This window comes from Bactrocera tryoni, chromosome 2, assembly GCF_016617805.1.
Source record: "Bactrocera tryoni isolate S06 chromosome 2, CSIRO_BtryS06_freeze2, whole genome shotgun sequence".
NCBI classification, from domain to species: Eukaryota; Metazoa; Arthropoda; class Insecta; order Diptera; family Tephritidae; genus Bactrocera; species Bactrocera tryoni.
The window spans coordinates 28,668,863-28,810,987 of NC_052500.1; the positions used below are offsets into that span (position 1 = coordinate 28,668,863).

Below are 142,125 nucleotides of genomic sequence, written 5' to 3' on the forward strand. Positions count from 1 at the left end.
ACTGATAAAATTTGGTCAAATCCGTAAACAAAATGGTCACCAAGAACTGTCAAAATCAGCTCATCCCTATTCGTAGTCAGTGTAATATGTCTAAAGTATTAAGTTTGCCATGAAATATTATAGTGTAAGTATGCATCAATGATCGGCTTGAGCTTAGTTTGAAATATTGCACACGTCCTCTTCTCACCATGAAGCTCCCCATTGTTAGAACATTTCGCCAGTCGTTTCTTCTTTTCGCAAGATGGCGCCAACTGTAGACTCCAAGCGAAGCCAAATTCTTCTCCACCTGGCCTTTCCAACGGACTCTATGCTTTTCTCTTCCTCTGCTTCCGCCGGCGGATAATGCGCCGAATATTTTCAGAGTTGGAGTGTTTTCGTCCATTCGGACGATAGGACCAATGTCGTCATATCTCATACAGCCCATCGTTCGAACGAATGCGGTATTCCCCGTTGCTAATGCTTTGCCATAAATCTTCCGCAGAACCTTTCTCTCGAAAACTCGTAACGTCGACACATCAGATATTGTCATCGTCCATGCCTCTGCACCATATAGCAGGACGGGTTTGATGAATGACTTGTTGAGAAGACTTTTCTTCTCAATTGCGTACTTAGTCCGAAGTAGCACCTGTTGGCAAGCGTTACTTTGCGTTTAATTGCGAGACGAATTACTTTCTTCAGGACTAGATAGAAGAAGTCGCACGAAATCGCCTTATTTGAAACCTGTTGTACTGAACTGAACTTAGTACCTACATTAGTGTTAGTATTATGAATAATAATTTCATAGCAATACAAAAAAATATTTTTTTTTTCAAAATTAACCACAAATAAATTAAAAAACTACCGATTTATTGTAATAAAAGCACACATATTGTTTAATGAACTTTATTTCTCAGATCTCTCGGACAATTTAATTCTGCAATTCTGTTTTTTTTTTTAATTGGAGTGCATTGGGGAATTTTGACATTGTACGGTACTTGTTTACGGTATATGTAAGTGTGCAGTGAAGTTATGAACACTTTTTGAATACAATTTAGAGTTTTTCATGTTTGACTAATATATTATTTATGAATACGACTAACAACAACATACAACTGGGCTACTTATGTCTGTAAAAGATTCAAGATTCAATTACTTCTTGATCGTTTATTATATTTTTTTTTATGTGAGTGTGATTTCATTACGTTTCTCATTATTGTTTTGGTTTGTTTTAAATTCGAAATTCGATACCGCGTTCCAAAAAAACAAAAACAAAATTAAAAAATACAAATTTGTTTTTAAGCTTAGTTCAAATAAAAAAATAATAAGTCGTTACTGTGCTACGGCGACACTACCCTGCTTGGAACTATTAAAGTTCCATGTGGTGATAAAGCTTTCATTTCAACTTTTACGATAATTTTCACTAGTTTATGACTAAGTGCCTTAAAAAATTGCAGTAAATTACATAAAATAAACTATTTGTGCTAAGTTAAGTTAAGTCAATCTTAGTTCAGTAAAGTAATGTTTTAATGTGTGTTTAGTACCTACATATATATTTAAGGGGTTAGGCGTTGTTAAAACTAATACAAATTTTGCATTTTCTGAAAGAATATATCCTAGAAATATTCTCTGAAAATTCGGAGTGGTTCCGTTAAATATTTTCGATATATTTGATAATTAGCAAAGGGTTCTTGTGCGCTCTGGTGTACTGGAATAAATTAAATAACAGATACTGCGAAAAAAGCGTTTTTCCCAAAACTATGTTTTAAAAGTGATCGCTGTTTGGTCATACTGACCATAGAAACTCGAGAACCTCTCTGTATAATTCAATGAAACTTATACAACTTGTTGAAAACATGAAACCTAGTGTCTGGTGGAATGAAGTATTTAATTTTGATCTTTTTTAAAGGAGTAACAGCTGTTTTTCCCCGAAAACATAGACAAGTTTTTCCTGAAGCAGTTATTTTGGCAATTTAAAATACCATTGAGATCAGGCACTTGATTGTCTAATAAAACTAAACTTCTAATTCCAATTGATTTTAAATGAATATCCAAGAATTAGTTATAGTCATCGAAAGGACATTCGATTGTAACTGGATCAAGAAACAGAGCGATCACTTTTAAAATTATGAGTTTTCGCTCTTAACTCTCTGTTTCTGTTTTTGCTTTTATAAAACAAAATAATTTATTGACCTAACCCCTTAAATGTCTTTCACGATATCCTCAAATAATACTTGCTTTAGTTTTGCTAAATAAATACTTACGGCTATTCAATGGCACAAAGTTTAAAGATCATGAAAATAATCTATCTTATACTAGAACTTAAGCGGAGACATGAGTATCAGACGAAACTTACAAAGTAAGTGTATTTCTTAAAATAAAAATATTTTTATCTAAATTTAAGAAAAAACTAATGTTCACTACGCTAACAAAATTGTATAAAACCCAAACAATCGTTTCCTGCCACACAAGCGTTCTAGAACTTAAAAGCGCATGGAGTTGGCCAAGAACAGTGGCAGCAGCTGACTAAGCCATGTGATGAATTTTTTGCCAGCGCCGTTACAGCGATCTTTTTGACAATCCTGACAGAAGATCCGCACCACATTCTTCTCGGTTGGCTCTTCCATGCAGCGATCCAACGAGTCCGATTTGTTGGTGTAATAGCAGAAACGCTTTGTGACCACTTTGCCATTGACTGCAAAGAGAATATAAGGCGTGATAAATGTATAAGGTACTGTTATTTTAGATAAATAAATGTATTTTTAGCTTTACTTACTTTCTTCAACTGTCTTACGGCAAACGGCCTGCTCATGCTCCGAATTTGTGGTGCTGCTGCAGTTGCGTAAGACATTGATATTGTGTTCCCTCCTCATCTCCTCATCGGGTATACCATCCTCATCGAAACTCTCTTTACAGAAGTCCTCCGCGCCAATTGTTTCGGAGCTGCAGTGCCAACACTCCAATTGCTTTGGCTCCGCTGAAAAATTGAAGTAGAAGAACTTATTTAGATTTCAGTTTTATGGTTCAATACATAGAATGTCTCAAGAAGTAAGTTAAATTAACGTATAATGCTCAAGAATGGGTTTTCGGAGCAACGTTGACGATGTTATTGGTATTTCTCACGTTTTCAAAGCCGGCATTTCTTATAAATTTAAGACAACTGCAACATTCTTTTGAGATTTTTAAAGCTGTACATTTCTGTACATTTTTGGATACCGCTGGATAGTTATTTTCAAATTTGTTAACAATTATTATCCTGAAAAGGGCATATTAAGTTTGACACGAAGTTTCAACCCTATGACCCTATGTAATGTACCTTATTTTGCTTTAGCTTTGAGGTTGTTAGGACTATCTATATCATTTGCCAGACTCTGTCTAAAGGTTTAGTTATCTCCGTGTTAAACAGCCAAATTGAATTTTTGGTTTTTACAATGGTTGGTTTTATCTTTGTTTGAAAGCGTTGGAAATGGTACGGAAGGTGATCAAGCTATGTCAGGTTTATAAGTGGTACCAAGAGCTCAAATGACCTCAACCTCTACCGACATCAATTGAAAGGTCGAAGGTCATTTGATTTAGCACAAACCGTTTTGAAGAATGTTTCATGTCTCAAACACGTCAAGACTCGACGGTTCCCAAATCACTCAAATGCACCATGGCAATGGTCGCATTGGTTCTTCGCTACTTTTTTGTCAAAAACTCAACTCTTTTCGGCACGCAACTACTGTTTTCGTCTGATTTGGCTGTTTTAGTAATGCAGCAAACTCCAAAGGATGAAATAAAAGCCGAATCAATTAAGGTCCTGAAGACTATACCGTAAAATATACCGACTACTTCGAATACTGGAAAAAAGCGTTGGCAAAAGTGCGTTTTGTCGGACGGGGATTACTTTGTAGGACTTGAAATTTATTTGAATAAATATGTTATTGGGTATTTTTTGGTGCGAAGTAAAAAATAATGAAATTTAATTGTGGGTGCTCTTTTTCCATAACAAGGGGCATTCAAAGATATATAGTAAGTTCATATTTCTAGCCCATACCACGGATCAAATACCTATAGCGCTAAAAATGAATACGGTTCCCAATATTGAAGGGAGGAGTGAGATTGGGATGCTTTAGATAGGGATAAGCATCGATACGGATGTTTTTAATGTAGATAATCCAGTGAAAGTTGAAAGACTTTTCAGCAAATTCAGATAAAACTTAGATAGAATCGCCTTTCGTCTACCAGACCGCTGCAGTGTCTCTCATTCTTAGATAACAGCAATTAAAAAAGCCTGCTGTCCTGACAAAGACTGTGGTCGCAACAAAAATTATATTAATATACATGCATATGTGGTCAGATACTCAACCGGCTTTGAAATCAAAAACGTCTCTTAAGATTTCATCGAAGATCGTGAAAGAATTTCTTGACTGCAATGTGTTCCTAGATACAGTGGTACTCTTGGTAACTGTGAAGCAGATGGACTGGCCTGAGCAGGCACCATTATACAACTAGAAACCGATAAAGAGGGAATATACTATATATATACAATGACTCTTGCTACTTGTAGATACATATTTTATAGGAAAACATGTTATAAGTATGGTATAGCAGAGTCTCAGTAAAGTCAATCCATCAATTGCTCACCAAACGGGCAAACGTAGTATGAATGGAATATGGGCCGCACTTGGTATCTATTAAAATTCAAAAGGAATGATATAAAAATTTTAGTAGGAGTGCAAACAGGTCACTGTCTTATTGGCAGACATACCAGCAGACTGGGAATACTGTACAATGATTTTTGTAGAAGCTGCAAAAGGTTGAAGAAGATGCAACTAGAGAACATCTTCTACATGAACGCAAATATCGGAAAATAATCGCATTCATTGGAAGAGTGTTTCTTGACGATATTCCCAGATGCTACCTAGATGAAATATTTTGAATTGATGCACTTCAATAGAAGGCATAATTGAGTGAGGGAGTTTTAATTCCGGTGTTTTCACAATAGGTCTTCTTTTAAAAGCTGTATGCGTCATCAGACATCCACTCTATGTAATCTTACTAAACTGTCATATCATAAAGGAATTGGACGAGGCGTGTGTTATTTCACACTTCTTGCCATTTGTTGAATATTCTAAGCACTGTAAAAAATAGGAAACTTATACTTCCTTGAAAGCAGATGTTATTTGGAGAGTTCCACAATTGGTCTACTGTCGAAATTTTGCTGACGAAGTCCAAAACAGTAAACCTTCGCTGAATAATTTCAATTTGTATTCATTTGGTTCGGTGCTGTTGGAACCAAGCTAGAACCCAGTTAGAATTTTCATAAAACAATTTATTTTTAATTTATTTTCTTAATGTACATATATTTCAGAATACAAACAGAAAATTTCATATCGTTTCGATTAATATTTTCGAAGTTACACGCATATTTGGAAAGGCGTTTCTTGGAAATGCAAGACCAAACTTTAAACGCGTTTTTCTCTAAATGGTGGTTTCGAAGTCGTTGACCAACACCGATTAGTCCCAAAGTTTTACACGATCTACTTAAATACGTTTTTTAGTAACTAAACGAAGATTTTTTTCTCACCGATAAATATTTTTTTATAAACAATTCAAGACCGAAATTTTGGTCGAAAATCGATTTGATTCTAGGAAACTGTTTGTCCAAATTTTTCTTTGGTTATTCCTTCGATTTGCTTTAGTAGATTTAATATTATTTTAATGAAATCTGTTTAGTTTTTTTTTTTAATTTCGGAGAATTCAGTTCAGAGATATAGTGGTCAATGCAAAACGTATTTTTTGAGAGGAGCTCTCGGAGATCAGCTGTAGTTCCTTTCCCAATAAATATTTTTACTAATACTAAGTCTTAAAAGACAGTTAAAAAATACCATGATATGTGTACACATTTTTAGATCAGGAAATTTAAAAGTTTTCTCAGAAAAAATTCTGGAAAATTCGCCTTTTTTCGGCCTTCAAACTGTATATAATCCCTTAACCCCTTAACTAACCGAACTCCAACCCAATCTCCATTGTAACTTAAAATATCGATTTTATTATACATCCATATATATGTATGTATGTACATATATGAAAGGATTTTTAGTTTAGTGTTAGAATCTTAGGAAAACAAGTACCGAAGTCTTCAACACACACACATACTTATTTGTGCTTATGAAAATAAATTGTAATGGCTGAAAAGGAGTGAAAGGAAATATGTGGAAAGCTGTAAATGCATGTGTATGGGTATAATTATATATGTATGCTCATGCTTCATATATGTACGCAATGGTGACATCAGCACAGCCTAGACTACTACTATGTACATATGTATGTATGTATAGCTGCACGCACGTGCGTATGTTAGTGGGTAATGAGATCCACAAAAGAACGCTCATAAATACAGAGAAAGAAAGTGTGGGAATTTTTATAACTGTTGTGCGCTAGTTAGTGGCACATGCCGGCATGAAGTCGCAGTCGTTTGGACGCCAGCTCTGTGATTTGATTTCGCTTTCGAAAATACAAATGTATGTCTGTGTGTGTGTGCAAGAAATCAAAATTAATTGACGTCTCCGCTGGCAATTCTTTGTGCGATTGTAAATTGCATTAAATGTCAGTGAAGCGCAAACAGCAACTTGTTGTTTGGTTTGCGTAGGTGCAAAGGATAAATCATCAACATTATCCTCAAGTGATTTATTAAGCGACCAGTGCATATACATACATATACATATATGTATATCGATAATAAAGTCTTCATGGCAGTGACTTAAGTGTTTGCTTGAATTGCGCTTTAAAATACAATGCTGCTCGCAATTATTCTCAATTCATTTAATTTGTCTTCTTGCGTTGCTGTCCCACACGCACTCCTTCCGCAGGAAATGTCAACGCTTGGCGCCAATTTTGCATTGCTAACCGAGTAGCACAGTTTCAGCGGGCACCACACAAAGCAGCCAGACAAGTGGCGCCGCTGTGGCGCGTGTTCTAATTTTTAGCGCTTTCCATGTTGATTATTCTTGTTGTTATCATTGCCTGATGGTCGCAGTGGTTGCTGTTGTCCTGGCTCCATTGATATTGCTCGACGCCACACACATATTTCTAGCTGTGGGTTAGCTACGAGCAGCGCTGTTGGCCAACTACCCTCGAACTTTTTTTTGCTGACAAAACGAACGTGCTCGGCTTTCACTAGCTTTAAGTCAACGTCAGAGATGGGAGGGAATATTTTTCGTTTATGTTATAAATGCTCCAATACCGAGCCGTTGTTGGTATCTAATCGAATTAAAGGGTTATATCCACTTTGGAGTCTCAAACTCTTTTTGTTTTGTGCAATTTTTTTTAAGGAACATTTTAATAAATAAATAAATAAGAACGTTAAATTGCAGAGATTAATGTACTCGAATAATCGGCGACCCATTTAAAAAAAAATAGATTTTTTTATCCATTATACGGTGGGTATAATGCCTCCCCTTAGAAGGAGAGGGGCAGTTAGCTTCTTTACGGATGGGTCAAAACTGGTAGGAATAGCATGTGGAGGGGTATATTGTCAGGAACTCTTTATCTACTTCAGTTTCAGATTTCCACACAATTGCAGTAGTTTTCAAGCCGAGGTTACTGCCATTAAGGCAATAGTGGATTTGCTGTTCCAGAATGTAGCCTCCATCAGAGAAGTGACTGTTCACTTTGATAGCAGGACGGCGATATCAGCACTGATCTCACTATCCGTGCGTTCAACGTTGGTTAAGGAATGCCTAACCTAGTTGTCAATTACATCTAGTGGCTTTGTGATAAGACTAGTATCAGATCCAGGCTGCAGCGGAATCAGAGAGAGCTGTAAAGCTGCCGAGTCGACAAAGAAATATACCCGCTATTAGTAAAATGGCAACGGGTTGATTTTGCTCTCCCCTCGTGTGCTCTACTCAGTATGACTGCATACTTAGCGATAACTTGACCAGCTCTGAGCTACTTCCTTCTTGATTGTCCCGTGTTTGCGAGACAAATCCAACAACTAAAAACATTTGTTATTACCAAGGAGGAGTAGAAGTCATGATCGAAAGGAATAGACACAATTTTCATTTTAACAAAGTTTCAGCTTCTCAAAGAAAAAAGTTTTTTTTTGTGAAAAAAATTTAACTTCAGAGTGATTTAAAAAATCAAATTATTGTCAGAAATCGCATTCCTTCACTCCTTCCTTCGAAATTATATTTGCCGGATCAACTTCTTTCCCTGTCTTCGTGCAATCGGGCGCAGGATCTATGGAACTCACGCGAGCTTAACAAACGCTGGCCAGCAACTAGCACTTGTGGGGTTGCGAAAGCCTTCTGCCCTAGAGTGGAAGGTAAAACGTCCATTATAATACAAACTTTTAGCAAGACTCAACTACGTCGACCACATCAATCAAAACGCCGACCAGATTTTGGACGCAACTAACTTCCGACAAGCACTGACCGCCATTCACAGTGGAGCTATCAACACCTTCATCGACACTCTCTCAGTGAATGGCGTATTTGGAGTCAAACCACCACCCATTGCAGACTCGAGTTGGCGCAATAAACGAGAGTGACCCTTACGCAGCCTGGTTCTGGGTAGTGTAGTAGATTAAACTCCTACTTAACCAGAATAGACCCCGACATATCCAATATACTATATGTCCTGTGTGCAATGAGTCTCCGCATAGCACTGGCCACCTCTATGCATGCTCCACTAACCCTACTCATCTGACACCTTCCTCCCTTTGGTCCGACCCCTTCGAAACAGCAAGTTCCATAGGTCAACTTTAGATGATTTTTCTAATCCTTACCATCCTAACGGGGGTTAGTTACCCATTACAATAACAACAACAAAAGCAGGACTCACATCGGCGTGGTGATAGGTGTCCTAACTTGACATCCCATTAGTACCCAGGCGGTGAAATATTTAAGCGACACAGCTTGCCAAAGTTGTAAGGCGGAAAATGAAGTGGAAACATCTAGATAACTTCTCCTCCACTGTCCAGCTTTCGTCAGGCTAAGTTTGAAGCGTTTTTGTTAACATACGGCCAAATTGAGTGGAATTAATATTAGCCGTTTGAATAAATGTTAGGCCGACTTTAAGCGATTTGTTCATATGCGGCAGTATTTTTGATTCATACCTAGGAGTCCTAGAATGCACAACGGACAAGCTGTCTACTTGAGATTAGTCGTAGTCACACGAAAAAACAATATCAGCCATTTCCCTAACCAAACCTAACTGGATGCTATAAAACGAAAGGTAGGATTTTTGCCACGTTTAGATGAACACGGCCTTATTCCCATATTTTCCTTCACTCTACTTTGATGTATTCATAAATTGTATCTATCATCTTCTTCTATCTATCTATCATTATCTAAGTCAAGCAATCTGATGAGCTTCCATAGTTAGAAAGCCATCGCAAAGTTTCATCACGATTACTTTGAATATATTTCATCTGACAGTCTTTATTCATTCCTTCGAATGATTTATTCTTTATGCCAATGGTATGAAGAACTGCATCGAACTCGGATTTCCCAAATAACTCAACACATGATATGGCAACAAGTAGAATTTACTGATTAAATATACCTTTAAAACCTTTCTCCATTGAAATTGTTATTTATACTTTTCATTAAGGGAAAGAGGAGGAGAAAGCGCACGACTTAAACGTCCTCAACTCTCATTCAAATTATCAAAAGCCAATTTGGTTGGCACTCCGAAGAGCAAAGTGAAGTTCTCGCCCATTTCCGCACGAATTACTGAAATTGCGCAAATGGAAATGGGTTAATAGAAATTGGCAAATAAACAGTGATGCATACCTGGGTACATACATATGTACATTATATATAACCTAGTAGCACAAATATGACTTCAGTTTCTATTTATATATGTATTTATAAGAATATATGTAAGTTTGTATACTGACAATGTAGTTATATGTAAGCTTGATGTGTTAGCTTTGTACTGTGAACTTCTTTCACTGTTGCATGTTGAACTTTTGTCTATTGGCTATGTTATGAATACATAGATACACATCCATATAAGGACAATGAAGAGGATCCTCACACAACACGCATAATGACCACACGCTTGTTTGGCGTTGCCATGGCGAATAATAACCTAGTTAACGAGAGCAAAACAAAACAAAGCAACTCCCGTGTATGTCTGCTGTCAAGGCTGCACCTCAAAGTGCAAAGAAAACTGAAACAACAGCGAGTTGTAGCCCTCACCGATCCTCCCTCACATGCCGACGTGCTGCAGCCTTTCATTGTCATTAAGCAGCGCCTGATGGAGTCTGCTGCCACCTTAGTAAGTAATTAATACTAACACGCACCGGTTAGGGTGTTGTTGGGGGTGTGCCACGACGTTTGCATGTCAGGTTACTCATACGCCACGTACAACCATAATTTATTTTTTTGCTGTCCATTTGAGCATTGAAGTGTCAAGTAGTTGTTGCATAAAACTGAGTGCTCTCTTTATACATAAAAATTATCAATATTGGCAAATATCAAATTGGCAAACAACACAATTTGTGTGGCCGCATTGATTGCAATAATATCCTAACTCTGGGACTTATCTGCGTAAACGTTAAGCGACTTCACATAACCCTACAAAAACTTCAAGCGATGTTTAATCTTATAGGCCACCTCTACAACCTGATATTATGCTCCCATCAAAAGTTTCCTTCAATAAATTGATTGCTTTGCTGTCTGTATGGAATATAGCGTCGCCTTTTTGGAACCAGAGGTCGTCCACATCAAAATTCTGAACTTCAGGAACGAAAATGTCAATAATCACTGTTCTATAGCATTGAACCCCATCGACTTTAACATTATGGCCGTCTTCATTTTTGATCAATTATACGCTGCCTATGGATCCCACCAAACAGTGACTTTTTGACGATGTAACGGCGTCTCAACAATGGCTTTTGGATTATCATCACTCCGAATGTGAAAAATTTTTTTATTAACGTACCATTGCAACCAAAAGTAGCTTCATCGCTGTATAAAGTTTTCTTGTGGAAATCGGGATCCGTGGCCATTTCGTTTGGTACCCATCCATCGAATGCGCGACGCACTGGTTGCCCGTTCGTCTTCAATTCTTACACGAGTTGGATTTTCTAAACACGCAAACCGAAATCCTTTCTCAAAGTATTCCCTAAAAAGGATGGGCTCAGCTTTAATAGTTGCACGTGACGTCGGATGGACTGCTTCGGTTCTTCTTAGATATTCTGCCCCACATCAGCTTCTGTGCGTACTGTAAGGTATCTCTGAGGATGCGCGTATCCACATTTGATGTGAATCCGATTCATAGTTGCTCGAACTACATACTCTGCGGGGCGATTATATGGGATTATTGGATCCAGCCCGCCATGTATTGCGCGGACCGAACCGCTATTTTGGTGATAAATTTACCCAATTTACAAACGTTGTTCCAGAGTAGTTCTGCTCATTTTGTAATAGAAAACCAAACTGAGTATAAATCAAATAATCTCCGAAAAACGTCTTGCCTTATTGAATACCATACATCTAAAGGAACACCCGTTACTCCCATCTCTTAATGAATGTACGTTTGAAACTTATTTCCATTCCTTTCATTTTCACTTTCAGTATTATTAATTATTTACTAATTACCCGTAAATATCTAGCGGGAAAATATTTATTGCGTTATAAATTTAAAAGTTCTTTTGATAAAAACAAATCATGGAATTTTCCGCGCAACCCTTATAATAAAATTTTCAGCAGAAGATCGTTAATGTGTTTATAATAGTCCTGCTATGAATTTATGAATCTGAAGAATAGTATTTTCTTAAGATTATCTTACTAAGGAAATCTTCTTGCTACTTTAGAAAGTATCTCCTTTATAAATAGTTTAAAAAATATTTAAAACTATTGTACAAAATAACTCTACACAATACTGCCAGGTATAGGCATCCCTAGACACACAAGGTCGCTGAGCAATCCTCAGCTATTTATCGCTGGACCAAAATAGGTTGGTATTATAAAAACACCGTTGTGTTGATATAATTGTTTTGAAAAGTGAGCCAAAATTGAATTTACAATTTCAATTATGTCTTATAGAAATGGTTTGGGAGAAACTAGCACGCCCACTTCTAAATACAAAATGGGCTTATCTTGAAAATAAACAATCAAATTTTTTACAATGTATAATTTAAGAACACAAAAAGATATCGACCCAGCATAATTGCTTAATTAGTGTCCAGAAATAGCTATGTTAGGTTAGGTTAGGACGTAACGCTGATAATAATTAAAGAATCTCACCTGGTCTGGTGTTCGCCCTTTGTGCTACCCATAAAAACGGTAGTGAAACACCAGATCCTCATAAATCGACGAAGCGTTTTGAGTTTTCCACTAACATGTTGAGTCAGTTCGCCGAAGGTGTATCTACCAAGGTACTTCATCCAATCAAGATAGGAGAAAGTGGGAAGAATAATTCACCTCGCCTTCCTGCTTACAACTTTAGCAAAGAGCGTTCGTCAAAATATTTAGCCACACCGCGTATGAACCAATTAGACATTCTTCAGACAGAATATCTATAATTGTGGCGAAATTGACTTTGCTAAGGGCAATTAGTTCATGGGAGCTCTTACGGTCCACTCAGGATCAGACTGAGGTCGCAGTCGCACAAGTTCTGTATGTTAACTAGCGCTTGCACAGCTCACTGGAGGTCCATAGGTCCAAGGCTGGAACGCAAGAGGACATTGGAAAACGGATTCGTTTCCAAACGGATGAAATTGGGTTAAGGGCTCGGCTTTGAATTTCCGGCGATTACGATGTGACCGGCAAGTGACCCATAAAAGTCTAGTATAAACAGTCAACATCGAGCTTTCTCTACCAAAAATTATACCAAAAATTAATGAAACCTGTCTCTATGTTTTGCTAACCCCATATGTTAAATATTATGATTTTGGGTGCCACATGTTGTCATAACAAACACACTTTTGAGACCTTTTCGTAAACTGCGTCAATATACAAATGAATCTCTAATGGGTGTTAAGTAATTTCAAGGGAAAAGTTATTAGGTCATGTCAAATATTTGTCAATGTGAAAATACTGTATCAAAAAAAACAGCAAAATGCGATTTCCAAGAAATAACTCGTTGGAGTAATTGTGTAAAAAGCCGGTTTTCAAACATAAATCGTCCGACACTGCTGCAATTTGACGTTCGATATGCGTACGAAGTTCATCAATCGTCGATATCTTGTTCGCGTAGACCATGGACTTGACGTACGACCTAAGGAAATAGTCTAATGACGTCAAATCACACGACCGAGGCGGTCAATTGACTGGGCCACTTCGTGTGATAACACGTTCACCAAAGTTTGTCTTCAATAAATCGATTGTGACATACGCTGTATGGTGCCGTCCTGTTGGAACCACACATTGTACAAGTCCGTATCATCCAATTCGCGCAAAATATTCTGTTATCATTGAACGGTAGCGATTCACAGTAACATGCTGGTCTTGATCATTACCGAAGAAGTACGGCCCAATGACGCCGCCAGTCCATAAACCGCACCAAACCGTAATTTTTTTGGAATGCAATAGTGACTCTTGGAGTACGTGTGGATTGCTGTCTGACCAATAACGCATATTTTGTCTCACTAGCCCTGGAACATTTTGTACTGCGTCTGTGGATTCATATTTTTCCACTAGACGTTCAAATATTGATCTGACAGGGCGATTAGGACGTATAAGTTGAGGCCACTGACTCCGAATTCCGGTGATAAATTTTAATAATTTCGACTCATTGTTGCATCGTATGTATTTCCACGATGAAATGGCAAACCTTACTGTAGAGAAATGTCAGAAGAGCGAAAAATATTCCGTCGTTTGCTGTCTCTATCGGTCTGCTATTGTAGCGTCCCTATTGAAAACCCCGTTATTTATATATGAACATATGTTTCTTAAGAATTCTTAATTTAATATCTGAAAATAGGTTTCTTAAGTTCGCTGATTATGTCTTTAAAATTATGAATCTCTATCAGAATTTTTTCAAGTCAATTTGAAAGATCTCTATATTTTTTCAAAAACTTTGCTAATTTTTTCACTCAGTGAAACACGGCGGTTGCCGTAGGGGAGACTCATCTTCAGATAGTTTATGGGTGCTATAATTTATAATGCTAATATACTATATAATACATATTTACAATAACGGATTTTTTCAACAAGGCATGAACCGATATACACCAACACCGTGAGATCGAGCTTAACGTGTTGATTTGATAAACATTTTATCATTTATTTGCTTACCTTTCCCTTTCATGCTAAAACTAACAATATTTTGCTTGATCAACAATTCTATTAAGTAATTTGGCGCTAATAATAAATGCGTGTAAATTGTGGAAATATGCTCTGGTGTAAATATTTACATTATACTAATTACCCATTTGTTGCGAATGTGTTTATCTGAGGTAAATTAGCACTAAACACACCCATACTAATATACGCACTTATTACACATCGGAGCTGAGGTTTTTATAACTTCCCGCGATGTTTTGATTTCAAAGTAATACGAATCACATGGACATAAATAAATATGACATAGGTGTGTGTGTATTATTGATATGTAAATATTGAGTGTTGTTTTTTGAATTCTAAAGTCAAACCGTATTAGAAATATCAAATTGCAAACATTACAAAGGTGAACCAGAGCTTCTACGCTCCAGGAGTTTCTTCTTTTTGCTATTCTGCGCTAATTCGAGATATCAATAGCAGCCAAGTCCTTCTCAACCTGATCTCTCCAAAAGAGTGGAGATCTTCCTTTTCCTCTACTTCCGTCGGCGGGTACTGATTCGAAAACCTTCAAAGCTGGTGTGTTCTCTTCCATCCGGAGAACATAACGTAACCAGCGCAGCCGCTGTCTCTTGATTTGCTGAACTACAGGGTCCGGCACTCGAAGTGTAACCAATTAAAAATGCCATAAATTCGGTTTTTTTTATTTATTTTTAAGTACGAAATGTGTAAAAATAACTTAAAAGTTTAACACCAATTCACTTTTGCTCGATATGACCACCTTTTGGCTTAACTATGGCCTTGAGATGGTCAAAAAAACGAATCGCAAGCTGCCCGAATGTGACTTGCCGGTATTTTGGTTCACTTACAGACCATGACTTTTTTCATCACCTCGAGACTGGTGTATTTTTTACTTCGGACCTTGCTCGGCTCAGAGAGAATAATCCATTGAATTCGCATCTGGTGAGTTCAAGAGCCATTGTGTGATCGTAATGAAATTCGGAACGTTGTTTTTCAGTCTTCTTGGTTCACTCGCGCTTTGTGAGACGGTGCTGAGTCTTGTTGAAACGTCCATGGTTTGCGACCGAAATGTTTGTTTGCCCATGGTTTCAAAGCATCCTCCCCAGAATACTTTCCCTGTAATATGTCGCATTTACTTTGACGCCAGGCTCGATGGAAACAATTGGAAAGCGCCCATCTGCGGTCACAGCGGCCCAAACTATTATTTGTGGCGGGTGCTGCATCCTGGTGGCCAACCGATGACTTAGATGCTCGTATGAACGGTCGGTCAAGTATACCCTATCGTTTTGAGAGTTTACGAATTGCTCAATTGGAAAAATTTTTTCGTCAGAAAATACAATGTTCGGAATTTGACCGGCAACTGCTTCGCTCACTCAAGTCTTACTTGTTGCTGCTTCGGTGTGAGTTCATGGGCCTTTGGAACTTGTAAGACTTGACCTTGAGCTCATTTTTCAATATACATACGTCGGATGCTGCGGTCGGATATTTTCAGTTCTTTAGCCATTTGATTGGCACTACGTCGTGGATTTCGCTCAAGTCGCTTCTTCACTCTCCGAACCATTTCACGTGACGTTGTAGTCTTTTGATGACCACATCCATGGCGTTTTGCGAAGCTACCAGTATCATTGTAACGAGTGATGTTGCGATAAACAAGCACTTTATTCACATTAAGGTGTTTGAGCTCACGAACAATTGCTGGCTGTGATTTTACAGCTAAATATAAAGCAATCACACTATTACGTTTGAATTCCATCGCTGATCACTTTTTTTGCGTTCACTTTTGGCAAAACGCTTTTGTACACTTGTGATCAATACTCCGAACGGTCATTCAGCAAATTTACAAATAGTTGGTTCCAGTGCGACAGCTGCGCGAACGGTCTGAAGTCTGAAGTACACTTCGAGTGCCGGACCCTATATGTCAAAGTCGCCGTATATCTCATACAGCTCATCGTTCCATCAACTGCGGTACTACCCGCTGCCAATGCGCAAAGGACCTTACATCTTTCGCATAACCTTTCTCTCGAACACTTCTAGGGCCGACTAATGAGATGATTTCATTATTCATGCATTCATTCGCCAAAGAATACGCGTGATCTAAGTAGAGGTAATTTTCTCAATAGCCTTTTGTGACAGTTCTCGAGCGCTTCGCTCAACTTATAGTCACCATAATCTGCTTCTTGAGCGTACGATTCGCAACACCATTCAATATTGAATAGTAATAATATAATTGTGAGCCGGTGAGAACGTAATCATCAGTGACGATCGTTATCGCGCCATGATAACCGACTATTTGATGCCTGATATAGAAGCTCGTGATCTCAGCGACATTTGGTTTCAACAAGACGGCGCCACTTCCCACTTATCGCATCAGCTAATAGACTTATTGAGATAACACTTTGGTGAACAGATAATTTCACGTTTTGGGTCAGTCGACTGGCCACCAAGATCGTGTGATATCACTGTGGGGATGTGTAAAGTCTAAAGTCCATGCGGACAATCCTCTTCGATTCAGTCCTAGGGGCAAAACATCACGCGTGTCATTCGTCAGTTAGCAGTCGATATGCTCAAACGTCTCATCGGAAGTTGGACTCAACGGATGGACCATCTGAAACGTAACCGCTGGCAATATTTGAAAGAGATGATCTTCAAGAATTATATATGCCAAAGAATGTTGTTCTCAATGGTAATAAATTTTCACCATTAAATTTGAAGTTTCTATGTTTTTCTTAAAAAAAAAGGGAATTTAAAAATGTCAGTTTAATAGAATAGGAGATAAGCCGCTCCTAACTAAACTACCTCCCTGTAAAAATTTCTTCGTTTACTGTAAATATGCGATCAGCTGTGTCGCTTTAGCTATGCCTCTCATCCAGAGTGGTTGCGGGCGTCAATTATTGAAAACACTCCTCATTTAAAAGCAATTATTAGCGGGGCATATGTTTTCATTTCTATACAAAATGCATTATATGTGTGTTGAGAACACAAAAATATTTGCAATTTTTTGGCTTGCGGTAAGCTTATGAGCTAATATTTGCATTTACTTTCAGCTCATCTCTAAACAAGCAAATAACAGGGCGCACACTTAAAACGTAAGCAATCAATTATATATAAATATATTTATAAATATGTATGAGCGGGCAAGTCTTCCAACGTAAATTGCACTGGGTAACTGTATCTGTTTATTCAAGGTCATAAGTATACTCTAAACACCTTGCTGACACTTATGCATCGGCAAGTTCAGTGATTGTTTTTGAAATTGCTTAACAAAGCTATAAATTGTGGCGAAGCAAAACGGCGCGCCAGTCGACAGACAAGGAAAACACAAGATCAACCAGAAATACAATTAGAAAATCTTCATAAATAAAAACACCTGTAGAAATGAAAAATTACAAGCTGCCTTTAGCCTCAAATCCCCGCCGCTGCACAGCTACGCCAAAATTATAATATTCTCTTTCCTACATCACCTCTCTTCCACTTTTTCAGACATGTGCTGCCGCACCGCTGCTTTACTACGCGATTGTTTATCGCACTTCGCTTCACATGAAATCTTTCAGAAATGGAAATTTTTTTGCAATATATTTTAATATATTTTATGCCGTTCATTGGATCAGAGCACCGAATGTTTTACTTGGAATTGCTTTGAGAGGCTTATTCTCCGAAACATCACTTATCAGTGTATTGATATTACTAGTGGGACCCTTTCACGAACGCTTTCCTTCTTCCTTCGCTAAACACTTTAACAACGAAGCGAAGAAAGTAAATGGTACGTCATAACGAAAGGTTTGCTTCACATTCTTCTCTAAAATAAACGATCTTTTGTAGACCTGTGGTTTTCAACAAAAAGTAAAAAGCAAAGCTATATTATAAAGATAAGGGTTTGCTATTTTCTTTTAAAAACTATTACTGGTAAGTGATCACCGCGGCTGGCTCGAGTGAACTTTAGCCGAGAAGCGATCACTACTATGTACTACTACGACCACTTTTTGAACCGATCGGAGCCGTATGTCAGTAATAAGGCGCCGAATATTCTCTTTCCAGTCATCAATAGTCTCAGGCGTATCTACGTAAACAAGCGAGTTCACATAACCGCACAAAAAATAGTCCAGCGAGGCCACAGGTCCACGAAATAATGTGAATATCAAAAATTTCCTTTAATAAATTGATTGTTTCTTTAGCTGTATGACATGTAGCGTCGTCTTATTGGAACTGAGGGTTCAATCCGATTTCATTTTGGAAAAATAATCGGTTGTCGAAAAAGTCTTGCGGTATTTTTATCGATTTTTTTTTTTTATTGAAATTGAAATGATTTTTTGATGACTCATGCCCAGCTCTTGACCGATGCTACGGCTGCTACTATGCCGGTCTCTTTCGACCAATTCAGCGATTTTATCGCAATTTTCGAAGACAGGCCTTCCGGAGCGTGGCGCATCTTCGACCACCTCTACACCAGAACGAAAACGTTGACACCATCGTTGTGCGGTGGAAATGGAAACTGTATCGGGTCCATAAACTGCACAAATTTTATTGGCGGCTTGAGATGCATTTTTGCCGTTATCGTAGTAGTACTGTAAAATATGCCGTATTTTCTCTTTATTTTGCGCCATGTTTGCGACGCTATAACGCACGAACGACTTAAAAGAAACGACAATCAATCAAACACGTGTTAGCGCGCGAAATGAGCTTTCCAAAACGGTATAGCATGAATCGATGCGATGAATAAAACTAGAACTACGCGCTTTCAGCGCCAACTAGCGAAAATACCGCAAGACTTTTTTGACAACCTATTATGATTCAGCGATTCCCTCTGTCCATGTATCATACCAAAGAGTGCTCTTCTGAGGATGTTACGGCATCTGAAAAATGGTCTGTGAATTATCATCACTCTAAATGCGACAATTTGGCTTATTATCGTACTCATTCAGCCGAAAGTCGGCTTCATCGCTGAACAAATTTTTCTTGTGAAAATCAAGATCGGTGTCATCTCATTTAGAGCTCATTCACCTAATGTGCGACTTGCTTGATAATCGATCGGAGTCAATACTTACAGGTGTTGAATTTTGTAAGCCCGAAAACCAGGACTCTTCCACAAAATCTTCATTGCGCGATGGCGGATGGGCGCATATGAGTCTTCTTCGATACTGTGATCCACAGCAGCAATAGCGTTTTCGGTGCGTAGTGTAAGGCGTCTTTGAGGGTGCGCATTGTCCACTAGAATAAACGTGGTGCGAAACCGATCCATGACTGCTTGAAGTACCGACTCTGCACACTCGCCTAAATACTTATCCATTAGAATTAGTCGCCGCTTGGAAAAGCGTAGAAAGATAAAGGACTTTGCCTGCCTTTAATTTGTCTCGATGTGCCCAAACTACACCATATCGAACTTAACTGACAAAACAAATGTTTGAAGCCTTTATCTTTACTGACTTCATACCAACTTCCCGCATCGTTACACAACGTTTATTAAAAAAAAAAATAAAATAGTAAAACCTTTAGCATCGAGGTACAAAGTTGTTATGACTTGGTAAAATGGTTTTGATTTTAATGCCTATATCTTCGAAACTTAGACGAAGAGGACGCTTTCAATATTTATTTGATTAAAAGCCCTCACACAAATTAATCTCCATCAGTGTGAACCCACTTGATTTACTGATCAATTTCATCATAAGTAAAGTAAGTAGTTTAGTTAGCAGTGAGAACTTATCTTAATGCTCCTTAAGGTTTATAAAGAACTAATGTGAAGTTTAAGACTAAGATTCAGAACTAAAAAGGGCATTAAACTAAAAACATTTCAATTTGAAATGTTTAAAGGGTGTATATAAATACATATATACATATATAGACGTAGGTATATATAAATACATACTAACGAAGTACCAAAACAAAAACAGCGACTTTTGTTACACATTTATTTACATTCGCGTAGCTTGTGTATTGCTGGTCAGATAGCTTGTAAAAGGAGGGAAATTAAAATTATAAATCACCATTTATCCAGCAGTGAATCACTGATCCGCGGCGTTTCTATTTAAATATATTCCGTAAAAGTATTAAAAATGCATTAAAAGCCACAAGTGGCTGTAAAGTGATCGCACATTCACACATATATAAGTACGAATAGCTGGGCATGTTTATGCCCACAGAGTACACGAGGATTGCCTTGGCATCGACACCTTGAATAAATGGCTTTCCGTGCGTACATGCCATAAAGAAATCGGCCGAATTGATCGTTTCCATGCTCCCTTTGAATTTTATCGCCTGCTTGCAATATTTATTATGCATAAATTATTACTGGCTCAGTCCAAAAAAACAACAAATACTTAATGAAAATGTTCTAAAATTCATTTTCGCATGAAAAGGTATGAAAATATTGAAGAAGTTCAGGCGACGCATATTGAAAAACAAGAAAAAACGTTAACTTCGGCTGCACCGAAGCTAATATACCCTTCACAGATTACATTGGTGCCTTAGAAAATAATTTATACCAAATTTCGTAAATATATCTTGTCAAATGCAAAAGTTTTCCATTCAAGAACTTGATTCCGATCGTTCAGTTTGTATGGTAGCTATATGCTATAGTTAACCGATCTGAACAATTTCTTCGGAGATTACATTGTTGCCTTAGAAAATAATCTGTACCAAATTTGGTGAAAATACATTGTCAAATGTTAAAGTTTTCCATACAAGAACTTGATTCCGATCGTTCAGTTTATATGGCAGCTATATGTTATAGTGGTCAGATATCGGCCGTTCCGACAAATAAGCAGCACCTTGAAGAGAAAATGACGTTTGCAAAATTTCAAAAGGATATCTTAAAAACTGAGGGACTAGTTCGTATATATACAGACAGACGGACAGACAGACAGATGGACATGGCTAAATCGACTCAGCTCAACATACTGATCATTTATATATACACTTTTTAGGGTCTCCGACGTTTCCTTCTGGGTGTTACAAACTTCGTGACAAACTTAATATACCCTGTTCAGGGTATAATGAGCTCAAGGTCAAGCCTTACAAGTTCCAAAAGGCCCATGATCTCACACCGAAGCAGCAACAAGTAAGACTTGAGAGAGCGAAGCAGTTGATTCGCTTGGCCGAAAGCGGTCAAATTCCGAACATTGTGTTTTCTGATGAAAAAAATTTTCCAATTGAACAATTCGTAAACTCTCTAAACGATAGGATTTACTTGACCGACCATTCATACGAGAATCTAAGTCATCGGTTGACCACCAGGAGGCAGCACCCGCAACAAATAATGGTTTGGGCCGCTGTCACCGCAAATGGGCTCTCTCCAATTGTTTTCATTGAGCCTGGCGTCAAAGTAAATGCGACATATTATAGGGAAAGTATTCTGGGGAGGCTGCTTTGAAACCATGGGCAAACAAACATTTCGGTTGCAAACCATGGACGTTTCAACAAGACTCAGCACCGTCTCACAAAGCGCGAGTGAACGAAGAATGGCTGAAAAACAACGTTCCGAACTTCATTACGATCACACATTGGCTCTCGAATGCGAATCCAATGGATTATTCTCTCTAACCCATTTTGAAGAGCAAGGTCCGAAGTAAAAAAGCTCGAGATGCTGAAGAAAGCCATTGTCTGTGAGTGGGCCAAAATACCGGCAAGTCACATTCGGGCAGCTTGCGTTTAGTTTTGTGACCGTCTCAAGGCCATAGTTAAGGCAAAAGGTGGTCATATCGAGCAAAAGTGAATTGGTCTTAAATTTTTAAGTTATTTTTACACATTTCGTACTTTAAAAGAAATACAAATAATTTTCCAAACCGAATTTATGGCTTTTTTAATTGGTTACACTTCGAGTGGACCCTGTACAGTGTATAATAGTTTTGTTCACCTGGACGTATCACCTAAAACTTAGTGAGATACAAGTAGATATATGCATATAATATATAAATGATCAGGGCGACGAGAAAAGTTGAAATCTGGATGACTGTCTGTCCGTCCGTGCAAGCTGTAAATTGAGTAAAAATTGTGATATCTTGATGAATGATATGAGAGAAAAATTGACGATGGACATGGCACTGCCCACTTTTTGGTGAATTCACATATAACATATATTTTAAATTCCAATTGATTATTTCACCTTCCAGTGTATAAAGCAAGAAGTAATTAATATAACGGTATACAAATTTGCACTGATGATTCTTTTAGAGTATGCCACCTTACGACCAAAAATTCCCCAAATCCAACCGAAACTGTTCAAGCCCGCAAATACCGAAAATGTGGACCTTAGTATCTATTGTTCACTTTCGACCGAAAATATCATTCAATGTGTGCGATATACAGTTGAAATTCAGAGAGAATCGTGTCTTGACAATAGTAATTTTGTGTAATAAAAATGGGATGAATCGGGTCAATACAGAATCCAGAACCCTCATACACCTAATATAAAGAGTTTCGAAATTCCGGGTGACTTTCGACTGGATATATCGGTCAATATTTGAGTTATCTCAATGAAAATTGCGTATCTTTCGCTTTTCTGTGTGTTGCGTATTTTAGTCATAACAGTTATCTTTGTTATTAAAATAGATACGATTGGGCGAAAACTTGAGCTAGTCTCCATATAATTATTACCATGATTTTCGAATATCCGGCTGACTTTACTACATATGATTGCTGATTGTATGTGAACCACTTAATGAAATCCAGGGAACAATCACTTAGTATGTGGTATGAAAATAGTTAATAGATAAAATTGGGTCGATACTACCACAACTTCCATATAATACATATGCATTTCGTTTTTCTAACAAACTTTATGTCTTAATTTGTCGGTTAATATATGAGTTATATAGAGCATATCGTGTGTATATTGTATGTAAATAAAGTTGCTTGGATTTCCATCATCTGGTTGACATTTTACATCTCATGGTATGTCCCTGATTCTTGTAAGTTGCAAAAGTATAAAATGTTCGATTGCACCCGAACTTAGTCTTTCCTTACTTGTTCAACGTTTCTTTATAAAAATATCGCATAGCTATCTTCTAAAGTTATACTTTAATGTTCTGTTAGTTTTATAAGAAATATATATATGTATATATGTGTCGTCACAAAAAATTGTCTGTGTTTGCACGAATAAACCTTGCTGCACCCTTAAAGGGAATATCCTAGGCACATCTATCTGCCATTGTGATATGGTAACCCCATTCATTAGAACAATAATTTGCTTATTTATTTCATTATCCTTAGGGTCTAATTAGTCTTTTTAAGTAGACATGTGCATATGTGTGTGTGTGGATGATGGATACGTGTAACTTAATCGCTACAAATACAAACGCCATTAATGAACATGGTGTTGCATAAACATAAACATTAGCATGTACATATGTGTATGGAAGTGTAAAATTATAAAGAAAATACTTTTAGTTAAAGTACAATAGCAATCCTATATGGCAAGGCATTAGTAAATGTTAAGGACAATGGCATGACTTGACACGAATGCCATATTTCCATATTTTGTGAAAGCACATATCTGCTAATGTAATAGAGTCTCGCATGCCGTCATTAGTACTGCGCCGATCCCAACAGAATATGGTCGAAAGTACTTCGTAATAATATTTTATTTCTCTCTTTCCGCACACATAGACCGACATTTTTGGTAAAAAGTCAGCCATAGGCACTTTTGTTGTTGTTGTAGCGGCAAAATTCTGTCCAGGAGTTTGAGTCCTTGGCCAGATAAAAAATCCGGGTCCGTTCCGGTTACGTAGTCCCGACTTTTGTATGAACGCCAATGGAGACACCACATTCGATATCTGCAGCTTGAACATTTATGGTTAGATTTCGACAATTGATATGGCATATCTTTACGGCACTATTTGTGTAAAGTTTTATCTCGATTTGTTAATTGTACCTACTTTTTGATTTGTATACGAAAAGCGAAAGATACTAGAAATGTCTGGATAATGTATCTATCGAATTTGGTTGAAATTGGTCAAGTAGGTACGGGAATACAAGGTCTGTCGCAAAAGAAACAGAACTTTTTAAATATAACTGTTTCTGGTGGCGCCACCTATTGGTGGGTATATGAAATAAAAAGTTTGATCTCTTGTTGACATTTCGTAAAAATTTTAAGACAATTGGATAACTACAATCTATGTTAGCGATCAAAAAGTGACAGCAGCTTTTGGTCATCGGTCGTAAAATGCAAAGAGCAAATATTAAATTTTGTTTTAAACTTGGGAAAACGTTTACTGAAACATTTCAAATGATGAAAAAAGTTTATGGTGATCAGTGCCTATCCCGTAGTAATGTGCATGAGTGGTTTAAGCGATTCCAAGAAGGTCGTGAGGACCTCTGTGACGATCAGAAATCGGTCGTCTTCAGAAGTCAAAAATAAAGACAATGCTGATTTGTTTTTGCGATTCCGAGGGTATTGTACACCGAGAGTTCGTCCCACCTGGCCAAACGATTGATGCTGTGTTTTACTTTGGTGTTATGAAGCGTCTTTTGTCACGCATTCGTCGTGCTCGACCACAATACCGTGAGGCAGGGTCCTGGCGCCTGTTGCACGATAATGCGCCGTATCATCGGTCGACGCTTGTCACTGATTTTTTGACAAAAAACTCCATATTAACAATTAATCACTCACCCTACTCACCTGATCTGGCACCCTGTGATTTTTACCTATTTGGAAAACTTCATTTGCCCATGAAAGGACACTGGTTTCAGGACATTTCAGCTATCCAAAAGGCGACGACCGATATTCTCAAGAGCATTCCGAAAAATGACCTTAAACACTCATTTGAAATGCTAATTGACCGGACTAAACGCTGTATCGGAGCACAAGGAAACTACTTTGAATAAAAATTATAACTTTAGAAAAATATTAATTTTTTGTTGTTTTTTTAACAGTCCTGTTTCTTTTGCGGCAGACCTTGTATATGATTTCACCTAAAATATGTGATTTCTAACAAAACCGTTATATGTGAAGTGGGCGGGGTTATCATTCGATTTCACCTATTTTCATACCGTCGGGGATATATAATATTAGTTGATTTTCTATACAAGAACTTGATTCTTATCGTTCAGTTTGTATGGCAGCTATACGCAATATCGTTCCAATATCGGCGGTTCTCACAAATGAGCAGCTTCTTGCAAAGAAAAGGATGTGTCCAAAATTTCAGAACGATATCTCAAAACCGGATAAACTGGTTCGCGCATTCAGCCCACAATATAATATATATTTAAAAAGGTTTTGCACTAAAATGATCACTTTATACCATTTAAATACGAACCTTTACTGCAATGCACCGCCAAAATCAGGCAAATTCCTCCTAATATGATTTTCAGGTCCTTTTGCATTTTTGCTTTGTAGCACACGCTTACTTTCAGCCAGGTATCAGCAACGACTGACAGGTATTTACGTTTAGTTTCTAAGCACCGCTTTGACCTTGAGCAATTCCAGATTTTTTAATTTTTTAGGTGTGTTTTTTTGAAATCTCTCCTTTTGCTTTCTAGCAATAAATCTAGATTATTTTCTATTTCACTTCACAGATGACGAATCGGTTTAACGCCATTTATTATCTACTTAAATACTTGAACAAATACCCGCGACAATGCGACGCCAATAACCGTTAAATTAGAAAAACAATGTGGAATGCTTCTCAAGTAATTGCTCGCACGTGAGCAGCAAGCAGAACGCGATGTTAACACTTTCTCTAGTGGACTCCGACTGAAGCGAGCAGCTGCTTGTGCCGACGAAAGAAGCTACCAAACTCACTAATGGCTAGAAAGGCGAGCGCCGCCAAACCGCTCTAATATTTACAAAAACAATACATGGGGATTTGCAAATTTCCACAAGTGATATCGTACGTCGCTGCTGCAGCTGCGGCTGCTGTTGTTTCCCATTTACATACATATACATATGTATTGCTCTAGCGCTAAGAACTGTAAACAGTTGTCGTCACTTGGTGTTAATTCGGCTGTTGGCTGTTGGCCATAGTTCCCTGTTGTATTCGTTACTAGCACTAGCAGTGGGGCACTTGCTTCTGTAAGACTTCCACGGCGCCGTGTTGACGGTGCTGATGACATCGATGGTGTTAAAGAAGGTGGCAGTCCTAACGGCGCCATACGAACGCTAACATGGAATACGAAGTACTTCATTAGTCCTTTCGGTAGGGGGTTGGTTTAAAATTTAGTATTTGTTAGCAACTGTTAATAACAGATATATTTGAGAGACGCTGTGTTAATAAGTTTCCGTTTATGCCACAAAATGTTAACGGTTTGAGAGCCATTGCATGTGAACGACTGTTAGCAACGGATTTCCGCTAAATTTTTACATAACATTTTATTAACATTCTCTGTTCTGTTAATATATTTGAGACTGTTAACGAATTAAAGCAGAGACTGTTCAGTAAATGATTTCACCATGAAAATTTTTTCACCTCTGTTAGTGAACCAAATTTAATTCACCTCCGTATAGGTTAATATCTGAATACAGTGGTCGTCCAATACAGTGTGTTGTACACACAACAACAACATAATTGGTGAAAATTGAATATTCCTTTTTTAAACCAATAACAAATGCATTTATTTAAGTATATACATATATACATATGTACATACATACATATATGTAAATATAATTTATTTCAAGGGTAACAAAATTGTTTTCAATTTAAGTTTTTAAGATTTTTTAAGCTCTTTCTTGCAAATTCCTTAATTCAACATTGTTCGATACAGTCCAGGTGATACATTTATTATTGCTTTTTAGTGTTTACCCCCACTTGAAGTATCGTCTGATTTGGTATTGCAATACAGATCATGTGCATTGTCGCTTGCATTGGAAACTACAAAACTATCATCACAAATCCATTCATGAATATCACCGATTCCAACTGAACACTGCGAAGTTAATTTGCAAACAAAACCGAACGCTGTTAACCAAAGCCTTATATCAGAGAAAACTGAAGTTTTCAGGTTCAACGTTGATACAAGTAGTCCGTCATCGTTAGCCTTAACCAGTTTGTTTTCAGGTGGATGACTTGGAGTATTATCCAATATAAGCAGCGCTTCCTTTAAAAGGTTCTGTTCATCTAAACTTCAATAATGCTTAAGGGGTCAGTAGAGTACTCTTTTTAATTTTTTTTTTTTGCATTTGCTGTTCCCTTAAACCCTTAGAATTAAAGTAGAAACCCACTTTACCATTGGAACGTTTCGAAAAAGACCCGAAAATAATAATAAGCGACGTTCAGAGCGCTCGGAGTGCACAACTCAAACTTTAAACACATTCTTCTCAAAACACACTTTTTTAAACTGGCGGACTACTCCGGTCGAACTGCTCAACCGATTTGCTAAATTTTTTTTTAATGTTCACAGAACGCCTGGCTATCCGTCCCTATTTCATAATTCATAATTTTTTATAACTTATTGATAATGTTATGACAATATGTATGTAAAAAAACATGGGGAAAAAGTAAAAAAAAAAACGTAAATTACTTTTTTATTTATCAACATTTTTTCATGTTTCTAGTAGGGACGATAACCATTCACGTACGTTTTAAGAATAAATTGAGTTTTTGTGTTTTAGATGATCCCAATATGAAAAATCGTGTCCGCCAGTGAAAAAACGCATCTCATTCACCCAGCCATTTCTCCGACAAATGTCATCAAAAAATTCTGAAAAAATTTATTTATATACTTCACGATATACCTCATGATATGCGAAAAAAGTTCTATTGTAGAATAACAATTTCTATGAAAAAAAAAATGTCAAAAAGACATGCCAGATTACCGTACTGACCCCTTAAAACACGAGTTTTTGAATATTGCTGAAAAAAAATTTCGTTATTTTCTAACTTGTGAAACAAAGTGATCGGAAAATATACATATATTATAATATATTTTTTTAAGATGAAAATAAATATTCAACCAGACATCCTTTTCATATAGCAATTTCTGAGGGTTCTGAGATGTTCCAAACCCTAGAAGTTGTATTTTCTTGTTTCACGAAACATTGGTAGATGCTTCTTCAGGAAGCAATTTCCAATAAATACCGCTTTCACTAGCATTGAAAACGGTTTATAAGTGGTTCCATGCTATCTACATTAATTGGCAGCTTTTCACCAAATTCTTCAAGAAGACGTATTTCAACCATCAAACCAAAAATTCCTCGAAGAACTTATAGTGGAATGATACTCCTTCGTCGTTGTCTTAAAAACGGCACTACTAATCTGGATATTGTTTCAATTTTAAGTTATAAATATTAGAGGTTCTGTGCTATTACTGTTTTCGTTCGATGCACGAAATGAAGCAGCTCGACATTCCCAAGCGACATCGCTTCGCTCTTTCCGCTCTTGAAAAGTTCCGCGAAGATCCGACATTTTCGAGCTGAATTTTGTTCAGCGATGAGACCCATTTTTAGTTTAATGGGTTTGTAAAAAAGCAAAAGTGCCGCATTGGTGACGAAGAGCAACCTTAAGAGATTGAAGAGCTGCCATTTCGTCCAGAAAAAACAAGGGTTTATTGTGGTTTGTAGGCCATTTGTAGACATCATCGGATCATATTTCTTAAAAAGTGACTTTTCTTGTAGGGATATGTAAAATCTAAAGTCCGTGCGGGCAATCTTGCTTCGATTCAGGCCCTGGAGCAAAACATCACGCGTGTTCTTCGCCAGTTACCAGTCAACTTGAGCAATCAAAATTCCGTCCTTGTATGGAAAATTTTTTTCGTTGACGAGGTATCTTCACAAAATTTTGCATAGAATATTATCCGAAGAATCGCAAAACACATTGTTCAAATCGGACTCCTATATCATATACTTGCAACACGATCTAACCAATCAAAGTCAAAATAAATGTCTTTTTGTACTTTGTACTTTGTGCTATTCGAAATGCACCTGTAAAGGGTATTACGGCTTCGGTGCAGCTGAAGTTAACAAATTTTTCTGATTTTAAATCTTCTTAATAAAATTAACACTATCCGATCAACGCGATAACCAAATTTAGTGCTATTACTTTTACACCAGTAATCGCTACGTATTTATTAACCAATTCATATTAAAAACAACAAAAACTATTGCAATCTAAAATATATTAAATAAGTCAAAAAAGGCAGCAAACTCGATTTGGCAAAATCTATGTGTCTGTATGCAAATCTTGACATTAATCTTATGCATTAAACGGCAGTGAAATGGGACGCTAGCGACGGAGCGCATTGGCGGGACCAAAATAGAGGAACGCGAACAAGAATGATATATGTATATAGTACTTAAATTATGTGTAAACAAAAATCGTTAAATATAATATGTGTGTGTGCGTGAGTCAATGTGCGTGACAGTTAAATAGTTGGAAGTCGACGGCGCGCATGCGCAATGCGTTTCGAGTTGCATTATTTCTTTTTGCCTGCAATTAGTTGCCATGCGAATGGCAGAAAAAAAAACAATAACAGTTAACTTGAATTATAAACATGGCAGCACATATTTGCCTCATATTGTTTACTCAGAATGCAAAATAAATCTCTGTTTTGGAAAAAAAGGAGCAGACTGAAGCAAAAACTTCGTGCCACATGCCAATTGCCACTCAGACTGCCTTAGGCGACAAGTTTGTGCGTGGATTGTTGGTTTTTACTCGGCTAGAATTTGATTTTAAACTACTTAAATGTATAGAAAATATTATAAAGACCTAAATCTTTCATATCTGAATGCGTTATTTCAAGAATAAAAACATACATATTTTATCTTAACTTGAAATATGTATTGAAAATTCTCCGAACTTTTTAAAAAAAATATTGGTTTTCATCATCTCCTTTTTATCGAATTTGTTAACTTCCTACAAGATAATAGAAGGAAATAAAAAGTTAGACGAGAAGAATATAATGGTTGAGCTGAGAATGCATTTCCCTTAAGCGGCCTTAAGCTATTCAGCTCCTGCAAGGGTTGCGTGAAAAACGGACTTTAGAGGAGGTGACTAGAAACAATTACATCACCTTCAGAAGATCATAAAGTCAATCTGCAGAATGTGTGGAGAATGTGCCAAGACTTCATCCAGTTGAAACAAGATATCTTCTGCTGCTCCCAATGTTGCAATATTTTGAGAAGTTTTGTTGGAAAAAGTCAAATATTTCAAATTTATAATATTGCTGAATAGGTCTTAAATGATTGTCTTTTGGGAGGCACAATGCACCAATGATGGCTTAAGTGCAACGCTCTTGCACATTTAACCAACAAACAGACAATATAATTAATAAACACACTAACGGCAAAACCACATTTGCCCACACCAAGCGATATTTTCAATTCCCACAGCGACTTCAAAAAGTGTCAGCGGTTAATTAACTAACAGAAATATAAAAATGTTTGCCATTAATGAACTTTTTGCAAAAACAAAAAAAGCTACTTTCGGTTGCTCAGAAGCTATAATACCCATCACAAAGACAAAAGATTCCTTAAAAGAACTTTTGATCGGTCTGTTTAAGTATATGGCAACTTTAGTGATTCGTTCAGAGCAATGTTTTCGGAGATTGCCCTTTGCCTTGCCAAATTTCGATAAGATATCGTCTCAAATAAAAACAATAATTCCGATCGTTCAGTTTGTATGGCAGCCATATGCTATGGTGGTTCGATATCAGCGGTTCCAAAGAAAGAGCAGCTTATTGGGAAGAAAAGTATGTGGGCAAAATGTCAGGTTGATTTCACAAAAATTGGTAGATTCGCGTGTTGACAGACGAACATAGCTACAAATATCGACTCAGCTCGTTAGGCTGATCATTTATATCGGGTCTTCTACGACTTGTTCAAGGTGCAAAAAAGTTTATCCCAAGTTCAGATAAATAGTTGTAGTGTGAATGACTTAAGTCTGGCTGTAATAGGTAGATATGATAAAAACAAGTATTTAGAATTCAACTAACTGCAGGGGAGGGAAACAACTCATACAGAAAATGAGAAGAAATGAATATCTGGAACGATTTATTTTTCCATTTTTGCTATTGAACAACACTGAGGTTAGTTCAGGTTAAGCTGGTAGGCCAATAAGCTATGCATAGATCATTTTGATGGTTTGAAATATCAGATGGAGTTTAGCTGCTAGGTCCAAGAGGAGTAGTCATCCTTTAGGACAGCGGCGCTTGAAGCAAATTTTAACACACTTTTCAAGCATATTATTAATACCTTGACGTTGAAAGCCATTTTTGGATTTATGAAGCTTGATGAGGACTTATAAATTTCAAACTTAATTTGATAGGGAGTTAACACATGCCGTTCTCACTGTTTGCTCTCAGGTTCGTTTCGTCCTGTTTGACTTAGGTAGTGCAAAATCCAGAAACCTGCATGATGTTCTAAGTAAAATTTCCGGTTAGTAAACCAGAAATAAATCTGACCCCCAATATTGCTTTCCTTACCTGACAGGAGTGAGATAGGGCTGCTGTAGGCGGAGATAAGTACTTATAAGGATGGGCCAAAACCACATAATCGAGTAGGAGGTGGTGTTATTTCAGCGAAATTATGTGCCAGAGCTGCCTTCCGACTACCAGACCACTGCAGTGTCTTCCAAGCGGATATAACAGCAATTAAAGAAAACCTCTCTGTTTTGACAAAGACTATGATCAGTACAAGGAATATATTTATATGTATATACGGATAGCCGGAGGATGGAGTCATGTGTAGAAGTTCACGCAAGTGAGGAAAGTCCTCTGATCGCCATTCACTTGGGAGTGGCCAGAAACGATTCTTTTACACATGGCTCAAGCAGCTCACTACTTCCGGTCTTTGACCAAGTATCCTCTGGGTAGCCTAAGAACATCCGTTCGAAGGCGAGCTAAAGTGAGAAGGCGAAACATTCCCTACAAGGGTTGTGCGCTGGGTTTGGGACCCGCCACGTAAAAAAACACCCCCAGTGAAGAGCTATAACCAGCCTCGGATGAGAGACCCCCCCCTCATAATTCCCGTCCTGCTGTTTGGTGCAGAGTCTTGGACGATGTCAACAACGGATGAGTCGACGTTGCGAGTTTTCGAGAGAAAAGTTCTGCGAAAGATTTATGGTCCTTTGCGCGTTATCCACGGCGAATACCGCATTCGATGGAACGATGAGCTGTACGAGATATACGACGACATCGACATTGTTCAGCGAATTAAAAGACAGCGGCTACGCTAGCTAGGTCATGTTGTCCGGATGAACGAAAACACTCCAGCTCTGAAAATATTCGACGCAGTACCCGCCGGGGGAAGCAGAGGAAGAGGAAGACCTCCACTCCGTTGGAAGGACCAAGTGGAGAAGGACCTGGCTTCGCTTGGAATATCCAATTGGCGCCACGTAGCGAAAAGAAGAAACGACTGGCGTGCTGTTGTTAACTCGGCTATAATCGCTTAAGCGGTTTCTACGCCAATTAAGAAGAAGATATACGGATAGCCAAGCGGCGGTGAAATCACTGAAGCTGCCAAGCGTTAGGCCGAAGTTAGTAAAACAATGATCTCTTATAGAATCTGAGAGCACAATAGACCATAGGTCGCAGTGCAAAGCCTCTATTTTTTATTTATCTGATTTCACGATAAACCTACTCCTGGTACCTGTGAAGCAGATGAACAGGCTAAAGCAGAAATGTATCTAGAATTAGACTCCGATAAAGAAGGAATAAGTGTACATATGAATGGAACATGGGCCGCACATGCCGACTATTCAAATTCAAAAGGAATAAGAACTGTAGTAGGTGTACTAATAGGCCACTGTCTAAATGGCAGATATTCCAGCAGACTGGGAATACAAAACAACGACTATGGTAGAAGTTACCAAGCGGTAGAAGAAGAAGATTCTATAGAAGCTTTGCGAAAGAATGAACATGAATGCAAGCCCGAGATTCTTGACGTTGTCTCAGAATTTGCACATATAAAACTTTCTGCATTGATGAACTTCATCAAGAGTTAAGGGGGTTTCAAAAAGGACATAATAGAGTAAGGCGATTTTAGTCCGGGTAGCTTCACAATGGGCCTAGTCAAGGCTTATATGCGTCGTCAGACATCCACTTTATCTACCTAAGCCAGTCATACATTTTAGCTCTTAGTAGCGTTCAATGTGAGTGAGTAACCCTTGAGGTGGTCAGCTCAGTCACCAGTATCGTGACATCCATTGGCATATGTGTGCGTGTATGAAATTCAAAACTGTAAATGCAATTTTTGCATGCCAGTTAATTCTTTTTTACCCCGACCCGCAGACACGGTCATTGTCAATTACGAGCATGTACGAACAAACTAAGGCGGCGGTCAAAGGCCAGACGTGCCGGCGCAGAGTCGCAGAGCTAAGTGTAGGCGGTGAACGCAGCATTCTAAAAACACACAGCCGCAATCAACGAGGAAGATTAGAGCGCAGTGACTACACAAAAAATTAAATCATGACAAAGGAACGTTGGAAAGAATAAAAAAGGAGCAATTAAACATAATTGCATTTCCGCTGATTTCTGAGTGTGGTTTGACTGCACTTGCACTGCTGAATAGCAGAAACATGAAACCAAAATGAGAGTAGTTATTGACGCATATAAAAGCTGTGTGTAGTCGAAGAAGCAGACACTTTACCTACGGCAGTAATGATGAGGCATTAGGATCAGACTATGGAAATGGAGGAAGATATGCCTAGGCAATCATTACACAAAACACTTTCTTGTATAAACTTCACTTTTGAGAAATTTTTAAGTCCTTGCGTCTTTTTCGACGTTATAACATTCTATCGAAGATCGACTAATTTTGCCTCGCTTATTATTTATATCTATACTTTATAGGGTATTCTTAGTTTTCTGCTTAACTTCACAATCACATACATTTCTCTCTGTATTTTCGGGTTTCTTTCTATCTTCTTTGTAAACAGTCAACTGCAAGTCGTAATTTAAATTAAATGTAAGTAAAATCTTACCTTGGCGCTGGCGAAGAATATTGACAGTTTGAAATGTTTTCACAGTTCTCTAATATTCAAAGAGTCAATTTCAAATCTTCATTTTGCAAGTAGTACAAATATGAATGAAGTATGAACCGTGAAAAGAAAATCAGCACACACAACTTTTTGGTTTAAAGCCGAAAAGGAGTTGCCCCTATGCCGTTATGTCTGAATTTGGTATCCCCGCATATTTAATATGGCTTTGTAAATTTTTCGAGTCGTTCGATACCAAGCGAGGTTTCAGGCTAGTAGGCTTCGTCACGTATGACTTCTTAAATCTATTCCTGGAGAAACAAATACGAGTTCCAGAGCTAAATAGAGGAGGTACAATCTTCTTTAAGAGTGTTCAGTTGCTGGCGATATAGAAATCATTGGCCTCAGCAACAGCCGTTAGTTTCGTTTTCTCCACGATAGATAAGGAAGCGAAGTAAATGGGTCTGATAGTGAACGAGGTTAAGACGAAATATCTCCTGTCATCTAACAAACCGTAAACGCATTCGCGGCTTGGTTCGCACGTCACTGCTGACAAGCATATCTTTGAAGTCCTACGAAATTTTGTTAATCTAGTAGTCAGCATTAACACCAACCACAATACCGACCTTGAAATTCAATGCAATTACTCTTGCTATTTTGGACATGACATCATTCAATGAGTCGGAGTAGGAGTGTTCGAGAGAAAAGTTTTGTGGAATATTTATAGTTCTTTACGTTACGCATTGGCAACGACAAATACCGAAGTCGATCGAACGATGAGCTATATGAGATATACGACGACATTGACATAGTTCAGCTAATCAAGAGTCAGAGGGTGCGCTCCAGCTTTGAAGGTTTTCGATTCAGTACCCGCCGGTGGAAGCGGAAAAAGACCTCGGCTACGTTGGAGAGATCAAGTGGAGAGGCACCTGGCTGCACGAGAAGAAGTTCTGGCCTGCTGTTCTTGATTCGGCTTTAACAGCGTGCTGTTTCATTGGGTATTAACTGGGAATTAGGGTTAGCTTATTGTGCACTAAAGGTGAATTTTGTCCATTTCATTTCCTTCAAAGTAATCCCCTCTCGCTGCAGTACACTTATGCCAACGAATTTTCCAGTTATCACAGCACTTGGAAAAATCCTCCGCCATGATGGCCATCAGAGCCTTCTTCGATTCAGCTTTTATATCCTCAATTGAGTCAAAACGGTGTGCTCGGAGTGGTCATGTGAATTTGCTGAATAGCCAGAAGTTACACGAAGGTAAATTAGGCGAATGCGGTGGTGATATTAGTTGAAAATGTGGCGAAATAATCACGAATAACCAATGAGGTATGAGGTGGTGCATTGTCGCACTTCTTTGTACAGTAAATTCAGACATGTTTGTAGGAAAAATCGAAGAATTAACTTTTAGAGCCTCACAAAACGACGCGTATCTCAAATACTAAGGTATATTTTGACGTGAAATTTAGCATAGATGTCACTAACAGTACTACCAAAAAAAAATTTACCGATTCGAGTAGTGAATGGTGTAGCGTGCAATGTGCGTATGGGATCCAATTCTTGGTTACCAGTCCAGAGCTGTACGGAAGCTCAATTGGTAGTAGTTTCGGCTATGAGTTCCGACTGGAAACTGAATTCTGGTACCACGGGGAACAGGAGCCTTTGGAGTACGCTTATGCGAACTGGCCACTCGAGGAGTTTTGTGGTGGTTTTGATTAAAAGCCGAATGCGGGAAGAACTGACACTTTGTCAATTGAATGTGGAGTTTCATTGCAACCGGTTGCCGAACCCAAAGTGCGGCAGATGTATTAGATGGGCCTCGAAACCTACCAAAGTGGTTAGTGTGTACATTCCACGCTATTTATTGGTACTGAAAATAACTGCCGTTTCCAGTGCTTTTTCAACGCATTGATTTGATCCGCTGTGCTCTTGAGCGCCTTGGGCCCACGTTAAACACACCGGACGTTGTTCCATCGTGTAGCATTAATTAAAAAACAAATATTTCTTAAATTATTAAAAACAATTATTGACCGAGTTGTTGCTACTTTATTTACTTTACTTTATTTTATGATAATTTAAATACTAAATTACACAGTATTTAGATGTTCAAAATCATTGTTGGCTATTTTGTACACAATTATGTGAGTAACGGTAATACATTTTTGTATGTTTGTATAAACGATATTATTTATTTTTAGGGTTATAAAGGCTTCATAATGAAACTTCACTTGCTGATGGCTAGAGTTCAACAGTTACTGCATATTTAGTGTACTAGAAACCGTTATATGTTACCATAATTTCCTGATTATTAAGAGCTCTTTATTGTAAAACTCTGTGTGTTTTGCTTGGCGGTGCTGAAATCGAATTCTCTTACTTTTTAAAATATTTGTGTTTTGTGCGAATTTCATTAGATATAGTTTTGAGTTGTTTTTGTAATAATTTTTTTGAAGGTTTTCAAAAAATTTACTCTAAATGTTTTCAAAAAAATGTTCTCTAAATATTTTCGATTTGAAGTGTAAATTTAGCTATGTAGATATTTGTCAAACAATTTACAGTTATAGAACCGACAACTCCAACGAATTATAAATAAGTTGTGGTTTTTTTTACATTCATTGAAAAATTAATTCGCTAACTTATAGTATGTTTAAAAGTGACTTATGTGTTTAAACATAAAACTATTTAAAGAGCTGGTTTTGTCTTAAGATTACAAAGCATTGCAAAGGTGGACTCCAAACGTTTTCCGCCATAACCTCAACTGCGCGCCCACTTCGACGAACTTCATTTGATCAGTTTGATTAGCAGCGTGCCGATGGGTAACAGGACTAACGCGACGTAAGGCGAGGAGGCGGCAGCGCCATTGCAGCCGTCAGTGCTGCAGGTTTGACAGAAAGTCGTTTTGATGTATGATGAGCTAGTTTCATGACCGCAACGATCGGAGGAGTCTTCATAGTCTTCGTAAAAGCAAGAGCGCGAAATTACACGTTTGCCATAGACTGTAATGAGAAAAATAATATAGGTGAAATATATTGTAATTCTGTAAGTTACTTTCTAGTATATATTATTATACCCTGAACAGGGTATACAGTTACGGACAATAAAATAGAATCATCCATGATACTAACTTTCCGATCTAAATAAAATATGAATTTGATTGAAATTCCACTAAGTATTATCATTATTATTTACTTCATATCAAGTGCTATTGATAGCAGTAAAAACATTGGAAAAAAAGTTACAAAGGTAAAAAATATATTTCAAAAATTCGAAGGACAAAAAAATAGAATCAAAATATATTTAAAAAAAATATTTTTTTAAGGGAAATAACAGAAAAAATTGTTAATACATTGCGTCTAATACAGATGCACACCTTCTAGGCATAGACCTAATTAGGCTACCGAAACTGTTCTGTGGAACAGAATACCAGACCTTTGTACCTTCTCTCAGAATTCTGTCTTAATTTTCGGTTTAACGGGTGCAATATTTTCCTTAACAATTTTCGTGTAAGTGTTTGATTGGATTCAGATCTGCTAATTGCTCTGGCCAAGCCATAACCCTAACACCAAGATCTGAAAACCATTTTTTGAAAGACCCGAAGTATGTGTTGGCGAGAGTATTAGGTTTCGTGCAGCGAGGAACCGAGAAAAGTCGGAGATTTTTACTTTTAAGCACATGTCATCGATTCCATTGCCCGACGTTATTACCGTGCAATTATCAGCGTATAAGGTGATAGAAATTCTCTCTGGCGGAGGAGGAGAGGACACCTCCTACGGAACTCCTTCAAAGCGTCAATTGTCTTTACCACCGGAGAGAGGGGAGTTATCGGACGTAAAATATATTGGTTTGTGAACGTACAAAATCTAACTCGTGCAAGAAATATAACTGAATGACCTTCAAGCACGTCGCACCTTCAGTTCACAAGATAATTTTGTTTAGAGATGAAGTTGACTTTTGACTAAAGGGACACGACAATAAAAATATTAACGAACTGTGAGTGATGTGATCCCGTTCAATCCTAAAACGGTCACTGTTTATAGCCGGAGAGAAGCATTGCTTTCTATTTCTTCAAATTTTAGCAGGACATAATATTACAGTCAATGGGGAGGGCTATATAGTGCCATGATTAATGCCTGATTTTGCGGATGTTAATAGAGACGACCTTTGCTTCCAACAAGAGGGAATAACAAGCCAAGCAAGCAATTAATTTATTTTGGCGTGGCTTCCAAGATCTGGGGGCTTAAGGCCCCTAAACTATTTTTGTGGCATATGTATATAAAGGTTGACGCCTCGGAAGAGAATATTTGATGTGTTATTGCCGACATATGACCATAATTAAGTGATCTCTCGGCTTGAATTTATTCCAAACCGCCGCGGTAGACATTTGCCCGAAATAATTTTTAAAACATAATGGCAAACTCTTACAATTAAATATAAGCTAATGTTTTGGTAATTAATTTATATGTATATTAAATATTCTTCAAAACCACATGTCTCAAAAGACATCTTATGCATTCAAATATACTTCTAGCCCCACAATTACATAGATACGGCTTTTTACGGCCATGTAACGCAAAGTGAGCATCACTATGTACAAAAGCCATCAACTACACCATCAAACGCGCTGCCACTTCCTAACTATTATAGCAATCCAACCACCAATTTTCAGCAAGGCCCAATTAAGTAAAACTTTGCCTCGCCAGTACTCGTGACGAACTTCAAATCGACGTCTTACATAACTGCTGCTACGCTCTAACATTACTGACTATTTTTCAGAGAAAACGCAATTGTTGAAAAATATTGGCAACTGCCTTAATAAGCAACTTGCCGCCACCAAAATGGGCGAAACTCTTAAAACCACTCCATAACGACGATCAACAGCAACAAGCAGCCAAACGATCACGATGCGTTTGTTTATTTTGAGCCACTGGTTGGTACTGTAAACGCAAGAGATGTGAGAAAAAGTATAAAACAAAAAACTAAGATAAAAAGAAAAAAAATAATAAAAATTAAATTACAAAGCTTGGCACTTTAAGAAGCGACGAAAACAATACTAAAACTAATATCTTTGCACGATCGGTCTAACTGTAAGTTTTTGCGTCAAATTACGTATCTTAAGGAAGGACTTTAAATCAATCGGTCAATTGGCATCGAGTTTTAATTAGAATTGACATTGCTGACCAAAAACCATAATTACAAGCTAGCGATTGTCAGTTATATGGCGAATTAGCAAACAAAAACAAAACAGTTAATTTATGCGCTCAAGTAAAAAATATATCAATAATAACTCAGCGCTATTTTGCTCCAACGGTAATTTGGTGGCGTGGCGTACATATGTCACAATAATTCATTTTTTGTGATTATTGCACTCATTATTTAACAACTTAATTACTTTTCTGCTGAGCACTTTTGGCAGTCGTTTTCTACATTTATATTGATTTTGCTATTTCTCTCATTTAGATGATTCATTCATGCGATATATTTATGATTTTTCGTATAAATGTGGGTCGCCTTTATACAAGGTCTGTCGCAACAGAAACAGGACTGTTAAAAAAAAACAACAAAAAATTAATATTTTTCAAAAGTTATATTTTTTTATTCAAAGTAGTTTCCTTGTGAGTGTTTAAGGAAATTTTTCGGAATGATCTTGAGAATATCGGTCGTCGCCTTTTGGATAGCTGAGATGAAATGAAACCAGTGTACTTTCGTGGGCAAATGAAGTTTTCCAAATAGGTAAAAATTACAGGGTGCCAGATCAGGTGAGTAGGGTGAGTGAGTTCAAACTTTTTATTTCATATACCCACCTATAGGTGGCGCCCCCAGAAACAGTTATATTTAAAAAATTCTGTTTCTTTTGCGACAGACCTTGTATTTCGAGATTAGAGAACTAAAATAAATTTTGATTATCGAAAATATTTCTGTTGCTTTTCAGCATTCCATTAAGCCTTTTACACTTTTGTACACGTTTAAATCAATTTTCGTAGCACTTTTGTCACTTTGATTGAGGTATTTCCAAGAAATGCTTTTTGAGCTCCTCTCCAAGTTTCGAAAACTGTTGATCTCTTACTTTAGTCTTAGTTTAGTTTAGTTTTTTTGTACGGGAATTAGAAGAAGATTCATAATCTGTCAAGATGTGATAGACTTGTTTCGAAGCATCGCTTTCGTATCTTTTTAACATTTCTCTCGAACAATCGACAACGACCTCTTATTTCAGCGATTAGGAATTGTGTGGGATTCAAAGTGTTCAAATTTTTTTACTGCCAAATATTAATGCAATATTGAATGTAGTATGTTGGTCCCACAAATGCCCATAGATATCTCAATCTTACGATAGATCACATGACGATCTTGCAGTATCAGTTTGCGTACAGCGTCTATAGTTTCCGGAACAACAACTGATTGTGGACGACATTTCTGAAATTCGTCTTTAAGAGCTCACCTCGATTAGATTCACCACACCATCGATAAGCACTAATCCTTGATGGAGCTTTATTTTCAAAGTTTAAATTAGGTTCATCGATGCACTGTTGCTAAGTTAATTCACATCTAAAGTTGTAAAAAAATAATAGTGCGAAAATGTTCGCGATTTAGTTCCATTTTTTGGTCGAGATAAATATTTTAAGTTACTGTATATAACACAAATAGCGCTCGTATGTCAAAACATTCTGAGTATACTATAACATCAAAAATATAAAACTTCACGATAAAATTGTGAGTTATCAGATTGTTACAAAAGGTTTGCCAAATCCCGAAAAAAGGAAAATTTCCCGGAGTTCGTATGGTTGTCTTCGACAATAATTTGTGGAAAATTTTATGAAGATATCTTACCAAATTAAAAAGTTTCCAAACCATAGAACCATGCTTTTGATAAAGCAGTTATATGACAGTTACATATATCCTATTTTATTTATATAAGTAAATACAGTTGGCTTTTAAACCAGAAAACCACTTTTATATATTGTGCTAGTCTGCAAATATATTCTTCTTTTCCATGGCTTCACAAAAGACGCAATTCCCGTGCGATCTCTCTAGATCAGCCATCTAACCTAACTTAACCGAACCTGCAAAAATTGTTACATTTGTGGCCAAGTATTGTTACATACTACTAACTTTTTAATAAAAGTTAATGGAGATAACTAGACTTACAGTTAGAAAAGTGTATTATTTTACACATTGAAAATTGCTTTGGATTTCGAAAGTATTTGGCATGCTCTCAGACACAATGATGTTGCCAAATTTATAGCAATCGGTAAACTACGCCGGCGTAAGTAAATGGGATGGAGAAAAAGCTATGCCGAAGTTATTTTCTCAAAATGTACTCGGAGATTTCAAACGTGATCAATTTAGAAATTATAAAGCAACTTTACATATACAAATATTTATAAAAGTTATTATTGTTCTGAAAAGTGGATCGGAGAAAAGTTTTGTGCTGATAGTTGAAAGCTTTTCAGGCAACCATTAAGTGCCAAATTACGAAGAAATAGCGCAAAATGTGCTGGAAAACTAGTCTGAAGTCTGGAAGTAACTTTTAATATCAAGTTAGGCCAGTTTTCCAGTCATCTGGATAAATTTTCGAATAATATTGGAAATTATATCGAAGAATAGAGAGAGTGGTTTCATCAGAATCGAAAAATAATTCAAAAAAGATTTAAAGTTTATAGGGTCGCCATATGATAATAGATTACTGCTGGCCCTTAAAAGTAGATTTTCAAAAGATTGTGATGCTATAAATATGGGTGGTCCATTTCGAGGTTCCCTACTTTTAAGAAAAAAAACACAAACTTTAAATTTAGTTTTTATTATCATTCGGCATTAGGCATTTAGGCACGGTCTCCGTTGACGGTTACGTTCTCACTGGTATAATTTTTGAAGAAATATGGGTCAGAAACCACACCAAATCTTTTCATTGAGCCAGAAATAGGCCTAATCGCTGAATAAAATTTGGCTTAAAAATGTCGATTTTTTTTGGAACTTTTCAAGAGCCCATAGAGTGAAACAATGTTGCTTGGGAAGGTCGTTTAATATCTCGAAGTAAAATGCGCCAAGACGTTCCATGAAAAAATGTTCTCTGATTGGATCACCCGTTAGAGTGATGTTTGTTCAGTTTGTATAGCTAATTCAAAAGCAGTAGTGGTTTTCCAATAGTCTAATTTATATCTTTTTCGTAAGTTACTACAACCGAAGTTTGTACTTAAAACATTTATGCTTTTTTTTTACATGTTTTTCCAATGATAAAATACGGCAATACCTAATCAAATACCACTTCAAGTTTAAATCAGCTTGTCAGTTAGCATGGTGCCCAGCCTAATGACCATAAAGTCTTTATCACTGCACCCATCGGTCAGCGACACATACGACAAGTCCCCACAGCATTATTATCGGATATGCCTTTTCTGTATAACATATTCATATAAAAGTGTCAAGATATCCTGGGCGTAACTAGTAACTTTTGATTGGCAGTGCAAACATGTCCGATAAAATAAACAAATGGACGCATAAAACCCGAAACAAATCGAAAATGGCTGCAGCTGAATGAACTTACGCTCAAGTTGTTTTGCTGTTGATTTGATTGTTTGCTACGTTGAAGTTGGGTTGTTGGCGTATAATCCGCAAATAAGCATACACGTATGTATATGTATAGTATTTATTACATATATGTATATGTGTACGTGCGTGCGTTTTTATTTGACGTACGCAAGTTTTTACATTTTCGCTGCTTAAGGGAGCTTTTTGATTTTATTTTTTCCAATGAGTTTACAATTCGAGACAATCACTGAGAATTCCACAACACAAAAGTAACACGAGACATAAAAAATTCCAGCAAAAAGTGCGCAAAATGCAATGAAAACATGCAATTCTATTTGTTATACCTTGAACATGCAGCGAGAAACGTGGGAGACCCTATAAAATATATGAATATATAACTGATTGGTTTTTGGCATAGCGATCTGAAATTTTGCAAGCGGCTTTTTCTTCCTGAAAATATGGAAATATGTTAAAACCACCGATATCGGGGTACTATAGCGCATAGCTGCCATACGAACCGATTGTTCAAAATCAAATCTTTATAACTTATACAAGTATGTTATAAGAAGAGCAACTGAGGAGGGTATTATAGCTTTGGTACAGCCGAAGCTTAAGGTTTTTCTTGTTTTTCTTTTTGTTTTTGTTCATGAAAAAAATGCGAATTGTGCGAACGACAAACTGTGAAAATGCGTTTTCGCTTTTTTATTAGTTTCGTTTTTGAAGTCTGACGTTTGGCGCGTTTTTTGTGTATTTTCAGTACAACAGTGTTTGTTGTTGTTGACTTTATTGCTTTTAAATAAGTTTTGGAAACATATAATGTAGACAAGTAGGCAAATAGTTGGATGCAGTGAACCGCGAGTGGTGAGCATATTTAGAAAATTAGTTTGCAACACGTGGGGGAAGGGGGGAAGGCATTGGCGCAATATGTGAGACAGTGGTCGCTTGCTGGTTACTGAGTCTCTGTAAGGTATGTAGTTGGTCAAACTTGTCTGCTGGAAGTCCTTGGACCTATTTATTGCGAATGTGCAACTGTCATGGAACTAGACAGGTTACACAAATACAGCCGAATCCATACGCACATGTGTTTGCAAATACAGACGTTGTATTGGAGTATATATACCCCTTACCATATACTTGTATATGTATGGACGAACTTCGATGCAGATTTAGGGTCTACTAAAAACAGTTATATTTATTCAGTACTTAACATAACTTTCAATGGGCGAGCTTTACAAATTAAAAATTTTTATTTGTAGTCGTGACAGTAATACTTGTAGTTGTGTTAGTAAATATTTCTGTTTACATATGAAAAAACTAGCCCGGTGCTAGCCATGCTTAACGTTAACTTCGGCTGCACCGAAGCTATAATACCATTAAGAAGCGTATTTTTATACTCTCGCAAGAATGTTGCTAAGGAGAGCATTATAGTTTTGTTCACATAACGGTTGTTTGTAAGTCCTAAAACTAAAAGAGTCAGATATAGGGTTATATATACCAAAGTGATCAGGGTGACGAGTAGAGTCGAAATCCGGATGTCTGTCTGTCCGTCCGTCCGTCTGTCCGTCCGTCCGTCTGTCCGTCCGTCCGTCCAAGCTGTAACTTGAGTAAAAATTGAGATATCATGATGAAACTTGGTACACGTATTTCCTGACTCCATAAGAAGATTAGGTTCGAATATGGGCAAAATCGGCCCACTGCCACGCCCACAAAATGGCGGAAACCGAAAACTTATAAAGTGTCATAACTAAGCATAAATAAAGATATTAAAGTGAAATTTGGCACAAGGGATCGCATTAGGGAGGGGCATTTTTGGAAGCATTTTTTTTGGAAAAGTGGGCGTGGCCCCGCCCCCTACTAAGTTTTTTGTACGTATCTCGGAAACTACTATAGTTATGTCAACCAAACTCTACAGGGTCGTTTCCTTCAGACATTTCCATGTACAGTTCAAAAATGGAAGAAATCGGATAATAACCACGCCCACCTCCCATATAAAGGTTATGTTGAAAATCACTAAAAGTGCGTTAACGGACTAACAAAAAACGTCAGAAACACTAAATTTTACGGAAGAAATTGCAGGAGGAAGCTGCACCCAGGCTTTTTTTAAAAATTGAAAATGGGCGTGGCCTCGCCCACTTATGGACCAAAAACCATATCTCAGGAACTACTAAACCGATTTCAATGAAATTAGGTATATAATATTTTCTTAACACCCTGATGACATGTACGAAACATAGGTGAAATCGGTTCACAACCACGCCTTCTTCCAATATAACGCTATTTTGAATTCCATCTGATGCCTTCTCTGTATAATATATAGTACATTAGGAACCAATGATGATAGCGGAATAAAACTTTACAAAAATACGGTATTTGAAAAATATGTAAATGACGTATAATGAAATCTCGATTATCACTTTATCAAGCGAGAGTATAAAATGTTCGGTGACACCCGAACTTAGCCCTTCCTTACTTGTTTATAACATAGAAGTGTATAGAATGGAGATATCTTGATTGTAGTGATTCGATTCTGGCAAAATATGCAGAGATTATGTCGTTGCCTTGTAGAATATTCTACAACAAATTTGGTGAAGATATCTTGTCACAAAAAAAGTTTTCCACACCAGAACTTGAGTGGGATTGGCCAGTTTGTAGGGCAGGTATCTGCTATAAGGGTCCAATTTGTGAAATTTCTTCGTATATTCTAGTGTTGCCTTAGATAATAATCCGTGCTCAAAGTTGTGAAGATACCTCGTCAGCTAAAGAAGTTTTTCTTACAAGGACTTGAGTTGGATCGGCTAGTTTGTATGGGCGCTATACGCTACAGTGGTTAGATATCGGCGGTATCGACAAATGAATAGCTTCTTAGAGCTTGGAAAAGGACATGTGGGAAATTTCTGATCAATATCTTGAAAACTGAGAGATTAGTTCCTGAACATGATTGATTCGATAGAGCTTGTCACGCTTTTTAGAGCTTTCGAGAGATACAGGCGTTACATGCTGGGTGCTACAAACTATGTGGCAAATAACAGTGTATAATTAATCAACTGGCTTTCGTAGATTGAGAGAATTTAACGAGTTGTACCACGATAGAGAAGTCTTTTGGAGAGAACTATGGGTGATGAATTCAAAGATCGTTATTTAGGCTGCTCTGTCGAGATTTTCTTTTCGCACCGTGTTTCCAAAGTGAAGAGTTTCTAGTAGATAGAAGAGTGAAGTCGGGAAATTAAAACCGTAGTTGTGGTAAAAGGCTTGACATTGAATACTGAGATAGTCGAGCTTGATTGAGGGGTAATACAGAGAATTTTGGAAACTTATCAAAAGAACCAGTTCTAACATCTAACATTGATTTATTTAAGAGCGAAATATGAATTCGCAAATAATAAATATTAGGTTGGAAAATATCTCAGTTCCGCCTTTTCGTCGTTTGTATTTCGCGGCTATGTATAAATCGCTACAGAGCTCGTATCGGGCAATACTATACATCTTTGAAAGGTCTTGACATAACCTACAAAACGACGCTATGCATGATTAGTTTGGATATTGCGCTCAACAGTTATAGACGTGTAAACATGGAGTTCACTAACGCCGAAATTCGTTTTAACTTTTTTAAAGTTTTCCTTCGTTAAAGGCAAATCCGTTAGAGAGAGTATTATAAAGTTGGCGGCTAGATGGAAACAAATAATCAAACGAAAAGTCGCAACTAAATCCGATCACTGTAACACTGAAGCATTGAATAAAGAGCAAAAAAGCCGAAGGGATATATTTGACAACCTAATAAATTGGTGATGATATTATATTTGTATGAAAAAAAAATTTCTTCAGCTGATGCTATTAAGTCAAGTAACGTTATGCTGCATTTTTGGTCCGTCGCCATCTCTAACATAAACTTATGGTCTTGCTTAGCATCATTTTCTGCCGAGAAAAAAGGGGCTGGCTTGGTCATGTTATGCGATGGGATCCAGACACAATCAAACGAAACGCTATCGACGGGAATCAACAAGGTAGCCAACGGAAAACCCGATCCCATCAAATCTGGCGAAGGAGTTCAGATATCGTTGTATCTATGGGTCAAAAAAGTTGGAGTCAAATTAATAGGAAAAATCAGACTTTGGTGCTTTGCTCTCCGCGCAGCTACGTATATAGAATACAATATACTATAAGTGTCGTTAGAGCACACCTAACAATGTGATATTCTTTACCATTATTTTTCTAAAATTGTTGCCCCTGCTTAGCAGATAAAGAAAGATGTCGAAGAAGTCTAAAAAAATTATGTATAGTAAAAGGACGGACAGGGGTCAAGAAATTAGGTTCTTTAAATATTGATGATGCTGTTTTCATATTTCGAGAAATTGTTACAAATGCGGTGGTGGTGGGTACTTATACCACAAAGGAGCAGTTCCGCAAAGAAGAAGAAGTATGCAGAGAAAGGTATTGGCAACAACTCCAAGGCATGCGCATGCCAAGTCGCTAATGAGGGCTACAACGTCAACAATTTTAAATATGTAATCAACATCCTTAAGGACAAACGCAGGCTGTCAAATTGTCTCATTCTACACTGGCCACTGCATGCTCAAGAATCACTTATATAACATGAACCTAGCTTCTTGTGCAAATTGCCAGTTCTGCGACAGAGTCTGAAACTCCAGAACACCTGCTAATGGTCTTTGGATCTATGTTTCCAAATAGGGATCACAGCGCCTCATTAGCAACTAGGAGTATATTGCAATTTATCAATATGCTGTGGCTAAGTGGGTCGTTGTAACTTAAGAAAACGCACAATAGATCGTAGGTCTTGGTGCAATCGTTATTTCTCTATCTATCCATGAGATCAGATGAGGTATGTAAAACAAAGAATTTCAATTCATAAGTTGTTCGCAAAATCACACGAGCTTCTACCAAAAGTAACGTCAAAGATTCGTTTTTAAGTAGAAAATCTGCGGTATTTAAGCCTAGAGCTTTGACTGCAGTTATTCTTTTACGCAATTGAGCAATTGAGAAATGCAAATTTACTTTAAAGTGCTTTACTGGAATAACTGCGAATTGTCGTAGGAAACGTATAGCAAAAAGGCAGTATTAAGCAACGTCATAAAAATGCGCGACTGACGCAATTACCTGCTGGCAAACATTATGGTATGTGCACATATGTACAATAATACAATGATACGAACATATGCACTCGTGCATTGAAAAAATGCAATGAAGATACAAGCAACAATTTGTTGCATGCGCGATAAAATAGAAACAAACGCAATAACAACGCAACCGTAAAAATTGCGCTTAAAACCAAAGCATGAAACACTTAAAATGATAACAAGTAAGGTGAGGTCGAACTCGAACGGAACCGAATATTATGACGGCACAATTGGTATTACTTTTCTTCGATTGAGACGATTTTTCAATGCTTCAAGCGCAACGAGATAGAAATCCACTATACTATAAACTATATTTAACAACTCTAGTAATGGGGTATAGTCAAGCTTCTGGGTAAAAGCAGTTACAGTCGTAGGGCGCCAACCAATCCCTATTCGTGCGACCTCTAAGCGCACCCTGGAAACGTGGGTAACCTTTGTATCCACGTGTGGATCCTGGTGTCGTGGCTTAAAGAGAGGAAACTTCAGTGGAACCAATACGACGTATTCGGTTTAACGGTTTGCTGAAGACTAACTGCAGCGTCTGTTCACCAGACAGCGTCGGATGAAAGCCCCCAATTTTGATGACTACCACGGCAAACGTTATAAAGATTATGATTTAAGAGTATGCATACTTGGAATGTACGGTCCTTAACTTGGGAAGGTGCCGAGGCCCAGCTGGTTGATGTCCTCGTAAAAGAGCGACAAATAGCGAAAAGAAGAAATGATTGGTGTGCTGTGGTTAACTCTGCTATAACTGCTTAAGCGGTGTCTACGCCAGTGAAGAAGAAGTAGAAGTAACCTCATAACTGCCGCAATTTGTGATGTTTGCTTATTGACTTATAATCAATACCAGTTATATGATACTGGGGATTAATTGGGATTAAAATCGTATATTCAAGATTCTAAACTGTAATTTATAGGAAAACAGAGACACGTTCAATATTATAGGAGAGAAACCTGAAAATCTTGATTTCAAAATCCCCACTTTTTCATAACAAAATTAATGAAAAAACTCTGGCCTTGCACATAGATGGCGCTACTAGAATTAAATCCCTGCTCTAACCTTCAAAAGGCGCATGTATAAATTTGACAGCTGTCGGATCATTAATTATATCATTTTGACCGAAACAATTTTTATTATTGTGAAAAAATGGATAAAAAGGAATTTCGTGTGTTGATAAAATATTGCCTTTTGAGTGGAAAAAGTACAGTTGGTGCAAAAGCTTGGCTTGATGACGAGTTTCCGGGCACAGACCCAGAAAAATCAGCCATCAGGGATTGGTATGCTTAGTTTAGACTTGGTTTAATGAGCATCGAAGACCTTAAACGCCTCGGATGCCCTAAAGATGTTGTTACCGATGAAAACCCAAATTACCACCAAATAATTTTGGATTACCGTAAATTTAAATTAAATGAAATATCAGGCACTCTAAAGATATCAAATGAACGCACACATCGTATAATTCATGAATATTTGGGTATGAGAAAGCTCTGTGAAAAGTGTGTTCCGCACGAACTTACTTTTAACCGAAAAAACGACGAGTTGATGATTTGGAGTATCGTTTGGAGTTGTTCAAGATATTTGGCGTCGATATGTGACATAGGAGGAAACATGGATCCATTATATCACTCCGAAGTCTAATCGACAGTCATTCGAGTGAACTGCACTCGAAGAACACGCTCCAATGCGTAGAAAAACACAACAGTCGGCTGGCATGGTATTTTGGAATGCGCATGGAATGATTTTTATTGACTATCTTCAAAAAGGAAGGACCATTAACAGCGACTATTACACATCGTTATTAGACGGTTTGAAGAACGGAATCGCCGAAAACTGGGTAGATTTGAAGGAAAAGAAAGTGCTGTTTCACCAAGCCCATGCATCGTGTCACAAGTCAGTGAAAACGATGGCAAAACTCCATGAATTGGGCTTCGAATTGCTCCCGCATTCACAGTGTTCTCCCGATCTGGCCCACGGCGACTATTTGCTATTCTAAGATCGGGAAAGTAAGCTCGCTTGCAGGAAATTTTAATCGAATAAAGAGGTGATCGCCAAAACTGAGGTCTATTTTGAAGCAAAGAACAAATTCTACCCGAAAAGGGTATCGAAAAGTTGGAGGGTTATAATCACCCTTGAAGGAAATTAAATAAAAATGTGAATATTTCAAAACAAAAATTTTATTGCTATGGTAGGCCGGATACTTGTCCATTGACCAGTTATTTCGCGTCGAAGTCCTTTCTGCACTGGTCGGTCCGAAATCGGAGTGCCCATGGTTCTTTCGCTCGTATATCTTTCTACAGTTTGGGGATTTCAATTTTGGATAATTTTTTATTTTTTGATATTGGGAATTTTGGTTCGGAGATTAAAAATTTTTGGCGGTATTGAGCCTCCTGCTTTGAAAACAGGTAACATAGAACTTTTGAATTTGCCTCGATTTGCTGCCGATGCTTGGATTTCGTTTTTGAAAACTGCAATCTACGCATAACGAAGTCGCACTCGAGGATAAAAAGCGCGAATAATAAAATGCATTGCACGCTGACAGTAACGGCAAGTAGCGCATGCGAATTTTGACACACATGCACACACTTACGCACTAATATCATACATTTGTGGCATTTTACAACATTTCCACAAATCAACAAGCAACCCGTTGGCGGCGACTGCGACCGCGACGGCGTCACGACTTTTGCGATTCGCCGATGATAAAGCGTATTTGTCGCAACACGGCACCGCCGACAGCGTTGTTGGAAAAATTGTGTAATAAATTGCAACAAATTAGCGCCACATACAGCGAGAGCAGCAACGCCACGCGAATTTTGACCCATGTGTCGAAGAGCAAACCCGCCAGAGCTTCGGTTGCGGGTGAGCGGCATGGCGCTGCTGAGCGTGAGGTGTGAGTGCATTTTTGACAGTGAGACGATAAATGAACACTCAACTCGTGTAGTTTTGAGAAATTGAAATGCAACACTGCTATCACTGTCAGTGTCACTAATCGCACCTCACCCACATGTTGTGTGCGTTTGAGTGTCTATCAGTCTCTCTTTTACTGGCACAATAAATTTTAATTTTTTGGACGTTTCGCCAACCGGCGTGCTGTTTTGTCAACGAAATTAGCGTATTTTGTATAAATTGTGTACAAATAGATCGTCACATTGGATTTTGACTTTTCGGACCACCGCTGTTTCTATGCCAAATCAATTTGTAGTTGTCTAAATAAGATTCCGATATAAATGCGGCTACACTTGTAACAGTATGCCATGTTTCTGTCGTATGTTCAGAGCTCTATTTTCCGCAAGTATATTTGCTTAGTCACTGTGACCGATCGACCAAATAGGGGTTAATTGCCACCAATTTAGCGGCTAAGACTGCAATTCGAACAAATCACTTAAACAAATTGATAGTAGATACTAAATAAGTAAATACATTTTGAACAGTCTGTAATATGTGCGACAGTTAGGAATTTTGTTACTACAGACTTTACGCTCAAACTGAAGTGTTGAGTTGACGGATAGAGTGAAAAATATAGGGCTCATTATTATCTTTCATGGAAGCCGAATATCGAAGAGAGAAAAAAATACAATGAAGCCATTGGAAAAATGTGGGATCTTTCACCGAAAGTGACCCTTTGGACCTTCGACACCATAGTTAAACCCTTTATGTTCTATGGAGTCTCTAGCAAAGACCCCACTTGCAAAAAAACTTCGAAAGCGTTCAACGGGGGGCGCTCATTGGTATGTCTGATGAACTAAGGTTTTCTCCAACCATGGCACTTAACGCTATCTTGCACATAGCGCCCGTCGACATCGTCGGAAGGTGTATGGTTGCGAAAGGCCTTAGAAAATCTGGGTTTCTAAAAAACACTCTGAACACTCGGAAATGCTTACGCATCTTTAGCTTGGAAAACACGCAACCTTGACTTCCTTTGAGCGGGTTGGTGCTCCCGTATCCTCTTGTGTTCTACTACTAGATAGTTGGGCTTCGCGGGAGCTTGACCAGCGCTACGTCACCATCGCTACATGCGTTGGCGCATTTGCCCTATTGGCGTCCATGCTATAAGGCTGATACCAGACCTCGTCTGCAGAATTGTTCTCCCCAATAAGCTGCTCATTTCTTGAAACAACCGATATTGGATTACTATAACTTATAGCTGTCATACAATCAGACCGTTCAGATCGAATAAAGTCAATATAACTGCCATAAAAACTGATCGATCAAAATTTCAAATTTATTTGTAAAGGGTATTCTATCTTCGGTGCAACGGAAGACAGACTTCATAATTAGTTCGGTTATAAGAACTTCAAATTCTAATATAAGACAACTAACCTTAAACAGAGAGTAAAAAACAATTTTGGTTTGTTTACAATTTTGAAGAATGCGGTTGATTTCTATGAGTTCACATTTGATATGGACATACGCCTATAAATTTGGCTGTCCATCAAGTGGTTTCCTTACATATATCCAACCTCATTGCTAAATCGAAATCCAAATAAACTTTATTGGAAAAACTACAGAAGACGCCGACATTGTTAATGCGTGTCACGTACGCGTGCGCAGTTTGTTCGGTGGGTTCGGCCTTTGTAATCGTTTGTAAACAATATTTGTACTTCTTATTAAGAAGTGAGAGTTTATTTTGATTTTTTGTAAGCTATAATTAATGTACAGCAAAGAATCTTCACAAAGTAAGGCATACTATATATATATAATGTAGTAGTATAAGTAGTATAGTATATAGTGCTTTATTTTTCATCCGATTTCGCTTACTCACCTTCTTGTACAAGTTTCTTACACACGGGTCGTGCGTTGACCGCCTTGAAACCCGACGAATACGAGCAATTCACGTAACTCCAGTAACGTTGTTGGTCGGAAATGAATTCCGGATCGAATGGGTCATCGCAGAAGCCACCATTGGATACATCTGTTGAGCAGCGCCAACATTTTAACAAAGCGTTGACTGAAATTGAAAATATTGAAAATCAGTACCAAGTCATACTTTGAATCAAACATAGGTAGGAACAATTTTAACAGTGAAAAACGAGTTTTCACGACTTCCATTGATTTTTAAACATAATATAATTTATTATTCCATAAATTTTTAACTTAACCGGTTCCTGATTATATATGATTAAAATAGATCTGAGATTGACTTCATGTGGGGAATTTGGCGATATTAGCACTATCTTTCTGGGTATAAACTTCAGTTTATGGTCTACAAAGACGTCGCTAATTTTAGCAGCGCTACCCGTCAGAAAGTCCAAGGAGACCTGGCGCGTACATTCGAAGACTTTGTAGCCCCAAAGAGTCGAAAACTAGACGTCATTCTAAACCCATCTCTCCTGAATGTGTTTGGCAAAGAGTTTCGTCTATAATAAACACCTGAAGCCTGTTCCTGATCACTTCACTAAAGTGTCTTGCTGTGCTGCTTAGCTCGGCGCGAGCAACGTTATTTGGCGGGTTTCCCAGGAAGCAATCGGAACTTACTGCTTCCTTTTTGGAAACTTTTGAATTCCTCTACTACTCTGTTTGACACTTAACTCTTCTACGTCAACTGAGGTACCACCTAACTTCCCGAGTACAAAGACTGACCTCTGTCATCGGCATTTCCTCAATTGAAGTAGAGATTTTTTTCTCTTCTTGCGTTGTATCTCTTCTTTGGCTGCCAGTGTATTCGGGTATTCCTGGTTGTTTTGGGGGTGGACGGTTCCATAATTAGGTTTTGGGTATTTTGGTTGGTACACTCTGTTTTTTTCTGTTGTCACTACTGGCGTACTTTGGCTGGTACATCCGATAGTACCCTTTATTGTCTCCTGTCTAGAGATGAGTACGTTTTCTTCATGGGATTCCATTATAGGGATCCGATAATGCGATGTGTTTGTCGTTTTCGCGTTAGATGTCGCAGTGTTATTTGGTTTTATTGACGTTCATGATTGATCTTGCGAGTCAGCCGGAAAGAGTTGATCACTCGTCCGTAAAACTAGTATGCATAGATAAGGCAAGGGAGGGAACCGTTCCAGATCAGCTACTCGATTACAGTCCGCTCACCATACAGCCATAAGCACGGGTAACTCGACACCTTGGCTTAAGGTGGCGTTGGTGTGGATATCCTCACAAATTCTATAACAGGAGATAGACGTAAAACCGTAGGTTTATGCAAGTATATCCCTCTTATTATTACTTAAGACCATTCGCCACGCCAAGGCGAACAACGTAATAGACGCGGAATGGATAGACCTTATATATTCATATATATGTGCTTCCAAAACGAAACATGGGACAAGCTGCCTTAATTTGTTTTGAAGGGAATCTCCAAAATCCAGAATCTTGAACCCTTTTTTAACTATTTCAGAAACAGCTTCGCATGTCGAGGACAGGCACTTATTGCCAGTGGCATTTTCTACTGGAATTACTGGCATAGATTTCAGCTTGAAAAATGCTTGGAAACCCGCTCATGGAAACTAGCAGGCCGAATTCCAACTGTCGATTTCGAGCCGTCACTATACTATTGCATTGTGCTTCTACGAAGGTACCTCCTCGAGGTGGAGTCCTAGTATTTCCTTTATCTGCCCAATGCGACTTTGAATTCCTTTTTTAAGTCAATTCTCTCTAGGTGTGTGATCCTCATATACCTCTTTGTTGGCATCTGCCCAACGATATGTAGTGAAGTGAGGTTCAGAATCACATTTTCACAGTTTTCAAAATGAATATACTTAATCTGTTTTACAATTCAATTCAAATCTTATCTAGCTGTCTGTTGTCTGCTCTAAAAAACACTTTACATATGCGTTTTTAAAAAGGGTGGGTAAAATGCATCACATTTAATTATCGACTCATTAAAACAGCGTTTTGAATTATATTAATTTATGCCTCCCAGCACCCGGAACTGCATTTGTTTTGAAAGCTCACTTACATACAAAAGCTATGTATGTCGTGCGTAAAATTTTGATACGATAAGATATTGCTCATCAATTAATGCATATTTATGAAGAATTGACTGCGAGTCTCTCAACATTATGCAAATGAGCTATTTATTTACAAAAAACGCATTCGTCTATGTAATGCATATTTACATTAAATTTATAATTATTGAGTATTACCCAGCTTTTAGAAATTCACTGCGGCCTACGCCGAAAAAATTGCGTTGATGTCATTGAAATGACACCGAAAAGAATTTTTTGTATGTATTTTTTTACTTACTCATCAACTCAATAAAATAGATGGTGATGGCGCTAGTTTTGAAATCATTGAAACCGCAAAATCAAAAATATTCGTCGAAATCTATCCAATGGATCATTTCGAAACACTTATGTAACGAATTGCTGAGGATACTTCACAAATGTTACACCACTGATCTCCTCAATCAAGGGCAAAACTAAATGAAAAAAACATGAAAAAGCATCCAGCATTTGAAGAGTTGGTTAATATCGGTTCATTTATAGATTTTTCCCGATTTTAAGTTTACTGTTAAAAAAAAAAATGGCGAAAAAATTCAGCACAAAACTCTGCAACAGCCAGTAAATATTTCATATGAGATTTCTGCAAAAGTGCCCATAATTGGAGACCAATTGAGGCGAAAATAATTTTTCATACAAGTTAGCTTATGAAGCAACAAATCGAGCGAGCTCAGGAACAGTCGGAAACAAATAGAGAAATATATCTGACAATAACAACGCACAAAGAAACGTAAACCTCCCGCAGAAACTTTTTCTCGAAAATTTATAGCACCGATTCATCAGATGTTGTCATCGTCTATGCCTCTGCACAAACTAGCATTACGGAAATGATGAGTGACTTATAGAATTTGGTCTTTGTTCGTCGAAATAAAACTCTCACTTCTCAAATGTCAACTCAGTCCGCAGTAGGACCTGTTGGCAAGAGTTATTCTGCGATGAATTTCGAGGCTTACGTTGTTGTTGGTGTTAATGCTGGTTCCAAAATTGACGAAATTATCTACAACGTAAAAATTATGACTGTCAACAGCGAATTGGGAGCTAAGTCGCGTGTGTGGCGACTCTTTGTTTGATGACAGGAGATATTTCGTTTTGTCCTCGTTCACAACCAGACCCATTTGCTTTGCTTCGTTATCCATTCTGGAGAAAGCAGAACTAACGTCGTGGTTGCTGAGGCCAATGATATTAATATCATCGGTGTATGCCAGCAGCTGTACACCCTTGTAGAAGATTACGTCTTCTCTATTCAGATCTGCAGCTCGAATTTTTTTTCTCCAGAAGTTGCACGATCGTTTACATAATCGTATTAGCTTTTGTGGGGATACCAAATTCAGACATAGCAGCTATATGCATATATACTATCAATCCATTGACCCCCGCTGATTTGCGGTTTTTCAGACGGGTAATAGATAAACCGTTTTACTTTTTGGTTAAGTAGGTTATGGACGGTATGCATTAAAATCTTTAGTCGGAAATATTTTCCTTATAGTGTAAGTTTACGATACGGAATGAGTGAATGAACTCAATAAAGAGTCTTATTCTATCAGTGGAGCCTTAACTATATTATGTGATTTTAATGTTGAAAGAGTTTGGAGAATACACTACAGATTGATCAGCTATTTAACAGCCGTAATAAAAATGAACATTTTATTTAAGGATACTATAGAAAATACATATAAAAACAAGTGTGTATACCCACATTAGTATTGCAGTCTCTTGCCGGTTAAGAAACAAAGTGAGTAATTAATTGGAATGTGAAGCTGGTCAGCGAGTGTCTAACGAAACTGGCATAAATTTAATTTTAAAAGGGCGTATTCAACTCTTAAATGTGGCTCATTACTTCGCCACTAATTATTTTAATTGTCGGTGGGACAAAGTGGCGACAGTTACTTTTCATTTCAGTGGAAGCAGGTTAAGAATGAACGCGAAGCCAAACACGCGTTGAAGTAATTAGAACGAAAGTAAAACTTCCTTTACTCGTGCGATTTAGAGGGCTATAAAAGAGTTCTAATTAAAGCGAAGTTAAAAAGGAAATTAAATTAACGAAGTAGTTGGAGATTTTAGACATAAAAAAGTAGTAAAAGCAAACGGGAAATGCATGTGAAACTGAAAATGGTATGACAGAGGTGTTTCAAGAAATGTCACATAACCAAAAAGAGATTTATAGGATAAGGTATTTTTATGCTATCGCAAAAGAGTTTAATAGCTTTTTTCAATTAACGGTTGCTTGTATGAATGTGAAGACTCAAAATGCTAAGGATGAAGAAAGAAATATGTTTCTACTAATACATTCCCTGATATTATAAGTAAAAAGTTTTCTGGCGCCTTTTTCGCTGCCCAATTACCTGCGAGGAAGTTGTGGTTGGATAGAAGCCATTAGAAGAGTGGGGCAGTGAATTTCTTTACGGATGAGTCACAGCTTAGGGAAGGGCTAGTGGAGGGCTATATTGTCAGAAGAAGTGATTATCCAAGCTGATAGTCAGCTGGCTATACTAAACTTGAATTCACTAAACTGGTTAAAGAATGCCTAACCTCGTTATCAATGGTATGGAGTCACTTTGTTATGAGACTAGTTTGGGTGCCAGATCACAGCGGAATCGCAGTTAAATTTAAAGCTGACAAGCAGGCAAGTAAGGGAAGTCTAGAACCGCTATCAGCAGAATGCATTGTATAGAATAGTACGGGTCGGTGCTCCTCTCTCCTCGCGTGTTTTACTACTGCATAGCTAGGCTTCGAAGGAGCTTGATTACCATCGGTTCATGCGCTGTCACAAGATGCTTATATCCCAAATCTATCGTAGCTCTTTGTGCTCAGTAAGGCTAACCTCTCTCTTGTGGTTGTGGTTCAAACAGACCATTGCCTTATTAGCGGTCATGCTGTAAGCTTGAGAGTCTTACCGGAGGCTAGCTACAGAAGCTGTTTGGAAGAAGTTGAAGTGATAGTATCTCAACATTTTCTTCTTGATTATCCCGCGCTTACTTGAACAAAGCGTAAACAAAATTGTATTTTATTTAATTTAAGATTGGACATAGCAGTTCTATTTTTATGACTTCAGAAAGAACTGCATATATTAGTGCGAGCGCAATCCGTGGATAAACCATCATTTTTACGGTAAAAGTTATGTTTAATAATAGGTATCTAAAAGTATAATCTGTATTCCTAATCTGACTGTAACTTACCGTTATTATTAGAACTTTAATTATACTCTTTCATATTTTTCTCACACAATTTGATTAGTGCAGTATGCCGCCGAATAAGAGAATGCAAGTAAACTAAACATGTTTACATACACATGCAACCGTGCACTTGCCGTTATCCTTATAATATACATTTTATACATTTCTTTGGGAATTATACATGGAAAAAATTGATGCATACATACAGATGTAGAGGTGCTCTTAAATGAACTTTATTTGTACTTGCTTGCAACAGGCGTCGAGTTTACACAACACACAATTTTATCACCAGCGAGTATCGGGTGGCTACACAACTGTTTGCCTAGTAATAATTCATATGCAATACATACATACAAGGGTATATATATAAATTTATATATTTTTGAGATTACATACATACTCATAGTAACGGGATATTTTAGCTTCGCATAAACGTCATAAAGCGCAAGAAAATGATTTAGTCGTTCGCTTAAATTTAAATTAATGAGCGCTACGGGAATTAGAGATTGGCTACTGAGATTACGCCGCAAACTTTATAGCTCGTAGTGACATAGTGCCTTGGGATTTTTACAATGGATAAAAATATCGAACAAAGAATTTTTCTCAAATTTTGTATTTCTTACCAAATTTCATGTGCGAAATCGTTGGGAATGTTGGAAAAGACTTACGGTGATTCACTTTTATCAAAAACACAAGCCTACGAGTGGTACAAAGCCTTCAAAGACGGTGGTGAGATCGTTGAAGATATGCCTCGTTTTAGACCATCTTCGATGTCTTCAACTGATCAAAATATTAAAAAAAGTGAAGAATATGGCGCTTGAAAAGCGACAGACGAGGATTAGAGATATGGCAAGAGAGCTCAACAGCTCTCGCGAGTGCGTTCGATTGCTTTTGGTGCACATTGTATGAAACGCGTTCTTGCTCGACTCGTCCAGATACAGCTGAGTTTTTTTTTTCAAAAAGAGCACCATAAACTGGCCTCTTTGAACATGCTTGATCGCATGAATTCCGATCACACATTCATGGAGAGCATCATATTTATCGATGAGACATGGGTTTATGAGTTTGACATGCGAATAAGTCAATAATCATCAGAATGGAGGGAAAATGAGATTAAACTAAAAAAAAAACACCGTCCAAAGCCGCTCAAAAATCAAGGTGATGTTCGTGGTATGGTACATCATGAATTTGCTCCGGAGGGACGGATGGTCAATAAGGAGTTCTATTTCGCCGTATTGAGGCAAGTGGCCGGAGGAAGAATTATTTTGACTCCGTGTGCTTTTTTCTTTTTCTCCAAACTGAAATGGAACCCGTTTTCAGTCGATCGAAGAAATAAAATAAAATTCACAAAGGAGCTGAAGGCCATCCCAAAAAGTGCCCATGAAAAGGGTTTCCAGGAATGGAAAAATCGTTTGTATTAGAGTATTAAATCTGGTGGGGATTACTATTAACTATTTTTCGTTTTATTTACAATTTCCGGGTTCTCTCCAGATAAATTATAACTACTTTGTAACTAGTACTAATTGCACATTCAAATAGTCAGTAATATCTTTAAAAAATAAAAGGGTGTAACCCTGAACGGCGTCGATTGCAACGATGTTTGTACCATCCTAAAGGAAACGTCGGGGACTTTGTAAAGTATGTACATTAGGGTAAATGAGATATCATGACCACAAATGGCGAAAACCGAAAACCTATAAAGTGTCATAACTAAGCCATTAATAAAGATATTAAAGTGAAATTTGGCACAAAGGATCGCATAAGAAAGGGGCATATTTGGACGTAATTTTTTTGGAAAAGTGGGCGTGGCCCCGCCCCCTACTAAGTTTTTTGTACATATCTCGGAAACTACTATAGCTATGTCAACCAAACTCTATTGAGTCGTTTCCTTCAGGCATTTCCATATGCAGTACAAAAATGGAAGAAATCGGATAATAAACACGCCCACCTCCCATACAAAGGTTATGTTGAAAATCACTAAACTAACAAAAAACGTCACTAACATTAAATTTTACGAAAGAAATGGCAGAAGGAAGCTGCACCCAGGCTTTTTTTTTAAATTTAAAATGGGCGTGGCGTCGCCCACTTATGGACCAAAAACCATATCTCAGGAACTACTCAACCGATTTCAATGAAATTCGATATATAATATTTTCTTAACACCCTGATGACATGTACGAAATATGGGTGAAATCGGTTGACAACCACGCCTTCTTCCAATATAACGCTATTTTGAATTCCATCTGATGCCTTCTTTATATATTATATACATTAGGAACCAATGATGATAGCGGAATAAAACATTACACAAATTGTATGTATTTGAAAAATATGTAAATGACGGATATTGAAATCTCGATTATCACTTCATCATGCGAGAGTACAAAATGTTCGGTGACACCCGAAATTAGCCCTTCCTTACTTGTTATCTTTAAATTCCTACAGATCAGAGGTATTTTATGGCATCGCTTTGACTTTAGACGCATGTTTCTCAGAATTGTTAACTCTACAAAAGTGCCCAGAGCAACAAGGTCGTAACTCACACCGGCGAGGTAGTACGGGGCTCTAAACCTGATTTTTCCAAGAATTTCGCATTTTTATTGTATATGTCTCTTAAACGACAGGAGCTATAGAAAAAATGTACATGACAGAGTTGTAGGAAATTTTATTTGCTATAAAAAAAGGTCGGAAGTCAAAATCACTATCATTAATACTTCTCGAGATATTCAGCTTTTTAAGGCTTTGGTTCAGTTCTTAATGTTAAAATTAAGGGCTAAAATTTTCAGGGAATTTTTATTAGGGTATTTCCAAGGAAAATTCGTGACGGGACTGGAAAAAATTAATAGTTAAGAAAAAAACACCCTAATGTACATATATAAATGTTCAACATGAAGAGCTGAACTGAACTGACTGAACTAGCCTCTCAGTTTTTGAGCTATCTTAATGAAATCTGCTTTGTCGCAACCGACGATATTGAACTACTGAACCGGATGGTTTAATTTTTAATTTCAGGAAATTATTAGCTGAGAACCTGAGCTTCAGACCCTTTGAGCATTTCTTGATAATATACTGATTCGACGACGTAACTAGGCGATTTTGGTAACCAATTCCAACCAACTTGTATGAATATAATGGTTTTCAGATATTTCCGCTTTTATCGAAAATTCCAGTTGGAGACTACTATTTTTCCTCACATAACGGTATCTATTAGATATAGAATATCTATTAGGCATCGTAAAATCATAAAATCATAAATTGTTACACTTGTTTAAAGAAATTGTTTACGTTAACAATTCTCAACGATTTCGGTTCGTTGTAACTTACAACTTTATGAGACTAAATGAAGTCCCTATACAAACACTATAAACTCATAATAAGTCTAAACTATCTTATCGTTTATTCTAAATTTCAGAGTTCATAAACCAGATAACTGTCAATATATTTGGATACTGCTAAGCTAGTAACTAATTTGACAGTTTTGCCTGCCAGTTGAAATATTTGACAGGTCTGTAAGACAACTATTACAGCGCTTATAAAAATGTCAGTGCTAAAGAGTTGAGCTTCAATAAAACTGTCCACGCTGTAAAGCAACAAAAAATACGGTTAAAATAAGAGAGATCTGTGAACCGCAGAGTTCGATATTTCTATTTTGTTTATAAAATAGGCAGACTTGCATGCTGAACCTAACTCAACGCTCACATTTACATACTGGCTCAAAGCGAGCAGCGGCTTTAACACACTAGAGCTGGCTTAACAGGTTGTTGTGCTTGTTTTCGTAGCCGAAACGGTGACAACAACACCACAAACTGATACATATATATGTATATACATATGTATATATTATCGAGTCGAGTTTTGTTTACAGAGGAACAGGTGGCAGGCAAGTAGACTCTTTCAGTCTCAGATCAATTAGTGAGACACTTTGTTCGGCCGCGGCGCGTGCTGTGTGCTGACTGATAACCACCTGTGTTATACATACATAGACTTGGTGCATACATACATATATCTTATCAGCATGTGGATACACTTCCTCGCGGCCAGGGAATTGGAGCTGAAAGCACGGAATTGGATATGGATTGCATGTACTTATCGGAAGAACGATTTTGCTAAGGGCGCTTTGGAGCCCAAAAGGATTTATTCGAAACGCCACAACCCACCACGATTTGTTTGGCTAAACTCTAAGCATGCCGTTACTGTCACTCGTCAAATGGCGCGCACAACTTTCGCTCGATTGAAACGTTACGCAGTCATCGAGGTAGACGTTAGCAAGAGAGAAGAAGCTTAAGAGCAGAGGCTGGTCTTTATCAAACAAAAATTATATTAGTGAGAGCGGTAAACAAATTTTTCATATATTTTATTAGTTGATAATTTGTAGTGATTTCATGTTTGGTGTAATGAATTGTTCGTGTGTACTTCAAATGAAATAAATTGTTGTATGGCAGCTAACGGATGTTTTTTAGATTAGTGGTTTTCAATGCGGCTGTACTTTTGTCGAAGTTGGTCTTTTTGACAGCTTATACTTCATTTATAATCAGTTTGTCAGTTTGGTTTAACATTTCTAATAAATAGACTTACTCCTGAACAACGTTTACAAATTTATTACGAAAATAATTGTTTGGTTTGTTCAATATTCAGTCGACATAATCGCCCAGTAACTCGCGCAACGATGGATCGGTTTCGCACCTAGTTTACTATAGTTGATAAGGCGTATCCTCAGAGCCCCCTTAATACAAGGCACCGAAGACGATATCGCTGCTGTGAAACAGAGTATCGATAAAGACCTGATTGAGTCCATCCGCCAACGCTGTGTCCATCCACTTTATGTAAGAGTTTGTGGAAGGGGATTGGTTTGCGGGCTTACAGAAACCAACTCATGCAAGACTTGAAGTGAAACGAACATCAAGCGCGTCGCACATTCGGTAAATGGCCACAAAACGAAATGACCACTGATCCCGATTTCCACTTGCGTTTGTAACCCATGATATGAACCGAAGTAACTTATTTTTGGTAAGCGTTATCTATGAGGTTAGGATATATTAGGATGAGTTAGCTCGTAGAGTTGACCTAAATTGATAAACTTCTTGAAGTAGATTAACCGATTCTCTTAGAGCGAAAAACTAATTGAGCTTACGACAAATTTCTTCAGGCGGTTATATCAATCGCAGCCACTACACTAAGTTCACCGAAAATATATCTACCGAGATCAGTCTGGCCGAAGAAGAAAGAACCAAGATGATTCCAACTCGCCTTCCTCCATAGTAAATATCTGTGGACCTCCGATGGTCCACTCCGGCACTTCAAGTGCAGTGCCCGTGGACCTCCAGTGGTCCACACCGGGTAGAACGTGTTAATCGCACCGCGTGTGAACTTAAAGGATAGAGTTCAGTAAGAACACCTATATGCATAATTCACATTAAACCTGTCCAGCAAAGTTGTTTTTGCAGTATTTCATTCCTTTGACTTTTTTTGACATACTGACGAAAATCAATATCAATTAATTAAAAGCGGTATTGAAGTTTCTCTCTCGACGAACAAAGACCAAACTCTATAAGTCCCTCATTATTCCGGTCCTGCTCTATGGTCCAGAGTCATCGATGATGAAAACAGCTGATCTGAAAGGTTCTGCCGAAGTTTTATGGTCCTTTACGCTTTGCGCAACGGCGAATATCGCATTGGATGGAATGATGAGCTGTGCGAGTTATACATTGACATAGTTCAGCGAATTAAGAGACAGCGGTTGTGCTAGATAGGTTATGTCGTTCGTCGAGGGAAGTAGAGAAAGAGAAAGACGACCACTTCGTTGAAGAGATCAGGTGGAAAAGGACCTGGCTTCGCTTGGAATCTCGAATTGGTGCGAAATTGCGAAAAAAGGAAACGATTGGCGCGCCGTTGTTAACTCGCCAGTAAAGAATAAGGTCAGGCCAGTAAAGAAGAAGAAGAAAAAGGTACTGAAATGCGAAAAATTACTTCGATCAACTTTTAGTTGTTTATAGTCTATGGTTTTATAAATATCAAAGTTATCAGAATCGATTGTAATTTTTCTTAAAGGAATCATACAGGGGAGTAGTTTAAATATATTTCAATATTTTCATTGCTGAAACATCCCCAAGCGATATGATTTTACTAATATGGCAGCTAACTCTGTTCGACCAATCCACACTTCTGAGAACCGATTACCTTTTCACTGAAATATATACTTTAAACTCCGGCAATGCCCTGCTCTAGACAGCAATCACTATTGATTACTACATATACATAAGTAGGTATGTTAAATAATATATTAAAGTTGTGGGCGAAAGTCCAGTGAACTCCGCTATTATCTAATTCGTACATACACACATATGGTCAAATGGTTATTGTATAAAGTATAACGTACCATTAAGGGGGTCTTAAGTATGCAAATATCTAAATTGCAAAAGCAACTAAGTTTTGTGAAAAATGTGTGCAACATGTGCAATTGCATAAGTTATAACTGTATCTAGACACTTAGATACATACATACATACGTATGCTTTGCATTTATGAGAAATAACGAAAGACAACGAACAATTTGCGGCAAACCTTGCAAGCAAGTGCAAAATTTCCCGCACTAAAAGAAGAACCATGGCTCGCCACGATAAGTACTCGTATTTAAGTGGTATATAGGTTTATGTGTACTTGTTTGTATGGGTGATGTGTGTACGAACTAAAGAAATTATGGTAATTTCTAAATTGTCGTAAAACGTTTTTTTTTTCAAAAAAAATAAAGAAAATGCGCAAAAATGTTAATTACAAAGCAAAATGGCGGCCTTTTGTAAAAATAATTATTGGCGAATTCGAAAATTTCTTTTAAACTGTCAATTGCGTGGGTTTAAAGTGAACTAATTCGGGCAGTAAATGCGCTGATTGGTTCGGTACATTTACACACACATATATGTATTAGGGTGATTCAAAAAATTTTTTTTTTTTGGATTGGTACTCGGAAAAATAGGTTCCTAGACACCTCGAAGAAAGCCTCTCTAAAACCTATGAGTTTCATCATTCATAATGATTTTTTTCATTGAGTTATAAAATTCATAAGAAATAAAAAATTTTCCCAAAAATAATCAAACTTCAACTGTTAATATCTTTTAAACGGTTGGGTTTACGAAAAAATCATACAAACCTTTTTTGTAGAGCATTCAATTTCCTACAAAATCTTAGAAACAAGATATTTTTTCAAGTAGTTGGAAGCGAGATATAAATTTTTCTATCTGATAATAAGAAAAAATAGAAAACTGTATGTAGGAAGACCTTCCCGTTACAATTAAGAACTCATGCTTGGAGAGGCTTTCTTAGAGGTGTCTAGGAACCTATTTTTCCGAGTACCAAATGAAAGAAAAATTTTTTTGAATCACTCTAATATGTACATATATACCTACATACAAGTATGTGACTTTTACTTTGGATTTTGCTATTTTTATACCCTCGCAATATGTTCCTATAGAGTATAAAAGTTTTGTTTCGCTTAGCGGTTGTTTTTTTTTTGCCTGAAACTAATTTAGATACAGAGGTACACTAGTATATACATAAATGATCAGAATGACGAGACGAGTTGGAATCCGAGTGACTGCCAGTTTGTCCTTCTTTCCAATTGTCTGCCTGTCAGTTTGTAATAATTGAAATTTATGAAATTTTTGTCTGAACAAATATCTTTGAGATCTTCTTCGACAGTATAAAAATGGTTAAACTCGGATTACAACCACGCCCACTCTACATTCAACTGTAGACTTAATGCCATAATCGGTCAATGTAAGATATCTTGATGAAACTCAAAACACATTTTCCTCCGCTACAAATGGGGTAAAATCAGTACAATACTTTCTCTAACCCCCATATTCCTAATATAAATATTTTCGAAGATCCAGTTGACTTTATACCTTATTGGTCAATCTGTGAGTTATCTTACTAATCTAATGATATATCGCAATATAAAATAGGCATTAATGAAACTGAGAAATTATCTTTTTATGGAAATGATATGTGTGTATGGTTAAAATCGGTTAATACTACACGTAGCCTCCTTATATCTAATAGAAAAATTTCAAAGCTTCGGTTTGCTTTAAACCATATATGTATATACATATGTATGTATATCAGTCAATCTGCAGAGGTATCTTGGGAACATTAAGTGAATATACTATGTGTACTCCTCCGTTAAACTAATGTTGAAATCTATCACCAAATCACCCTTAACTAACATAACATTTAAAGGGGTTTTCACTAAGAGCACAACAAAGCCTTTTTTAAATGGAACAAAAAGGGCTTGGGATATCAATGAAATTCTTTATTCCTGTCAAAGTATATTCGATGTCAATATGTATGGAACTCGATTGGAGAATCCAGACCCTGAACCCAATTTTTGACGATTTTCAAGCATAAATCGGCCGATACTGCCGCAATTTCACTTTCGATATTCGTACGAAGTTCATCAATCGTCGCTGGCTTGTTGGCATAGAGCATCGACTTGACGTAGTCCCACAGGACATAGTCTAACGGAGTCAAATCGCTCGACCAAGGCGGCCAATTGACTGAGCCATTTCGTGAGATAACACGTTCAGCAAACTTGGTTTTCAATAAATCGTGTGACTTTCGCTATGTGACTTGTGACGCTGTCCTGTTGGAACCATATCAAATCCATATCATCCAATTCGGGTCAAAAATATTCGGTTATCATTGAGCGGTAGTGATTCCAATTCACAGTAATGTGCCGGTTTTGATTATCACGGAAGAAGTGCGGCCCAATGTATGTGTGAATTGCTGCCTGGCCATTCAGCCAGAAATAAGCTTCATCGCTGAAGATGATTTTTCGATGAAAATCCAGATTATTTCCAAGTTGTTGCTCAGCCCAATTCACGAACATACGACGATTCTGGTGGTCAGTCGGCTTCAGTTCTTGCGTCAATTTCATCTTGTAAAGATGTAGGCCAAGATCTTGATGCTCAACGCTTGAGAACGTTGTGTGAAAGGCTGAGTTGGGTCCTCCTCAATTGATGCGCCGGCGGCAGCAATATGCTCGATACTGCGGGCACTTCTTTGTCTCACTGGCACGGGAACATTTTGTACTGTGCCAGTGGAATCAAATTATTTCACTAGACGCTCAATTGTTGATCTGAAAGTGAGATTATGGCGCCTTTATATTGGACGTGAGGCTTTAAAAGTTGATGCCACTGACTCCGAATTTCGATAATGAATTTTAATAATTTCGACTCGTTGTTGGATCGTACATCCTTCCATGATGAAATGGCAAAACCTACTGAAGAGAAATGTTAAAAGAGCTGGAAAAAATATGGCTTCGTTTGCTGTCCCTATTGGTCTACTTTTGTACCCTCCCTATTGAAAAACCCGTTAGGAAGATTCGTTTGTTATTTTAGCAGACTTTAAACGAAATATATTGATCAATGCGTGAGTTATTTTGTCAAAAGTTAATGAAATCAGTCCAGATTATTCCCTAGCTCCAATATACATACGCATTATAGTGGCTTCCATACTTTTTGATTTCCCAACTGAGTTTAAAGCGTATATATCGATCAATATGTAAGATATTTTACTGTATACTAATAATAGTATGATCTAGCGCTGAATACGAATGAAAATGTAGCCCCTGGTCTAAACCAGATATCCCTAAATGTAATGATAATACTTTAGCTGAAGTTTTCCTCATATAACCCATAAATTAAATTAGCTCGTTTACATATTTAAGTACCATGTTTCCCGCCTTTGACCTTTGCACATTTCGAAAGTAAAAAATACTCGGTTACAGGCGAACTCAGCCCTTCCTTAGATGGTCGCTTTATATTCGTAACTCTAGGTTTATCATTCGCCCATCTTGCCACACATCAATTTTAGCATTCTCATGCAAATTAAGGCAATCTTCCGCATGCAATAAGTAGGTATGTATGCACAAATGACAAATATACATACGTGTATGTATGTGATCACGTCCACCCACTCATCTGCACCATAAAGATTCGCACGATATTTCAACTTTTAAATCCAGATTTTTCGCATGTTATTCGGTGGCTCATTTAAATGAGGCACGCAGCGGCCAGTTACATACCACAGTAATGACATTCGAGCCACGAAATTTGCGCTAATTATATGTGTGCACTTTAATTATTATTTTCAAGATTTATACTCTGAATATGGTATATGTAAGTAACACCCTGAAGAAAATGTCGCAGACCCCATAAACTAAATATATAAATGATCTGCGTGACGAGCTGAGCCGATTTAGTCATGTATTATTTCGTCTTTCCGAACTCGAAGTTTTCTCAACAAGGTACCACACTATAGCTTATAGCTGCCATACAATCTCACCGATCAAATTTTGAATAAACATTTTTTATGCCCTTTCGTCCTCTAAGATACACACCTGTAGGGTATGATAGCTTCGCTCAAGCCAAAGTAAACGTTTTTTCTTGTTTTAATTAAGTTTCTGACTGTGGAAATTATATCATTTCTACAGATCGCCGTGACAATTTCATTTTTCAATTAATATGTAACATATAATTAAATTTTTAAATTAATTTTTTTTTCGAAAACAATGGGCGGAAATGCCTTTATCATCGCCGTGTGAGTGTGTGCTAATTGCTTGTCATTGGCTGGCTGAAACAGTTTGCCAGTCGCAAATGCATGTAATCTCTGGAGAATGCTACTGAGACCTATAATTTTCCACTTCAAAGTCAAATCGCAAAATATTTAGATTTCGTGACAAGCACGAATGTCTTATTTAAACGCCAGTGGCACGACATAAAGTGAAGAAAATATTATATAATAATACATAAACTAATTAGACCGTTAAAATTGAAGATTAGCTTTGGTTTTTGGCTCAAGATTTTTTGTACCAATATAATCATATTTTTATTATATAAATTGGCTATGGAAAATGTGTTAGCAATGCGAATTCTCTTTCAAGTGCTTGCAATAATACAGAAATCTCAATAATCCGTGTCCGAAACCCAGCGCATAACCCTGTGGAGGGAATGTTTCGCCTTCTCACTTTAGTTCACCTTCAAACGGATGTTCTTAGGCTACCCAAAGAATACTTGGTCAAGGCGGAAGTCTTGAATTGCTTGAGCCATATATAAAAAAAATCGTGTCTGGCCACTGCCAAGCGAATGGCGCTCAGAGAACTTTATTCACTTGCGTGAACTTCTACACATGACTCCTTCCTCCAAAGCAAGTTTATTTCCTAGAAAGACCAACGTAACAAAAATTCTCGCGACTTCAATTAATACACATTATTTATTGATTAGTTGTGGATCAAAATTTTCAAAATTGTCACGACTGTCAAACTTTTTGAAAGACTGCGGAAACCATGGTTAAAAAAAAAGCAATTACTAGGACAGTCTGCTTAACACCCAGATAATACGGTTTCAGACCAAAAAAAGTTGTCAATTTCGTAGGTGTAGACTACGGGCTTATCTACTCTGCAAAAATTCAACAGACTGTGGAAAAGGCGTCTAAATAACTTTTCCACTTTACATGTTGATGGTCAACATCGTAGGACCGACATGAGAAGCTTCTAATGTCGATCACACTGAATGTCTTGCTCTACGGGAAAAACAATCAACATGAAGTCCTATAAAAAGCGTAGCGAACAGCCGCTCTGAAGGTAGTATATGCAAACCGCACGGTTTCAAACCAAATTGTAGCGGTAGTAAGCGTAAGCACACCTATAGACCTATTAGCATTTGAAAGGAAGAAAATGTGGACGCTGAGGGAACAAGAAACAAACGTAACCACCACAAAAGAGGAAATAAGGAACAATGTCTTGGAACAATGGAAAACTCGTTGCGAGCAACGATGTGATGGTAGACGTATGGCGCGGTTAAGCAAGAACATAAAAGAGTGGTCTATCAGGAAACATAGCGAGGTGGGTTATTACACAGAGGCTATACGCCTCCTAAGAAAAAACACAGAAACTTCACATTTTGTGGGGAATGCTTATTATCATTGGAAAAAATATTCTTTGGCATTAATTTTTTGAAGATTATCTCTTTTAAATGTCGGCTGCAGCTAGGTTTCAGATGATCCATCCGTTGAGTTAAATTTTCGATGACTCGTTCGACCATTTCAACTGGTAACTGGCGAATGACACGCGTGATGTTTTGTTCCAAGGCCAGAATCGAAGCGGGATTATTCGACTAGACTTTATACTTTACATATCCCTACAGAAAAAAGCTCATGAATGTTTTTAGGTTGCACTTCATCCCAAATGCGGCAATTTTGATTGTTTACATACCCATTGAGCCAGAAATGGGTTTCATCTCTGAACAAAATTTTGCTTGAAAACCTCGGATCTTCTTCGGACTTTCCAAAAAAGTGCCTCCCGTTGGATCAACCGTTACAAATGTATATCCTTAAGAAGCTCGCATATGTACGTAACCAACAGACGACAAAAAATTTTCAAACTCCCCATTTAATTCCAAACAAAACTTCATTTATGCTTAAGGGCAAATCAGCGGAATGAGGTCAATACTAGTATTCGTACGTGATTTGCGCCTAACGTCGCGTTTTAGCTGCTATTGTGTGAAGAAGACGTCAACTTCTTGTTTGCGTTTTCAATTTTCCATTTGTGTGTTTCACTTAAGGCCTGTCGTTTGTTGTTGGCTCGTCAAGGCCCAAATCTTTGTAGTCTTGCTAGTAGTGTTGTTGTGAGCACATGTTGGCTTACGTACGTTTTTTACTGTTGCCTCATGACTTTCCGCCTCATCCCCAAATTCTGCGCAGCACGCAATGGCACTCTCGAGCAACTATCCATGAGTATTATGACACATGGTTAGACACTATTTGCAGTGACTGTTGGCAAATGTGGTGTCGGTTGGAATAATAGCTGCCTAGAATGTTTTACACAATTTAATGTAATCCTAGAAAACATTGAAAGACCATTATATGAAGCTTGCCTGCTGCTTGGCGATTTCTCGAGTGATTCATTTATGTTGGTCACCGCATTCGCTCCACAATGCCATGCGCTATAGAGGCCTTGGTAGGCATAGATTTTTTTGCTCATTGCTTTTATTTTTATCCAGCATAGAAATCAGGTCAAATATGTGGTGGTGAGTGAGATAATGTAGTTATTCAGGTTACTCAATTTCAATTAGTAAGGATTTAAAATAAATTGTTTTTTTATTATTACATCCTGAAGCGTCTATTAAGTTTGCCACGAATTGGCAATTTAAACCCTCAATTTTGAGGTTTCTATCTTAAATTTTATGCACGATCTTTTAACCTATAGAAGTTGCTCATTTGTCAGTTTTGCTGATATCGGGCTACTACTACTTCAGAGTATAGCTGGCAAACAAGCTGAATGATCAAAATCGAGTTGTAGCAGGCCCTTCAGTTTTTGAGATATCAATCTGCAATTTTGCTCATCTCCTTTTCTCACCAAAAAGTGCTCACTTGTCGAAACTGTCGATACCGGATTACTACAGCATTTAGCTGCTATACAAACTGAATGATCGGAATCAAAGGCTTGTATGGAATGCATTTTTCTTCTTCAAGAAATTTGGCATGGCTTATTTATTAAGGTGTCGGTGCGTTCTTCGAAGAAATTATTCGTTGCCATACAATTTCATTTAATAGAATAAGAAAAGGCCTTTATTTTATACTCAGTAAGTTCTGCCTGCTGGCCTACGCAGATGACATCGATATCATTGGCCATAACAACCGTGCCGTTAGTTCTGCTTTCTTCAGGTTGGACAAAGAAGCGAAGCAAATGGGTCTGGCAGTAAACGAGGGCAAGACGAAATATCTCCTGTCATCATGAAACATACAGTCATACCTTCAAAGTCGTAGATAATTTCGCCTATCTTGAAACCAGTATTAAAACCACCAACAAGGTCAGCCTCGAAATCCAACGCAAGATAACTCTTGTCAACCGGTGAGCCATCGGACTGAGTAGGCAATTGAAAAGTTAAGTATCTCGATGAGCACAGACCAAGCTCTAAAAGCCACTCATCATCCTCGTCCTATTATATGGTGCAGAGGGTTAGACGATGACAGCATCTGATGGGTCGACGTTACGAATCTTTATGGGAAAGGTACTGCGGAAGATTTATGTCAAAGCATTAGCAACGGGGAATAACGCAGTCGTTGGAACGATCATCGAGTTAAGAGACAGCGGCTACACTGGCTAGATCATGTCGTCCGAATGGGTAAAAACACTACAGCTCTGAGAGTATTCGACGCAGTTCACGCGAGGGTAAACAGAGGGAGAGGAAGACCTCCACTCCGTTGGAAAGACCAGGAGTAAAAGGACCTGGCTACACTTGGAATCTCCAATTCCGAAATAGCGAAAAGGAAGAACGGTGTGTACGCCAAAAAAGAAGAATACGTTTTAGTTGGCCTTTATAGTGACAGGTGCCAATTTTCATTTGCAAAAAGATCTTTGTAGCTGTAACTATTATTGTTAGGTTAGATCGCTGACACTTAAACTGTAGCAATCGTCAAAGTGCTTTAAACCTATCAGTAATGTACTTAGATGCTCTATTTTTATTTCCGAAGTTTGACCTGGATGTCTAAGAGTTTGAGATCCGAGGGATTTTAGCCTTGAACTGGCCTTGGTAGAGCATTCGAGGAGATAATGTTGAGATGATTCAATCTCGTGTTCTTTCAAACAGCTGATCTCGCAGGAATGCCAGCTGGACAGTTAGCTCCAGTTAGACCCTCTACACCTATGGAAATATAGACTTAGCTGAGAGCGAAGAGTTGGTTAGACCTCTTACTATTTACCCTGGATCTGAAAGACTGCAGAGCTTCTAGTAGTTAACCAACGCTTGCTGAGTTTACTAAGTAGAGTTAGGAAAAACTCTCAGAGATGTTTCACTCGATCGCTTCAATTGGATATATGACATCTGCGACCAGGGGCAGGCTTTCTCCGCAAACGCACTTTTTTAAGATTGTTCTCAATATAAATAAAAGTCCTTCACAAAAATGAGAGGTTTACATAAAATCGCTTTTCGCAAAACCTAAGAGGTCACTACTCTTTCATTAGCAAATTATATTTCATGTGAGAAAATAACACTCTAAAAAATGTACTATTGTATTGTCTACTATATTCAGCTTAACATATAACATACAGACTGACAAAACTAGTTAGTCACTTAACAAAATACAGAAGGAATCTTTCTGAATTTTAAATTATAAAAGTTGTTTCTAAAGTTTCAAGATGGGAGTATGCAAACATTTAGTTGCTCTTTTGACACAGTGCCAACTGATACCGTACAATGGAAGCGGAAATAGTTCACTGAACTCGTACGAATGCAACAGCGAAAGGAAAGCCGGTCATAGAGGGGCCATAGAGTTAAGAATTTATTGGAAACATAACGCGGCGCAACTCGTACAAACGCAATTAACGGACTTTTATGTGCAAAAACGGCGGGTGCCAAGCCGAAAGGCCCAATAAGGGTGGGCTAGGTCCGGCCGCAAACGCGAAATAGTTATCGACACACATTAGAACGCATGTATAAAAGTTTTAATTACCGAAAAATGTGAAAAATTAGTTAAAAGAAGACGTTGCTATGTACGTATGTATTTCCGTATGAGTCCTATTTTGCAGCACTAACCTACTTTAGGAAATTCTAAAATCGAAAATACCAGGTAAAAATTTGATGCATTCCCAATAAGCATTAGTGAACAAAATTTTTCGTAATAACTTGACCACCGATCGTCACTGTTGGTTGAACTAGACTATAATTCATTGCGCGCATAATGTTACCATGGGTATAAAACCGACAAATAAAATACAAAACGAAATGCAACCCTTCTATATGCCGCTTGTACATGCTGGTTATGTGGGTGAACGGGAGAAGAGGTCAAGCAACGCTTAGTGCGGGTGGCAAGTAATTGAAGAAGTGAAATGCACTGATTAGTAGCATACGTACCCTAGTGTAGGGGGTGTTGCAAGGCAGGAGAATGGGAAGGAAGCGAGTCACAAAGCAAAAACACAAATAAAATCGGCACATATGTATGTATATTATTGTTGTTTGAGGAGTTGTGTGCGCTCAAATGCAAGACACTGAAATGAAGTACGTAAAATATGTAAAATTCAGCCAGTGACAAGTTGAAACTACAAATATATTTGTAGAATATATTGTATACGTATATTAGTTGAACGAACCCGTCGCTCAATTTTATGTTTGGCCATTAAACACAGCTTTCTGAACGCTAAAAATGCATTTGACTCTGAATTACGTCAAGAGAGAGAGAGAGAGAGAGAGAGAGAGAGACATTTCGAAGAAATGTGGTTAGGTTGGGTTAAGTTAGGTTATGAAGTCGATCTGACCAGGGATCTCTCTTGGACAGTTTAGCACGCCGGTTCATTGTTCTCTTATAAAATTGAACATAAAGACCCTCATGAATTGACGAAGCTCTTTGAGCTAAACACTAATTTTTTGGAACGTTTTATGTTTCGGCTCTGCCTTTTGGTTAACCAGAGGCAAGACTGCAGAGACATCACTACCACAGACTTGCAGAAGCTGGACTATTGAGCAGAAAGTGCCGGTTTTCACAACACATTCCTTCTTACTGGTTAGCTTAGGTTGGGTTAATCTGTTAGGCCAATGAGCCACGCATAGACCAGTCTTGGTACTTTGCGATACCAGATGGAGTTTAGTTACTAGGTCCATGAGCAGTAGTCATCGTTTAGGATGCCTGCGCTTGGCGCGAATTTTAACACGCTCTATGACCTCACCATCGATACCTCGTATATCATACCGTGGGGACCCTAGATGCTTACAGCGCAGTATTGCCAATGCGGCATAAGTGCACAAGAGATGCTCCCTGGTGCCTTGCTCAAGACACATCCTGCAGTCTTCTCGATCTATCAGTCCCATTCTAAGGGTTCATAAAACTTTTACAACAGTCACCCAACAAAAAGTTTAGCCTAACCAAAGAGAAAAACTCTTATGATTTTGACAAGATGAACTTTGCTAAGGATAAGCAGTTCAGCAGATCTCCTATGTGGTACTTAGTACATAGCCTTGGCTTACACAAACGACTTTGATTTATTTAAGAGCGCTGAATTAAGATCCATAGAACCAGCCTTTACTCACCTGCAGTGCTGCCTAATGCCAACGCCAAGAGTAGCGACAGGAAATATGCTGAAGTGGACATGCTTGCTGTTCTGTTTCTATGTAGACTTGTGTTGTTGTAAATTTTTAAAATATATAATTTTTTTTTATTTTAATTAAAAGTGAAAAGCAAGCTGCTAACTAAAAAATACATATATATATTGATGCCCACACACGAGGATGAAAACACTCTTTTTTTTTGAGATTTTAAAACATTACAAATTTGCACAATGCAATTTTTCAATAATTAGCACTCGTTTGCTAATATAAAGCTCACTTGTCTTGTGTTATTTTCGGCACTGCACGAAGTGCATGAATATCTATAATAATATATATAACACTTTCGCAAAAATGTGCACATGAATTATTTGTGAGCGGAAATATTTCGATATTTGCTTTTATTGTGATTTTCAGCCGATTTCCACGAGAATTTTTACTTGAGTATTTTTGCTTTGGAATTTTCGAAGTCGCGCACTACTCGCAGGTGGCCACTAAACACTACCGGACGACGACAATGTTGCTGACTGACTGTTGCTCGACTGCTGGCTGAATGCGTTGTTGGCTGCCGCAAGTCGTCGTGTTACGGCGGACGTCGTCGCCTAAAGCGACTGCAAAGCTCGTCAAGTATAAACGTATATGTGTGTGTGTTCGCCTTTGTTCGTTGCAATCGAACTGAAAACTATTGCACAGTGTAGGTGTGTGTGCTGAGAACTTTTCATACCGACAGCCGAATGGGAAGTGGTAGCCGGGACACATACAAACACAAGCCCCTAAGTACTGGATAACTAACCGCAGCGGCAAGTAGCACCTGTAAGCGCAGTAGCTCCAGGAACAAGTGTGTTGCCTTGTTAAGGGTTGTGACTCGATCGCTTCTTGTTGTTGCTGGCTGTTGTGCTAGAAATTAAAGTCAAAAATGAGATTAGCGGCACGCATGGGTCAAGCATTCTTACGCGCCAAACTCGACAGCATTTAATCTTTTGTTGCTACGTGCTGTCATTGCTCTGTAAGCTGCTCACTGCAGGGAAGAGGAATCAGGGCAAAATTTTCATCACCACAAAATATTCGCGTGCGTGTTGATGCGTGCGATATTGCTCTAAAATAATTAATTTCTTACAGCTTTGCAAAAATTCCGCCACACATTTAGAGTGATGACTGCATTACCCGAGGAAGTTATTTAAATTATGCTCAGCACCCTTTTGGTGTGAGCGCTAATCTCGTGATATATTGTCATGTGATTGAGGTGTAAGCACTTCACCCTTAAAATAATAATTTTTTTTCATAAGTTTAAGATTCTAAAGCTCTTGGGAAATTTATTTAAATAAAATTTTATAACGGTCATAGCGTTCTTCGAAGTTTTCGAACCTTCTTTTATCACTCTTTATTGCCGCCAAGTTTCTTTTCAGTTAACATTCTCTTCTTGTCACAGAAATCCATCCGGACCTCAACGAGATTATCTTCAAGTCTCAAATCTCTAGCAGCGTCTTTGGTTGCTGCCAAATTAGGAGATTCAGAGAATATTCTTTGGAATGCAACTAGACAAAAGAAAAAGCGGATATCCAGATGCCAACCAATAATTAACAAAGAAAAAGTCGCAGATTTGTCACGCCCCTTCGCTCCTAACAAGCTTTGTGACGGTCTCCACATTGCAGAAGTTAGCAAATTTTGAGGATGACAAATAAAGGATCATCGAGTTATGACAGAATTAAGACGCTCCCAGGAAACATAATGAGTAATTTTCCTTCGCACTGGAAATGTGCTGCGATAATTTTCATTCCGAAGCCTGGTAAACCTCAGCATCTGGTCAATTCATATCTACCGATGGAACTTATTTTAAATTTTTTTTAATAATTATTTTGAAAGAAAAGTTTTGTGAAGACTTTCGTCTCTGCTGGAAGAAAAAAACTAATCTCGAATCACCAGTTTGGCTTCAGAAAGCGTCAGAGCACAATTGAGCACTGTCAAAAAGTAGAATACATCAGTTATAGAGTCATGGAAAATTGTAAATACTGTTCTGAAGTTTTTCTTGATTCCTCTTATATAAGTTAAAAGACAAACTACCTAAGCCAAACCACCTAAGCTTACGCGGTTACAGCCGAGATTAAAGCGGCGCGCCAGTCATTTCTCCTTTTTGCTATATGGCGCCAATTGGAGATTGCAAGCGAAGCCAGGTCCATCTCCACCTGGAGCTGGAAAGCTCAGCGTAGCCGCTGTCTCTTAATTCGGTGAACTACATACGTCAATGTCGTCGTATATTTCATTTCAATCGAATGCGGTATTCGATGTGGCCAATGCGCAAAAGACCATATATCTTCCGCAGAACTTGTCAGATGTTGTCATCGTCCATGCATGGAATAATGAGTGACTTATAGAGCTTTGTTTTCATTCGTCGAGAGAAGACTTTACTTCACAATTGCCTACTCAGTCCGAAGTTGCACCTGTTGGCAAGAGTATTTCTGCGTTGGATTTCGAGGCTGACATTATTGTTACTGTTAATACTGGTTCCAAGATAGACGAAATTATCTACGACTTCGAAATTATGACTGTCAACAGTGACGTGGGAGCCTTGTCGCGAAATCGACGAAGAGGTGGTGTATGTCGATCCTCTTTTCACGGGTCTTTTCCAAGATTTGGCGCATTTTTCATATATGGTTAGTTTTTGATTTTCCGGGTCTAAAGCCACACTGATAAGGTCCAATCAATTTGTTGACGGTGGGTTTTAATCGTTTACACAATACGCTCGATAGAACCTTATATTCGATGTTTAGGAGACTTATCCCACTGTAGTTGGCCAGGATTTTGAGATCTCCCTTTTTATGGATTGGGCAGAGCACACTTTCCAATCGTTGGGCATGCTTTCGTCTGATCATATTCTACAAAGGAGCTGATGCATGCTCTTTATGAGTTCTTCGCCGCTGTGTTGCATAGCTCGCCCGGCAATCCATCGAGTAGTTGATATTCAAACTTCATCATTGTCGGGCAATGGAACGCCTGCTTCATCGTCATCGAATGGGGAATCGGGTTCGCCATCTCCTTACGTTATGCTTTCACTGCCCTTCAAAAGGCTGGAGAAGTGTTTCCTGCACAATTTTAGCATTCTCTGGGCATCAACCACTAGACCACCTCTGGGAGTTCTACAAGAGTATGCTCCGGTCTTAAAACGCCTCAGTCCTCATACCGTCCATCGCATTTCTTGGACGGCAGTGATGTCAGCCTTTACTTTAACGCAATTCATTACGCTCAGTCCACTCGGATGACCGTTGGTTGGACACGTGAGTAAAACATGTGGCTCCTATGTTTTCTCAAAATATAAAAACTGACGCCATTCAAATATTAGATCACGAATCAATGGCCAACTGCAGCGTAATTCACGTCTCTTTTTAAACTTCGGTCCAGTGTTTACCTTTCATGAAAATTATACAAACTTTCAATCTACCTAAACTATAGAGAGAGGATGGCACAGGAGAACGCGACACGACAGCGGAACTTACAACATCTTTACAGACGGATCAAGTATGGCTAATGCAGTGGGAGCCGAAATCTAATGATCTGAGCAGGATCCAAGCGAATCGTCATCTACATAGTATGACTTGGGACTCTCCATCCATCTCTTAAGCTGTTTCAGAAGATTGTACATATTATTTTTGTCATTCCTTGTCGTAAAAATTGTATATGTTCCGTATATCCGTATTGATAATAACAGCACTACTCAACAATCTGAAAGAAACAGTTGCGACTGATGTGCTAAGCGGTCTGTGGAGTACTGAAGGTGTTCCGATTACGAGTTTGAGTTCAACAATTTTCCAACACATACAGGCGTTTTTGTCATTTCAGGATATGGTGCTGGTTTAAGCCCTAGTCCCCTTGACAACAACACAAAAAATCATATGTGTTATGAAATTTTGACTATCATTTTCGGTTGTAGCAACCCAAAATTAGCAAGAAGCAGCCTCTAACATTACAGTCGCGAAATGACTGTAAACTAGTGTAGGCCATTACAAAACTCTTTATATCGTCATATTTTATAGCTGAATTCTACATTAATAATTCATGGTTATTGTTCTTGAATGATGCACTCTTCCTACAAATATCCGCAACTCTTATGGATCTATTGGTCTTGTGGTTGATAATGGCGGGGGAACTTATACGAATAGACTGCATGTAAATATGTTTCTACATATGTATATACATACAATGTTAATAAAAACAAGTATAAACATTTGATAGAGACCCAGCTGCCTCGTCATTGCCATTGTCAGCAGACATTTTCCGACATCATTGTTTGTAATATTCAGGGACATATCGGCTTGAACACGCATGCTGGTCTACATACGAGTATAGCATACATGTATTTTTGTATGCAACTCCGAGTTCCGACAATCTTGCTTGTTCATTTTAGTAACGTTTTCAAAATGCGTCGATTTTTATACTCTTGCAACATGATGCTACAGAGTAAGTTAGTTTTGTTCACCTAATGTTTTTTTGTATCACCTAAATCGAGTTAGATAAAAGGTTATATCTATATAAATGATGAGACGAGTTAAAATCTGTCCGTTACTTGAGTAATGGAACTTGATACACTTGTTCCCTGGTAAACAAGTGAGGACCAGATGGGCTTAATCGGGCGACTGCCGCTACCAGGAAAACGTCATCAAACGACTAATCTATAAGGAGTCACAACAAAGCACTAAATTAAGATATAAAACTATAATGAATGAAATTAGGTGATAACCCCGCCTGCTCCCCATATAACCGTTCCGTTCAAACTACTAAAAGCGTGATAAATCAATAAATAAGTACGCGAGAGATATTGAATTTTGCACCTGGGATGATAAGAGAACATAGTAGGATGATAGTAGGAGTCGGGCTCAAAAATGGATGTTGATCCTGGTACCGCCCACGTTTCGGTGAAAAGCCATATGTCAGCACTTACTCAACCGATATCGGCCATTGTTCGTACATGATATTATCTGGACATTTTTGTTGTATTCCTGTGTGAAAACGTGTGAAATCGGAATGTGAATTTGAAATTCCATCACTTTCACTTTCCAGAATGCAAATGTAGTAAAGCATCGCAAAAACTTTGTACGAATAGTGCGATTAAAGTAGGTCCCTTTTTGATCAATAATTGCCCAAATCGAACAGTTTTGGTTCGTGGTTTAAGTACCTAGATACTAGATTGTCTTAGACCTCATATAACTTAAAAACCACATGCAGCTGACGGCATTTTCCTGGCTTTGATCCTGGTAAGTTGCAAGAGTATAGCGCTTATCCCTTCCTTACTTTGTTTTTTATAAAATCGCGTATGCGGAATATCTTCTATGGATCATTCTGAGCAACTTTGCCAAAGAGACTACGGGTCTAAAATCGGTTTCGAGCCAGCGATTTTTAAGGTGAAGTTCAATTTTTAGGGATTCTAAAATTGCTTCGTCGCTTTTTGAGATATCCGAATGAAATTTAGTAAATAGTCACATTTTGTCAATCTATAGATAATTTGTCATAATCGGCTACATCTTCCATACAACCGATTATTCAGTCATGTAATTCTCCGGCTGCCTGCTTCAATTAAGACAACTAGGAGCATATCATTTCATTCTCTAATACTCGTATAGATATCTTCTTCTTCTCGTATAGATATACTTACTGAAAATATATCTTGCATACAAACGACTTTTATCTTATCTCTTCGAGTTTTTGTTTGAAATTTATATTTCATAAAATGTAAAATATTTTTGGAGTGTTTATGAAAATACGCTTAAAGCTTATTTTATGTTTTTTGTTATATCAGTAAGTAAAATATAGATTTAGGGGTTCTATATGTGTCTTTGACTGTTTTAGGAACTATATAAGTTGTGGTGTCAATACCATACGTAGGTTGCTATATATATTTTTGGTCTAATAATGTAAATAGGCATATTTATCAACGAAAATGTTTTTTTTTTTGTTCTTTTTTTGTTTTTATTTTTTTTTTTGTCGATTGCTGTTTTGTTTCGGGCTCATGCGCATAGATCCATGATTCGTCACCTGTGACGGTCTTATAAACGTCTTTTGAAGCACCGCGATCGTATTTTTTCAGCATTTCTTTACACCAATCCACACGAGCCTTTTTTTGAGCGATTGACAAATTGTGCGGGATCCAACGAGAACAAACCTTTTTTACGGCCAGGTGTTCATGCAATATCGAATGTATGCTGGTGGGAGAAATGCATAGGCATGCCTCTATCTGAAGGTATGTTACATGACGGTCTTGCATTATCAGTTCACGTACGGCATCGATGTTTTCTGGCACAACGGCTGCTTTTGGACGACCTTCACGGAATTCGTCTTTGAGCGAGCGTCGGCCACGATTGAATTCGTTGTACCAGTTTTCCAAAGTGCTATAGGATGGTGCTTCATAGCCATACAAAGATTTTAGTTCATCGATGCACTCTTGTCGTGATAATCCACGTCGAAAGTTGTGAAAAATGATCGCACGAAAATGTTCACGAGTTAATACCATTTTTTGGCCGAGATGAATTTTTTAATTCCCTGTAAATAAAACAATTCACGATTAAATGACAAAACGTTCTGAGTGATGTTCTGCTAAAAAAAGTCAAACTTTCCAATGGAAATGTCAGATTGCACCTGGCAACACTTAGTGTTGCCCTACGCCAGAATATACATATGTAGCAGCCCTCGTATTTTTTACCATCTTAAAGGTATGATATTTGATCCATTATGATGAGCACAGTCGAAAAGGTGGAAAGTAAGTAAGTAAGTAAGAATAAAACTGAAAAGTTCCTTTGATATATTGGAGTTCCTTAGTTTTGACATTTCGTTATTTTGTACCAAACAGTATACTATTTCACCATATAGGTTGTCAAATTGGTATTAAATTGGTAAGAAATAGTTATTGACATCGATGTTATTATTTTACTGTAACCGTAACTACTTAATCCTGCCATAAATTTTGTTACAATTTCAAGCCGTTATAAAAATGAAAATTTAATTAATTGTAATATAGAAAAATTGATTTTTTGAAAATTCTAATTACTACATATTAACTCCATATTACTTATATATGCGTAGATATGTTATAAAATTTATAATTAAAAATAAAAGCACTTTTTCAGCGAATCAGTCATCGTTGCATGCATTTTAAACTTTGTAACAGAATCTATGGCAAGATGAAGCACAATCGAATGCGGTTACTGTATATGAGCTTTCTTTTTACACTTCAATTTCATTTATATAAAACATACTTATATAAATGATGGTGAATAATATTCAAATACACCAATGTCATCAAATACACTTTTTATTTCATACAACTTCTAACTCAAGTTGACCCCAACCAATTTCGTCAATAGTGCAGCTGTACAAGGATATTATTATATCTTTTGTAGATAGGCAAAGTCAAAGTATTTTAGCGAATTTTGACCCGCTACACAAGGAATTTGTATATACAGCTGAATATGGATACATCTACATACTTACACCAATACGTGTTTGTGTGATCACATATTGGCACAAGTTTCACAATGAAGCGAGCATAGTGTACACCAATTATTTATGTATGTCATAACCGGAAAACTTAAAAAAATATAATTTCTTTGGCATAAACTTATTAAGCATTCAGGACGTAAATCATCCCATCTGTAAACCCCACAGAAATATTTAGATATACCTCGAAGAGTTGATAACCCAAAAGCATGAACTTTCACTCAAAATACTGTCAAAATACTCCCATACGAAATTATCAGGATAATACCTTTCGACTTTCTTCTTCTTCTTTCTTCTTTATTGGGCAAGACACTGCTTAAGCGAATATAGCCGGGTTTACAACAGCGCGCCAGTCGCTTGTTTGGCGCCTATTAAAGATTTCAAGTGTAACCAGGTCCTTCTCCGCCTAGTTTTTCCAACGGAGTGGAGGTCTTCCTTTTCCTCTGCTTCTCCCAGCGTGTCCTGCGTCGAATACTTTCAGAGCTGGAGTGTTTTCATCCATTCTTAATGGATCAGAAATTGTCATCGTTCACGTCTTTGCACCAAATTGCAGAACGGGGAGCTGAAACATTGAAGATTCCTCTGTAGAAAACAGAACTTGCTTTCCTATCTAAGGTCTTGGCCGAATCTTGTTTCCAACGATTTGGTTGTATCTCAGACTCAGGAAAATAGTCATTGAAATCTCCCAAATTTGAAAGAAAAAATCAATCGTGCCCCAAAAAAAAATATCAAAAAGTCACAAAGCAGTCTTGAATAATAATATTTTTTGTTTAACGATACACATTGCCGGCGTTCTCTTGTTACTTCCCTAGTTTTCTAGATCAGGAGGGTCTAGTAAATCTTAAGGAAACTGGCTGCCGAATGAGTGCATTTGCCAATAACGTACCACTTATGGTTAAGGGAAAATTTCTAAATACCATATATGAGCAAACTCAAGGGTCCCTCAACATGGTGGCCAACCGAGCGGCTGAAAGTGAGCCATTAATACTAGTAACACAGAACTGGTTTTACTTCCTAGGAAGCGCCTATACTCCCGATAGGAGAAAGTCTGCTCACAGAAAAATATATCTAGAACTCATTCTGCACAGGAAGCTCACGTGGAAACTTATTCTCGAGAAGGATGTAGTTAAAGAATTATATTTCCTCATGAATGAAAATTTTTCGTTTTGATGCGCCTTTGGACACTAATTTCAAATAAATATCTTTTAAAAGTTTAACGCATTTTTTGTGTTCTCAAAAGAGTTTATTATTCCCAAAACAGTTTTATTTGAAGCTGCCGACCATTTTGCCTTATTAGCCTTTATTTACCTTAACATTAGTTAAGTGCGATTCAATTTTCTTACTTAATCCCAGAAAGCCATTATTTACTACTATTAATCAAATCACTTTCATTTTGGTCAACACAAAATCAAATTCTCCCGCACTTTTCGTGTTATTATTAGATTTCCTGAAGGGTGTGAGTATGTGGGACACGCTAAATTGCACCTTCCGTGCACCTTAATTACCATCAACTTTGACATGCGAAGTGCTGAATTTGTCAAATGGTAATAAAAGAACGTATCATCCATCTTCGAGGAGCAAATAAAAAATGGCTATGCATTACAGATAAATCAACAAAAAGGAATTTATTTCAACGCCACATACAGGGTTGCATAGACATGCAATGCCTATAATATACATTTTTATAGTTTCACTTTCGTCGAAGAGCAATTACCCGTTTGAAAAACAACAAATCGGCGGGGCCGATGGATTGCCGGCCGATTGCATCAGCTTCTTTGTAGAATACAGGGAAAGCATGTCCGACTATTGGAATTTAAGTGTGCTTAAAGGGAGACCCGACAATCTGCGCCAACTACCGTGTGATAAGCCTCCTTGGCATCGCCATCGGCCTGATTAGACCTTACCAGTGTGGCTTTAGATAATTTCGTATATCTTGGAACCAGCAAGGTCTCGAAATTCAAAGCAGAAGAACTCTTGCCAACAGGTGATAATTCGGTCTGTATTAAATATTATCACTTCCTGTATCTTTTATTTAATTGTTATTTAAACAATTATAAGGAATAAAAGATAATTATTGTGAATTTTTCCAAGTCAACTTTTTATACAATAAACAGGGGTAAGGTTGTCACATTGTTTGGTAGACCCTATATGCAACATCAGAGACTCTTTAAGGAATCAGCATAACGAGCTCAGTCAATTTAGCCATATCCGTATGTATTTCCGTACCTCTGTCTGTATATGCACGAGTTAGTCCCTCAGTTTTTGAGATATCGATCTTAAATTATGCGCATGACCTTTTCTCTTTAAGAAGATGTTCGGACCGGACCACTATAGCATTTGCGTAGCTGTTATACAAACTGGTCGATAAAGAACAAGTCTTATATGTATGTATTAAAGGCAATTGGTAAATCGTAACAACATGCATCAACGCCTTTGAAACACCCTGTAAATATAAGTATTTACCTACATACTATTAATTTTGTCAATAAGCAAGCAAATTAAATAGCAGCGATTAAAGTTCATTGACTGCACAAACGATAAAAAGGAAAGGAAACTACTTGGAAGCATTTAAGGCTTGGTAAAAGTAAAGTAAATCGTTTACAATAGACACCAAATTAGCCATTAATGACCACCCCAACGCTCATGCGTTCAATATTGCCACTGCCCCAAGAAATGGAAAGGCACTGCACCTTTAATGGTTTTTAGGTCATACATGGAAAGCATATTAGGAAGCGAAAGCATGTCTGTCCAGACTTGTGTAGTCATTTCCGTAACCATTATTCTAATGCACCTGAAATATTCAAAGCATACAAGTATATATTATACAAATACTCATATACATGTATGTTTGCATATACATATGTACAGCTCTATGTATATCACAGCAATTTCGTGTGTTTTAGGAGACACATATGCCTGGGCACACTGTTCGAAGACAACGCCCATTATCAGTGAATTTCCATACACAATTGTGTGCAGATAAGTCTTCCCTTCTTACAAAGCTTTTATAGTGCAGCTAACTAGAAATATCAACAAAAAATACTTAGTCAGTGACTTAATATCATTTTCCATTTAAGAACAAATAAATTATGGCTTGTTAATGTTCTCACTCATTTTCCAATCGTTATAGAAATCACAAATGTGACCTACAGTCGATGGGCTTATTCTTGCGTGGTTGGTGTTATGCTTATTTTCCCCTTTGGTATCCGTATCTATATTGAGCCAAAAGCATTTGGGAAACATACTTTTGGGCTATACCAACTTTACTATCAATCTAACGACCAATCTTACATTTGTATCTTGATTCGGATTTTGAACAGGCCAAGAATTGTCAAGTCTGTTTCAAGTTTTGAATAATGTTTCCTGTTACGACCCACAATGTCACTTCTCTTGTTATCTGGCACAAGTTGTCATTGATGTATTAGAAGACCTTAAGTAAACTGACAGCCAGATGATTGCCTATGCCGGGAAATTTCTAGAATCATGTATTAGCTAACTCAAGGACGGTAATTCCAAAAGCACCAGGTCCCGATAAACAGGGCCCTGAACCTCGTAATGAAGTGTAACGAAAAACCATTTATGGAGCTATTCACATGATGTCTACGAGAAGGGATTCTCCGCAAGATATGGAAGATGCAACGCCTAGTGCTATTACAGGTGGCAAACAAACCAGGAGAAAACCAAGTTATAATCGCCGTTGACACAATCAAGAAGCTCACAGGTATTGCAGAAAATGCCATACAAGGAGCGATGTACGTCAACAAATAATATTACGCATCCATTACGTTCGATGTGAAAAACATATTTAATTCGGCTTACTGGCCCCACATACTGCATGCATTAAGGCGAAAAAATACCAACCTACCTGCGGAGCATCATACAGACCAATTTGGATGAGGGACCAAAAGTGGCACCACTGGTGTTGTGCCACAAGGTGCCGTATTGGAACCCTAATGGAATGCCTTTTATGAAGGAATGCCTAACGAGGTAAAAATTATCGGATACGCCAAGCTTTGCAACAGAGCGGTAGAATCTGAAAATGGAAATGGCGGATCGAATAACACCTGATAATACCTTATACACTGCAAACGAGACAATTATATGATATACCATGGAGGGGACGACAACTCTGATATTGCAAGTGCTGAGAAGGGCCGAAAAACAAAGAAGCATTGAAGCTAGAGCCTCGAATAGCGATGACATGAGCCAATAGGTTAAGCTGGTCCAGCGATGTAATGTTTAGCGGCAGTCCCGTAGGGCCTTACTTCTTATGTAAGGACTGAAATCGTAGTAATTATGGTTTATATAATTGGTACTTGTTAATCAGATAGGGACAGTGCCTATCTTGAGATAAAATCTCCAAAGGACTTGCCACGTGGGCTCTTTCACTGAATTCTTATAGCATGGAAATTATTATGCTTACTTGCAGCAAGAGACTTATACACTCATTATATAATTATGCCGATATTCAAATAGACAAATGGACAATTTATTTCTTTGTAAAATAAAGACGATTGTAATTGTAATGACAGTGATTATTAATACAATTACTTTTGTTATTGCTTAGCCATATCATTTTTGTTAGTTAGTTTAGTTAGTTTTTCTTTATATTTTGTGTATTTTATGACAGCTAAGAACGATAGAGACAAGATTGCAAAGTCATTACCAAAACAAATTGTCATTCTTTCATAGAAATTGTAAACAAACACTTCATTAATGAGGTTAGTATGTATATTTTTCGGCCAAATGTACTCCAAAAAAGTAATTGGACGAAAGCAAGTTTACTAAAGCAACTCGCACATTGACTGATAATACCACCTACGGTATAAAATCTCCTAGACCAACCAAAATTTTTATTTTTCGTAGACCGATCCCACGCATTTTTGTCATTAAAATGTGCTATATCTTCTTCTTACTCGTAATTGGCGTAGACACCGCTTACGCGATTATAACCGGGTTAACAACAGCGCTCCAGTCGTTTCTTTTTTTCGCTATTGGATATTCCAAGCGAAGTCAGGTCCTTCTCCAATTGGTCCTTCCAACGGAGTGGAGGTCTTCCTCTTCCTCTGCTTCCCCCGGCGGGTACTGCGTCGAATACTTTCAGAGCTGGAGTGTTTTCGTCCATCCGGACAACATGACCTAGCTGTCTTTTAATTCGCTGAACTATGTCAATGTCGTCCTATGTCTCGTACAGCTCATCTTTCCATCGAATGCGATATTCGCTGTGGCCAATGCGCAAAGGACCATGAATCTTTCGCAGAATCTTTTTCTCGTAGACTCGTAACGTCGACTCATCGGTTGCTGTTATCGTCTAAGCCTCTGCACCATATAGCAGGATGAGAATTATGAGCGACTTATAGAGTTTGGCTTTTGTTCGTCGAGAGAGGACTTTACTTTTCAATTGCCTACTCTGTCCGAAGTAGCACCTGTTGGCAAGAGCAATCCTGCGTTGGATTTCCAGGCTGACATTGTTGGTGGTGTTAATACTGGTTCCTAAATAGACGAAATTATCTACAACTTCAAAATTATCACTGTCAACAGTGACGTGAAAGCAAATTTCAATAATCCAAAATCGCTTTATTGTTTTTCAAAATATTCTCCATTAAAATCTATCGACGCAGATGTGAAGACCATTAGTTCACATTTTACGTACGGAAATAAAAAGAAGTCACTCGATCTCAAGACAGGGCTATACCAATGTTAGATTACTCATCAAATTTATGTTTTGAGTAAACAAAAATTCAGTTTTGTCAGTCGATGTGTGGGAGTTTAGGTTTGAGAGTTTCGATGATAGATTTTTTGAAAGACACCTGGCAAACAAATGATTGCGTACCATTTAGAATTTACTGTCCTGCTTTGTTCCAGTATGGTGGCGACATGTCCCGTTGTACCAAAAAACAGGCAACCATTTGCTGGGCCGTAAATCCACATCTAATTATCTCGCACGATTTCAAAGAGTGTTTCAAAGCACCACTCTCGTATTTTTTAACATATCTCTCTAGCAATCGACACGGGCCTTTTTTGAGCGATTGACAAATTGTGTGTGCATCCCACGTAAAGAATTTTATTATAGTGTGTCCATGCAGTATTGAATGTATGCTGATCCTACTAATGCCTATAGTTGTCTCTATCTCACGATGGATCATATGGCGATCTTGCAGTATCAGTTTGCGTACAAGATCAATAGTTTCCGGAACAACAACTGATTTTGTACGATCTTCACGAAATCCGCCTTTGAGTGAACTACGATCTCAATTGAATTCATCATAATATCTAAAAACATTGGCTCTTGAAGGAACTTCATCGCCAACTTTCAGCATGGATTATCTCAGCAACAGTGCATCAATGAACTTAAATCAATTTTTGGCGATGAAGTTCCATCAAGAGCTCGCGTTTTAATTATATTTTTTGGCCGAGATGCATATTTCAAGTGACTGTAAGCAATACAAATAGCAGTCGAATGTTCTGAAATCCTGAGTATGCATAACATCAAAAATGCTAAACTTTACGATAAAGTTGTGAGTTTCTAGATTGTAACTCTAGGGTTGCCAAATCCCGAAATATAAATACTTATATAAGATCCAAATTCGATGATTTCTAGATATGCCAAGAACTGCAAAAAGGTGATCCGATTTTTACTGCGAAGTGAAAAAATCAGATTGATCTCAAAAGTGTAAAATATAAGAAGCAGGCTGGATTTTACGCCGATTTCTATGAATTTTTACTAAAAATTTTTTTATTCTTCTGACGTGATTCTTTAATGAATATTCGCACTTTTAATAATTTTCAATTTAAAACTTAACGAATTGGAAGATGATCATCTAACGTTCAAGAAGATGCTATAAAAATTTGTCTTCAATGTGTTTGGTGCATTCAGCTATAATGCTTTGAGATATTTAAACTCTTTTCTTGGTCTCTGTTAGTTCTCTCCAAGTCCTACGAATTTTATTTTCCAATAAAAAGCGGGGTTTCAAAGTTTGCCTTAAACTTGATCCCTGATCAGCTAACAGCTTAAATATTAATAAAATCTCTATGTGGTCTTTTTATAGGGGTCAACACTTCGTTGAATTTATAATTCACAAATATTTACCATAAACATATACCCACTGTGCTGACAAATTGACGTACCGGTACAATATTTACCATAGTTGAATGAGGCAACAGGTGGCAGGTACTCGTACTAACTAACAGGGGTTGCTTCCCTTAAAATTGTAATAGAGTCGCTATGGCAACGTCACTGACCAAACAAATCAACTGCTCGAAAAAAATTAGTGTGTGAAAAGTTTTGATGAAGTTCACGGTACATTTTCCAAGATGCGCTTAAAAACTGAAATTTGCAAGCGAACATCGGTTAGTAATAATGTGGATTTTCGATTACGAAACTCGGCAACGCAAAGAACCACGAGTGGACACAAAGAGAAGGAAAATAATGAAAAGCCGAATATTATACCGTTGAGCAGTGTGGACTGGAGCAGCAATGAAGAAATCTACTTTGTCAGGTAGGAGCGACATGATATTGCTACAAATTGGTTGTAATGACTGAATTGGTATTTGACATTGGTTGCAATTGAATGTAAAACATTTCCTAAATAAATAGAGTCGATTAGGTAGTAATTGAAATCAAGCTGTAGTTGTTGTTACTCGAATAATTTTTCCTCTACCTGTCTTCTTGTGCTGAAACAGTGATGATCATCAGATCTACAAATGGAGCGCCGTCACGCGCGATTCAGTGGAGGTCGCCAAACTGCCGGATGACTTCATACCCACCGACTTGCATTGGCTCCTGCTGGGTGGACGCAGCAGCGGTGGCGGCAAGGGCAGTGATACGCTACTCATCTGCAGCAATGACGGCCGCTTCATCATACTGAACAAAAGCGCGCGCGTCGAGCGGAATATTTCAGCGCACAGCGCAGCGATAAGCACTGGGCGTTGGAGCCCGGATGGCGCAGGGCTACTCACAGGTACGCTTTTTCTCTTGAGTCCCTCATTTTGTAGCGATATTTCCTTCTTAATATAATATAAATTTGTAGCCGGCGAGGATGGCGTTATCAAGATATGGTCACGCTCCGGCATGCTGCGCTCCACTGTCATACAGAGCGATGAGGCTATTAGCTGTGCACGTTGGGCGCCCAATTCTACTTCGATCGTTTTCAGTCAGGGCTGCTATATGTCTATCAAACCGCTGGCAGCGAATAGCAAGTTAACAAGGGTAAGTGCAGCTAGTAAAAAATATAGTAAAATATGGGGTTAAATATGCGTAGAAGTACTTATCAGTAATATGTTTACAGTGGCGTGCTCATGATGGTCTCGTTTTATCCCTAAGCTGGTCCACGCATTCGAATATAATCGCCTCAGGTGGTGAAGACTTTCGCTTCAAGATTTGGGACGCACAAGGCGCTAATTTGTTCACAAGCTCCACGGAAGAATATGCTATTACTTCAGTTTGCTTCAATTCTGAGAAGGATGTACTTCTGGTGGGATCGTTTAATATGCTGAAACTGTGCTCCAGCGCTGGGGTAAGTAGTACCATTTGAACGGCGTGTTAAATTCGGCTGTTTTGGAGTGGTATCTCAATACATTCCACTGCACAATCTGGTCGCCTGTTAATGAAGCCATCTTCTACGTCTAAATATTTATAAGAACGCACATTGTCGTTATCCAGATATTTTCATTTCATTTGCCTTCTTCTGTATCTCTTCTACTCATCCAGTGGTCTTATAGCAGCAGTCGTTTCAGTGAGCCCGCTGTCGGTTCCTTCTACGCGATGTCTTGGTCATCGGATGGCACACAAGTGGCTTGTGGCACTTCGACTGGTAATCTCGTGGTTGGTTATATCGTTGAACGCCAATTGATCTCACGCAATCTGAAGGCGACAACCACGGGTCGCAAAACTATTGTTCTACAGGATATCACGAATAGTAGCAGCGATGTTTTAGACTTTCCCGAACGCGTCATTAATTTTGGTTTGGGTTATGGACACTTGATTGTAGCCACATCGAATCAATTGCATATTTATAATGAGAAATATATCAATACGCCGATAATTATCGATGGCAGGACAGACGTACGTGTGATTGAAGTGGGCAAGAAGTGAGTACGCTTGGCTCTTCCTTAAATATTTGCAGAACAATACTTTTTTTTGATACGCTGGCACTCTGACAGTCTGGCTTTCAGGCACTCTACATTCTTTTGTTGATTTAACTACTTTGGTATATCACGAACTCGAGTATTAACGTCAAACCTTTTTTGGCTTTAGATTCTTCATGGTCTTGGACGCCACATCGATTTGGGTGTACACTTATTCGGGACGCTTGCATTTGAATCCACGCTACCCCGGTTTACAAGCACAAGTGCCACTACTGACATGGCGCGCGATATCGCTCGGCCTAGATGTTTTAGCAATACGCGATAACTCTGATAACACCGGTGAGCAGTAGAAATATATTTAGCAATTTTTTCCAGTAACTACTATTTCATTTTCTTATGAAGTGATTCACATCTTCGATCTGGTGCCAGGCGCTTCACGGCAATATGAACCACATTCGATACGCGCTAAAACTCAGATTGCCGAGATCTCCGCATGTCGCGCCGGCACACTTGATGACCAATATGTCGTGCTAATCGATAATAATCGCGAATTGTACATCACCGAGACACGTAATTTGAATAGCAGTGCCGGAGCTGGCAGCGGTGGCGTAGGCGGCGGCAGTGGTTTAGGCGCAGTAGCTGGTGTGAATGTCAACGCCGAACGCGGCATAAACGGACGCATAAATAACAGTGGAGAAATTTACAAAATCGGCACACAAGTGACGACCGTTATGTGGGGTAGCGAGTCGAATATTTTGGTAGGTGTACACGATACCTGCTACAGCATTTGGTATTGTCCGGGCGAGGGTGCCGCTGATCCAACATTGATCGCGTTAACAACGGTCACCATAGATGCCACGTGAGTGAGTTTAAGTTACTGGGGGCCAGAAGGAAAGTAATATTTTAAATTTTAGTGAATTCGGTAAAAACATCACATTGGAGTCCTTCGAGGACGCCATCGTAACATTCCGCTGCGCCGGCGCGCTGCTGCCCATTAATGTGAATATCTATTGTGAAATTTTGCATCGCACGCTGATGGAGGGGCAGTGGCAACAGGCGTTAAAGATCTGCCGCCTGGTACAAAGTGGCAACCTCTGGGCGACGCTGGCGGCCATCGCAACGCGCAAGAATCAACTGCAGATCAGCGAGGAGGCATACTCGGCCGCACTACAGATCGACAAAGTCAGCTATTTGCAATACATAAAGGTACAGTTAAATGATTTTGATTGCTGCGGCTCAAAATTACGAAAACACTGCTTTTAGGAGTTACCTTCTGCAAGCCCAGAACAAATGGCGGAGAACTCGCTAATGCTCGGCCGTCTGATCGAAGCGGAGACAATTTTATTGCACAACAAGAAATTCTCTGAAGCTGTTGCGCTCTGCTTACGCATGCACAATTGGCAGCGTGCTCTGGAGGTGGCGCAGAAGCATGAACCGGAATTGTTGGATAAGGTGATCGAGCAGCGGCGCCGGTATTTAAAAGCTTTGCAACGTGATGAATGGGACGCGGTATTTTTGCCATTCCAATTGAAGGAGAATGACATAAGCGAATAAAGTTTTAGTATTAATAAAATGGCATCTGTTGGATATAATATTACCGGTTAGTCCAATAGTTTTTAGACTCTTCTTATGGCAAATTCACTCTTGCATGAAAACTTCGCAGCTTCCTTGATTTCTATCTCATTAGGTTAGGTTCCGTTGTTCCAATAGGTTGGGTTACGTTAAACTGGTAGGCCAATGAGTCACGCATGATCCACTTTTGACCCTTTCCGTTACAAAGTCCAAACAGAGTAGTCATCCTTTTATATGCCTGCTTTGCGCCAACAGATTCCTTGACCTCACTAACGATGTCTCTTCCTCATGTCGCTTATCGTGAAGCTGCAAATGCTTACCCCTTAGCCTTGCCAACGAAGGATAAGAAATGCTTCGTTGTTACCGGCTGGCTTCTCGATCTACGTCATTCTGCAGGCGTGTGCCGCTTCCAGAGTGTGAGCTTCCCATCATATGAGTGTGAGCTTCCCATCATGTTCCTATACCCCTTATATCCAGTAGCGGAAAGAACTTTGTATACATATTTCCGATTTATCGCTTTATACACAACGTTTTCAGTTTTGCACCCAGGTAGATCGTGCCATCGAGTTTTGATTTCCCTTGCCATGCTTCTGTCCAACTCATCATCAATGCATGGAGTTTCCAATGCTGATAACGTTTTCGTGTAACAGCTGTACTGCCAATCTAGTCCACTATCTCATTGACCTCGATGACTTTGTTATCTAGAAGTCAGCAGAAGGGAAGTTGCTTGGTTCTGGCAACCGTCACCTACGCTACATTGTTTCCCACGACACTTCTGACCGGTATGTAAAATGTGAATACAGCCCTGATGATACTTTGCTGTCCAGTTAGATGGTACTCTGGATTCACTGAAAGAACCCTCGAGGTTAAAACCATTTATAAATAAAAATTTATGTCGAATATATTAGTACAAAAATAGTCCGGAACAAAATAGCCAGAAATAATTCTTTTATTCTGTTCTGATTTCAACAACATATACAACTAGGTAATACAGATATGACTCCAATAAATTCTCAAGTCTAATTTACTAACTATATAAGTTGCGGGGATATTTAATATACGGGTGCCGGCATTGGTTTACCAGTAAGTCCGTGCAAAATATTTTTGGCGGCAAGAACTGCGATGTCGTCCCGTGTACGTTTGGTAGCCGAACCTAAATGAGGCATAAGCACTAAAGGAAGAAAAGCGAGGAAAACATTTAATTGATTGACGTTAATAGGGTAGAACATGTTTCGCATTTAGATAGAATATTTCAAATACGAATATGATTCTCAAAAATATTTTAGAAAGTGAGTAATGCTTCATTAAAAAGTATTATTGAACTACCTTAATAATTAAATAGATATGAAACTGTTTGAAACGAGGTGTAGAAAACTCACCAACATTTGGCAAACTCAACAGGGGATCATTCGGGGGCAGTGGTTCTGGGGTCATCGCATCCAGGCCGGCAGCGAAAATCTGATCTGTTTTCAGGGCCTCATATAAATCTTGGTGATTTACAATACCTAAAAATATTTCATTAAATCATAACACGAACGTCTAAGCAGCACATCACGTCTAACCTCCACGTGCAATATTCACCAGCACGGCACGGTTTTCTTCATTTTACCAAAAGCAGTGGCATTGAAAACACCAGCGGTCTCCTTAGTCAATGGTGAAGCAATAATAACGAAATCACTCTGGGCAAGCATGGTGTCGAAATCTACTTTCTTAGCATTGTACTTCTGCTCAATTTCCTCAGACACGCGACGACGAGTGGTGTATAGGACACTGTCGATGTCAAAACCGGATAGACGCTTGGCGATCGCCTGGCCGATACCACCAAATCCATAAAAACCCACTACCGAGTCGCGCAGATCCTGACCCAACATCCAGTTTAGAGTGTAGGTCTCCCAATTGTTGCTGTAATAAGAATAAGTAGACTATAAGGAAACACATTTATGTTATTGCTGAAACTTACGTTTCGATCTTCTGACGTCCATCGTGGAAACGACGCGCTGCTGCCAACAATAAACCAACCGCCATATTTGCCACTGCATCGTTTTGAACGCAAGGAGTATGACCCAGCAGTATCTTGCGTTGCTTAAACTCTTCCACGTCCACAAAATCAGTGCCCCCCGATCTAGTGGAGACCACTTTCAGCTGTGGACCTATGGCATCAAGTATACCTTTATCGAGGGGAAGATGCGTGGCCCATAATACAGCATGCACACCGTTGCATTTCTCCAGAATCTCCGAACGTATCGGCGGCACACTTTGGCAAAAGATTACCTCATAGTCACGCGACAATAAGTCAATAGCAGCCTGCGGAGTTAATGGATGTGTGACTAAAATTTTGAGCTTTTCACTTTGTTCTGGCATTTCCAACGCGTACTTCTTGTAGTCGTTAGTGATTCGGGTAGTGTTAGGTAAAGAGGAACTGTAGGAATGTATGAGGGAAAAAGGTAATGTTAAAAGATTTATGAAGTTCGCGCTTCACTTTAAGCGATTATTATGTTTATATATCAGATATCTTTAAAAGCACCAAGGGAGAGAATTATCTGTTAGAAAAATAAAAGGTGGAATCTGTTTTGCGCTCTAAGTTCTATTAGATCACTTGCATTACAAAGCACGATTCTGATGTTAAGAAATCTTAAACTTGAAATCATTTTTGTATCTCGATACTTCATCCGTGGTCTGCCATATAATTCAATTAGCGGAAGTATATTATGTAAAAACGTAATAACCTCAAACCAAAACACTATCCAAGACTTTGCTGAAAACTCACATTTATTTTTTTTAAGTAAGAAACGTTCCCAACCCAACCGAGTGACACCGCGTCCAGCGTAATACTAAAGTCACAGTAGCAAATCCACTAATTTAATTGTGCACTGTTTAAGCTGTGCACATTTAAGATAAAAGAGCGATTAGATATATACATATAGTAAGTACCTATCACTGATAACTATGCATAAGTGCAAAAAAATTTTCCCCCTTCTGCAAATTTGAAGCATCTACAGATTGGTTATCACTTCTACCGATTGACCGCTCAATCACCAATAATGTGTTTGTCTCCTTATATATGTACATATGCTTGGCAAAAAACTTTATTAGTTGGCTAACATCTGGCACAGGTGATTTGCTTATCAGTTTTAAAAATAGAAATCACCGTTGGAGTGTTTATGTAAACGTTACCCCCAACTATTTAAAGTTATGATAGTTCTCACCCAATGCTTTTGTGTGCTGTTGACTTTCTTCGTTATTTCCTTAGGTTTATCAGTTAACATTAATACCATGTTCAGACCGAAAATTTAAAAGATTAGATTATATTTAAGCATTTCATAACCCAACAGTGTTCTCACTGCCGTTAGAAAGATAAAAAAACAGCTGTTATTGTCATTCAAGAATTCACATCGCTTAATACTTATCAAAAGAAAAGATTGTCATATAGTATTTTGAAATAAAAAGACGGCTTTTTTTAATATTTTCCATATAATAGAAATAATGGATGCATTTTTTCATTTGTTAGGTCGATTTTCAGATGAAATTAGATTCATTGCTTTAAAAAAAATTTGTTTGTTTACATTTTTTTCCCTTTGTAGTGTCTAAATCAGCTGTGATAATGTAACAGATTTCCAGTGCTGACAAGTAGATTGCGCAAAATCAGAGTCGCACAGCGTGGATCAGTTTCAAATCATTTCAATGAAGTGATTTGGAACTGTCATTTTTGTATGGCGAAATCTTGATAAATTTTTAAGATTAGTGGTATAATCCATTCAACAGCCGAAGTCGTGTGATTAAGTGTCGGTCTGAACATGGTATAACATTCGAACATTAGTGAGATAAGAGAGCCAATTAGCTTAATGCCGTCAACAAAATCTTAGGTCAATCTGATATCAGTGAGAGTATAAACTGATGTAATAGCAGACTTGCCTTGTTGGAAAGAGGAAGTGTTTTAGTGGCTATACCATTCACATATGAATTTCACCACACTTACTATATAAATAGTACGACGGCATTAAAAGCTAAAATAGTAACCTCTTGGAACACGCATATAAACTCATCTTGTAATCTCGATAGTCATTATACTGCAAAGAACAGTTCAACAAACATAAACATGATTTTGTCTTTGCTTTTACGAAAATATAAAGCAATGGTTGAAAACTAGAAGATTGAGCTGCAAAGCTAAAGTATCCCAATTATAATTGGCCGGACCTGACCCAATAGGCTGAGACAGTGCTTGGTAAGTCATGCAATCCAGAAAGAATAAGAAAGATTCTACTCAAAGCTAATTGTCATGGTAGGACAGCTCGAAACAAACTGTTTATTACTAAGGACTCCAATGCTACCATTCACAAAACGTTTTTTAATCTGTTTCCATGTTTATTTTCTTACTTATTGGAGTAATTATCTATTGTCTACCTATTTCGACCGAAATACTATGTAACTAAGTGAAATGAAAATTGGTTGTTACAACTTACTGAACTTATTCAACTCGAATAAGATAAGGCGGTTTCAAACACTTTTTTTTATTCATATGATTTACTAAAATGAACTTATACTTTTCAAATTTTTTGTACAAAAAAATATAAAATTTTTTCTCCAATCATACAGCTATGAAAATACAATGTTTCTACTTTGACTGTGTTATAATATAAGTAGTGACAACTTAGGTGCACCCACTTTTGGTGAAGGGCCCTGTCTATCTTGTTCATATGCAGTATGTACATGTCTAGCAATTGGCATGCCATTCATGATTTTGCGATTAGGTTTTTCATAGAATTTGCACTGCAAAAAAGAAAGTGTCACTCGCAAGTGTTCAGTAATTTTCCTGGTTTACGGCTAGAAAGGCGACCTTAAAAAAATCATTTCAATGCATTCGAAAACTGAATGACATTTTCCAAATGCTGTGCTATAGTAAAATGTTATACACCTATTCTAAAATTTTTTTATTTTTAAAAATCTCTTAATTTGCTTCGTATATCTCATGGATCCATCGACTGCGGTAGTCGCCGTTACCAAAAGCTCGTAACATCAACTCATCAGATATTGTCATCGTCCATTCCTGTGCACCATAAAGCAGGACGCGGATGATGAGTAACTTTAGAGTTTGCTCTTCGTACGTCGTGAGAGGACTTTACTTCTCAATTGTCTACTCTTACAAGCTACATGCGTGCTCTGTCTATTGGATTTCGAGGCTGACATTATTGTTAGTGTTAATGCTGGTTCTAAGTTGGACGAAATTATATACGACTTCCAAGTTATGACTGGCAACAGTGACGTGGGAGCCAAGTCGCGAGTACGGCGATTTTTTTGATGACATTTCGTCTTGCTCTCGTTAGTGAACAACGTCTGATTGTGTTTTACGTGGGATCCTGCTGTCGACAGCTTAACTCCACAGTGCTCAAAAGCACAACGGATCAATACAATGCGTCGATCAGCGCCCTGAAAACTGGGTAACGATTTTCAGTACCAATTGGCAATGTGGCATGGACACACTAACCACTTTGGTAGGGCTCGAGGCCCATCTAAAACCTCTGCCGTACTTTGGGTCCGGCACCCGGTTGCAATGCAACTCCACATTCGACTGACAAGGTCAGTCCACAGCCACCACGAGGGGCCAAACCCAATTAGCAGACTGTAGCGAACTCCAGGGGCTACTGCTCCCCGTGGTACCAGGTTAAAGTCTTTGGTATGACCTTGTAGCCGAAGCTACGACCAGTTGAGCTTCCATACAGCCCTAGACTGGTGACCAGGATCTTAGTCGCCTCTTACGACAGGCATGCCTTACCGCGGGTATATTCGGTTTCCCCTCGAACCCGGAGGGGTCCCCCCTACCCGCAGGGGGACTCGTTAGTGAACAGACCCATTTCAACAAAGGAGCCCAGGAGAAAGCAGAACTAATGGCGCAGTTGTTGAAGCCAACGGTATCAATATAATCGGAGAACGCCAGCAGTTGTAGACTCGTGTAGAAGATTGTTCTGCAGCTCTAATTATCTTCTCCAAGAGTAGATTGAAGAAGTCGCACGATAGGGTGTCGCCTTATCTGAAACCTCGTTTGGTATCGAACGGCTCGTTGGCATTGCGCAAAGTCACTTTACAGAGCCGTATTGGTTTTGCAGAGATACCAATATCATTCAACTTTCTGCAGCTATCGGAGCGTAGACAAGCGACTTCACATAACTCCACAAAAATTTGTCTCCTCCCAAAAGACTGTGTTAAATAATCGATTAATGATTCGATTAATCAGAACAGGAAATTCGATTCAATTAAATCGGTTTTTGAAAAAAAAACTTAATTAATGATCTTCAATTCATTAATCCTGCCATTCCTGCTATAGAGACTGTATGAGAATGTGAGAAACAAAATTATGTGAAAAACTGAAGATGTGAACGATGAGAGCTACGCCCTATAACGTCAAGAAAAGATGAAAAAATTATTATAGTGAAGAAAATAGTAGTGGTCATTCGACGACTGGAAAATTTAGAAAAATTGCTGAGAAACTAAACATTTCTATTCGCTCGTGCCATTCGATTTTGACCGATGGTTTGGGAAAAAGCGTGTTTTGTGCCAAAATTGTTCACTCGACATTGCTCAGGAGATGTTGGACTCAGTTCGCGACGATCCAGATTTTGTCCAGAGGGTGGTAACCGGTGACGAATCAAGGGGTTATGGTTAAAACGTGGTAAACAAAGCTCATTCATCCCAGTAATAGTTGACGCATGACCCAAGACCGAAAAAAATGCGTCAAGTTTGATCGAATGTGTAAGGTTTGCTAGCAGTTTTCTAAGACTGCAAGGGCGCTGCGTTTCCTGAGTTTTTCCCTAGGGGTTGTACGGTGAATAAGGAATGCTGTGCAAGTTGCAATTGGCACGTAGAAATCTGTCAGAAATTCTCGGATTTGTGGAAAAGTCAAAATTGGCTTTTGCCCCATGATAACGCCTCTGCTCACGCATCGTTGCTTGAGCGCGAATAACAAAAACAACACATTTATGGTGTCGCAGCCATATTTCCCATACTGGTCCTTTGTGACTTTTTGTGGTTCCCAAAACTGAAGAGGCCCATGAAAGGATGACGCTACGTTATGACTGAACAGGTAAAAACTGCATCGAAGGAGGAGCTAAACATATTAACGAATAAATACCATGATTATCAATTTTGTCCTATTCAAAGTAATAACTAGCAACGGTTTTTCCAATCCTCAAAGCACTTAAAACAGCAATTTTTTGTGATCTTGTTTAGCTCCTCCTTCGATGCAGCTTTTACCTTCCTTGAGAAATTCAAAAATCGCAATACTTTTTGAACAAACCTACGTTCGTGTGGCGTGCGATTCCTGCCAACCCTGTAAACGCTTCGCATTAGCTTAACTTATACCGCTAAAAGCCGAAGAAGCCCACCACAGAGCCACGCAACTCTTGACCCGTCAGCCACTTGATGCGCTCCGTACGCCAAAGAGAATTTTAAAGAGAAACATGTGAAAACGCTTGACTCGTGCAACAGTTCTTTTATAAAAAAGTAATTAAGGTTGGCAATGCTAGCATTAGTTTGATAAGCTTTGAAAGTTTTGCTCGCTGTTAAATGTTATCAGCTGTTAAATCAGCTGTTAAATCAGCTGGCGGTAGGTACACCGGGCTGGGGAAACATAAATGCTTATCAAAACAACAACTCCTCAAACATTTGTGTACACACTTCTCCCTGCCCTTTCTGCATTTATCGTCGTTACTTCTGCCCATCCGGATCGCATGTGATGCCAATAAGTTGTGGCCTGTGAGTGTAAAGCATGTGTTCTTTTCTACAGGGCTATTGCATATATCTATCTGTCAGTCCTTAATAATTCCATTGTATATCGGTAGCATGGCACTTTTTGCAATATCATCACCTATTTTGTTTCGCAAAATTCCATTGTAGCCCGGATATTAGTATACTCGTTTATTCTGCCTTTCTGATTTTCGGCAGCCACCTACGTTCGAGGATATTCTCTGACGTAATGTGATGCGATATTATTACTTTAATTGCCGCATATTGATCGTCTTTTTGTTATTTTCTGCGTTGTCAGCTATCTCAGTTGGGAGAGCGAGAATTACAACAAACTCAACACCGTCACTACATACTACTCACCTTAGTACTTGTATTTTCTACCTATAACATGAAATGAAGTATGGACAAAAGTAATCCTTTGAGCTAAAACATCTTAGAACAACATGTACAACTATGTACATATGTGATGTAGATTTGTCTTTATTCAAATGTCAAGTTTAAATTAATATTTCCACAAGTTGCATGGGCATGGCAGTGTCATTTAATAAGCGGGTGCCGGCATTGCTTCACCAGCAAGTTGGTGCAAAATATTTTGAGCCGCAAGAATTGACATATCGTCCCGTGTCCGCTTGATAGCCGAACCTACATGTGGCATAACCACTGAAAGAAGAGAAGCGAGGAAAACATTTAATTGATTCAAGTTAAGAGCATAGGACATATTCTACATATATGTTAGAATATTTCCAATACGAATAAGATTGTCATAAAAAAAAAGTTAGAAAGTGAGTAATGCCTCTTAAAAGATATTCCTGAACTAATTTTATAAATAAATACTGGTATATGTGAAAATGTTTGATAAGAGGTCTGGAAAACTCACCAACATTTGGCAAGCTCAATAGGGGATCATTCGATGGCAGTGGTTCTGGTGTCATCACATCCAGACCGGCAGCAAATATCTGATTTGTTTTCAGGGCCTCATATAAATCTTGCTGATTTACAATACCTAAAAATATTTAATTTATTTAACACGAGATCTTCTAAGCACTACATCACCTCTTACCTCCACGTGCAATATTCACCAACACGGCGGTTTTCTTCATTTTACCAAAAGCAGTTGCATTGAAAACACCAGCGGTCTCCTTAGTTAATGGTGAAGCAATGATAACGAAATCACTCTGAGCAAGCATGGTGTCGAAATCTACTTTTTTGGCATTGTACTTCTGCTCAATTTCCTCAGACACGCGACGACGGGTGGTGTAAAGGACACTATCGATGTCAAAACCGTACAGACGCTTGGCGATCGCTTGGGCGATGCCACCAAATCCATAGAAACCCACTACCGAGTCGCGCACATCTTGACCCAACATCCAGTTAAAAGTGTGGGTCTCCCAATTGTTGCTGTAATAAGAATAATTATAAAATTAGGCAAACACATTTATGTTGAAACTTACGTATCAATCTTCAAGCGTCCTTCGTGGAAACGACGCGCTGCTGCCAACAATAAACCAACCGCCATATTTGCCACTGCATCGTTTTGAACATATGGTACATGACCCAGCGGTATCTTGCGTCGCTTAAACTCTTCCACGTCCACAAAATCAATGCCCGCAGATTTAGTAGAGATCACTTTCAGCTGTGGACCTATGGCATCAATTATTTCCTTATCGAGCTTTAGGTTCGAGGCCCACAATACAGCATGCACACCCTTGCACTTCTCCAGAATCTCCGAACGTGTCGACGGCACACTTTGGCAAATGATTACCTCATAGTCTCGCGACAATAAGTCAATAGCAGCCTGTGGAGTTGCTGGATGTGTGACTAAAACTTTCAGTTTTTCACTTTGTCCTGGCATTTCGTGCTTTTTTAGTCGTTAGCGGATTTTTGAATTATTTGTGATTCAGTAAATCTTGGGTGATAAGCAATTGATGAAATAAATATATTTAAAAAAAATGCAATTTTAAAAGTTACAACTACAGTGCATTCAAAAAATAACGTTTTTCTGTTCCAAAGTACAGGTAGCGTTTATTGATATCAGATGGCAGCTAACCAGACATTGAGGAAAAGGCAATTAGAATTCTAACATAACCGACCATAAGTTTTACTAGATATTCTACTGTATTTTTGCAGTGCTAAATATTGACAAACAAAAAAGAGAGTGTATTTTCTGTTCGCAAAATAAAAGAGCGAGAAGAGGATGGATGTATTGTGCTCAGCGTGCTCAGATCACATGCATTACAAAGCACGATGTTGATGTTGAAAGTATTTTAATATCTCGATACTTCAATCGTGATTTAAGCATAACTCAAATAGGGGAATTATAGTATGTAAAAACGTTATCACTGGAAACCAAAACACTTCCCTAGACTTTGTTGAAAACTCACATTTATTTTTTTGAAGTAAAAAACGTTTCCAACCCAAACCGAATGGTACCGCGTCTAGCGTAATACTAAAGTCACGGTAGCAAATTTTACTAATTTAATTGTGCGCTGTGGAGAGGCCAGACACTTTTAAGATAAAAAACGATTACATATATACATGAGTACCAATACTGATAATTACGCATAAGCGCGAATAAATTTTACCACTTCTGCAAATCTTCGTTGTCATTTCTATCGGCACATTGCTAAATTATCAGGAATATGTTTGTCGCAATGATAAGTGACATATCTCTTTACATACTACATATACATATATACGCGACGAAAACCTTTGAGCAATATCACGACAGGTGGTTTACCGTTAGACAAACAAAAATATAGTTTTGTCTTCGCAAATACGAGATTATGAAGTATTAGTTGAAAACCAGGAGATTGTGCTTTAAACGTGACGTATCCAAAATAAAGCCCAATACTTCCAATTATAATCCCTATTTCCCTAACTTCTTCTTCTTCTTAATTGGCGTAGACACCGCTTACGCGATTATAGCCGAGTTAACCACAGCGCGCCAGTCGTTTCTTCTTTTCGCTACGTGGCGCCAATTGGATATTCCAAGCGTAGCCAGGTCCTTCTCCACTTGGTCCTTCCAACGGAGTGGAGGTCTTCCTCTTCCTCTGCTTCCCCCGGCGGGTACAGCGTCGAATACTTTCAGAGCTGGAGTGTTTTCGTCCATCCGGACAACATGACCTAGCCAGCGTAGCCGCTGTCTTTTAATTCGCTGAACTATGCCAATGGCGTCGTATATCTCGTACAGCTCATCGTTCCATCGAATGCGATATTCGCCGTGGCCAACGCGCAAAGGACCATAAATCTTTCGCAGAACTTTTCTCTCGAAAACTCGCAACGTCGACTCATCCGTTGTTGACATCGTCCAAGCCTCTGCACCATCTAGCAGGACGGGAATTATGAGCGACTTATAGAGTTTGGCTTTTGTTCGTCGAGAGAGGACTTTACTTTTCAATTGCCTACTCAGTCCGAAGTAGCACCTGTTGGCAAGAGCTATCCTGCGTTGGATTTCCAGGCTGACATTGTTGGTGGTGTTAATACTGGTTCCTAAATAGACGAAATTATCTACAACTTCAATGTTATGACTGTCAACAGTGATGTGAGTGCCAAGTCGCGAGTGCGACGACTGTCGAAAGCTACTTTGAAATCGACGAAGAGGTGGTGTGTGTCGATTCTCCTTTCACGGGTCTTTTCCAAGATTTGGCGCATGGTGAATATCTGGTCGGTTGTTGATTTTCCAGGTCTGAAGCCACACTGAGGTCCTATCAGTTTGTTGACGGTGGGCTTTAATCTTTCACACAATACGCTCGATAGAACCTTATATGCGATGTTGAGGAGACTAATCCCACGGAAGTTGGCGCAGATTGTGGGGTCGCCTTTCTTATGGATTGGGCATAGCACACTTAAATTCCAATCGTTGGGCATGCTTTCGTCCGACCATATTTTACAAAGAAGCTGATGCGTGCTCCTTATCAGTTCTTCGCCGCCGTGTTTGAATAGCTCGGCCGGCAATCCATCGGCCCCCGCCGCTTTGTTGTTCTTCAGGCGGGTAATTGCTATTCGAACTTCTTCCTGGTCGGGCAATGGGACGTCTGCTCCAACGTCATCGATTGGGGAATCGGGTTCGCCTTCTCCTGGCGTTGTGCATTCTCTGCCATTCAGCAGGCTGGAGAAGTGTTCCCTCCATAATTTAAGTATGCTCTGGTCATCGGTCACTAGATCACCTTTGGGGTTCTACAAGAGTATGCTCCAGTCTTGAAACCTTCTGTAAGCTGCCTCATTTTTTCGTAGAATTTTCGAGCATTACCCCTGTCGGCCAGCTTATCAAGCTCTTCATACTCACGCATTTCGGCCTCTTTCTTTTTCTGTCTGCAGATGCGTCTCGCTTCCCTCTTCAATTCCCTAACACATACTATTTCCCTAACACATACTTTTAATTAGTTACCAAGGCCGGTAGAAGTTCTGTATTGTAGATAAACGGAATCAGATAAGTTCTTTTCTGCGACAGGGTGAAAGTGGATGAAATCGGATAATAACCCTTGTCATTACTCATTTAAGGGTTTTGATTTATCAAAATAAATCAATAATTAATTACGTCAGAGACATTAGATTTTACCTGAGAGATGTCAAAATTGGGAATGGGCGTGGCACCGCTCACATATGTATAAGGGAAATAACATATCTCCGGAACTATTGGACATTTCAACCAAATTTGGTACATAACCGAATTCGTACAGTGTGAAATTGGGCTTCCCCTATAGCATAATTATATCTGATTCTTACACTTTTCAGTAAATGAAGCACCAAATGTATAGTACACATATCCGGACAAAACCTTGCACAATCAGTGCTTTGAGGTATACAACCTTAAACTTTTAATTTTTCAAAATCCTACCATAACTATTCAAACCGCGATATACCGGAAATGTGTACCCCGGAGCGTATGATTGACATTTTACCGCAGATATCGGTCAACGTGTGAGATATACATATATAAGGAGGGAATCCTTCACTTAGTGGTTTGTATGTTAGTGAAACTTTAAGTGGAACAGTTTTCTTCAAAATTACAAATTTATATTAATAGCTTAGTGCTGCATAAGAATAGAGTTGTCTAGATCTTGGCCTAACCCTCATATTCCTAATATAATGAATACCGATCCTCCATCGTTTCGCAACATTTTTAAGATAAATTTAAGCCAACACCTGAAGCTATTCCTACGGCTTTGACCCTTGAAAGTTTCAATAGTAAAAAATGTGTGTTTACACCCGAACTTAGCACTTCCTTACTTGTTTATATAAATTTCTTCAATTTTATTTCAAGTATTATATGTAGAAGACTACAATAAATGCGAATAAGTACATAAACGCAGACATATGTACATAAATATATTTAAAAGCATTTAGTAAGCGGGACAAACCATCGGTTTACCCTCCAGGGCATTTAGTATATTATTCGCAGCTGTCAATGCCATTTCAGAGGTCGTCTGCATTGTCTGGGTGCCCAAATGAGGAATGACGACTGTAAAGAGATGGAAAATATTTAAATAAACCATTAATCTTTAAAAAACTTTAGTTCAACTGTAGAGACTGTATCTAACTTTTACAAATTTTTGGGTTACACTAGATTTTTTTTCTTTATTTCAATTCTATAATTTTAATGCATAATTTAATGGCCTTACCACAATTTGGCAGCTTCATAAGGGGATCATCTGCAGGAAGTGGTTCAGGTGTCATTACATCTAAGCCGGCAGCAGCAATTTCACCACTTTTCAATGCGTCAACGAGCGCTGACTGTACAACAATGCCTAAATGCCGAATGTTATAGTTATAAATAATAAATACCGTTATACTATAAATGTAGGTTTAATATGCCTTTTCTCACTCACCTCCTCTGCCAACATTCACGAAAACACAATTGGATTTCATTTGTTTAAAAGCGTCGGCATTGAATTTTCCACGCGTCTCCGCCGTCAATGGGCAAGTGACCACAAGAAAATCACTTTCGCGCAGCAGCTGCTCGAAAGGCACATGAATGGCGCCAAAGGGATTTTCGTGCGTCGAACGTGTGTGGTATATGATTTTCGCTGCCTCCCAACCCTGCAAACGCTTCGCAATAGCCTGACCTATACCGCCAAAGCCGAAGAAGCCCACCACAGAGCCGCGCACCTCCTGACCCATCAGCCAGTTGATGCGCTCCGTGCGCCAAAGAGAACTGTAAAGAGAGGAATGAGAATAATATTTACTCAAGTAACAGTTCTTTTATAAAAACAAAGTTAGTGTTGGCAATGCCAGCATTAGTTTGATAAGCTTTGAAAGCTTGGCTCGCTGTTGAATGTTAACAGTGCTGTTAAATCAGCTGGCGTCATACATAACTTGCAAACATAAATGTTTACAAAAAACACAACTCCTCAAATATTTGTGTACTCACTTCTCAATCTCCTGCCGTCCGGCTTGGAAATGCCTGCCGGCAGATATCATCAATCCAATGGCCAAATCTGCCACAGAGTTTTTCACTATGCCTGGAGTGTGCCCCAATGGCATTTGACGACGCTTGAATTCCGCAAGATCGACGTAATCAATACCCGACGACATAGTGGAAACCGCTTTCAATTGCTTGCCGGCGGCGTCGAGTATCTCGGCATTGAGCGGTTGGTAGTGCGCCCAGAAAATGGCATCCACTCCGGGTAATTTGCCTATTATTTCGGCACGCGACGGCGGCACACTCTCGCACACTATTGCTTCACATCCGCGTTGTTGGAGCAGCTCCAAGGCTACTTTGGGTACCTGCGGATGGGAGACGAGTACTTTGTGTAGACGTCGCGTTGGGCTGGCCATTTTTTATGAATGATTGTTTTCGCACCTTTGTATGTCCACCGTAGGAAATAGTTCGGGCGACACTAAGCCCACTCAAGCGCAATAAGCTTTCATGTTGATCTATTCTAATATTGCCCATGCAAATACATACATACATACATACTGTTACAAACAGACTTTTGGAACAGTGGTGGCCAAGGAGAGGTGATAAATATTTATGACTGAAAGTTGTTAGCTACATATGTATGTATTAAGTATTATCATTAAGTTGCAAATATTACAGTATATATATAAGTATGCATATTAGGATGGGTCAAAACAATAAATAATACTTTTAATTATTTTCCTTAGATACTAAAAAATAATAGAGCTCTTCCCACCAACACCGCTGGAATAAAGTTTTTCGAAGATTTCTTTAGCAACGGTGAAAATGGGTTAAATCAAATGATAAACACCCCAACTCCCCATATAACGGTTATGGTGAAATCTCCAAAAAGAACGATTACTCAATAAATAATTCCGTCAGAGACGCTTAATTATATATTCGAGACTGTATGGAAGAGTTACATAGGAGTCGGTATCAAGATTGGACAACGCCACCGTTAACTCTTTTCGTTACGTGTCGGTAACGTCGGCTGTCAATAAGCAAGCTATGCGATTCTTATGAAAAAAAAACATTTGAAAATAAACAGAGCAACCGTCGATTACAGTTATGAAAGTTTAGTAAAATTCGTGAACTTCACAGTCGTGGTTGTGTGTGCTAATTTTATCTTCCCTTGTGAGCATAAAATAAATATTGTGGTTTAATTTTGTGCAAATTGCGTACTTTGTTATTAACAAAAAAAAAAGTAAAATCTTTTAAAACTTTTAAGTAAATTAGACCTATTCAAAGTGGTTAGCAGCGGTAACCACCGTGCGGTAAGTGGCTAAATTATGAGAAAGTTCACGGTGAAGTCCAAGGTAGAATAAATTTACTCTTGTTAGGTAAAATGGCCAAGAACAAGTTGTCGGATCGGGAAATTGAAGCATTCTTGTTTGAAGATATACCTTCAGACATTGATAGCTGTGCAGGTGGAGATCTGTCTGATGAGGATGATCAATGGGAAGAGGAGTCTCCTTTATTAGACCAGAATCTTCTTCGGTCAGATGACGAGTTTGATTCTGGCGATGAAATTCCATTAGCTCAGCTACTTGGAAGTAATAAACCGGCTAACCAAGTTGCTCCGCTACCATTTCATTCATTGCAACCTCCCAAATGGAAGAAAGCGTATACAATTTTGGATCCTGATAACTTTGAGCCTTCATCTCATTTGCCGGACGAAATATATGATTTAGTAATGAGCCATAGTGTGACTCCTCTCAAAAATTTTAATTTACTTTGGACGGATAACATTATGCAACATACTTATAGTATTTCACACGAACCAATATGCTCAACAAAAGGGAGTTTCTTACAATCCAGTCAGTGTAGAAGAGATGTCCCATTTAATAATGGGCATAAAGAAAAGTCCAAGTTATAGAGACTACTGGTCATCCTCACCTGATTTGCATGACGAATATATATCACATTTCATGCCATTCAACCGTTTTGCATGGATTCTTGGACACTTACATTTAAATGACAACAATCTTTTGCCTTCACGGAACGATCCGAATTATGATAAATTATATAAGGTGCGCCATTTTATAGAAATGCTCCGAGAATCTTCCAAAAAAGTTTACAACCACTCTGAAAAGATCGCTATCGACGAGTCAATGATCAAATTCAAAGGTAGAAGCAGTCTGAAGCAATATATGCCGAAAAAGCCTATTAAAAGGTGGTACAAGGTATGAACAAAGTGTGCTTCTTCAGGATATTGTCTGGATTTCAATATATATGCAGAAAAAATCGGAAATAAGGTGGAAACTAATTTAGGAGGCAATGTCGTAAAAACATTTTGCGAGGGACTGGAAAACAAGAACCATAGAGTATATTTCGACAATTATTTTAATAGCTACGAGCTCCAGGTCGATTTACGCATAAAAAGACATATGCATATGAAACAGTAAATGAATCGCGTAAACACCTTCTAAATTTGAAGCCAGATAAGCAACTAAAGCGCGGCGAGTTCGATTATCGAGTCAGTGATAATCAAATGGTTTCATTTCTGAAATGGAAAGATAAGTAATCTTAAGTAATTTCCACGATCCTAGAAATAAAGTTTGTGTACGAAGAACAGAAAAAACTGGGGAGAAATTGGAAGTGCCTTGCCCTCTAGCATTGAAAGATTATAACGAAAACATGAACTTCGTAGATAAATTCGATCAATTGAAGGGTAGCTACGCGATTGATCGAAAATCTAAAAAGTGGTGGCACCGCATATTCTTTCATTTTTTAGATTGCACAGTGGTAAATGCGTTCCTAATTTATAAAGAGTGCCAAAAAGACGAAACATCAGGATTAGATGAACTGTGCCTCAAGGACTTTAGACGCCAAGTTTATCAAGATCTCCGCAAATCTCTGGCAAATCTTCACCTAAATGTGCTTCTATCAAGCGCAAACACGAGTTACCTGAATCAATACGACTTGCTGAAGGTAACCATCAACCCATAAGAGGTACTAAAAGGCGATGCAGTGCATGTAGCACGAAAAACAAACCAGTACGCACAGTATGGAGCTGAATAATATGCCAACCTCTTACCTCTTAGCTACAGGGAAGGAAAACAATGTTTTAATAATCACCATCGTCGTTTGTAATATAATGTATTTTATTGTTTTAAATAAAGAAAAAAAAAACGAAAAATTTGAACACTTATTTTACAGTGGTTACCATAAGTAACCACCTTATAACGGACCCCCTCCCCCCTGACGTACAACAAAAAAAGTTGCAGCTATCTCTTAATTTGACCCTCCTAACAAGAGTATGCTAGAATATGTGTTTCTAGCCTTGCCAGATAAAACCCGTGACGTAAAGAGTTAAGGGGAAATCCTATACCTCTTGAACGAATTGACTAAATTAAACCAAATTTACTGCATTACATTTTTTACCATGTCACGTTGTGAAAATGAAAGAAATCGGACAACAACCACGCCTACTCCCATATATAGAAATTTTAAAAATTCTATGAATCTTTACTTTACAGAATATAAATCCAGCTCCAAAATGAGAATTAAATTTAAAGCAAATAAAGCCTCTGAGGTATGTCATTTCACGTTCAAAAATAATTGAAATCTGACCAAGAGTTTCAAGTACTCAGGTACCGAACATGTGGATCTTCGTGAACATTGAAGTATATCATTGAAATTCGGAAAGGATCATTTTCTCATATTAGTGTGCCCTTGAGTTCTAGCAGCGTAAAATCGAGTCAATACTAACATTAACTACATATACCTGATATAAAGATTTTCAAACTTCCAGTTGGTTTATAAAGTGTATCCCCATACATGTTAGATATCTATTTCTCATAACACAATGTCTTTAGGTTTAAAACGAATAAAACCGAGTCAATACTACCCCTAGCTAGCTTATACCTAATTTAAGATGTTTGACTTTATACCGTATATATTGGTCAATATGTAATGTTTTTTAAGAAAATTTAGTGAAAATTTAATCCTGTATATACAATTGTTTAATACCGAAAATGTGAGAAATTGGTCTACGAAACCCAGCAGACTTTATGCCCAATATTTCGGTCAGTGTGTGAATCTAGTGCTCCTATAACCCCAATATATGCCATATAATGAATTCCATCCACATTGTACTTCCTGCCTTTATAGCGTTTATGTCGGTTATTATGTCAAGTATATTAACGAAATTACGTGGATAGTTTCTCTGAATACGAACGAAATTTGTCCGGATCTTGGTCTTAACCTCAAATCCTTACTGATTTTTGATAAACAATTATAATTGCTTTTAAGTCACATGACATCCATTCTACTTGACTAAGAATACCATATACTATATGCAGTTGGTTTTAAAGTTTTGAAACATCTGCTTGTGTAATTTCGAAAGATTCTGCAAGCTCTTCTTTTGTTCGACAGCAATCTTCATCTTCATCGCAATGCTGCCAGTTCCTCTTCTTCGAAATCAATCACCACTTTTAAATGCTGCAGGCGACTAGAGCCAACAGAAGGCGTTGAATCTCAGCTGGGAACTGTTTCATAGTACAAAGTATTGAGGAGCAACACAATGTAAACCAATTTTTCAGCCAGAAGGATTGACATATCTACATAATTCAATGAAAAACAAAAAAAACGCAGCTATAATACCTTTCTTAAATAGAAAAAATGCCTTACATTAATTTCATTCCCCCAAAAGTTAAAAGTTATACATTATTTCCATCATAAGTAACACTACGCAAAGAAAAAATACAAAATTATATAGTTCACTCCCCAAAATACTCTGGATCAGCCCCTGGAATAAATCGTCTCAGCTCATTATTTATATATAGTATGTACATTAGATCGGGTCGATTTACAGGGAGCCAAAGAACTAAAAAATCGCGTATGAGGGAGCATGACCCATAAAACATTGGATCATGCTGACCACCCTTGTCCAAGATATTATGGGCCTTAAACCGGTTTCGATCAAGAGATTTTTAAAGCGAAGTACCTGTCTAGTAGAATTATAATTGTAATTAGTTATATACCCATTATCATTTTCCTAATCTTATCATATAATTAATAAGTTTTCTTCTTGTGTTAACATTTATTGCAATTAGTTGATTTGTATACATTTAGAATTATGTTTGAGAGTTTTGTCCTACCAAGCGATCTGTTAAGAGATTAGTATGCGGGCGAGAACATTGGTTCCCCTGCGAGTCCGCGCAAGACATTATGCGCTGCTATCGTACCCATATCGGTCCGGGTGCGGCGGGTGGCGGAACCCAAATGCGGGACGAGCACTGAAAGAAAAAATGAAAGTTAATAAATCAAATTGAGAGCCAAACTGCCACTAAAAAATGGGTTCACAATATGTATGTATTATAAGCAAAAATATCATTTGAGACAGAAACTCGATAACAATCTACAACCAAAGCAAACGCCTGCGTCATTAAGAAATTAAAACAAAATTAGAGAAAAGAAATGTTATGAGCGTGTTTGTTGACATTTTGACCTTGGTCGATTAAAATCATTAAAAATTTAACACATCAAAGCGAGAACAACTATGACACCAAAGGAGAGATACCGAAGTGAGCACCTAAAAGCGAAAGCAATTGATAAGATTGTGGCGGAGCAAAATTAAGGAAGCTTGTCTTTCCCAAAACACTGTTATCTGCTAAGCAAAAAAAAAGCAAATTTACAGGTAAACACATCTTATCAACGCTTTCAGGTTTGAACACTTGAGTTTGTATTAGAATTTACGAATTCCAGACACATAGACATTTCTGGAAATTTATTAACCCTTTACATATTTTATAGCCTTTACTTACCAACATTTGGCAGAGTCAGGAGAGGATCATTTGGTGGCAGTGGTTCCGGTGTCATCACATCCAGGCCGGCAGAGAATATCTGATTTGTTTTCAAAGCCTCATATAAATCTGGCTGATTAACAACACCTAAAAGTATTTAATTTATTTAACACGAGATCTCCTAAGCACCACACACATCTTACCTCCACGTGCAATATTCACCAACACGGCGGTTTTTTTCATTTTGCCAAAAGCAGTGGCATTGAAAACACCAGCGGTCTCCTTAGTCAATGGTGCAGCAATGATAACGAAATCACTCTGGGCAAGCATGGTGTCGAAATCTACTTTTTTGGCATTGTACTCCTTCTCGATTTCCTCATCAACACGACGACGGGTGGTATACAGGACACTATCAATGTCGAAACCGGAAAGACGCTTAGCGATCGCCTGGGCGATACCACCAAACCCATAGAAACCCACTACCGAGTCGCGCAGATCCTGACCCAACATCCAGTTAAGAGTGTAGGTCTCCCAATTGTTGCTGTAATAAGAATAAGTATACAGTGAGGTAAACACGTGTCTATTAAGTTCAAACTTACGTCTCGATCTTCTGACGTCCTTCGTGGAAACGACGCGCTGCTGCCAACAGTAAACCAACCGCTATATCAGCAACAGCATCATTGAGCACAGTTGGGGTGTGGCCCAGCGGTATATTGCGTCGCTTAAGCTCTGGTACATCCACATAGTCAATGCCAGCAGACATGGTGGATATCGCTTTCAATTGTGGACCGGCGGCATCCAATGCCTCTGCGTTGAGCTTCTCATGACCACCCCAAAGGAAGGCGTGCACACCCTTGGCTTTCTCCAAAATTTCCGAACGATTTGGTGGTAAGCTCTGCACGACGATTACCTCACAGTCGCGCTGCAACAATTCGATAGCCTCTTGTGGCACTTGGGGATGTGTGACAAGAATTCGGAATTTTCCTTCTCCGCCGGACATTTTGCCTGCATTTTTAGCGATTGAGTTGTCAGCCGTCGTTGTCGAGGAGATGGCGACGACGAGTAGTGCGGTGAGCATTAAAAGTTGAAAAATAGAAAAATGTCGTGTAAGCATTTTGCGTTTACAAAAGTCAGTGTTGATTAAACAAGGAAAAAAGTTGTTGTTGTTCAAAGAATTCTTAGCGCTAGCAAAGCACGAATGCTCTTTGTGTTCCTGCTTCTAGTAGTGAACTAAAACCCGTTCACAAAACTTTCAAACACTAGCTTAAAAAACCGGCTTTCAAATATGTAAGTCTGCACATCAATCACTTACAAATGTCTCTTTGCTCTTTCGCAATTGTTGTTCTCGCGCCGTGGGAGATATAGCGCATAATTTTAGCGCCCAGTAAGCGGCCCTGCTGCGAGCCGAACATTGTTGCTCTCTGTTGACGGGCGTTGCAATTTGGAAACTAATAGCTTTAGCTCATAACTCGCCGTGTGCGCGTGTGAAACTGCGAGTACGCGCGAGCACTTGATCACTCGAAAGTTTTCTCTGCTCCAAGAGCACACTTTCTTATCGAACTTTTAACACTCTGCTCTCGGTTAAGTTAATGCACGACAGTAAATCAATTTGCTGTTTACATCCGAATGTCTTAAAAGTACACAAAAAGTTAAGTTTTTTTTCATTTTAAATGTCGAGTGTACGATTTTTATTAATGAGTGGCTTAGAGACAGTAGTTTATTTAGCAGAACTTCAAAATATGACTCTTTATTTCCGTATACCATATATGTATGCCGGTATTAAACCGGCGTAAAAACACTAAAGAGCACGATAGGTGGTGAATATTTTATTTATTTTTAGGTATTTCTTTCCCTTGGACAGGGTATATTCGGTTCGTCACGAAGCAAATGTCGGAGACCTTGTAAAATGTATACATATACATTTACTATAAATGAAAATATAGTCGAGCTGTGTGGGTTTAGCCATTTCCGTTTGTGCGTTCGCACATTTGTCGCATATACCCGAACTGGTCCCTCAGCTTTTGAGATATCGATTTGAAGTGAGCAGGAATCTTAAAAAAGCGGCTCATTTGTCGAAACCGCTATATATCAGATCACCTCGGATCACCATAGCATATATTTAGCTGTCACACAAACTTTTCGATCAAACATCAGTCGCTGTATGGGAAACTTTTATATTTCACAAACTATCTTCTGGATGGACTATTGTGTAAGATCACGAACGGATCGTTTGTATTGAAAACTTTTTCATTTCACGAATTAGCTTCACGAAATTTAGCATGAATTATTGACTGAGACAGTGGCGCATTCTACGAAGAAATCGTTCAGATCGAATCACTCTAGCTTATGGTCACAAACTGATCGATCATATTCCGGTCTTACCAAACAAATTTGGTTGAGATCGGTCGAAGAGATTCGAAGATTCACCTAAATTTGGGCGGTGCCACGCTTACTTTCCAAATCGTATAAAGTCTCCGAAGCATTTAATATTTGATTGCTCGCGCCTTTAGTTGCTTTTAACAAAACCGTTATATGAGGAAAGAACGGGCCGACAATCCATTTTCCATTTTCGCACGGTCGGAGAGGGTATTTAAAAGATTTGTTCTAGCAAATTTAGTTATTGTAGCTTTAATGGTTTAGGAGATATGTATTTTAAACCTATTAGAGGACGGTGTGACGCACATTTTTTCAAAATTTTTAGCACAGCAAAAGCTTAGTTATAACAATTATGATTGATAGAATTTTGTGGGCGTGGCTGTGCTCCAATTACACCCCTCTAAGAACACATTTTTACAAGAAATAAGTGCACAAAGTTTCATTACGATATCTCAAATTCTACTAATTTTTGTTTGCACAGACAGATGGACAGACAAACACGCACGAAGCGGAACGTGAAGAGATTCAGGAGCAGAGAAAATCAACGTTTTCGACTCGCCTCGTCAACCTGATCATGTTTATATTTGTATACTATAACAAAACTATTATACTCTATAGCAACATTTTGCAACCGCATAAAATAACCAAATCCGAACAATAATTGTGAAATCGCTTCTAATTAGTTTATTATATTTTTTCTCAATTTTTATGTAAAATTAATTCAGCAAACTAAAGGGGAAGCACCGTCACATTGTCACACTGTGCGCTCTTGCTTTAACACTTTCGTACTCACCGATTTGTTTGTTATTTGTTCAAACTTTATGTTTTCAATCCAACTGCGTTCCCAGCTAACTTAGCCGCCACACGTCCAGCGTTCTACTAAATTAGTACGCGTGAATGTCAGCGAGTTTATAATAGAAGCGCCGGAGATTACCATTTCACGAAAATAATTGCATGGGGGAGGGGATGGTGCTTATTAGCCACTTCAGATAACATGACACTACGTATGTTCTATTTCATGCAAGAGTGTACTATATTTCGTACGTACATACATATGTATGTATGTAAATTGTTTTTATACACAAGCATGTATTGTAGTTTGAAAATAATCATTCCAATTTTTAATCGTGTGCATTTTATTGCTTTTGACAATTGTTTCAACAATTTGTTTGGTTGACGGTTGACAATGTTTGAAATGAGCACTATATTACGTCATTAAAAACATGGAATTTATCAGTTAAGCAATAAGGCCTATAGCTGTAAATCACTTGTTTCGTATGTTTGCCGCTCAAGCACGTACTATGTACGAGCTGCAACAAGTTCAATGTCAAAATAGTCAAAATAACGTAATGGAATTGAAACGGATGGATGGCAAATCAGTTATTGCGGCATGTGTTGATTTTTTAAGTAAAATAATAATAAAATAATATTCCACACAGACGCAAATTTATCACCAATAGATAAGAGCTTTATCATATTCTTTGCTAGCGCATTCGCTTACTTCGAAGTTTGTCGAATTTTTAGCGATTTGAGTAAGTTCACACGATGATACTCGCATAAACTTCAATATTGAATTTAACTACTCTCAATTGCATGCCTTGTGTGTTTTTAAGTGTAGAGTAATCATTTGTACTTCTTCATAAAAGCGCTTTAAAGCTTTTCCGCAAATGTAATGCATTCTCAAGTTTAATGCTGGCAATGCTTTTAGCTTTTTCTGCTTATTAACAGTTGCATCAGCTTTCTGCGCAGACGAAACTTTTAACAGTAGGGCATTTATTGCGCTAACATGGCGTGCAAATTAATTATTTCTATAACGAAACAACAAGTCTCGCTCTCGCTATCTCTCTAAAACAAACCTCAGACATTTTGCCTTCTTGTAAAATATTTTTATTGTGAATTTATTTGTATTTGTTTAGGATTTTTCATAAAAATATAAATGTTTTTACAAACAAAATTGTCAGTTGAATCACTCACTCTTCGTCACGCCACATGTTACGAGGGATCTAGTATCGATTCCCACGACAGCCGGTTCTACGCACCGGAATTGACTCGGATATTATGTTTTTTCGGCGATCTAAAAAAAAAAAACAAAAACAAAAAAAAGAGATCTAGCATGAATCAAGTGATTTTCGGTTGAAGATTTTGTATGTTTATGCAGTTTTCAACAGTACCGTTATGTGTGGATTCTGTGGGGCTATCATCCGATTTCATCCATTTTTTGGTTATTATAAATTGAATCGTTTCGAAGTTATATAAATTAAAAATTTTAGAGGGCGCGTCCACGCCCACTTTTTCGAAGCTTTTAGCCCCCAGGTGCGCCATGTTACATAGAGTATATTGCAATCTCCAGTGCCAAATTACACTTCTTTATCTTAATGCTTAGCTATGGCATTTTATGGGCGGAGTAGTGGTCAGACTACACTCATCTGCAATACCAACCGTCTTACGATGCCGAGAAACAGAAACATGTGTACCAAGGCCATAAAGATATAATAATTTTTACTCAAGTTGCAACTTGCACAGATGGACGGTTTGAACTCGTCTCTTCATTCTGTTCATTTATATAAAGGGTGATCCGTTTCGAGGTTCCCTACAGGGTCCGACACTCGAAGTGTCACCAACTGCAGACCGTTTGCGCAGCTATCGCACTGGAATCAGCTGTTTATAAATTTTCTGAATGACAGTTCGGAGTATTGTTAACAAGTGTACAAAAGCGTTTTGCCAAAAGTGATCAGCGATGGAATTCAAACGTAATAGTGTGATCATCAAATGGCTAAAGAACTGAAAATATCCGACCGCAGCATACGACGCATATTGAAAAATGAGCTCAAGGTCAAGCCTTATAAGTTCCAAAAGGCCCATGATCTCACACCGAAGCAGCAACAAGTAAGACTTGAGAGAGCGAAGCAGTTGCCGTTTTTTCTGACGAAAAAATTTTTCCAATTGAGTAATTCGTAAACTCTCAAAACGATAGGGTTTACTTGACCGACCGTTCATACGAGCATCTAAGTCATCGGTTGGCCACCAGGAGGCAGCACCCGCCACAAATAATACTTTGGACCGCTGTGACCGCAGATGGGCGCTCTCCTATTGTTTTCATCGAGCCTGGCATCAAAGTAAATGCCACATATTATCGGCAAAGTGTTCTGGAGGCTGGTTTAAAGCCGTTGGCCAACAAACATTTCATTCGCAAACCACGGACGTTTCAACAAGACTCAGCAACGTCTCACAAAGCGCGAGTGTACCAAGAAGGCTGAAAAACAACGTTCCGAATTTCATTACGATCACACAATGGCTCTCGAATTCACCAGATGCGAATTCAATGGATTATTCTCTCTGAGCCATTTAGAAGAGCAAGGTCCGAAGTAAAAAGTACACCAGTCTCGAGATGCTGAAGAAAGCCATTGTCCGTGAGTGGGCCAAAATACCGGCAAGTCACATTCGGGCAGCTTGCGATACGTTTTTTGGCCGTCTCAAGGCCATAGTTAAGGCAAAAGGTGGTCATATCGAGCAAAAGTGATTTGGTTCTGAATTTATGATTATTTTCAAACATTTTGTATTTTAAAATATAAAAAAATAGTTTTCTAAACCGAATTTATGGCTTTTTTAATTGGTTACACTTTGAGTGCCGAACACTGTACTAGAAGAAATACAGAAACTTCAAAGAATTGAAGCGAGATTGTCCGCATAGACCTTAGACTTAACATAACCCTCAGAAACAATCTAACGATGTGATAACACACGATATTGGTAGGCAATCTATCGGCCCAAAACGGGTTCACCGAAGTGTTCTCCATTGATTGAGCAAGCAAATGACGCCGAGATCACGAGCTTTAATTTCAGGCATCAAATAGTCGGTACGGTTTGTTTTTTCTAGATGAAATGGCAGCTCTTGATTTTCTTCTAGTTTCGCCCCAAAAGCGGCAATTTTGCTTGTTTACATACCCACTGAGCCAGAAATGTCCCTCATCGCAGAACAAAATCTGGCTCGAAAACGTCGGATCTTCTTGGAACTTTTCAAGAGCGAAACTATGGCGCTTGGGAAGGTCGAGGGGATTCAGTTCTACATATACATATGTATCTATAACCCTATATCTAACTAAAGGATTGGGTTAAGGTGATAAAAATAACCGTTAGTTGAACTGTTAGTTGAACTATTAGTTTTGTTAGCAAAACACTGAAAGAGTATAAAAACAAAATAAAATTAATATCAGAACTCAAATCAATTTAGTTGTATATTTTGACCTTCATAACTTTTTGACTAATGTAGCACGTAATCTAATCGCTGATTTCAACATGCAAATGAACTACAGAAAGTATTCACCTAACAGGAAAAATTCGTTTGTCTCATTTCAAAGTTATCTACGAACAAATTTATAGACAGACATACAAGTATGTACATATGTATCTATGTCGTATACATATATGGTACATATGTATCCAAACTACATCGTCTATTTTCATATCTCACTTACCTCGAGTGTGTACTTATAATAAATCCCAAAAGCTATGTATTATCATGCATTTGAACATTTGATAACAATTTGTTCGTTGTCATACGTGAAGATAAAAACAAGAAAAAAACGTTAACTTTGGCTACACCGAAGCTAATATACCCTTCACAGGTGCATTTCTTTTAGTAACTATAGTAATCCGATCTAAACAACTTTTTCGGAGATTATGTTATTACCTTAAGCAGTAATCCATGCCAAATTTCGTGAAGATATCACGTCAAATGCGAAAGTTTTCCATACAAGAACTTGATTCCGATCGTTCAGTTTGTATGGCAGCTCTGTGTTATAGTGGTGCGATATCAGCAGCTCCGACAAATGAGCAGCTTCTTGAAGAGAAAATGACATTTACAAGATTTTAAAACGATATCTTAAAAACTGAGGGACTAGTTCGTATTTATACAGACAGACGGACGGAAAGACGGACAGACAGACAGACGGACATGGCTAAATAGACTCATCTCTCTCCGACGCTTTCTCTCCGACGCTTCCTTCTGGGTGGGTGTTACAAACTCCGTGACAAACTTAATATACCATGTTCAGGGTATAAAAGTGAGAGATTGTTACGAGCTTCAGTTCCTCTCTTTTCACATTAGGCTTTGATAAAGTTATCTTTAGTAGAAAACAACAAGAACTTTAGCTTTAATTAGTTAGTTCTATCACATTTGAATATCGCTTAGTGCATCTTTTTCTACAACTTAATTACAGGTTTCCAAAGGCTATACAAGAGGCTATAATCGTGTCAATGCAGGGAATGAGTTCATATATACATATGTACATCATGAGTATGACGAGACAAGTTGAACTTCCGATGATCTCCATGGACATCAGCATTTCAGCACAAGCAATGAATCTCCCGTACGCTTATTAGGCGCTGGTCAGCAATCCGCTTCTATGCGACTGTAAGATCATTTTGGCCAAGAGTAGATCACAGCATATCTGCTGAGCTACTTATCTTTAGCAAAGTTGATCTTGCTGCAGTTATAGTGTGTTGTTCTTACTGGACATTGTCTAATAGACATTCAAGTTGTCAAAGTTCTATAGAGAAGGAGAAACATCGAGGCTTATTATCCATATTCTATGTGTTTGAAAAATCGCGGCAATCTTACTTACGGCGAATCAGGAGACATAGCTGAATCTCAACAAATTTTGTGATAGACTCGAAACATTTTTTCGATTTGAAAGCCACTTATGTTCTATCTATTATATAGGAGTTTTAGGTAACACAACGGACCGGCGTTTTAAGCTTCTGAAGTGAGATACATATGTGTTAGGATCGATCTTATAATCTAACCTAACATAGCCTTCTGACTATATGTCCGTCCGTCTGGGCAAGCGATAACTTTTATGTAGATTACGATGTCTTGAGAGTTAAGTTGGTGTTTGTAATGGGCGAAATTGGAGAACTGCTACAGCCAAAAAATGTTGTTAAGCAAACAAGGGTTCATATAAATAGTTATAGTTAGTTAGTATAAATAGTTTCCTAATTTCTTCATCGACTTTATCAATTACTTGTAGAATATTATAAGGTTCAGTCGCCATTAGCAATTACTTTCCTCCTATCCTATCAACCCGAATTAATTTACATTTATGCCTATTTGATATTTATTCGTAAAAAATTTTTAATTATTGCAACGTTGCTTACAAATGATAATTCAATATTTTGTCTAGCCATTTGCCCAATTCAGCTTATATCCGTTAGCACAAAGCAATTTCCGTTAGCGAACCGCCATTTCACCTTAAAATAAAAATTCCAAAGAACAACGAAAACTTGGCGCTTGCACGAATACCACGAGTACATAGGTGCAATACTCGCCCAACGCTGGCTACCAGTGCTGCTCTCCTGATGCAATTTGAGCGCCATTGGGTAAAGCTGTACACAAAAAATCACGCTTTAACTGTGAAGATACCAAGCGTTGGAAAAGTCTGGCCGAATCTCATAGAAAGCATCACTTTTGCTACTGCATCTGCGACATGTGCTTCCAGAGAAAGCACAAAGTGCACTAACAAGCCGAAAGCAAATACGCTGCACACTGTTGGATTTGAAGATTTACCGTAGTGCAACTTGGAGGACAACAAACACACAACAATCAAAAAGGCGAAATGCGAAATCAAGCAGATACCATGTCATAAGTCGTGCGCCCCAGCTGCTCTTAGCCGACACACAATCGTGTAACGCAACCCAAAGGGAAACATATTAGCATCAGCATGAGTCAGCTGCCCAGCCAACCACATGCCAACGTTCTGTTGGTTCCCCCTCTTGTAAGCTTTGTCTACCGGGGTAGCGCCAAAGCTTCCCAATTGGAAGCGAAATGGTTGTGCCGGCGTAGCAATCAAAGCCACAACATCTCCTGCTTGGATCCCTATGTCGTTAATCGCGTTCCCCACTAAGGCCGCGTGGGCGTATACCGGCCACATGGGAAATCCCCAACTGGTATTTTCAATAGGCAATCAGCCGGCATCGCAAGCAAAGCAAGCCACCAGCGTCAATCACAGCGAAAGGGGCCGGGACCTAAGCGTCGCTTGTGTGGAGAAATACAATAACAACATATCGCCAACGAATGCAATAGCATGAATGAATGAATGTCAGTGGAGTGGAAAGACCAACAAAAATATATTGAAGAAAAAATTGTTTCGAAGCGAAACAGAAAAAATCCCAAAATTGTATGTGTAAACAATGTGAAAGGTGGCGGCAAACGGAGAACGAAATGAAGTGAGAACTCCAGCCAACAGCCAAGTGTCGGTTGCTGCTATCTTTTGTGGTTGCGCTGTGATGCAGGGGAAGCAATGGCAGCTGACGCAGGGGAGTAGCCCAAAAGTGCATGAACGCGGCATAGGAATGGAACGGAGGAATGAGAACAAGCATAAGCATGTGTTCCTGCATGGATGTTTACACATATGTACATATGTACATAGGAATATGCGAAAGCACGTGTGTGCTTTCTGACAACGGGTTACACAAATATGCGACACAGCTGAAGTTGGTGCGCTGAAAGCCAAAGCTGGGAAGAAGGTTTATCTGGTAAGATGTGTTAGGTGGCACGAACTGCGAGTTGAGTGCTTCTAGAATAGTACTGCATGCTGGAACTGCAACGATACAATTAATGGAATTTTAAGCAAAGTTCAGACGAGTCACGCGAAATTTTTCTGACCGAAAAGTTATGGTTGTTAATATTAGATTTATAGTGGAAAGGACTTGAACGGAAAGTTTATCCTTAGATTAGCAAATATTTGTCCAATCCGATGAAAGGAGTCTGGAAATATTCCACAATTCTCCCTCGAATAGAAAATTTCAATAAACATATACGATCGCAAAACATTCACAAGGGTTACAGACGCAGCTGAAGCTACAAAAAAACTTCTAGATATAATTTCAAGCAAATCCTTCACTTTGCTTTCAACATGTTGCGTAAAGAATAATTGTCGTTGAAACTTTATCTCCAAAGTTAAATTTGAACTCAGCCTTCATGTGACATACCGTGGTTTTACCAGTTGTTTTTCTTATAGCGGTTATCTAATTCTCGTTTGGGTGGTAAGATTTAGGTTTGTGGTCAGCGAAGTCATCAAAAGCAGACCCTCGACACGTGTGGTTACGTCGAAGTCCGACAGGAGAATAGTGTTAGATGAGTGGGATTCACTAGGAATACAAAGAGGTAGTTAGAGTCATGCATGGACTCGTTGGATGCGTTGAGTTTGGATGGGTATGTTAGGTGTTTAACTTTGTACAGCATCCAGAACGAAGTTCCGCAATACATACCTGCAGGATGGTGTTGACAGAATGAGAAGACTGCAGAAAATGTCTAGAGCAGGGCATCAGGCAAATAATGGTGCACTTGTCCCGCATTGGCAAGACTGCGCTGTAAGCATCTGGAGTACCCACGGTGTGATATACTGGAGGTATGGATAGTGTTAAAATTCGTGTCCAGCGCAGGTTGACTACTCCTCTTGGACTTAGCAAGTTAACTCCATCTGCTATCGCAAAGGACCAAACTGGTCTATGTGTGGCCTATTGCCCTACCAGATTATCCTAAGCTAACTCGAGTTCTTCGTCGGCTCTGGGTCGTGGTTTTATTCCAAGTATGCCACTTGATGGATATCGGTGAGTGTGTCAATCGCTTCGCTATGAATTGCGGCCGATGAGTGTCTGAAGTTTGTTGCGTCCGTAATCTGTTGAATGTCATCGACGTAGTCAAGGAATAACGCTTTGATGCTGCCAGGAGGCGGCTCCCCTTCACGCAGACGACTGCATAGATGATTTTTTCGGAAGCTTCCCAGCGGAAACTGTTTGGAGAAGAGATCATTGCATTCCTTTACCAGAAGCATGTTTGTTGCCTTCGTAATCTGGTCGGCGTACTGGTCAATATCGTCGACGTTATCGAGGAATGACGCTTTGATGCCTTTCAAACAGACGATTTCAGAGCTGATTTGAAAGTATCCCAGCAGAAAGTGCTTGGTGAAGGTCCATTGCATTCCTTTACCATAAACATACAGTCCTCAGTAAGTAGGTGTTCGACAGAAGACATCAGTTAGGGTATGGTCTAAACGGTTGGGGGCTGAGACTGATTTTTCATGGTACAATTGATGTTTTAGGTACCACCCTAATATAATAATATGTTTCTTAAATAAGATATTTGTGGGAGGATTTATCGAGGTTCTATACATTTATTTTTGAAGTGCGCCTTTATTTAGGGTGATAAATGTATAATATATGTACTCGGAAGTTTTTCAATGAGAGTAATTTTTTTCAAAATATGGATGAGCTGCTAATATTGGGTATAGTATGAGATTATATTATGCACTTATAAATATGAAGTCCATACAATCTATAGAATAAGCACAAAGTTCCCAACTTAAAGAGCAAACATGAGCGCTCTTTTAGACCGAAGCAAAGGCGCAACAGGAAACGTACTCCATGCACATAAACATGTATATACAAACACTATTTTAATATTTACATAGCCTCCACTACATGGAACTGTACAAATGCCTACATGCAGTCACACATTCTTTTTCACCGAAGGCGCATGCCAAAGCAAGACTAATAACTGCAACGGCAACGCAAAGCAACAACATGGCTGGAGCTGATGAAGTTGTAACGGAGTGTATTGGAGCCACAACTGCGACACTTGGGGTGTTGCCCTACGCCACACCAGCGCCGTCGCTGGGCTTTGTCAGTTTTACAACGCGGCGACAATGAAAAATTAGAAACACCGCTCTCTACACACCTACACACACGCATGCGAATTTCATTTTGGTGGCGGCGCGCCATCGACAAACGACACACGCACCAACGCAGCCATGCTTGGCCCGTGCGCCACCATTCGCGCGACCACCGCTGCGTCCGAAAGCGCGCACTGCTGGTGGCGCTGGGGCGCTTTGTCGTCGCATTACCTTACGGTTGCTGGGACAATATGTTGCCCTGTTACCAAAATACGATGCGTCATTTTGACTGACGTAACCCGGACAGCTGTCAATCGTCGGTACAATCGTTGGCAATTCGTTGAATACACTACCGTTGCAGCGCCGTTGCTCGTTTGACTAGCTGGTTGACAGGTTGGTAGTTTGGTTCAACCATTCGTTGGCTCATTGGTGGTTTGCTGCTTTAATACACAACCTAAGCTGTGGCTTACAGCTACCGCCAGCACAAATCAGTGAATCGCAGTGACGTAGGAAGCAACGCGCGACAATTTAATGGAGGCGCAAAGTGGCTGGCGCGTTCACTGACACCACGGACACTTCAACGCGTTTGAGGTGTGAAAATCGGGTAGCCGCTGAGTTTTCACCAAATTTATCGGCATGATTGAGTGACTTCTCATTGTGGCGCTGTCAAAAGTAACGGCAATACAATTGACTGACACACCTAAACGCGCTACCAGCGCAGCACGCGTGATCTTCAACACTGCATTATATGTAATTTGTATTTAACAAAGGGGTTCATTAATTATTTTGTTTGCATTTTACAAACCAAATTTGTTGTTTTGCAGCGTCAGTGTGCCGCGCTACGTAAAATTATAAGAGTTGCGGCAGCGCGTCAATGCCGCGCAAAGAAACGTTACGCCACGCGACGCAACGCAACGCAATGAAACGAACGCGACGCGACTGTCATGGCGTCATTGCCATCGGTGCGGTTATAATAGCAAGCACTCAGAAATGCCTAGAAACAGAGCGCGACACCGTTGCCACCACAAAAATGAAATAATCAAACGCTTCAACTTCCATAAGCGGAGCTGCAAACATAAACCTACAACCATACTTCACACTAAAACACACATTCATACATGCATACATATGTGTAGGTAGAAAAAAAAAAACAATAGGATATAGACACAATGTAAGACGGAGCAATGGAACTCATTTTGGAGTGAAACATTGAAAGCGCTGCGAATTAGCGAACGAACGCAACTCAGCGGCACAGTGGGCTCGTTCAATAAGTATTCGTACAAAATTAAAAAGAAATCAGGTGTGAAAATAATCTTTAAATTATCTACAATAAATCGACTTTTTTTTGTGTTTTTACGGCTAGTTATGGTGGATGGAGTCATTTGTAGAAGTTCACGAAAGTGAGGAAAGTTCTCTGATCGCCATTCACTTGGGAGAGGCCAGAAACGATTTTATTACATTTGGCTCAAGCAGTTCACGATTTCCGGTCTTAGACCAAGTATCCTCTGGGTAGTCAAAAAACAAACGCTTGAAGGCTAAAGAAAGAAAGGTGAAACATCCCTCCCTAGAGTTGTGCACTGTGTTTGGGACCCACCGCGTAAATCGATGGGCCGTTTCGTGTGGACTAAACTTAAATGCTAGCAAAGCAGAGCTGGTACTGTCCACTTGGAAACACCGAAGTTCAGAACTTATGCTGGCTTAATAATGGTAACAGCCTAACAATAGAAGATAAGAAAAGCTATATAAGATATTAACTTTAAAAAGAAAACGTTTATGGAAACCCCAACTTAACTACATCGCCTGTAAATGAAAGAAGGGTAGCGAAGTCCGAACTCAGACATATGGAATACTATGTACTTCTTAGACGCCTGTAATAAAGTGCAATCTAAGATACTTAGTAAGTTCCTGTTTCAAGTCAATACCATGGATTTTCGAAATTCTACAGAACTAAATTTAAATTCGGTCCCCAACATGGTCTTTCCTTCCAGAGAAGAGTGGGAAAGGGGTGAGGTGCACACAGACGCAGGGATAAGCATTTTTCGCTTGGGTCCAAACTGTATCATCGAGTGGAAAGTTGTGTCTTTTCAGCAAAATTAAATACCAAAATCGCCTTCCGTCTAACAGTCCACTACTAAGACTTCCAAGTGAAGATCACAGCAATTAAAGAAAGCTTTCTTCATCTGACAAAAAGTGTGGACACCACAAGGAATATATTTATATTTACGATAGCCAAGCGACTTTCAAATCACTAAAGTCTCTTAGGGATTCGTAAAAGATAGTGAAAGAATATCTCGATCTCTTAGTGGATTTAACATCTTATTTCACTATAAACCTGCAATGGGTCCCCGGACATACTGATAATCCTGGCCACTGTGAATCAGATGAATTCGCCATCGCGGACAAAAGAGCGAGGAGATTTTAGGCTAGGCCTTCTAAAGGCCTAGAGGCGTCGTCAGACAGCCGCTCTACCTACTAATAAATATGTTATACAAGTATATTAAATGTTATATTTTTCCGGTCTTAACAATTCCTTCAGAGATTGTAGCGATGCCTTAGAAAATAATCTATGTCAGATACTGTGATACCCTGACAATTAAAAGAGTTTTCCATAAAAGGACTTGAGTTTGATCGGTCAGTTCTTGGTGAGAAAAAGGTTAGTGCAAAATTTCAAATCGATTTCTCAAAAACTGACGGAGTAGTTCTCGTATACAATATACAGACGGACAAATATATCGAATCGGCTCGTCATGTTGACCAATTGTATATACGAGTATACTTTATAGGGTCCCCGACGTTTCACTGTGTTATGAGTAACATCATGGCAGACTTAATTATCCTATTCGGGGTATAAAAAGGCTTAACTTCGAAAAAGAGTGCCCCGTAATTCAAAGTAGTAACGGCTCCATGCGACCCGACCTATAATTTTATGTAATAAGTAATATACTTTATACGAACATAACAAATATTAATGGTCGGTATGCACATGAAGTTTTATGTTTTTTAAGATATCATCTCCCTTACATAAATACTTGTACAATCTCATTTTTAATCCATCTCAACCCACTGTGCCTAAATGCTTCTCTGCCATTGAGGTTATTGCGAGCGCTTGAAAATTGGGGAAACCAAGATGTGTGGAGCATACAAAAAAGTATTTCCATATACATACACATATCTGTCGGTGCTGGAGAAAGTGAGTGAAACAAACGCAAAACAGAAAAACCTCGAAAAACAAAACAAACGACAGTTGCTCCACCAGCGGAGAAAGCATGCACTGCTGTTTGGAGCTCACAACAGAGGCAAGCAAACACGAAAAATGAAAACAGCAAAAGTCGTGCGCTCAGCAGTGTAGTCTCTACAATTCCATTTACATTATGTGCGTGAATGTGTTTGAAATAACTGTAGGAGCCCGCTCAGTTACCACTCTTAGGAGAAAGACACCGCAGCCTGTGCGTTGAAACTGACGTGCAATAACTGCATACAAGCAAACAAAGGTCAAGCCAAACAATGCAACGTGGCTACAAACATACATGGCATGAATGCACCAAGAACGTTAGTCGACGATTCGTTCGGAACTTTATACGAAACAGCAGTGTGTTGCTCTTCAGCTATTGCAAGTACACAGCAACTGTACTGTAGACGACGTAGGTATCGCAAAGGTAACCTAAAAGTACCCCTAGATAATCTAGTAACGTTGAGGCAGGTCCCTCTACATGAAATATTCGATTAGGCGCCCAAACGGCTGCAACAAGCCGCCGCCCGTTACTCACTGTTTTTGGCTGAAGAGCGAAAGCGAACCGACGGCACCAACGCAGAGGCACACATCGGCGCCCATCAGTAGGAACCACGTAGTAACATGAATAACATGCAGCCAACGCATACAATATATTGACTAAGAAAAATGTAAAATGCCGAAGCGGAGAAAGACTAGCAAGAGCGTTTCACATGAGTGTGAAGTCAAATGCATAGCGCCAACAATCTCGTGCAGAGCAACCGCACTAACGAAAGCAGAAAGATAGCGGAGGTAGAAAATGAGAAACAATGGAGCAGCTGGTCTGCTCACGGGTTGGTACAAGTGTTTGTGATACAACTCTCCCCACTCTCGCATTTGTGCCGGGTGAGCGCAAGATAACATTTACATTTCGCTCGTAGGAGAAGCAGCCCCACTTGACAGTGGAGACCAAAATAAAAAAAAGGAACAGTAGTGTTGGTTGAGCAGAGCAGGGAGAGAAGAAAACTGTAAAAAGTTTCATATGGTTTGCGCAACCATATTGAATTTGCACAAACTGAATATTGTAAAAATTCTATTTTCAAATACTGACGAAAACTTGTTGAATAATTGAGACGTGGGTTTTCAATGTAACTTCAAAGTAGAAATTTTAAAAGTTTTTGAAATATACAATTTTCCATCTCAAGAATATATAAAATCTTGAAATGATAGGCAGAGACAATACCGTGACTGCTTGGTGCGATCAAGAGGGATCTCAATACGGAATTTGAACAAATAGCTCTTTTCTTTTCGTTGATTGGCGCTAATTCGAGCTATCAAGTGCAGCCCGGTTCTTTTCACCCTGGTCTTTCAAACGGAGTGGAGGTCTTGCTCTTCTTCTGCTTCCATCGCCGAGTACTGAATCGAAAACCTTCAAAATTGAAGTATTTTCTTCCATTCAGGCAACATGATCTAGCCAGCGCAGCCGCTATTAGTTCGCTGAACTATGTTAATATCGTCGTATATCTCGTACTGCTCATCGATCCATCGATTGCGGTATTCGCCGTTGCAAATGCGCAAAGGACTATAAATTTTCCGCAGAACCTTTCTCTCGAAAACTCGTAACGTCTACTCTTGAGATGTTGTCATAGTCCAAGTCTCTGCACTGTATAACAGGATGGGGATGATGAGTGACTTTTAGAATGTGTGGTTCGCCCAGAGAGGACTAAACTTTTCAATTGCATACTCAGTCCAAAGTAGCACCTGTTGGCAAGAGTCGCGAGTGCGATGACTGTTTGTTTGATGATAGGACAAAATACCGTCTTGTCCTCGTTCACAACCAGACCCATACGCTTTGCTTTATTTTCCAGTATGGAAGAAGCAGAATTAACGGCGCGGATGTTGAGGCCTATAATATCAATATCATCCGCGTACACTAGCAGCTGTACACTCTAATAGATGATTGTATCTTTTCTATTTAGCTCTGCAAGCTCGAATAATTTTCTCCAGGATTGCAGATTGCAAAAATCGCACGACAGGGAGTCGCCTTGTCTGAAATCTCGCTTGATTTCGAACGGCTGGGAGAGGTGCTTCCCAATACTAACGAAGCCTTTGATATATCGAAACAGATATGGCCAAATTATGACAAGACAAAAACTAGGGACTTATTACTTACATATGTGCAGGAAAAGTATATGCAGACTTACAGCTACTATGGACTTATGATTGTGTATCAAAATGGTGTATATAGCTTTAACTGAATCGGAACTGGCAGCGCACTAACCTACCTATCTGATATCAATCCCAAAAATTTCACTGGGTTCAAAGGTGTGTCTACCAAGATATTTGAATCTCTCTTGATTTGACCTCACCTTCCTCCATGCAGCTCTGCAAAGAGCGCCTGACCAAATACTTAGGGGCACCGCATGTGAACCTATTGCATAGTGTTCAGAAAGTCAGAACACCTACATTTGCGGAGAGATTGACTTTGCTAAGTGTAAGCAGTTCGGATAATCTCTTCGGGCTCACGCTGGGCCAAAAGGATCTCGCAGGTTCTGTTTGTTAATCAGTTTCAAAGGTTCCCTCCGCGTCGCTGCAGCGCTGCCAGCACGATTTTCAAGCATTGAAGGCGTCTCGAAAGGCGTTGTCGTGGTGCAAATTCCAATCGGCTGCGATGTCTTGTCAGACCCGATTGACCCACACATTTTCACAAGGTCATGATGGACACATTTTGATAAATTTAATATCTGGGCAATTAGGCGAATACTTTGTCGACGGTCTGAGTTTAGAACTTTGCGCGCACGAGTCACATTGTCGGTGTTTATCAAAGTCACGGGCCTCCCAGCACGGTTTTCATGAGCGAGCTCTTCCCGGCCTTCAAAAAAGCCTGGTGCCATCGAATTGCACCATTTCGTACTAAAGCAACATCTGCATAAGCCTGCTTGATCATATCAAACGTCTCTGTCACAGATTTACCGAGTTTCACAGAGAATTTAATCGTGTACCTCTGCTGTAACGAACGCTGCACTTTCGGCTTGCACCATTCACAGAAGCACGTCGTGCGTTTGTCCTGAAAACGGCTTCTACCGAATTCAATCGGTGCGCACACGCTCGGAAGTGCAGTCGCGCCAAAATTAGTTCTATTACTTTCCAGACAAACCCTGTATATACCGTTTAATGATATAAAATTATAACTTCAGCACAGCCGAAGTTGTTTTTTTCTTATTTTTAGCTACATATTATTGCAAGAAAAATCTGGCCGAGAATTAGGTGTGGAAATCTGAAGATAATAGCAAAATGCATTAAAATTCTGTACAAACAATCAAAGCAGTAAATTGAATAATACAAGCCGAAATCACATTTTGTAAGTTTTACATAGCCCAGAAAGTACGATAGGTGGACGTGTGGTGGAAGCTACGACTCATGGCCTGAAGTTATGATAAGAGCGAACGCATAGTTGCAAGCCACATTTCTTGGCGATGGCAAGTCAAGTAGACATGCCGTCACTCGTCTGAAAGGCTAACACGGCAGGGGCGGCCTGCCGATAGTTACGCGTCACAATCGACTCGTCTCCAACAACCGGTCGTTATCAACACGGCGCAACATTGTTGGCTCTGCAGCTGGCCGGATAAATAAGCAAAGGCGAGTGCACGCCCATAATGCCGTGTTAAGTAGCTGGAAAAATGCCGCTCACATTACACGCCACTTGACCGACGTCGTTGCAACAACAGCAAATACACACAAGCACTCATAAATAAACATTAAAAATGCAACAGCAACAACACTCGGGTATGTGTGTGATTGAAACACGTAAATATTTGTTGGAATTGCAGTGGCGCGTTTGAAATACTAATGATTTGATCGGTGACCATTTGGGCTGTTGGTGTGTTGATGTTCACCGCTGGCAGTTGTTGTTTGATTATTTGCTCATATAATAACAACATGCTAATCGCAGCCACTGGAAGAAAAGTATTATGTTATCTTCAAATAATTGCTTTTCCGCGCTACGGTGAGTCTAAGATCTTGAAGTGTAGGATATGTGGGTCGGAGTTGGCGTGATGCTGTGTTGTTGCATTGCTACGCAATTAAAGGTAGATGTTTTTGAAGGCGACTTTTAGTCTTTCTAACTAATTACTACTGAATGCATTTTGAGCTTTGTGCTTTTTGCAATATCACTTAGATCTGCAGAGGAGAGTGTCACCAAGTTTTCATATGACGATGTTTAGGTGGATAGATCAGTCCCTCGATGGAAGGACTGTAGGTACATAAGTGAAATAATCAATGGTCACAATCTAGTATCGGTACATGCCTACAGAATAGGGCTGATAGATCGAAAAGGAAATGCAGACGATGTCAAAAGCAAAGCATTAGAGAAAAAATGGAATATCTCCCGCATTAGTAAGGCATCAGATGAAGGTATGATACACAGGAAAAAGTTTCCTTAGTGAGGCCAAAGAATCTGTCGAAATTCGCGTCAAGCACAGGTCTCCTAAAAGTGGACCACTCTTCATGGCCTTTGTGATGGCACTTCATCTGGTATCGACAAGGCCCAAAACTGGTCTATGAAGGGTTCATTACCTACCAGTCCAACCTAACTTAACATAACAAAACTGTGTTCCCATAAAACGCGTTTGACAATTTCGCTTCGAGCAAACAGCTTATCTCATTAAATTGTCTCTTCAGTTTCATTTTCGGTCCTCATACAGCGGTGTGAAAAAGGCGAACACGACCTTAGCGAATATTACTACCGCATATTTGGTGAGGGTAGGAATAACAGAAGAGTATTTTTAATAAACTTTTGAGAAGTCCAAGTATTTGGCGCAAATAAAAATTAGTTAGTTTAGAGCCCTCAAAAAAGACCTAACTGCGAAAATATACTCTGGAAGGAAAAAGGAGTAAAATTTCTTTCTTTCTGACTTTATCAAGGCTGAGTAAATAAAAAAATAAGTAAAAAAAAGATCTTCGAAATCACATTTTTTATGTGAACATCAATGTGATGGGGATTCTAAGAACTTCAACTATAGTATGATACAAAATAAAAAACTGAAACTTGATCAAAGTAAATAAGATTGTTCATTTACTTAAATTTTTCTTAAAATTTTGGGTGTTGCTTGATCTGCTGTTCCGAATTTGAATCGCCATTTGGTTGCGGGCACTAAAATCTAATAACTACAATATGTTCAAGACTTCGTGGTATAAAATTTGGAGTAGAGTTTCAATAAAATTTGCAAAACCTTGGTTTCAATGCAGGAGCTTCTAAAGACTTTGAGCCAACCAACTTTTGGCCGCTCATATTTAGAAACTCTACTCATAGGACATAGCATAATATTCCCGATCTTTATAAGTGAAAGCCGATGTTGGACTTTCGTACCTAAACGAACACTTACGTATCTGAAAGCAAAAAATGCAGATGATCAAAGATATATGGACTTCTATTGGTTGAAAATTGGGCGAAAACCTCACGAAGGATCAATGCAGTATGCTGCGATACAATATCGTGGTGCAAAAACCAAGAATTGTCAGCCCATAATTCCGACCTCTTTTTACAAATAGCGAAAAATAACACTCAAATAGTATTATTTTTTGACAGTTTGGCCGGTCCGGCGGAATTCCGTGCGCATCACACCTCTATAATCGCAGAAAACTGTCAACCTAACTTTGATTTTGGATCCGTTTTGACGTGTTTTTTCGGCTTCAGCTCACCTCACGATATTGGGCCGATTGTTCGTTTGTTTTTCGGTCGTGCGCATAGATCGAAGACTAATCGCCAGTAACAATACATTTTATGACATCCTGTTAGTCGGAAATCATTGCTTTACTGGCGTTGGATTTTGAACAAATTATGCTTTAACTTTTCTTAGGTCAAAAAGATCTTTCAAAATGGTTTTCACTGGACCTTCCGATATTCCAACGATGGCAGTCTGTTAACGCTGACTGTTAATCGTCGATTCTCAAATACTATTTTCTTTATTTTATTGACGTGTTGATCATCAGTTTATGTTGATGATCGTCCTGGACGTGGTTTCTCGTCAAACCGTTCTCGACCCTCTTTGAATAATTTGTACCAATTAAAAACAAGTTGCTCGCGACAAACAATTATCCCCGAAGGATTTTTTCAACATTATGAACGTTTCGGCAACAGAAATTTAACTGAATTATTTCACTTATCGTAAAAATCGGCGAATGCACTTTATGTATGTACTTCAGAGAGATAAGCTTACACTTAGTGCTTAGTATAAGTGATTATTTTGTTGTGACATTTGACATAGTTGTCACTGACAGTCATAACAACCAACGAAAATATTTTTCGGCGGATGGGTTTTCTCGAGAAATGAAAATTAAATAGTCTTACTATTTTTTGCCCACAGCATACAATACTATAACTCTTTTCACTACGCGTTTCCTAGTCCCAATCGAAGACATCGTTACGAGTTCATTATAAGTAAACAATTAATTATTGAAAACTATCAATAAAGGAACTGATGACCAGTTGCAGTGCCAATGAAGCGTGACCAGCACAGCAGTGCAAAATAAAACTAATTAGTTCGTTAGTTGCTTTCCTTTCCTCACCCGTTTTACGCGGACACTTAACTGCTTGCATTTGACTTATACCATGTTCAGACCGAAAATTTAAAAGATTAGATTACATTTGAACATTTCATAACCCAACAGTGTTCTCACTGCCGTTAGAAAGATCAAAAAACAGCTGTTATTGTCATTCAAGAATTCACATCGCTTAATATTTATCAAAGAAAAGATTGTCATATAGTGTTTTCAAATAAAAGCCGTATTTTTTTTAATATTTTCCATATAATAGAAATAATGGATGCATTTTTTCATTTGTTAAGTCGATTTTCAGGTGAAATTAGATTCATTGCATTAAAAAAAATTTCTTTGTTTACATTTTTCCCCCTTTGTAGTGTCTAAATCAGCTGTGATAATGTAACAGATTTCCAGTGCTGACAAGTAGATTGCGCAAAATCAGAGTCGCACAGATAGATTTAGCGTGGATCAGTTTGAAATCATTTCAATGAAGTGATTTGGAACTGTCATTTGTGTATGGCGAAATCTTGATACAATTTTAAGATTAGTGGTATAATCCATTCAACAGTCGAAATCGTGTGATTAAGTGTCGGTCTGAACATGGTATTACGCATGCGCCGGCCGGCGGTTGTTTGGCGGTGTCGTCAAAAACTACTTCGGCGCTTCAGCTATTTCTTGCACATGTTTCTAACAAAATCATTATGAGCAAAAGCTACTGGCCGCATGGCCGAGGAATTTTAACTAACCTAAAAGCAATGTGTGTATGGATAGAGTCAGCCAGATGGATTTTACTTGCAAAAGCCATCCCATAAACAATTCAGACAGGCAATCCAAAGAAACGTTGGAAACACACACATATTTGTGCACATTTACGACAACTATTTGTGCGAGTATCGTTGTTGTTATTCCCCCAACTTCGACTAAAAGTCGTATGACACAATTTTACTTAATTTTCTGCTTTCAACAATCATTTATACTCTTTCTACAAAATGCTTAGGCATTTTGCAAGCTTTTAACATTTTTTCTACAAATATTTGCTTTTACTTTTATTTGTAATCGATGGTTTTGGCATAAAATGACGTAATACGCGACTTCCTTACTGCGCCACACGTCGGTTTGCCTTCCAAGCCACCATTCGCCTCCAGACGCCCGGCTAACTCCTGCCGTCAATTTGCTTCGCCTGGCTTTGGCGTCTGTGCGCAAACGTGGAAAGTAGGCCGTTGTGTTAACTTTGAATCTAAGGCTTCGAGCGTGGTACATTCCGTAAGCAAGGCAGGCGTTATCGAGCACGCTGCATTCAACAAGTTGTGGCTTTTCGTTTTATTTTTCGGTTTTGCTTTGTGCTTCTGTTATTAGTTTCAGATATTGCAAGGTGGTCGTCCAATTTTGGGTATACGCGATAAACCTGTCAATTGCTATCTGACTTGAGCCTGGTTGCGTTAGAAAACTCCAAGCGGCCGCCCGCCATTTATTACGTTACCTCTGGTTTTTGCGGCAAAATCGATTGCGAGTAGAAAGCCCATTAAATGAGATTTGTGAATTAATATTTTGCAACTACAAATTACGTAATTCATGTGATAACAATGTCCACTCATGTTGTAATAGAAACGCAGATGCTGCAACACATAATTCAATTTGGAGAGTTTGTACCCATTCCAACAACATATACCTGCTGGTGCATACTTATCTTTTAATTTTTATAAATTTCATTGCTGGATTTTGTTGAGTTTTATATATTTGGCATATTCTTGTCTTCGAACGCACCAGAGCCAACTCATCCCCTCAACCGAAATGGTGTTCGTAAATTGTATTTCGTCATATATTCGGATCGTGGTAAAAGACTTGCTAAATGGTAAATTTGTTCGACTCATATCTCGTTGGCCTACCCCGGCCAATATAGAATGACTTTTCATTCAAAAATCAAAATTTTTTTCGTTCTAATCTTCTATGAGCAAAAAATAGAAGAATTTTTTCATAATTTTAAAATTTCCCAATACTCGAAACCGTTGTAAAAGTCAATTTACGGAATAGCATTCAATGCGCTTAGCGAGTTACGTTTAATGTCTTCAATTGACTCAAAGTGGATTCCTCTGAACGGCCATTTGAGTTGGCTGTATAGCAAGAAGTCACACGAAATTAAATCAGAGAAAGAGAGAGAATGGCTGAGGCATGATATTGCTTTAAAATTTTCGAAAAAACTCCAGAAGAATCAAAGCAGTACACGACGGCGCATTATCGAGATGCAAAACTAAGAGTTGTCGGCCCTTAATTCCAGCCTTTTTTTGCGAATAGCGACACATAACACTCAAACAATATCCACTGTTGACAGTTTGGCCAGTGGGAAAAAATTCGGAGCACCACACCTCTGTTCCGGTTCGTAAGCATAGATCCAAAACTCATCGCCAGTAATAACACGTAGTTCTAAGCAGTCGGAAAGCATTGTCTCACAGACATAAACGCGACGCTGTTTTTCGAAAAAATTGAGTGATTTTGGAACCAATAGTGCTTTCACTTTTCTTAGGCCCAAATGATCTTTTAAAATGTTTCACTGATCCTTTTGATACTCCAACGATGACAGTAAGATCTTTATTTTATTAACGTGGTGGTGTTGATGGCCATGCTCGACCCTCTTTGATTAATTTGTACCAATATAAAATACTTTCTCGCGACAACCAACCGAAAGCTTTTTCCTAAATTCTAAACGTTTCTGCAGCAGATATTTTATTCTGCACACAAAATGTAATGGAGCTTCTTTGTTGAATAATTTCACTCATCGCAAAAATCGCCCAATGCAATTTAAATTTAAAAGGCTTACTATTTTTTACCCACGGTAGTATATACATAACTCCATATCTGTTAGGAATAGTTTAGTTTTTTAAACAACCGTTAGGTGAACACAACTATTATATTTTGTAAGAAAATGTTCGATACCAAAAGAGGTTTCAGACAAGGCGACTTCCTATCGTGCGACTTATTCAATCTGCGGCTGGAGAAAAAAGTTCGAGCTGCAGAACTCAATCGAGCAGATACAATCTTTTATAAGAGTGTACAGCTGCTGGCGTATGCCGATGATATTGATATCATCGGCCTCAAGACCCGCGCCGTTAGTTCTGCTTTCTCCAGACTGGACAAGGAATCAAAGCAAATGGGTCTGGCAGTGAACGAGGGCAAGACGAAATTTCTCCTGTCATCAAACAAACAGTCGTCGCACTCGCGACTTGACTCTCACGTCACTGTTGACAGTCATAACTTTGAAGTCGTAGATAATTTCGTCTATCTTGGAACCAACGTAAACACCACCAACAATGTCAGCCTGGAAATCCAACGCTGGATAACTCTTGCCAACAGGTGCTACTTCGGACTGAGTAGGCAATTGAAAAGTAAAGTCCTCTCTCGACGAATAAAAGCCAAACTCTATAAGTCGCTCATAATTCCCGTCCTGCTAGACGGTGCAGAGGCTTGGACGATATCAACAACTGATGAGTCGACGTTGCGAGTTTTCGAGAGAAAAGTTCTGGGAAAGATTTATGGTCCTTTGCGCATTGGCCACGGCGAATATCGCATTCGATGGAACGATGAGCTGTACGAGAAATACGACGACATTGACATCGTTCAGCGAATTAAAAGACAGCGGCTACGCTGGCTAGGTCATGTTGTCCGGATGAACGAAAACACTCCAGCTCTGAAAGAATTCGACGCTGTACCCGCCGGGGGAACCAGAGGAAGAAGAAGACCTCCACTGCGTTGGAAGGACCAGATGGAGAAGGACCTGGCTTCGCTTGGAATATCCAATTGGCACCACGTAGCGAAAAGAAGAAACGACTGGCGCGCTGTTGTTAACTCGGCTATAATCGCGCAAGCGGTGTCAACGCCAATTAAGAAGAAGAAGAAGAACATGTTGCGTTGGTATAAAAATAGGCAGCGGTCAAGGCGACAGTCTGGGTCTACGAAGTATTACCGCCGTCGGACGACCGTCAGTTGCAAATCACACTTATTGTTGTTGTTGTGACGCATTATACTATGTGCCTTTGTGGTTGGTGCTGATGGATTATGACTAATCAAAATACACGCTGAGCTGCGGTTTGGTCTCCCAATAAGCATTTATCTTTAAGAAACGATGAGCATCTAAAAATAGAATTACTAATCACACGACACCAAAGAGCTTCGTTAAAAATAGAAAAACTTTTGAAAGTAATAAACAATTCTCCGCCAAACGTTCGGCAGACCACCTATGCATTTCTTGCTGTTTATTGTTGTTTATTGAAAATCAATATTTGGACAATGATTCATAGAGCCAAATATAGCCAAGGCATGTGTTTTTGATTTTCTTTAATATTTGTTATATTTGTTTTTAAGACATGTGTGAAGATAATTGCGGTTATCTGTCTCGTCTTAGTGCGAATTCACCATTTAGTACTAACCTCTATACAAGATGTGATGAATTATACGGTGAGACCTTTTATTTTAAAACTAAAGATTCAAAAAAGTAATAAAGTGTAAGGATATTGTAAAAAACTCATTTTCATAACTGCCAACTATTATACTGTTATGAAGACACTCTTTTGAAAATATTTAAAAAAATTAATTTGTTTTTCTTGGAACTTATGCGCTATTAATTCCGTAATTGTTAAAACAAAATTTAGCAAATTAAAAAATACCCGGCTTAAGGGGTTATATACAGTTAGGATTTTCAAACAATCGATTTTTTTTTTTGCGTGTTCTTAATATATATATATCTGAGTATGCACGTACAAAATGTCAAATCGATCCGACGAATATTTTCGAAGTTATAGACACATTAGTGATGGCGCGCCGACTACATGTAAAGTGCTTTCAAAACTTTAAACTCGTTTTTCTCGAAACGGTGTTTTCAAAATCGGTGAGCAAGATTTCTCAGAAACGGCTCAACCGATCGGTCTGAAATTTTTACACAAGCTTCTTAGCTATATTTTTTAGTAATTAATCGAAGGATTTCCACATCCGATGAAAATTTCTTATTTTTATAAACAATTATAGACCCGAATTTTGGTCGAAAATCGAACCTTTTGCTTTGAGTAGCCGCCATTTTGTCAAAAAATTTTTTTTGCTAATTCCTTCGATCAATCACTAGATTATTTATTATATTAATGAAATTTATTTGGTTTTTGCATTTTAGATGATCCAGTCCAGAGATATCGTGCTCATCGCAAGAGGCCTTTTTTTTTGCGGACCTCTGCAAAATTGGCAATATCAACGTTCCCGATCATTATTGTTGGCAATAAAAATATGTGAATATAGTTTAAGGTTGTCATAATATACCTGCCAAGTTTCAAATCAATAAACGAAATAGTTTTCTTAGAACAAATTCTTGAAAAATGCCTTTTTTTCGACCTCCTAACTGTATATAACCCCTTAACACATAGTGTCCCTACTAGAAATAAAGTTAGCCCTAACTCGAAGGCTGTCGGATCATTAGTTTGTGAATTAAAAAAAATAGGTGGTTACCAAAAGGAACTTGGAATAGAGGTCCACAAAATATTTCTGAAAGACCGTTACGTGCTCACGAATATTTTGGTATGAGAAATATCACTTTACTTATCACAAGTTGGTGATTTAGAACAGTGTTTGGAGATGTTCAAGTGTAATAAACTCGAGTTTTTGCATGGATATATGACAGTGGATGAAACATGGCTCCATCGTTTCACTCCGAAGACCAATAGACTATCATACGATGTACCCGATCCCAAACGGATGCGAATAGAATAAGTTTTATTGACTACCTTGAAAAGGGAAGGACCATCAGCAGCGATTATTAGAAAGCGTTATTGGATCGTATGAAGAGCGAAAAAACGGCCGCATTTTAAGAAAAAGAAAGTGCTGTTTCACCAAAACAATGCAGCGTGTCTCTAGTCAGTAAAAATGATGGCACTCCATGAAGTGGGCTTGGATTTATTTCCTTTCCTCAGATCGCAAAACAAGAGCTTGAAAAGAGGTGATAACTGAGGCCTATTTGGAAGCAAAGGGCAAAACGTACTTCAAAAATGGTATTGGAAAGTTGGAGGGTCGCTATAATCAGTGTATTATCCTTGAAGGAAACTATATTGAATAAAAAAACGAATTACTATATGTGACCTGGTCTACGAAAAGGGGGCTAACGTGCGAAAACTAGTTTTCTGGGAAAAGCTGTTAAAAATAATCGTCAGTTTCTCGTTCTCTCATTAATTGTTCTCTTTTTTTTTGACACCTAAGCCCTCTTTTCGTAGACCAGGTCACATATGTTGCCTGAGTTTAGTTGCCACCGAAAATCGCATTTATGGTCCGATCTGATTCATATCCCGCTAACGTTCATCTGATAAATTTAAAGCAAACAAAATATGAATACAAAATCTTAAGTTATATTGAATTGCATGAGAAAAAGTCATAAATATGTTGAATGAATTATTTAATATTTAAATTAATTTAAAAAGTAAAAACAAAAACGTGGAATGGTATGTGGAAAATAACAAAATTGGTCGAGGCCAATTCTTATGGCTGACATACTTTATTATATATTTGTTTATATTTTTTGACATTGAAGGACTTTAGCTTTATGCAGAAACGTTTTTTTTATTTTCTGAATTCACTGTAACGAAGGTTTGAAAGACAGACCATAACTGAAGGTCTGCTAATGAAAGTTTTAAAATAAAGTAAAGTATAAGTAAGAATAAATAGCAAATATTCATAAACAAGTCTGATCTACTACTCCGACTCGACAGGTGCTAGTTTGTTTCGAAAATTATAACTAAGTTCGATTTCTTCAAACAAAAAACTTAAAATGCAATCAACCAGAAACAAGAACACTGATGACTATGCAACTGTAAAAGTAAATTTATAAACATTTATCCCATTTATCAACATCGACAGATGATCAAAACTCAATAAAATAAAGGAATTGGTGCTTTAGGATCGACGATTAACCGTCAAAGATCTTACTTGCAATAAATTAAGAATTTTAAATTATTAACAAAGTCTTACTATTTTTTGCCCAGAATAGTATTAGGTTGTCAAATATTCCCTTCCGCCTTTTTGCCCTTTGAATTTCGCGACCACAGAGCTCGTATCTGGCAATACTATACATCTTTGAAAGGTCTTGACATAACCTACAAAACGATGCTATGCATGATTACTTCGGATATTGCGTTCAACAGTTATAGACGTGTAAACATGGAGTTCACTTACGCCGAAATTCGCGCTATTTTAAAGTTTTCCTTTGTTAAAGGTAAATCCGCTAGAGAAACGTTCCGTGAGATTAATGGTGTTTTGGGGGATGGTACTCTATCACTTCGAACTGCGGAGGAATGGTTTCGACGATTCAGAGCGGGTGAAAACGACACCATGGATGAGTCAGCCGGCGGAAGACCTGTGACGACAAA

General features: G+C 38.5%; 6 protein-coding genes and 1 pseudogene across 8 annotated transcripts; 1 reads left to right on the forward strand and 6 right to left on the reverse strand.

Annotated features, from left to right (window-relative positions):
* Positions 1-848: 848 nt before the first annotated feature.
* Positions 849-25,920, reverse strand: LOC120769279. Its single transcript, XM_040096194.1, has 3 exons — positions 25,463-25,920; positions 2,753-2,953; positions 849-2,671 (listed from the first exon to the last, which is right to left on the reverse strand). The coding sequence occupies exons 1-3, from the start codon at positions 25,527-25,529 to the stop codon at positions 2,460-2,462; spliced, it is 480 nt and encodes a 159-aa protein (XP_039952128.1). The 5' UTR covers positions 25,530-25,920; the 3' UTR covers positions 849-2,459.
* A 10,154-nt stretch (positions 25,921-36,074) lies between these two features.
* On the reverse strand, positions 36,075-75,468 carry LOC120769155. The gene is made up of 3 exons (XM_040096038.1): positions 74,900-75,468; positions 52,470-52,655; positions 36,075-37,044 (listed from the first exon to the last, which is right to left on the reverse strand). Exons 1-3 carry the CDS (start codon positions 74,958-74,960, stop codon positions 36,830-36,832), a joined length of 462 nt encoding a protein of 153 aa, XP_039951972.1. The 5' UTR covers positions 74,961-75,468; the 3' UTR covers positions 36,075-36,829.
* A 14,192-nt stretch (positions 75,469-89,660) lies between these two features.
* LOC120768183 (intraflagellar transport protein 80 homolog) lies at positions 89,661-93,075 on the forward strand. The gene is made up of 9 exons (XM_040094751.1): positions 89,661-89,895; positions 90,080-90,357; positions 90,427-90,605; positions 90,685-90,912; positions 91,107-91,486; positions 91,653-91,822; positions 91,886-92,342; positions 92,398-92,689; positions 92,747-93,075. The coding sequence occupies exons 1-9, from the start codon at positions 89,711-89,713 to the stop codon at positions 93,035-93,037; spliced, it is 2,460 nt and encodes an 819-aa protein (XP_039950685.1). The 5' UTR covers positions 89,661-89,710; the 3' UTR covers positions 93,038-93,075.
* An 899-nt stretch (positions 93,076-93,974) lies between these two features.
* LOC120767815 lies at positions 93,975-96,072 on the reverse strand (annotated as a pseudogene).
* Positions 96,073-101,209: 5,137 nt separating this feature from the next.
* On the reverse strand, positions 101,210-103,236 carry LOC120767817 (glyoxylate reductase/hydroxypyruvate reductase-like). The gene is made up of 5 exons (XM_040094098.1): positions 103,174-103,236; positions 102,244-102,698; positions 101,853-102,190; positions 101,670-101,795; positions 101,210-101,452 (listed from the first exon to the last, which is right to left on the reverse strand). Exons 2-5 carry the CDS (start codon positions 102,642-102,644, stop codon positions 101,334-101,336), a joined length of 984 nt encoding a protein of 327 aa, XP_039950032.1. The 5' UTR covers positions 102,645-102,698; positions 103,174-103,236; the 3' UTR covers positions 101,210-101,333.
* A 2,785-nt stretch (positions 103,237-106,021) lies between these two features.
* On the reverse strand, positions 106,022-107,649 carry LOC120767818 (glyoxylate reductase/hydroxypyruvate reductase). The gene is made up of 4 exons (XM_040094099.1): positions 107,163-107,649; positions 106,621-106,946; positions 106,414-106,539; positions 106,022-106,253 (listed from the first exon to the last, which is right to left on the reverse strand). The coding sequence occupies exons 1-4, from the start codon at positions 107,567-107,569 to the stop codon at positions 106,135-106,137; spliced, it is 978 nt and encodes a 325-aa protein (XP_039950033.1). The 5' UTR covers positions 107,570-107,649; the 3' UTR covers positions 106,022-106,134.
* Positions 107,650-112,216: 4,567 nt separating this feature from the next.
* LOC120767816 (glyoxylate reductase/hydroxypyruvate reductase-like) lies at positions 112,217-116,215 on the reverse strand. Of its 3 annotated transcripts, XM_040094096.1 has the most exons (6): positions 116,109-116,184; positions 114,252-114,569; positions 113,539-113,944; positions 113,143-113,480; positions 112,961-113,086; positions 112,217-112,432 (listed from the first exon to the last, which is right to left on the reverse strand). In XM_040094096.1, exons 2-6 carry the CDS (start codon positions 114,349-114,351, stop codon positions 112,314-112,316), a joined length of 1,089 nt encoding a protein of 362 aa, XP_039950030.1. In that variant the 5' UTR covers positions 114,352-114,569; positions 116,109-116,184; the 3' UTR covers positions 112,217-112,313. The 3 variants fall into 3 exon arrangements, with proteins under 3 accessions (XP_039950030.1, XP_039950031.1, XP_039950029.1); XM_040094097.1 differs by lacking the exon at positions 114,252-114,569 and having other exon boundaries at positions 116,109-116,215; XM_040094095.1 differs by lacking the exons at positions 114,252-114,569; positions 116,109-116,184 and having other exon boundaries at positions 113,539-114,170.
* Between the last annotated feature and the right edge of the window lie 25,910 nt (positions 116,216-142,125).

Excerpts from the sequence above, each read along its gene's own strand:
- LOC120769279 (XM_040096194.1), bottom strand. The coding sequence starts at position 25,529 with ATGCAAAAGGACCTGAAAATCATATTAGGAGGAATTTGCCTGATTTTG. Across the intron at positions 2,954-25,462 it reads GGCGGTGCATTGCAGTAAAG|CGGAGCCAAAGCAATTGGAG; the intron begins GTTCGTATTTAA and ends TCAATTTTTCAG. Across the intron at positions 2,672-2,752 it reads CCGTAAGACAGTTGAAGAAA|TCAATGGCAAAGTGGTCACA; the intron begins GTAAGTAAAGCT and ends TTCTCTTTGCAG.
- LOC120769155 (XM_040096038.1), bottom strand. The coding sequence starts at position 74,960 with ATGTCCACTTCAGCATATTTCCTGTCGCTACTCTTGGCGTTGGCATTA. Across the intron at positions 52,656-74,899 it reads GGCATTAGGCAGCACTGCAG|TCAACGCTTTGTTAAAATGT; the intron begins GTGAGTAAAGGC and ends TTTCAATTTCAG. Across the intron at positions 37,045-52,469 it reads TAAGAAACTTGTACAAGAAG|TCTATGGCAAACGTGTAATT; the intron begins GTGAGTAAGCGA and ends TTCTCATTACAG.
- LOC120768183 (XM_040094751.1), top strand. The coding sequence starts at position 89,711 with ATGCGCTTAAAAACTGAAATTTGCAAGCGAACATCGGTTAGTAATAAT. Across the intron at positions 92,343-92,397 it reads ACGGTCACCATAGATGCCAC|TGAATTCGGTAAAAACATCA; the intron begins GTGAGTGAGTTT and ends TTTAAATTTTAG. Across the intron at positions 92,690-92,746 it reads GCTATTTGCAATACATAAAG|GAGTTACCTTCTGCAAGCCC; the intron begins GTACAGTTAAAT and ends CACTGCTTTTAG.
- LOC120767817 (XM_040094098.1), bottom strand. The coding sequence starts at position 102,644 with ATGCCAGGACAAAGTGAAAAACTGAAAGTTTTAGTCACACATCCAGCA. Across the intron at positions 102,191-102,243 it reads GGACGCTTGAAGATTGATAC|CAACAATTGGGAGACCCACA; the intron begins GTAAGTTTCAAC and ends TTCTTATTACAG. Across the intron at positions 101,453-101,669 it reads ATTGAGCTTGCCAAATGTTG|TGGTTATGCCACATGTAGGT; the intron begins GTGAGTTTTCCA and ends CTCTTCTTTCAG.
- LOC120767818 (XM_040094099.1), bottom strand. The coding sequence starts at position 107,569 with ATGGCCAGCCCAACGCGACGTCTACACAAAGTACTCGTCTCCCATCCG. Across the intron at positions 106,947-107,162 it reads GGACGGCAGGAGATTGAGAA|TTCTCTTTGGCGCACGGAGC; the intron begins GTGAGTACACAA and ends CTCTCTTTACAG. Across the intron at positions 106,254-106,413 it reads TATGAAGCTGCCAAATTGTG|TCGTCATTCCTCATTTGGGC; the intron begins GTAAGGCCATTA and ends ATCTCTTTACAG.
- LOC120767816 (XM_040094095.1), bottom strand. The coding sequence starts at position 114,053 with ATGCTTACACGACATTTTTCTATTTTTCAACTTTTAATGCTCACCGCA. Across the intron at positions 113,481-113,538 it reads GGACGTCAGAAGATCGAGAC|CAACAATTGGGAGACCTACA; the intron begins GTAAGTTTGAAC and ends TTCTTATTACAG. Across the intron at positions 113,087-113,142 it reads GGTGAATATTGCACGTGGAG|GTGTTGTTAATCAGCCAGAT; the intron begins GTAAGATGTGTG and ends AAATACTTTTAG.